The 127,112-nt window shown below is 39.3% G+C and overlaps 3 protein-coding genes across 7 annotated transcripts; 2 read left to right on the top strand and 1 right to left on the bottom strand.

The window, feature by feature from the left end:
- The first annotated feature begins 6,036 nt into the window (after nucleotides 1–6,036).
- osbpl2b (oxysterol binding protein-like 2b) lies at nucleotides 6,037–29,365 on the top strand. Of its 3 annotated transcripts, XM_066672053.1 has the most exons (16): nucleotides 6,037–6,088; nucleotides 6,283–6,444; nucleotides 9,629–9,687; nucleotides 14,360–14,466; nucleotides 16,111–16,234; nucleotides 16,490–16,565; nucleotides 16,660–16,794; nucleotides 18,222–18,319; nucleotides 19,723–19,905; nucleotides 20,175–20,282; nucleotides 20,636–20,725; nucleotides 21,502–21,628; nucleotides 23,648–23,773; nucleotides 23,872–23,995; nucleotides 24,093–24,183; nucleotides 26,617–29,365. In XM_066672053.1, the coding sequence occupies exons 2-16, from the start codon at nucleotides 6,352–6,354 to the stop codon at nucleotides 26,717–26,719; spliced, it is 1,644 nt and encodes a 547-aa protein (XP_066528150.1). In that variant the 5' UTR covers nucleotides 6,037–6,088; nucleotides 6,283–6,351; the 3' UTR covers nucleotides 26,720–29,365. The 3 variants fall into 3 exon arrangements, with proteins under 3 accessions (XP_066528150.1, XP_066528151.1, XP_066528152.1); XM_066672054.1 differs by lacking the exons at nucleotides 6,037–6,088; nucleotides 6,283–6,444 and adding an exon at nucleotides 7,545–7,680; XM_066672055.1 differs by lacking the exons at nucleotides 6,037–6,088; nucleotides 6,283–6,444 and adding an exon at nucleotides 7,722–7,786.
- Nucleotides 29,366–30,368: 1,003 nt separating this feature from the next.
- On the top strand, nucleotides 30,369–35,242 carry adrm1 (ADRM1 26S proteasome ubiquitin receptor). 2 transcript variants are annotated; one of them, XM_066670314.1, is made up of 10 exons: nucleotides 30,369–30,481; nucleotides 31,857–32,088; nucleotides 32,405–32,521; nucleotides 32,917–33,040; nucleotides 33,181–33,264; nucleotides 33,348–33,429; nucleotides 33,575–33,837; nucleotides 34,426–34,583; nucleotides 34,656–34,758; nucleotides 34,858–35,242. In XM_066670314.1, the coding sequence occupies exons 2-10, from the start codon at nucleotides 31,879–31,881 to the stop codon at nucleotides 34,959–34,961; spliced, it is 1,245 nt and encodes a 414-aa protein (XP_066526411.1). In that variant the 5' UTR covers nucleotides 30,369–30,481; nucleotides 31,857–31,878; the 3' UTR covers nucleotides 34,962–35,242. The 2 variants fall into 2 exon arrangements, with proteins under 2 accessions (XP_066526411.1, XP_066526409.1); XM_066670312.1 differs by having other exon boundaries at nucleotides 33,178–33,264.
- On the bottom strand, nucleotides 35,232–117,863 carry lama5 (laminin, alpha 5). 2 transcript variants are annotated; one of them, XM_066670310.1, is made up of 79 exons: nucleotides 117,401–117,863; nucleotides 114,015–114,167; nucleotides 88,435–88,552; nucleotides 85,659–85,777; nucleotides 85,055–85,225; nucleotides 84,823–84,920; nucleotides 80,867–80,982; nucleotides 78,923–79,041; nucleotides 78,550–78,640; nucleotides 78,278–78,412; nucleotides 77,912–77,974; nucleotides 77,672–77,812; nucleotides 75,893–76,030; nucleotides 75,494–75,628; nucleotides 74,805–74,942; nucleotides 74,637–74,689; nucleotides 74,438–74,537; nucleotides 72,630–72,682; nucleotides 72,418–72,523; nucleotides 71,999–72,098; nucleotides 71,506–71,662; nucleotides 69,526–69,664; nucleotides 68,773–68,915; nucleotides 68,377–68,480; nucleotides 68,074–68,227; nucleotides 67,655–67,818; nucleotides 67,463–67,571; nucleotides 66,925–67,022; nucleotides 66,623–66,821; nucleotides 66,280–66,406; nucleotides 65,798–65,937; nucleotides 65,554–65,669; nucleotides 65,161–65,372; nucleotides 63,942–64,143; nucleotides 62,306–62,450; nucleotides 61,902–62,042; nucleotides 61,061–61,222; nucleotides 60,478–60,585; nucleotides 60,269–60,352; nucleotides 59,900–60,130; nucleotides 59,042–59,155; nucleotides 58,739–58,869; nucleotides 58,571–58,651; nucleotides 57,968–58,182; nucleotides 56,365–56,465; nucleotides 56,076–56,259; nucleotides 55,584–55,724; nucleotides 55,053–55,204; nucleotides 54,816–54,926; nucleotides 53,863–53,974; nucleotides 52,885–53,055; nucleotides 51,799–51,995; nucleotides 51,592–51,708; nucleotides 50,463–50,617; nucleotides 50,216–50,357; nucleotides 49,342–49,435; nucleotides 49,035–49,148; nucleotides 48,720–48,905; nucleotides 48,452–48,594; nucleotides 47,875–48,051; nucleotides 47,562–47,701; nucleotides 47,032–47,179; nucleotides 46,736–46,869; nucleotides 46,308–46,470; nucleotides 45,569–45,703; nucleotides 45,151–45,302; nucleotides 43,545–43,677; nucleotides 41,909–42,055; nucleotides 41,197–41,327; nucleotides 40,611–40,775; nucleotides 40,195–40,345; nucleotides 39,931–40,079; nucleotides 38,640–38,829; nucleotides 38,169–38,318; nucleotides 37,845–37,989; nucleotides 36,974–37,104; nucleotides 36,792–36,885; nucleotides 36,463–36,582; nucleotides 35,232–35,805 (listed from the first exon to the last, which is right to left on the bottom strand). In XM_066670310.1, exons 1-79 carry the CDS (start codon nucleotides 117,686–117,688, stop codon nucleotides 35,657–35,659), a joined length of 10,935 nt encoding a protein of 3,644 aa, XP_066526407.1. In that variant the 5' UTR covers nucleotides 117,689–117,863; the 3' UTR covers nucleotides 35,232–35,656. The 2 variants fall into 2 exon arrangements, with proteins under 2 accessions (XP_066526407.1, XP_066526408.1); XM_066670311.1 differs by lacking the exon at nucleotides 69,526–69,664 and adding an exon at nucleotides 69,086–69,215.
- Between the last annotated feature and the right edge of the window lie 9,249 nt (nucleotides 117,864–127,112).

The following is a 127,112-nucleotide window of genomic DNA, read 5'->3' as shown; positions in this document are numbered from 1 at the left end:
ACACAGAGCCTCTGAACATAAACAAACCAGAGAGAGTGGTCATAAACATTCCCTTTAAATGAGGCAACTTGTATATTACTGTTACTAGAGGTTATTACATGAGTCTTTTGAAATTGTCCAGGACAGTAGCAATTATCATAATAAAATCAAAATCCCATTTGAATTATGACAACATCAGAGACCTACAAGTGCCATAATTTTAATTATAGTCAAATGTTAAAAACTGAAACACAGACAACAGCTTAACATCCTGTCTCTGAAACATCCTGACTGGATCTCAGTAGAAGTCCTTGTTTGTGTCTGAAACAATACATTATTCACAATAAAATCAACTGTTTTGGGGTTGTGCCATTTTGCATGACTGTCTAAAAAATGAACAGTGTTCAGTGCACAATTTTAATGCAATTCCTAATAAATTCCTACAATGCACTGTAATTAGTTAGTGTACAAATGATGTACCTTGGTGGATATTGGATTCCTATAATACATTGCGTAATTGGTTATCTAAGGAGGCCCTTAATTTAACACTTTAATGACCACTTTAATGATTAATTTTTTAACTTAGTGGTTATAGTTGACTGGTGGCATAATATTTATATTATATATTGTGTGACAGAATTACCTCATGTGGGTTGCACAGCAATGAGCAAACCCACATGAGGTAGTGTCCAAAATTGTCTACTACGTTCCTGAATTCAGTTCCTTATAATAGTGCACTATATAGCGAGTGATGTAGGGAATAGTGAGTAGGAGGCCATTTCAAACACAGCTCATGTGTGTCACCCTAAGTTGTCTCAGTTTAAAGATCATACTGGATATGTCCATCCATGTCAGTGGACACCATTTGAATGTTATGAATACTACTTATCTGCACAATACAAAGTGAAATGTTGAAAAATGTGTAAAAGCTAAGAAACTCCAATATGTTACTCTAACTGTAGAAAAGGCACAAGCAAGTATCAACCAGTAAAGGATCCTGAACTGAAGAGTCTGAGGAGTCAGTGTGCAGGTAGATTCAGGCCTCAGAGGTGTTTGATCCTATGCAGTAAATCAGGGGTGCCCAACTCCAGGCCTGGAGGGCCGGTATCCATCAAATTTTGCTTATACCTCTGCTCACACACACCTGAGTCAACTCATCTGTTAATTGCCAGGTTTAAGGGGTGTGTTTTAGCAGAACAATCACCAAACTTTGCTGGATACCGGCTCTCCAGGACTGGAGTTGGGCACCCCTGCAGTAAATGAACAGAGCTCATGATGATAGTAAAATAAACAACAAAATGGACAAACTTGTTCTAAAAGCCTTACAATTCAAAAGATGCTGTAGTTTTACCTTGATGCAGGCCTCAGCACCAGCAGTGCCAAAAGACAGGGATGGGAGCTATAAATGCAATGAAGTTAATTGTTTCACACTCACCTCTAATGAGAGCCCACGAGTGTTTAGTCTCCAGCCAATTGTAGATGCCCTCACCTCAGTCGGCTTCAAGAACTATACGTTAAACAATTAAACCCCTAAATATCTCTTTTCATCAAAATTGTTTAGATGTTACTGCACCCCTACACATTCATTCAGTAAATGGGGCTTTAGGAATATGCAATTTGTCCCTGTATCTGCCTTCACCTACCCCTCCACCACTCACCTGGATCTCGAAAGCCCTTCCTCATAAATTGATAGGATTGGACCCTTATGTTTATGAATTAAGTATCACTGGTTTTCTTTTGGACGGCGGCACGGTGGCGCAGCAGGTAGTGTCGCAGTCACATAGCTCCAGGGGCCTGGAGGTTGTGGGTTCGATTCCCGCTCCGGGTGACTGTCTGTGAGGAGTTGGTGTGTTCTCCCGTTGGTGTGTTCTCCCTGTGTCCATGTGAGTTTCCTCCTACAGTCCAAAAAATGTTGGTAGGTGGATTGGTGACTCAAAAGTGTCCGTAGGTGTGTGTGAGTATGTCTGTGTCGCCCTGTGAAGGACTGGCGCCCCCTCCAGGGTGTGTTCCCACCTTGTGCCCAATGATTCCAGGTAGGATCTGGACCCACCACGACCCTGAATTGGATAAGCGGTTACAGATAATGAATGAAAGAATTAATGGTTTTCTTTGGGGTGCTTCAGTTCCAAAGCTGAAATGTTTGTCCAAAAAGTCACGTTAATTATCTCATGCAAATATGTCATTTAGTATAGTATAGTATGTCTTATAGTATAGTTTGGCTGCCGCTTCTCACAGGTGTGTGTGGATTGAATGTTGTGCTGATTGTAAAGCGTCCCACAGTGAAACACACCATAAGATCATGTTAACAAAAAAAAAAAAAACTTTTTCACAGAAGATGCTCTTTAAACTCCATTAGCCCCTTCCTTCAACAGTGAGAGGAAGCACATGAGAATGCAGCTTATTCTGTTAGGGGTCAGTAACCCACTGATGGATTTTAGAATTGCACTACTGCTGGAGTTCCACTCAATATTGTCTCCCCTTAAAAACCAAATTAATTGTAAACCCTGTTTACACAGCAGCGATATGTGAATTCTAGAGTTCTGAGCTAACAATTCATAATGACTACATCTATTTCATTTCCAAAGCTGTTTCTTTTATTTTCCTATTATCCTATTAATTTAGTCTATCTATGTACTGTATGGCCAATTATTTGTGGACACTGGAAATTGAGAACTTGTATAAGCTGATCTGAAGAGTCCATCCTGATCAACTACAAAATCTCTATCATCACCATCACTGTGGGAACCAGCAAACACAGTCACACTTTCCCAGCCCTACACCTTCTCTAGGGTGAGTGAAGCAGCAGCAGGGGACGTCTCTGCTGGGATCATTATCATTATTTAGGCCAAGGCAGATAGGAAAAGAGCCTGAAAAACATTTCACAGTAATTACACACATTATGAAGGCATTTGGTAGGCTATATGATATCCTGCAGCCACTGGAATATTTTCACTCTCTCGTTCTCTTTATGTGGACTTTTTGGATTTCCACTTAAGGATGCCAAGCCTGATAGCTGTATTAAAGTCATTTAAGGATTACTGTGCCATTAAGAGGCTTGTGGTCTATAAGTAGAAAGCAGGGCAAAATAATTTTCGAAATATTTGAAGTAGGTTTTACACTAGATATTGGAAGGTGCTTGCATTCAGCCACAACAACGTTAGCAATGTTATATTATGAGCTTTGGGGGAAAAAACACCAGTCCAATAGGTGTTGTATTACTCAAGTGAGTGCAGCTCTACAGCTTTACAGCCCAGTGCCTGGGGGCTTTATGCTTCTGTATGTGATTTGGTGATGGATTATTGTTTGGACATTTAGGGACTGTGTCTGTTTTGGGACAGCAGTGAGGAACACAAGCTAGCTGGCTACTAGACTCAAGATCAGAATAATCCTAAGAGCATCAAGAAGATCAGAGATTTTTAAACTCATCCATCCCTTTATTTCTAGGAGGACGGGTTATACTCCCTTTACTCCCATCCCGTTCATTCCTTGGGTTGTGGGTCTGAGCTTCACTCCGGGTCACTGTCTACGAGGAGTTCTCCCATGGTCCAAAAACACATGTTGATAGGTGGATTAGCTGCTTAGAAGTGTCCATAGGTGTTAGTGTGTGAGTGAATGTGTGGGTGTGTGGTGCCCTGGGATGGACCGGCAGCTTGTCCAGGGTGTGTTCCTGCCTTGCGCTCAGTGATTCCAGGTAAGCTCCGGACCCATCGCAGCCCTGAACTGGATAAGAGGTTACAGACCATGAATGAATAAAGTAATTCTAAAAAAAAAATAAAAACATTGCCTGTTGCCTGACAAACTATTTAAAAATTGTTTTATTCTAGCTTAACAGAGCTGCTGTATAATTTTTAATAAAGTTACCATGCTCAAAGCCAAGAGTCATCCAGAAGGTTGCGGTGCTTTCAAACAAACAGGGTGCTTATCCTACTTCAGTGACCACTAGGGTGACCATATCTGAGATGGTGAAAAAGAGGACACACGTCTGGGGGGGAGGGTTGTTTAGCCCTTTATATCTTTATTTGCTACACATGGGAAAACATGAGAATTTCTTTTTTAATTCATCCGAGAACTTACATTTACGTTTCGGCATAGCTGCTCGAGATGAGGGTAGGTACATGAGCTTTGCCTGACGTAAACAAGGACTACTGACGTGCAGACTGACCAATTAAATGTTTAAAGAGAAGGTTATCGACCAATAACGGTAGCGCTACAGTCAGACCGTCCAATCAGAAGATTTAAGGCTACTTCACCACGCTCCCTTCTCACTCAAACGAACCAATCGGAGTAGGGGAGGGCGGGACTAGTTTGAGAACGAAACGCTCCTCGAAGTTCTACGTAAGCTCTAGAAAAACAAAATCCCGGACGTTTGTGAAATTCCGCCCGTGCATTTTTTAAAGTCTAAAATAGAGGACATGTCCGGGTAAAAGAGGACGTCGGGTCACACTATTCAGTACTTAATCTGCTCTTGCAAATTCATTCCATCAAATCAACACACGAATGTTTGAGGCTGTTATTACAGTAAAGAGAGTATAACTAACTTTTGTTACAGCTATTTATCAAAGTTCATATTTAGGTTTTCGTGCTGTGAGGATATGTTTGATTTATAAAATTCACTTCGCCAACATCAGTTAAATTTAAACCAGGGTGAGAACAGTGATTTTGAGCTTGAGGAAAATGAACTGTCTCTACTGTATTGTAGTGCCCATATTTAAACCACTCTCGCCATCTAGTGGATTATTGTAGGAAATACATGCATAACATTGCAGGCCTAAAAGCCAGGACCGTCCAACCAACCCTGGTTAGAAGTCATAGATGCAGAAATGATGTGTATTGATGTTATGATGTTCATAGATGAATATGATGTTTATAGGTTTTAAGCCTAAAAGAGAGAACAAAATTGTACCTATTCTCAGATCTGAAAATCCTGCAAGGAACCCTCCTCCTATTTGGTCAGAATGAAGAAAGTCAAGCTTTCCTGTGTGGAAGTGTTGGCGTATCAGTAGGGGAAGGGCAGAATTCGACAATGCCTGTAAATACAGGACAAAGCCATGCTGTGGAGAGGCAGTGGGTGTAATTGGCGTGTGTAATACCGGATGAAAGACTCTCTTCTCTGCACTCAAGCTCCTAGATCTGTCGACTTCCATCAACTTCCAGAGCAATGCCTCACTAAAAACGGTGATAATTATGTACTAATAATGTGCCAAATTGTGAGATAGTTTGCTTTTTTTCTCCAGTAAAGACTCTATAAATAATGTACTGCTAGACATGTATTCAGCAAGAATTCTGCCTGTTTTATTTTGACCTCTACAACTGATTAGAGTCTGATTAGAAGAGAGAGAGAGAGAGAGAGAGAGAAAGAGAGAGAGCGAGAGAACTGCTGATTTACATGAACTACTTGATAGTTGCCATGACAATGTTTGTCCAGTCCAGCCGTTCAGCCAGGCCATTTCGGCCTTTGTTCATGGCTTACATCAGATTTCTCTCTCTCTCTCTCATTCTCTCACTCTGCCTCTGTCGCTTCCAGCTTCTGTTCCTGTCTCAAACCCTCATGCATGACTTCTTATTAGTGCAGGGGTCAGTAAAAGTCATGGTACACTGTGGCCATGCAGCAGTTTCAGGTGCTCCAAGAACAGAGAATGGTATCAGTGACTCCTGGCCTTCATTATTTATGTGAGGGATCATACACACAGGCCAAAGTTATCTGTCATTAATAATTCACCACATATTCATTACTTTGAATCACTTTGATGTTTCTTTTATAAAGTTCAAAAGAGTCAAATGAGTCATCACAGCCTATATTTCAGGAAGTAATCTGTCTGTAAGGGTGGGCTGTCTGGCACACAGTAGCATTTTAATCGTTTTAAACAGATACAATTCTCAATATCAAAGTTCTGGAGACAAAGACATTATTCAGCATTAAACATCTGCATAGAAATAAATCCAGTTAAACTAATTTTGGTGTCTTTTGGCAGCTCAGGTAAAGAACAAAGGAGGAGGACAGCATTGTTTATTCTTTCTCCCCCCACCCCCATTTTTGCTGCCAATCATGGGGTCAAATTGTCGACCTTCCAATCCGAAGCCAGCCCATCATCCTCTGATTAACACCAGAGTAAGACAAACAGACAAATGGCACGTTGGCGATGGCAGAGAGCAGTGAGAATTAACTTTTATGATGTTAGAATGAGTGAACAGGGTCTATGCCATGTTCTGAATGTGTTAATAGCTGTGCTAATAAAGAACAATCCGACACAGATAAGAGTGAACAGTTCTAATTAACACCCAGTCTCTGTGGTCCGTTAGTAGAGGTGAAGACACTCAGCCACTTGTAAATGGCTCCACGAGGGATGAGCAGGAATCTACAAATCATGAAGCATGTGCTGTAGGATGTTGTCGTACTACCTCTCGGTCAGAGCTGACTGGATGACAGGATTCAGACAATCCTTCCCCAGCATCAGATCACACAAGGTCAGCAGTTACTTCCACACAGCACCAAAAAGCATACATATAGTTAGCTCTGATATTGGACTCTGGATGATTGAACATTAGCTATGAGGATAATTAGGGTGAGCTATAACGCCAGCAGACCTCACTAGAACAGTGTAACTAAAAATAAAGACATGAGGTTTTCCAGATATATCAGCACCTTTCCAACATGAGTGATGGAGTTATATCAGCAAGGCAACAGCACTGACATCTCAGACTGCCACAATTCTATTCAAAACTAGAACTGCACTTTTTATCTAGCGTGAATTTAATTACAAAAATGCTAGACTTAAAGACTGAGACTGTGTCCCTGACATGGACTGAAATGTCATTCCAAAACTTGGAGGCTCAATATGAAAAGACACTTCCTTATGCAGTTGATTGGATAAATCTAGGGGTGTGTATAGAAATAAACTATTACAACCGATAATGAGCCAGATTTGGGCCGATGCCATGGCACTTACGCCATGCTTCTGGCTCAAACTCGCCCATGGTCAAACAATTTTGCTAGCTGGGTTGCTCTCACAGTCTGAGCTGAAGGGCATTTTAGGCTCTAATCTGGAATACAATCTCAAACCAAACACAAAGTACTTTTGTTCAGGGTCTTGGAATGTCCAGGGCCTACCCAGAATCACTGCACAAGGCAGGAACACAGCCTGGATGGGGTGCCAGTCTAATGTCCATCACAGGGCATCACATACTCACACCAATAGACATATTTGAATAGCCAAGTCAATTACTATCATGTTTTTGGACTGTGGGAGGGAACCAGAGCACCCAAAGGACTCTCACGTGTACACAGAAAGAAAACACCAAACTCCTCAATTTGGGGTTTGAACCCACAACCCCAGGTCTCTGGAGACGTTTGACAACGTGTTATAATATGCCTAACGGGTTGAGTTCCAATATGCGTAGCCTCCCTGTGCCGGCCTTTAGCACTCAGCTCGTGCGTAGACGTCTAACTGCAGATCTGCGCTCCCTCAACACTCGGAACACAAGGGCAGACAGTCGATCGGATTATGGGAACGGAGCCACAATATTTCAATGCAAATTGGTTCTCCGACGTCGCCTGACATCCGACGTCGCCTGACAGCGCGATTGGTTAGCGCTTTTCCCGTGAGTCCGCCCCTGATCTCGCGCTTCCGCCGCGGTGTCAGCTCCGCTCGTGCACTTCGCACTTGCAGCCTTCAGGACTCAACACCATCATCATCATCCCAGGTAGAGCAACTGCACCCTCCGCCAGAACCGCTCTCGCGCTGCTGCTGAACTCGTAGCGGGCATTTTGTGTGTCGGAGGGGCGCGCGCTCTGTGCTGTTTCTCCCAGGTTAGCGCCGCTAGCTCTGAGGCGTTAGTTGTTGTGCTAAAGAAGTAATTGAACTCAGTGCTGTTCGCTAGCGTCCGCTCTCTGATATTAACATCTGCTCTTGAATACAGTCCTGGAGTTCATGTCTTTCTTAATAGACTTAAGTGTGATTAAAATGAACGCTAAATGTAGTGTACAACATTATTCTTATATTAGTGCGTCCTCACAGAGTAACCTTAACTGTAAGGTGAGGCTTAAGGGGGTTTGTTATTGGAATTTGTCCCGTTCCCCCTTAAATGGTGCTGGCGGTCTCTCACCAGAATGTAAATATTGCACCGCTTAAGGTGGACAGGAAAATAAGCTACCGACAGAAAATCGGGAGGTACATGTTACTACGATGCTGGATTTATGAGTTATGAGAACATAAGCCCAGAGTAGAGGACTGTCCAGGACAATGTGCTTCGGTACGTTTGCTATTGGACAGATTTGACTTGAGGTTTAAGTTACCTGGCTAAATGAGAAATCTTGCTTTGTGGAATACTCCCTCTATTTTAATGCAGTTTAATTGACCTGAGCTCCGTCAGCGCGCTGACCGACTTTTAACAGTGAACTGCTCTACTGTTTATTATTATTAGTGAATTCGCCTGAGGAACTCAGGACCAGAGCTTCAGCACAGGGCATGTGTCATTCAGCTTTGCTGTGTGTGTCTGAGGTAGGTCTCGGGTGCTGCGTGCCTGGGGTAGGTCTCGGGTGCTGCGTGCCTGGGGTAGGTCTCGGGTGCTGCGTGCCTGGGGTAGGTCTCGGGTGCTGCGTGTCTGGGGTAGGTCTCGGGTGCTGCGTGTCTGGGGTAGGTCTCGGGTGCTGCGTGTCTGGGGTAGGTCTCGGGTGCTGCGTGCCTGGGGTAGGTCTCGGGTGCTGCGTGTCTGGGGTAGGTCTCGGGTGCTGCGTGCCTGGGGTAGGTCTCGGGTGCTGCGTGCCTGGGGTAGGTCTCGGGTGCTGCGTGCCTGGGGTAGGTCTCGGGTGCTGCGTGTCTGGGGTAGGTCTCGGGTGCTGCGTGTCTGGGGTAGGTCTCGGGTGCTGCGTGTCTGGGGTAGGTCTCGGGTGCTGCGTGTCTGGGGTAGGTCTCGGGTGCTGCGTGTCTGGGGTAGGTCTCGGGTGCTGCGTGCCTGGGGTAGGTCTCGGGTGCTGCGTGTCTGGGGTAGGTCTCGGGTGCTGCGTGCCTGGGGTAGGTCTCGGGTGCTGCGTGCCTGGGGTAGGTCTCGGGTGCTGCGTGCCTGGGGTAGGTCTCGGGTGCTGCGTGTCTGGGGTAGGTCTCGGGTGCTGCGTGTCTGGGGTAGGTCTCGGGTGCTGCGTGTCTGGGGTAGGTCTCGGGTGCTGCGTGTCTGGGGTAGGTCTCGGGTGCTGCGTGTCTGGGGTAGGTCTCGGGTGCTGCGTGTCTGGGGTCATTGTGTGCCAATGATTTTCATTCATTGGTCGTAGTATCAATATCAGGGAATGCATTTTGGAGCCTTTCTCAAATCTGAACTTTTAATTGGACCTGTTTTTACACAATTCAGATTTGCCAATGAAGCCTAATATTCACATTTAAAGAAAAACATGAAACTCATGAACACGTATGGCACAGTTGAGGCCAATTTTGTTGTAACTGTGTATATAAATGTATCTAGACTTTCTGAACATTGCTAAACAAGACACATGGGGAATACGCTTGTTCGTAGGAATATTTTATGTAATAATGTCAATTAATTTGTCATTTTTGACCTTTGACTTGACATGTGCTTTAATCAGCTGGCGGCATTAGAAAACAGAATGATGGGAGACTGGTGGTCCATTAATAAAGAGCCACTTGCTGTTTACTTACAGGTCCTACTAGCTGTACATCACTGGGCGCACCTATGTGGAGTTGGAGGCTGCTGTAGAGGGTGAGTATTGACCCGTATTCTTGAGAGGCATGATGGTTTGTCTCTACTCACGTGTATGTGTGTGTTGCCCTGATGCATACCATAGTGGTTTGTAGACATGTTCTCATAACTTTGATGTCTCATGCTCTAACTTGCTGATTCATGCTATGTCTTGTCAGGTGTGCATGAATGCGTTTAAAAGTGATGTGTGACGTCCTAGGTGCTTTTACAAATGAGAAGAAATGTGTTCCTAAAGAGAGCATTTTTCTGCACAAAATAGTTGAGAGTGCGTTATCTAACTTGACCTTTGTGCCTTTTGTAGGATGACCTATTGCTCATTTACTTGACTTTAGTGTACAGCGCGCAAAAAAAAAAAAAAGTCCATCCTTCATGCTATGAATTGCTTGGACGCTTTTCTGTTCTGCATCTGACATTTAAACCTAAGCCTAAACATTTCATTATGTTTAAAGATCCTTAAGCAAGTTTGACTGCCTTTCAAAGTGAGTCTTACCCGGTGGACTAGATTGTGTTGAATGTTGTCCAGCAGGCTATTAAAGAAGAAAGGAATGAACAGCCAATCCAGTATTTACCCTGTTCACAGGTGGTTCTGTTTTCATAATCCGCTCTTTTTAAGGCTTTATACATTCACAGACATTTAAAAAAGGGAGAAAGGTTTGTTTAATATTTTTATGCTCAAATATTTAGAGTCTTGCTTTTCATTTATGAAAAAAATTGATGAAATTCAGGCCTTCAGCTAGTGTTGCAGGTCACAGTCAGATAATTGGTGGAGACTTGCAACAGGTTTTTGTTCATTTTATCTCTCTGTTTAATTATTCATTCATGATCTTTAACCGCTGTTCCAGATTTAGGGTCGCAGGGGGTCTGGAGCCTACCTGGAATCATTGGGCGTAAAGCAGGAATACACCCTGAAGGGGGCGCCAGTCCTTCACAGGGCGACACACACACTCACACATTCACTCACACCTATGGACACTTTTGAGTCGTGTGTTTTTGGAACATGGGAGGAAACCGGAGCACCCGGAGGAAACCCATGCAGACCCAGGGAGAACACACCAAACTCCTCACAGGCAAGTCACCCGGAGTGGAACTCGAACTCACAACCTCTGGGTCCCTGGAGCTGTGTGACTGCGACACTACCTGCTGCGCCACCCTATTTGTTTAATTAAATTGACTAACATTTTTATAGTGGTGCCATAAAGAAAATAGGGAGGTAGGCAATATGATAATACCTTTCTCTGCACATCCGATTGACCAGTGTTTACAGTCCTTAAAACCTCAGACCCCAAAACCTCGGGAGACGTTTTTCTGTTGGTGAGCGGAGCAAATCCTATAGTGTGGGACAGGCATAAGGACGAGAACCTTATTAGTCAGGTTCATTTGGATCTTGGCAAAGTTTGCGAATTGTTAAATAAAGTCTTTGAGAATCATTGTGTCTTATATTTTCCCATTCATAGGTGTTTTCTTTGCATTCTTTGAAACATTCTCATGCACGCAGTTGCAGAATAGGATCACTAACTCAGCCTCAGGAACATAGACGTGAATTTGTTATTCTGCAGTTTATTTTTGGAGAACTGTAAATGTGCTTAACATTCACTTCCTTGCATTGTGTTTTTCCAAATCAAATAGCCATGTAGATGGGACAACATACGGCTTGAGCTGCTTCTTTGAGGCCTGTCTTGCGCATGGTTTGCTCTGCTCCTTCCTGCTGTGTATTTGTAGCAGTTTCATACACCAACATGGAAAGAACAGTGTTGTGTGTGAGAGAGAGTGAGAGTGTAATCCATTGTTCTTTTTGCATGATTTGTCATTAGAAGCCACCTGTCCTGTCAGGCAGTCTCTCTATTCATTATGATGCTGCCTGCAGCTTGTATTGAGGCCTCATAGACAATACAGCACCTGCTCAGTGCTATGACAGGGTTTATTTACCAATCCAGATCCAGTGTGCATGGTTGTCTTTCTCCAAAGTATTCAAATTCACTCACTGAGTCATCACAGAGTGTATCCCAATATGCATAAAGTTGTGCTTTGAATTTTTAGATTCTAAATTAATGTTTTTCCTGCTTTGTTTCCAACTGATTGGTGGTTGTTTTATGTTTTATGCTTTGGTCAAAATAACAGGGATTAAACAACACCACATATTTCATACTCTGTCTAAACCTGTGCCAAACAAACTGCTTCAGCACAAGTTCTTTTAAATGAGAGTTAGCCACTGTTTACCCTCAGGAGTGTGGTATGAGGACAAGAAATGATGGGTTATGCTTGTATTCGTTTTCTTCTTCTCTGTTCTTGTTTACATCATATTTGATCAGTAATCTTTTTTTCTATAGGCTCTTTGAATTTGATTTGATTAATTTAACATTGTCTCCTCTCACAGTTTGATAGGAGCTCAAGATACTCAAGTTATAGTCCTTATGCATTCAAAAATAACTCTGTTTTATATGGATTTAAAAAATGAAATGAACTACTATGAAAGTTAGGTGTCCCTGACACCACAATTTAACACTGTTATTCCTACATTGAGACGGTGAGCAAGGCCTTTGTACTGGTGGATCAGGCAATGAATTTTTTATATGTTTTAAGTGTAGTCTTAGTAACTGTAATATATAGTAGTTGGATGTGGTCAAACCTCAACTGGCTTTCTCCTTTTTCATGTGTGTCAAGATATTGCAGCATGTGCTCTGGTGCCACGCTCCTGTAAATGGCTGAGCTCCATAGCACAGGAAGTTGCATCATGAAAGAGCAGATGGAGTGTGTTGTGTGTGTCAACTTCTCTTAGAACATCAGTAATTTATTCTTTAATTTACTGACATTTACTCACATTTAATCGTCAATTAAGATTTACTTCTTTAGTTCAATGCCTGACAAGTCTATCAGTCTGTCAGCTGAGTTGAGTCCTCTGAACTAATTGTTAGCAGGTTTGAGATTATAGGTTGTAACACCGGTAAGGAAAAGGTAATTTTTGAAATGTTTTGATTATTTGAATTTTACACAGTGCACTAACATAACTATTAAACTTGGCTACAGTATTTGAAGCAGGGTTAAAAAAGGAACATATGTTCCTTTCACATAAAGCTCTTTTTTTAATGAACCAAACTCATTTCTGTGAAAATGAACTAGAAAAGGAACCTTCAGCAAATGACCTCAGTTCTTCTTGTGTTCATGTTGTAAGCAGATTTTAAAAAGTGGACTCAGTTTCCTTTTCTTGTTCTTTTCAGCAATAATGAGATCTCAAACACTTTCTTGTTCACACCATAGCTGTGAAACATTGAATTTTAAAATGATAGGCAGTTTTTTCAAGATGACCTTTGGTGCTGCTTTTATATATATTTTACCACACTTCATGGATGTTCAAGTCCCTTATTATTCACAATTATTTCAAGTGCATCCTCCTCTGTACTTTAAATAATCTCTACTTATGATGCCTAACTCAGTATAAATTACAACAGGATATGCCTATACGTCACTTGTATATCATGGGCACTGTTGAATCTTTCTGAGACCAAATATTGCCCTACCATATCTATTGTTGTCAAGATTGGGGTTGTCTATGGCAAGCCTCGAATCCATAAATCATAAAATAAAGCGGACAAGGGCTGCCTTGTTTTTACAATGCATGGATCAAGCAGACCACCATACAAGCCGCAAACAAATCATACTGAAACCAGCTTAGAAGATTGTCTCAGAAGGGTTTACGTGCATGTTTGTCCTTTTAGGAAAACATGACTCAAGACACTTTTTTAACATGGTCTTTTTAACAGATTTTAAACATGGTCTTGGCCTCAGTGAAATAGTTCCTTTTGTAATTAAATATTTACATAAATCAGTGATAATTGTGTCCAGCTGTTACCAGCTAAAGAGCCATTAAATTTAGCAAACAAATAGAATGATAAATCTAATATAGACTTAATAAATTATGCCTATCCTGTAGCCTGTTTGCATTAGCCTACGCTCTCCCCCTCAGGGTATGATTACTGAGATCTCAGCCTGTGTTCTCTGCTCATGTTAACTTATCAGCACATCAGCAGCAGACATAGAGGCTGTTCAGTCATGGGTGGATGTAGAGTCCAAAGTTCACTTCAGTATTGAATGTGTTCTTACATACCTGTCTGAGGGAGGAGACGTATAAAGGCTGTGTTGTGTGTAATTTTTTCACTAATTAAAATGGCTAATTGTTTTGAGACTAAAGGGAATGGAATGTTTGGTACCACAAATTGAGCATTGCCTAAAAGTGAACCAGGCATGGTTGCCAATCCAGTATGCCACAATAGAGCCCTTAGAAATTAAAGGGGTTAATATAATCTATATAATCATTGTTGTGTCCGAGCATGTAATTTTAAGTGGTGCTATGTTGTAGTGTTGTAGACAGCAAAGGCGATGCTGTATTGAAATGCCTGGATGAGCAAAATAATATACATTCACACAAACGTTCTTTTAATGTTTGACATCTACTTCTAGAATATAACATTTAACTTTAATGTATAGCTTATAGTTAGTTATGACAAGTTTAAGAAACTGTTCTTAATTGTACAGTTTCCTTGGATTTCTTGAAAGGCACTTATAATATTATTATTAATTTTGCCTTGGAAAATTACTTTTGTGTGTTTGGTGTCTTTGAAATCTGTAATATTGTATTTCTGTACATTTACCCTGAGTCTCTTATCTGTGTGTACAGTTGCAATCATCAGTCAAGCTTTGTGAGGGACCATGTTCTAGTAGCTTGTGCTGGCTACCCACACTCTACAATGAACAATGAAGACGAGTTCTTTGATGCCGTCACAGGTGAGCAAAAACCAAGCAGAGGCAGTCAATGCCTGGACCTTCCCTAATTACTTAAAACAGGTGATTAGATACAGGGAGTGGGATAAGAGTGCTTTTTGTTGCCATGTCTTTTGCTGTAAAACATAAAATAAGTAAGAAATATTATGATTGTTATTCCTTCAAGGACAGAAAATTCATGGATAGTGAATTGGTACTGAGCATGTAGAGCATTTTCCCAGAAATCTCAAAATCTATAACTGCCAGCCATGTAACCAAGGCCAGGTAACACCATTAGAACATTTGTGGTAGCCCAACAGTATCCTCAGTGGTTTGGCTCATTTGTTGCCTAACACCAGCCCATTTTTGAGTGGTGTGTTTGTTGTGGCAAACTAGTGAGGGCCAGGCTATTCAGTATCATCTTACCTTTCCTTTGCCTACAGCTTCAATAATGCATTGGAAGCAACCGGACCGACTGACAGCTCCCGTCAATGCCTCATACACAGAGGCAAAAGATAGAAAGATGATGTATGAAAAAATAAAGGGCATATCAGACAGTCATCAGCCAAAGCCATAGAAAGTTCATCAGCTCATTGTGGCAGTCAGGTGATGCTGGATGGCATGAGATTGAGATGTCCCATTTGAGTCATGCTTCCTCTACAAACCTCTTTTGCGCAGGGGTTTCAGGTTTGGCTATGCTTTTATAAACAGATTTAGGCTGGAGGTTTTGGGGACTGCAGTTTTGTTGCTGAGATACATCAGACACAAGCAGGCACCAATTAGGGCATTCTTCCTTTGGAAGAAAGGAGAGGGGAGGAGTTTGATTTGTGGTCTATGACTGATGTCTTAAATGGGTTTATTATTATTGGTGGTTTTCCAATGGGAACTTTTTAAAGGACACAGGTTATCTCTGGAGCTGTGAGAATTTAAACTGTATTTATCCAATCACAGACACAAATGATTAGATATTACATGTATTAGAACATATTCACAGAGAAAAAATGTCAAACTAATTCAAATTCTACTTTTCACAATAATTGTTTCCTAGCTTTTTTTTGGAAGTGGATTTGTTTCAGATGAGTTGTAGAGTGCTGAATGTAAAATGCATTGTTCATGCATGTTTCCAAGAGGCTACATGCAGTGAGGATTAGTTATTCTGTATGTCAATCATGGAGTCTGGGCAGGGCTTGGGAAATCTTTTGCAAAATCTCTTTTGCAAGAGATGCAATCTGAAGTCTTTCCAGTATGGGTGCAGGGCCCTTTTGTGTATGCCATTTTACAGGAGATATCAGCCATGAATGTTTGGTTTGCAGTCACAGACAAAATGAAAAATGTATTTAATCTATTTAATCAGTAAGACATAAAATGTTCAGTAGTGTTTTGACAAAAAAAACATTCATTCATTATGTAAAAAAATAAAATAATATTGAAAACGGTTTAACATGAATTGAGGATTGTTCTATAAATAAATTGAAATGTTGCCATGTTATATTTACTCCCAGTTTAGTCTGTTTACATTTTTGATCTGTTCTAAATGCTTTTGTGTGAGGGTGTGAATGACTGATATACTTGCAATATCTCTCTGTAAATGTCCTACGTTTGTAAGTGTAAAGTTCTCTGATACATCATAAGGGTAATTTTTAACTCGTGTGTGTGTGTGTTTGGCAGGCTTGGATTCGGACGAATCGTGTGAAGGCACTTCAGAGGCCAGTTTTAAAGATGCTATAGTTGACCATGGTGCTGAAAAGAAAAATGGCACCATTCCACAGGAGAATGGAATCAAGAAACGCAGGTATAGACAGATTCCTAAGCTGGATTCTTCTTTATTTATCCATCTCCCTTTATTTTTTATCTCTCTCAGTGTACAGCAGAAAGAAAAAAAACAAATGGAGGCTGAAATATTTTGGTGATCAAATCTGTATTATCAGTACTGTCATCATGTAAAATACATGTGGATTGTCACAAAGTGTACTCCAGGTTTATCTAAAGTAAAGAACAGTGTGTATGGGTGTGTGCATGCTGACTTGGGTGTGTCTCTGTTTCTCAGGTCAGCCCTTCCTGCACCCATGTTCTCCCGAAATAACTTCAGTGTATGGAGCATTCTTAAAAAATGTATAGGACTGGTAAGGATTGACAGAAATACTCTGTTGTATTCCAGTGTATTCTGTCTCACTGCTATTGTTGCTGTAACTCAGTTTGTTGTTTGTTGTGCAACAGGAACTGTCCAAAATCACCATGCCCATTGTCTTCAATGAACCACTGAGTTTCTTGCAGAGAATCACAGAATACATGGAGCACACATACCTCATCCACAAAGCCTGCGCTCAGTCTGACTCCATAGAGAGGATGCAGGTAGGATGTATATGCACAACCTCTTCTGCCTTAATGTTTTGGGTTTTTATTTCCTCAAACTTATTTACTTATTTATTTATTTTACGAAAAAAATATTTTATGCTCGTATATCAAATCTGGGTCAGGAGCACTTCCTTGTAGAACAATTATGCGTGTATTAGCGCTGGCTCTAATAGACCAAGCACTAATGTTGTTTTATTTATGTTGCTATTTGTTGACTAATTTATAATTGGGGCTTTCTTTACATCTGCAGAATACTACAATGTTTTTGACGTTTCCAAAACTCTACACATTGTTTTAAATAAAAATGTTACTATATAAAGCCAGGAGAATCAGGCACTTAAATATTGCTGCATGTATAACAATATTATAGTATAATGAACTATTAAGCTATTAAAAGTCATGACATACCCAGGTGACACCATTTTTAAAATATGAACACTGCAGCTCACCACCTGCAATTTCAGTATCCCCATTTTTTGGGGATAAACTGTAGCAAGATATGTTGGAGAAAAATTTTAAAATGGGGAAACTATACTTAAACAAATATATGGCCAAAGAAACACATTCATTTCTTTGCCTCTAGGTTAGATCATTGGCAAATATTCAGGTTAAATAGCTGTGTGTTCTCATTAACATTAAGCTGAGATATAGCATGAAAAATAAAGGATAGTCATGAATCACCATGAAATTATTACAAATATGTTATAGTAACCAATCCTGATTCTAATTCAAGGGCTGTTTCTCAATATGCATTCTTGTGTGTTCTTACGTTCTCGTGTTCTTGTTTGGCGTCATCTTCCACTGCAGATGTTGCGTTCCAATGCTCAAACACAAACGCAAAGAATGGTTTAAGTATCCGGTTATCCAGTCTGCCCAAAATAATGAGCATGCATCATTAAATGACTTGCCAACGAGAACAACCTGAAAATGCCATCGTTTACTGCTGCATCACAAATTTGCTCTTGCAAGTTGACTTCTCAAGAACTTTTTTCTGAAGAAGTCCTGGCTTTGTGTGCTTGGCATTCAGAAATAGCCAGTGATTTTATCCATGCTGCAGAAATCAGTTTTAGATTAATATGACTCTTTAGTTGACATAACTGTACACCTGTCTCATGCCAACTCTGTAAGGGTTATATCCATGTGTTATTTGGGGCAAGTATTCAATTACTCTGTATATTTAATGTTTAGAGCCTTCTGGATTTTAGATTGCTTTTTGGCAAGCTGTATATAAATGTGTGGGTTTTTTTTAAACCACAACCTACTTTAAACCTTCCTCCTCTTAAATTACCCTCTCTGTAGACAATTATATCTTTTTAGTTTTTCTGCATACACCACACAGACTAAAAAAAGTGAAATACTGAAGTATTGTGTCAGTTGCTTCTGACTTGAAATACCCACACTCTTACTCTCCCTTCCTCCCTCAGGCGGTAGCTGCCTTTGCTGTGTCTGCAGTGGCCTCTCAGTGGGATAGAACTGGAAAACCGTTCAACCCTCTCTTAGGAGAAACATATGAGCTCACACGGTAACCAAAGGACCAATTACCAGTATACCATTTGTTTTATAATAACGCAAAAATACCCACAGATTAAGTACCCTCATAGCTATCGTGTTTAGGTATACACTGCCTTCATTTAGCTTGATCTCTGTTGAGGTCACGGTCTGTGTTTAGGCTTCTGTGCTGTGGGTGAAATGAGATCTCAGATGAGATGAATTTATCTAGCCTTGGTGCTGCAGGCTCCTTAGCTCTTAGAGCAACCCACACTCTGCTGGTTTTAATGTAGAAAATAAACCCCATTTATAGAGAAGTTGGGACACATACTAAAAATAGAACTAAAATGATCATTTATAATATGATTTAAGTTTGGGAAAGAAGCAAAAGCCTGAAAATGTTCTACCAGTAACACTTCAGTAGTTTAACTGGTCATCGAGAAGTATAAAAGGAGCATCTACTAAAGGCTTAATCTTTGAAAGCAAGAATGGGTCGTTATTCACCACATTGTTCCAAGCTTCTTAAGAGAATTGTCAGTCATTTCAAAAACTATGTTTCTTAGTACAAGATTCCAATGAATGTTTTTCACCATTTTCAGTTTGCGATATCATGAAAAGATTCAGAGAGTCAGAAGAAATCTGTGCGCTACAACCAGGGGCAGAAAACACTGCTGAAAATGCATAACCATCAGGCCCTCAGATAGTATTATTGGAGAATCTTCCACTGCATCAAGAAATGCAATTAGAAATTGTATAATGCAAATAGGAAGTCGTGTAGTCATTTTAAACCAAAATGGTCTTCTCTGGGCCCAAATTCCTCTGACATGGATAGAAAGACTGTGAAAACATGCACTGTGGTCAGACGAGTCCACGTTTCAGGAAGCCTCAATGCCTTGATATATTATTTTGAAGTTTTAAGGTTTGTTTGGTTGGTTTTTGGGCGGCACGGTGGTGTAGCAGGTAGAGTCGCAGTCACACAGCTCCAGGGATCTTGAGGTTGTGGGTTCAGATCCCGATCTGGGTGACTTATCTGTGAGGAGTTGGTGTGTTCTCCCCGTTTCCGCGTGGGTTTCCTCCGGGTGCTCCAGTTTCCTCCCATAGTTCAAAAACATATGTTGGTCGGTGGATTGGCGACTCAAAAGTGTCCGTAGGTGTGAGTGTGTGTGTGTTGCCCTGTGAAGGACTGGCGCCTCCTCCAGGGTGTATTCCCTCCTTGCGCCCAATGATTCCAGGTAGGCTCTGGACCCACCACGACCCTGAACTGGATAAGGGTTACAGATAACGAATGAATGTTTTGTTTTTTTTAAATACATATTTTTAGTGTATATAGTGAAATATCTCTTCCTTCTTTTTCTTAATTTTATTCTTCTTTTGCTCTTCATTGTCCTTCTCTTTCCGTCTGTCTGTTGCTGTCTATATCTGTCTCTTTTTCCTTAGGGAGGATCAAGGTTTCAGGTTGATTTCAGAACAGGTGAGTCATCACCCACCCATCAGTGCATTCCACGCAGAGGGTCTGGCACAGGACTTCCTCTTCCATGGCTCTATATACCCCAAACTCAAGTTCTGGGGCAAGAGTGTTGAGGCAGAACCCAAAGGAACCATCACATTAGAACTCTTAAAGTGAGTAATCTGAAATCTGTTAGGTTAGTATGTGGAGTTGATCTCCTTAATTCCCTTCATATTTATTGTTGATTTTGTTAAATGCAGACAGAAAGGGCTGGGTATGTGAGAACTTGGGTGTGTGTTTGCTGAGTGTTTTGAGTGAGTCTTTTCCTGATTGACACAGGATATCAAGGTTTGATTTCAGAGGAAATGGCTTAGGGGTTGCTGGGTAACTGGCTAGTCACATGCTAACATTTGGGTTGTGTGCATGTGTTTGTTCCTTGCAGGCACAAAGAGGCGTACACATGGTCAAACCCTTTCTGCTGTGTACACAATGTCATTGTGGGTAAACTGTGGATTGAGCAATATGGAACTGTAGAGATAGTCAACCACAGGTAGGCCAGACATTTTAATTCATTGATTGAGGTTTCAGTAATATTAATAAATTAGAGACCCTTTCTTTTATTTAATTTCAAAGCAAAATTCCCACAAAATAAATGCAATATCTTATACAAATTATTTGTTTTTTGTCAAACACAAATTTTCAGATCAGGTCATCACACTGGAGTTTAACACTGCTTAGTTTCACTGTGGTTCTTTGGGTACACATTTATACTGTAACATACAAGCAATGCGCAAATCATTATCAGATAACAGTAATTAAGTGGGAATTGCATTGTAGGCATGTGTTGCATATTATGGTGTGTGTTGTAATCTCATGTTTTTCTGTGGTTGGCTGAATGAACAGTACTGGAGATAAATGTGTGCTGAACTTCAAACCCTGTGGGATGTTTGGCAGAGAACTACACAGAGTGGAGGGCTACATCCAGGACAAATGGTGAGAGCCCCTGACTGCTAACCTTTGAACTTGATTCTGAATCATGACACTATATTTATTATATACTCTAATACTATATTATATATACTCTAACTCTGAAATATATTCCTGTTATTACTACTTTCCCAAACATTTACCTGGCAACTCTATTGGCAGAGTAACTAAATGCATGTTACTGTCCCAGTGTGCTTGTCTGAAAATATTATGGCCATTTTCAGTACTTAAAGAACACTGATCTGTTATATGTTTCATTTCAAGGACAGTATCATTATCCCATTTCATTCAGAGTGTAGTGAGATATGAATAATGTTGAGATAAATTGTATAATATAATTATATTTATGTAATATTATTATATTTATTTATATAATATTATATATATTTTTTGTAACTGTTTTTTAATTATGACATTCATCAGAACTATTGTGATGCCTCCTAAGTTTCAAGAAAACCATTTTTTATAATAATATACCAGTTTATTATTATTACTTTTGACCTATCACCCATGTATAATAAGAAAATGCTTTACCAGTATTTTACTGCTTTGTATAAGAGTAACTATTAATTTTAGGCTGTAATCACAATGATATGCAATGGCCAGTCCTTTACCAGGTTCTCAGATTTGATGATGTATTTCATAAGAAGCCTGGCCCAATGTTGCAACGCTGATTCTGATATATAAGTATGTTCTATAATGAAGGCCCCTGAGATGTTTGTGTTGTATGATTTATTCATTATTTTTAACAACTTTCATTTATCTGTGTGGATGTGTGGCAGTAAGAAGAAGCGCTGTGTCATCTATGGGAAGTGGACAGAATGTATTTGGAGTGTGGATGCACAGGTGTATGAGTCCAACCGCAAGAATGATAAAAAAGGAGCAGTGGACACCAAGAAACAGAAGTCGGTATGTTCAGAAGTGCCCCAAAAAGCATTTTTTTTAACCTACATTAAACCATTAAACTCTTAATCACGATTATCTGTTATTTAACTCTATTATTAGAACATTGCAAAATGGAAAAAGTCCTCCTCCTGCCATTGAAAACCATGAAAACGGTACAGAAACTTTGGTTAAACATTTGGTTCATTTTGTTAAACGGAAGTGGCAAAGCTAATGCGTGAATTTAAGGATATGGCATTAACGTAACATAAATAAATAACATTTAAAGCCTCATGTTATAATGATGTTCTAGGATGGACCTTGCCTTCCATGTGTTTCAGCCCTGGTGTGTTTGATAAACCTGAACTGATGCTGGATAATGATGTTTGTTAGTTGGCTTAAGAATATTAATTGTGATGCCATTGATGTATCTTACAAGTATCTAGATTTGAATATACACTTGATATGCTATATGCATATTGTATGCTATATTTGCTCTTATTCTGTTAATGTCAGAGTATTGTCAAAGTCTTTTAATTATTTTCACTAATACCTTCACTAATCTTAGTTAAAGTAGTTAGGAATGTTGCTGCTTTTTTTCTGCAGTGATTTTTAGGAAGATTAAAGTTTTGAGGCTTTTGGTTTAAAAATATCTCATTTAGCAAAAGTAATCACAACGAAGTCCAGGAAGGTTTGTAATCAAAAACCTTAGCAATGTTCACTAAATCTCCTCTCTGCACACAGTGAATAAGATAAAAGTACACACTTTCTTTGTGCAAAGGTGCTTTGTTATTTTAAATGTACTTTAGGCATTAGAGGTCAATGACATAATTGGAAACTGGTCATACCAGGCGGGAATAGCAGCAGCATGTGTCACTGAGTGTGTGTAAACAGGAGTGGCTTTGATATTACACACAAAAAGGCTGCCATTGAAATCACACTGTTTTTCTTTTTAATTCTGTGAACCTTTGGAAGACAAAAAAACACTCAAATTAAAACAGCTCTCCTGACCACTTCACACCAATCAAGATGACGAGAGTGTGCTGCAATTCCAACAAAACTCACATGATATTATTTCAACTTTGGAAATTTGTCTGTGGCTAAAATCACTTGAAAAGTTATTTAGTGTAAGGCCAGCCTTAAGAGCGACTCAAACTTGAGTCAATGACTCAAGTGCCCACACGCACAAATGGCTGATGTGAGAATGTCTGCACTTAATCCATAGGTTTCTCTATTATAAAGTTGTTGAAGCTGGAATATGGAAATGTTTTATTGTCTGAGCTTTAAGCTCTGCGCTGCAGTTTTTTCAGTTAAAGCTTGTTGTTGTTGAAGCTAGAGCTTCATTTACGTAAATGTACTCGCTGACTTTTACTCAGCAAATTCAGACATTCCGATTTAAATATCATAAAAACTACTCTGAAATGTTATATAAAGTAAAAAGAATATGTTCTAACCAGTTTGTGTTCGTACCATTCCTATATATACACTTGTTTTATTTCCTTTCCCAAAAAACAAGAAAATGCTTACATTTTAACTTTAATTAATCGTGTTTAATTACAGAATGTCATTGTGACTAACAATGTGATCATGTATTGATCAAGTATAGTTTCATCCTCATGGTCTGACCTAAGCTGATGCTGGACAGAGTAGTCAAGATATATGTATTTGAATATGTGGAGACGTAAATCACTACACACAGACAAAAGGGTTGTGATATTTTGCCGTAATACCATGTGTGATACCACTATGTTTTGACACAGAGGTGATGAGGAGACTTGCTCTTTTGCAGATAGGAAGAGATATCTTATGCTACTTATGGTTATCGACAGGATATTGTGTACATTTGAATGTAAGTGGTGTTTGTCAGATAGGAACTTCAACGTTGCTACAGCATTTTGAATCATGTGGTGTGACTTTGGAAAGTGTGAAGGTTTTAAAATATGCACTGTATGGTGTAGTATGAAATTTTCAGTAATACACAAGTATTGGCTCAGAATCTTCTTATGAGAAAATGACAGGATGTTGGTGCAAATTGTGTGCATTTAGGAGGAGACAGACTTTGCAGAGAATGAGGATGCAGATGAAATGCCAGAGGTTCAGGAGACTGTAGCTGTCGTTCCTGGTAGCACTCTGCTGTGGAGAGTATCTTCTAGACCACCTAATTCAGCAGAGGTAAATACAAACTCATACACACAAGTACTGAATTGGTTGCATAGTTTTTTAATTTCGATTGTGGAAAACTGAGATTTGATTGCATTGGTTTCCCTTAGATGTATAACTTCACTAATTTTGCCATTGCACTGAATGAATTGGAGCCTGGCATGGAGGGAGTCTTGGCTCCGACAGACTGTCGCCTTCGGCCTGACATAAGAGCCATGGAGAACGGTGACATGGGTAATGTAATCTTTCAAGTGCCCTATCTTTGATTCTACAGCTCATTCTGATGTCCTTTAAAGAGGAAGCTGTTGACCTAAGATGTATCTGTGTTTAGATAAAGCCAGCGAAGAGAAAGAGAGGCTGGAAGAGAAGCAGAGAGCAGCTCGTAAGGAGAGGGCCAAGGACAGTGAGGAATGGTCTACAAGGTAAATATTGAACACTCCTTCACTATAGAGTGTCCTCCACAAATATTGATACCTGTAACAAACATGAGCAAAACAATTATTATTCTCAAATGTGTGTATTTATGCTCAAATTTGTGATCACTATTTGATTGCATCCATTAGCATAAAAGATAAAACATAATAGTAACTAAACATCTTGTGGGACTTTCAACAAAATTCTGTGACCAATTTAGCCACTCTTCATTAACTTCCATGATGATTCCATTTATAGGGCCTGTCAGTTCCTCAATTGGTTCACAATTCATATTTTGCTGAAGTAGACACCATACAGTGTTCCCTCACAGTAAATCCCATGTTTGACATGGGTCTGCAGGGCTTAATAGGACCTGTAGTCCTTGTGCATGTGGTGTTGCAGTGTCCAGCATAAACATCTTTTTTAAATGCTATGTAAAGAACGAAGCCTCTGTCAGTAGTTTTGAGGGTTGATTGATCTGAAACCAAAAAGGTCCAGCTAGTTCCTTCTTAATGGTAGCACCCATACCAGTGCTCTACTTCACTACACTGATGTCTGATTTGAAGTGCCGCCCGGTGTATTAGTAATCCAGCCAAAGGCCTGTCTCATTTGCCTGTCTCATTTGTCACTTGTCTCATTAAGACTCACTCTCATAAAACTATAAACAGTTCAGTTTTCAGGTATTTTTTGACCCAATCTTGATGCTTCAAGTTCTGAATGAGCCATGATTTTATTTCAGCCTTATTTATCTTGATTACAAATTTTAACTTATCATTATCAGTTAAATTACATTTTTCCCCTTTTTGCCTGAAGCTAATGAAGCTGCCCAATTACGCTCACTTTAGTATAAGGTGTTAATCACTTTAAACCACACCGTCCCATATTACACAAACATCCAATGAGAATTAAAGGTAACAGATTTTGGAAAATCAAAATAATGATTTCATTAGATTATTCACGTACTTAAAAGTTGTGTGCAGGAATTGCATAATTTCTTCAATCAATGAGGTTACCTTCATTTTCAGTGCAGCCGAGAATTTACAACATGGAAATTAAATGATAATTAAATGAAATTGAATCAGATCAAATTGAAATGAACAGAACTACATAAACAACTGACAATAAATTCAATCATTTGATTATTTGAGGGTGTCACGGTGGCAAAACGGGTAGTATCGCTGTCACACAGCTCCAGGCCCTGGGGTCCTGCTCCGGGTGACTGTCTGTGAAGAGTTTGATGTGTTCTCCCTGTGTCTGTGTGGGTTTCTTCTAGATGCTCTGGTTTCCTTCCACGGTCTAAAAACACACGTTGGTAGGTGGATTGGGGACTCAAGTGTCCATAGGTGTGAATGTGAGTTGGCCTGCAAAAGACATGCGCCACCTCCAGGGTATGTTCCCGCTATGCTCCCAGTGATTCCAGATATGCTCCAGACTCGCTGCAACCCTGAACTGGATAAGCGATTACAGACAATGAATGAAGAATTATTTGAAAAGTTTCAAAATAGACACACTCTTCAATCTAAACGTTTGAAAGTGAAATGACATACAGGGGAGCATGGCAGATATAAGAATAAACCAATATAAAATGTCTTGTCAAAGTTTTGGGCAACCATGAGCTGTCAAAGAGCATCTTGGGAAAGAATCCTTATGAAAGGAACACTTTTATTCCAAAGGATGTTCCCAAATACTGCAGTAGGGGTTTGATGATAATGGTCTAATTATATAATTATCTAAAATTCCCCATACGCAACACGTTTAAGATTTGGTAACTGCAGTGGATTTACATGAACGTCATACTTGGCATTCAGCAATGCTTTGGTGCCATTTGGAAAGAAGAGTTCTGATGCGTTGTCATTCTGGAAGAGATTGTTGTCACAAAGAGCTGTTTTTTTATCACTGTCCAGTCAACCATAAAAGTTGCTCACAGCTATAAAGATGATCAGTCAGAAGAACTTGGTATTGATTAACAGTGACTCTTTACTCTAATTGGACAGATAGATTTGGACAAAATCAGAACAGTACCACCCACAGCAGACGGTTGGGGTCAAGAACTCATGTCTGTACTGCTCTCTAAATGTATACCACTTTTGTTGGGAAAATGTTGAATGATGACTTTTTTCCACATTTCTGAAGACCAGTCATTTTTGCACCCTTGAATTTTGCATTCATCATTCAAGTCTTCCAATGTTCTTAATGTCAGAAACTCTGTAATAGTTATATCCCCTTGGATTATTGAATAGAAGCATACATTACTTGACCTGTAAGTAATTTATGTGTTTGCTGATCATATGTCAAACATCCAATAACCAAGGATAATATTGTCTTCTAAATATTAATAGTAAAAAACATAAATGACATCTGTGTACATTCAATCTGGACTTGCATACTTATTTTGTCACCTGTGGCTATGGCTGACCCTTCATTTTTGCGTATTTCCTCAGGTGGTTCGAGCTGGTCACGAACCCATACACAGGATCACAAGACTGGCTGTACACTGGAGGCTACTTTGATAGGAAATTCACAGACTGTCCTGATATCTACTGACAAGGGGACCACTGTTCTGGAGTGTTCCCACTTCCTGTCCTGCCCCGCACTCACAGCAACCCTCTACTGAGCATCATATCATGTTCATCTGGAAAGGATGTAGCAAAGCTAGCTGTTTTTTGATCATTGACCACTCATCCGTTCACAGTTCCATTGCTCACTATGTCACAGTGGAACATTCATTAGTAGTTTGTTTCAGAGCAATAGTGTAATCAGGAATGTGAGCACTCATTCCAATAAGATAAAAGGGGAGAAATACATAAGAATTATTTAAAATTGTTTCCCAAAATTGGGTTTTTGCTGCAGGAGCAATTCACAGCAATTCAGACCAGCGGTTTTTCCATCATTCAGACACAAGAAAAGTACAGGAGATGAGAAGAGAGACTGAGTTTTAGAGAATGGCTTAGAACTCTTGAAGCTATTACCACGTCTCTGAATTCTTGCCTTGTATTATTTTCTCCTTACTGCCACTGGACCAGCAACTGCATCTACATAGTCATTGTTTGCTTTCACTTCCCACATTCACGGTTAAGAATCACCTGCATTCTTTGCTGCTGGATCCACTCTGGCCCATGCTCAAATACTTGTTGTAATTCCACATTGGATTCCACCACTGCTCATAGAGGCAGTCCCTAATGAACTAATTTGGGTTAATTATAATAGACTAGTAATAAAGCACTCAGTTGCTATAAAGCCACACTATACTATAAGGTACAAATTACTTCTTTAGATGTCTTCAATATCAAACAAAACAAAAACCCATCAATTTTGTTGCTGCTTTATTCGTGTAGAAATATTGACATAAATTGTTTTCCTTTAGGATTGGCGACTCAAAAGTGTCCGTGGGTGTGAGTGTGAGTGTGTGTGTTGCCCTGGGAAGGACTGGCGACCCCTTCAGAGTGTATTCCCACCTTGCGCCCCATGATTCTGGGTAGTCTCGGGACCCACCGCGACCCTGAACTGGATAAGCGGTTACAGATAATGAATGAATGAATGTTTTCCTTTATTGATTCGGAGTGTGAAATTGTCTTCTAAAGATCAAATTGTTTTTTGTCCCATCCTTCAAGGTATTCCAGCATTAGAAAACTTTCCTTAAACCTGTCATGCCTTAATTACATTAACTTTGGTTTTGTTCATGCATCTGTCACATGTTGTATTTCACCACCATTTTATTATGTGGCCAGTTATTTACAACGGTAGCGTGTCCCCTGGGATATGTTCACTCTAGCACACATCTCACTTTAAACATTGTTATTGTAAAATATCACCATTCACTTCATCTTTATTGTAAATGATGAAACTTCAAAAAGACACTCACACTGTGCACTTGTAACAGCAGTCAAAAAACTATGCAAACCATTAAATAGCTCAAATCCCAATATATTAACCTGTACCAGTGTAGTAGATCGTCTGAGTAGAGATGTGCTTTATAGTTTAGTCCTGATGAAGAACCAGTGTTTGGAAAAGCAGTTTGTGACTGTAACTCTCCAGCAATGTAACATCTTAGCTACTATAATTCCTCCTCATTGCCCACATCTATCTGTAATTACGCTTACTATGATAACTGCCGTCATAAACATATGCTCTTTCCTTTAGACCACAGAACTATTTCATAATTTGTCTAAACCACATAAGCTCTAGCTACGACGTGCAGCAAATAAATGTTAGAAAGCACTCTAAGCACAGTGATGCTAGAATTTCCTTCGGTCTGAAAGATTCTGGTCATTTTTCCCCCTCAGTGCCTGAAGATGAATAACAGAAATGTGTCACTAATACTTGACCATTTTATTACGTTTGTATGTTGCTCAGTGTCATGGCTGTTTTAAGGGTTGTTAGTACACTTAGATGTCTTTTTCCTCCATGTCCCTTCTTTTGACTCACCAAATTTCACTTACAACCTTTTCTCTGTGAATAACAACATAGAGGATTCCGTGTCAGCAGATTTTCACAAGCTGTATGATGTACACATGTACAGTCCATTACACTACTTAATTGAATACGTCAATATAGTTGCCTACTCATTTAAATGTACATTTAATTATTTGAAAACTAGTGATATAAAAACTAATATACAACATTAAAGTATAGATTTTATTTGCCTTTGTGTGGATTTATTCTGTAAGTTCAGTGTTTTACAGTTACTTTTCACTGTACATTGTCTGTGTCCAAATGCCTTTTTTGTCCCAAATGTTGCACATATATTTAGAAATCACAAACACAGCTTATTATTTTGTGCAATGATTTATTTTTATAGTATTTAAATACTTTGGTGAGAAATTATTAAAACATTTTATTTTCAGTTGGGTTTAATTTTTGGACTTAATTTCCATTAAAAATTGATAAGATGCCATTGGTGGTGTGATGGAATTCTAATAGATTTTTTTAGTTTAAATCTCTTTATTCTTTTGAAATAAAATGTTTGTGGAGAAAAAGGTTTTCATTTTCCCTTTTCTTGTAAATGCCCATCTGAACATGGTGTATCTATTTTACTGTATAAAGACCTGTGTGTGGTGTTCACAGTAGGTAATGTGCAGAGTAGACTGTACTCCCTGTAACCTTCTGACTCCATTCCACTCTACTGAGATCAGAAATGATATTTGACGTGAAGAGAAAAGGGTGGTTAAATGTAAAGGTATTTTAAGTAATGTACAATGTTCAAATCTTCAGTAGTACATTTTTTTCAGTGGTACTTTAATTGTATTATTCTGAAGAACCTTTATTAAGGAGTCCTTAAGTGTAGACTCACAGGCTTGCTTATTACAATTTTTAATTTTGACACTTCAGGACATTCGTTGCTAAATATTTTGTAAATAGAAATATAACATTTAGGTCGTGTACAGAATTATTGCACTATAACCGTGACAAATAAAAATAACGATATAACAAATATCCTTGAAGTAAATCGTTTCCAGATAACTGAGTAATTGATGCTGTCTGTTGATTCAAATTCATATAACACTGGATAGCGCTAAACTCTGTTTCTATTTCTCGGAGAAGACGAAGTAGACGGATACAGACGGTGAAGTTTAGCTCCGCCCACTCCCTTAGTTAGGACTCTGTTCACTACAGTGCGGCCAATAAAAGACCTGAGAGCATCTGCGGTCCAATCAGAATTACTCAGGGGCTTTTGGGATTATTCATGTGTTATATATATATATATAAAGGAAGTCTGTGTGTCCCCACTTACGGGCTAATGTCCGACTCGTGAAAGTTCATGTAAAAATGAATCTCCTGATGTAAAGTTAAAGAGAGTGGAGTCCTCTTCACCACAAGTTTGTTGGTACAAGTGTAATGTACTTTGTTTTAAACTCTTCTTACTGTGTTATAGCTCACATTAAGAGAACACTTTAACACTTAACCAGAGACGTTAACATAAAAACTTAATGACTTAACATAAAGGGTTTTAAGACAGAAACAAGCACCACGATATTCAAAATGCACTTTAAAAAACAATATTTCACATCGAGATCCTCCCCCGTCACGTTTGAGTGACATTGGGAACCTAACATAACAAGCTCTGATGTGATTGGCTGATGCAAAAAAATGACGGACAGCTCTTTCTAATCTGCAAATGGCCAATGCGAAATGTGATTGACGGCCAATAGCAGGTTTTCAATGGCTGATGCAAAAAATGATTGGCAGGTTCTTCCGCAAGATCCCGCCCCCTTTTGGTCTCCGTTCTGCAGCATTTCCCCCTCTCGACCAGAGGAGCATTTTATTTAGAGAATTCAGGAGTGAAAAAAGAACACAGCGCGTTTAAAGGTGAGAAATAGCCTGTGGATGTGTGTACACATGTATACTGGTATTTAACTGTTTAATGTATGCCACAAGTGTGTAAGAAACCTTTGAGAGTTCAGGGAATCGGAGATGTAGCCCTTTAGCCGCTATTAGCCACCGCTAGCTTCTTTTAGCATTGAAGTAACTGCTAACGGCTTTAAAAACCCGGGCGGTATTTAGTGTTTATATACTCAACGGCTGCTTTTTGACTGGTGACTAAGGATAGTGCGGCATTTCGGCATAAAACGCATTAAAGAGAGTATGTCTGTAGACAAACGGCCCCGGTTATCTAGCTAGCAGACACTGTCTAGAAATCTTGCTGAGTAACCCACTGGCTAACTGTTTGTGTTTGGCTCAGTGGAGGTCTACAGAACAGCGCTCTCGGTTTCACACCTCCACCGTCCTCAACTGTCCTTTATATTCACATTTACATCAGAGCTGCTTTAACCACTTTTTGTCCTCAGTGGGTGAACCTTCGTGTTACTGAATTCGCTGTTTTGAGAGAAAGTTTACAAAGTTTTGAAAATTTAGTTCATATCGTTCAGACTGATTTAGATCAGAGAAATAACATTTCTCAAGCAAAACCTTGTCATTATTTGTTTCTCTAACAAATTCCCACAATTTACAAGCGCCTATTATTTAAAACTACTTTAGAAAATAGTCCATTCAGCTTTATTAGACTTCCTGCTATTTTGTTTGTTTAGCAGTGCTTTGAAATATGACTAAAATGAATATATTGGTATTTCCTATGTGTGTACATTTGGCGTCATATTCACCGGCTGCTATTTTATTTCCTCTAAAAAGGAGAGATAAGTTCTTACAGAAAACATTTCACCAGCTTTGCCACCGCATCATATAATTATCAACATTTTATTCAACCCCAAAGCAGCCTATAGTGTGTGTGTGTGTGTGTGTGTATATAGAATATGTTTTTGGCATCAAGTTCTCCCTGGTTTCCATAATCACTGCAGTAACTAAAAAGTCAGCAGTACACCATTTACGTGTCAAACTGCTCTGAATTTCTGATTGATCTCATAAAATGAATAGTCCAACTAAAGAAAGAAAGCTGGGGAAAAAGTCCTGGAATTAATTTTGTTGTCACACTATTTACCGTAGATTCTTTTCCTTTTAATAATGAATTGACCTCTACTTAAATTTTTATCTTCTTAAAAAAATAGCTTGCTGGCTGCCATATGTTTCTTGTATGCTTAAATATATTGAGACATATTCTGTAGGCTTTTTTTATTCATTTGTCTCAGATTCCTTCTGTTCCCAGTTCTTCTGTTCATCCAAAAGTTCAGTGGAACAGTGTTAGCAACTTGTATTGATTTCAGTTCATTTCCCTGTATTCTGTTGGCAGGCATCCATTGAAGGACGTTAGAATGTCATCAGGAGCGCTCTTTCCCAGTCTGGTGTCGGGCTCACGCAGCTCATCCAGCAAATACTTGGTGGAGTTCAGGGCTGGTAAAATGACCCTAAAGGGCAGCACGGTGACACCAGACAAGCGCAAAGGCACCGTCTACATTCAGCAGACAGACGACTCTCTCATCCATTTTTGCTGGAAGGACAGAACTACTGGAAATGTTGATGATGTCAGTACATTTTCACACTCCAGAAAAATACACCAACTGAATAACAAGCTTTGTTTTTCTTTGTAGCAGTAGAGACTTGCTGAGAATGTGGTCATGACTAAAGTTATTCATACTACACCGATTGTGTTTTAAATCTCTGCTTAAATCTGTCCACAGTCTCATTTTTAAAAGATATTTTAAAACACTGAATTGGATATTGATCAGGTAAAATGCTAAGCACTGCAACGCCGGGCTTTCAGGACTTGGCCTAGACTCCTAATGGAGTCTATGTTGCTTCATCAATGTTTGATGCCAGTACAATTGCTTCCCTTTCCAGGACTTGATTATTTTCCCTGATGACTGTGAGTTTAAGAGAGTGAACCAGTGCACCACTGGACGTGTGTATGTGCTCAAGTTCAAGGCAGGTTCCAAAAGGCTGTTCTTCTGGATGCAGGTAAGCTGAAACAATGTGTTTTAATGGCACTCAGGTTGGTGCCTATAGATAACAATTTAAAATGGGACATTCAGTATAATTCATATGTTTCTAGACTTGGTGAGTTAAAGCATAGTTGTAGTTACTTATTTTTGTAGTTTTAATTTGTTATGAAGGAATTATACAATTTATAGCTAATTTCCATTTAAACAGTGTTTAAATGTTCAACATAAGTTTATTGAATATTATTGTTTGTTCGTATCATAAACATTTTCAATGAGATGATATCAGGAGCCGTGGTTAATTTTATGACTGATCGTGTTCTTTCCTGTTCCTGTGTACTGCAGCAACTGCAAATGCCTGGGGTTATTCAGTTCTGAAATGCATGCTTTGCTATGATATTGCATTTGTTTTAGGAGCCCAAAACAGACAAAGATGACGAGTACTGTCGTAAAGTGAATGAGTACCTGAATAACCCACCGATGCCAGGTGCTCTTGGCAGTGGGGGTAGTGGAGGACATGAACTGTCTGCTCTGGGTGGTGAGTACAGAATGCTGCTGTGTTTTGAGGACTTTTGTTTAGCTTTGTCCCCCCCCCCCCCCATTTGTCATATTACATTAAACTCAATGACAGTAATTTGTGCAGAAGAGAGTTACTTAGTTGTGGTTTTTGCTTAGGAGAAGGTGGTCTGCAAAACCTTTTGGGGAACATGAGTCATAATCAACTCATGCAGCTGATTGGCCCGACAGGACTAGGTGGGCTAGGTGAGTAAAATGTTCAGAAACCGCAGGAAGATTTAAACGTGTCTTTGAGTGTGTCGTTTTATTTATTAATGTATTATATGCAGGTGGACTTGGTGCTCTTGCAGGCCCAGGGCTGGCCAGTCTGTTGGGAAGTGGTGGTCCAGCCAGCAGCAGTTCAACTTCCAGGTTCGTATTTACTCCATGTTTACTGTACTGGTATCTAACGTGTACACTTGGCAGTTTGGATCACCAGTCTGAATACATAATAGCAATATCAATTGCTCCCAGTGCTGTTAATTTGCTCTAAATTAGATTGTAATCTTTTGTGAAGTTCCCGCAGCCAGTCAGCAGCTGCCACACCTTCCTCTGGATCTACTGCGCGACTAAGCTCTACCCAAGCACCAACTACTCCAGTGACACCTGCTGCAACCTCCACGGGGTCCCCCACCCTGACCCCTACAACACCAGCAGCCCAGACCCCATCCCTGGCTGCTGGAGTGGGGAGCCCCACACAGCCCATTCAGCTCAGTGACCTCCAGAGCATTCTCGCCACCATGAACGTGCCAGCCATGGCTGCAGAGGGAGGCCAGGGAGGTAAGAGACGATACTGTAAATACGAATTGTAGTACTGTAGGGTGTCTAATTGCAGTCCTGGAGGGATACAGCTGTGCTTGTTTTCCTGACTATACACGGCTGATTTCGCCCATCAACAAATTACTCAACATTTCTCTCTTCAGTAGAGGGAGCAAAACACCAGTTTTCAGATTGACGCCAAAACCTTGAGGCTCAGTGGATTCAGATAGAATAGGTTTTAAAACAGCTTTTATTAAAAAAAAAAAAAACGGAATATCGGTATCTAAAGTATTTTGAGGTGACGTTTTAAGAGCGACTTCAACCTTCGCCTTTAAATGTGAGGTTACAGTTGGGGAGAATGGTGGATTCTGTGGTTTTACAGCTTCAAGTAGAACATGTGCTTTCTCAGCTTGTTGTATTCCTCCAGCCACATTACTTCTCTCAGAAATGGGATGGATATTCGATTGATTTTATGTTGTAAAGTGCCTTTATTCATCCCCTGGCATTCCCTTAATCTTGTTTGGATACTTGACACTTTATATTTTAGTGTTTTTTAGAAATAAGATTTGTTTAATTGTTGTGTGAAATGATGTATTTTGTTCTCTGCAGTGGATCTGGCCAGTGTGCTGACCCCTGATATTATGGCTCCAATTCTGGCCAATCCTGAGGTGCAGCAGAGGCTACTCCCTTACCTGCCCACGGGAGAATCCCTACCACAGAGCGCAGATGAGATTCAGAACACGCTCACCTCCCCACAGTTCCAGCAGGTAACAAACACACGCGTGCGCGCACACACACACACACAGTCCTGTACATAAACATGATGTTTTTGTGTGTAGGCAATGAGTATGTTCAGCAGTGCACTGGCATCAGGGCAGCTCGGTCCTCTCATGAACCAGTTTGGTCTTCCCTCTGAAGCAGTGGACGCCGCTAACAAAGGAGGTAACTCTCAGCACATCAACAACATGCTTTGATTTAGATGTGAGCACAATTCTATCATTTTCTTTGTTTCTGAGAGTTTAAAATATGTTGTATTTACAGATGTGGAGGCTTTTGCAAAGGCCATGGAAGGCAGTGGAAAGACGGAAGATTCTGGAGATGCCAAAGATAAGAAAGACGATGATGAGGATATGAGTTTGGATTAGTAAAACAAGTCCATTATCAGCTTCTCAATCCAGTCAGCGCTCTCTATTCTTAGTGAAGTGTGCAGATCTAAAAGTATGCTTGTATGTTTTGTAAGTCTGATGTCATGCAATAAAATTCTTCTTCATCTGATTCATCTCATATAAGGCACAGGATACGGATTATAACAAGGAACATTTTATTAGGGAATTGACTACAAACGTGACAAAATAGAGTTTATATCTGAGTTTAAAACTCTGGTGATCATTCTTAATACGACACAGAGTCCCGTTCCTACGATGGGGAGTTGGAATTGAGGTGACAACATGAGACTGCTCTTTATTTTCTACAGTGTTATAAACTTTGTTACATTCAGTTTTGCAGAACAACAAAAACCCAAATGTATGCTTAGACTTTTCAGATCCACAATGTTCCAATTCAAAATGGGAGGAATAATATTTGAGAGATACCAGTAAAACGTTGCTGAAGTGTGACCAAGTCGGAGCTTACAGTACTAGTTCACTTCCAGTAGCAATCCTCAAACAGTGCCTTCACAGAAAATACAGCTCCACATTGATGTCTTACAAATATACATTTTTAACAAAACATAAATATCTGTTTAATTTAGCTATGGCATACGTGAACCCACCACCTGTTGATTTAATCATACTGGTGTGTCGGATGTGTAGGCTGGGGACTGTGGGTAGTGCAGTCTGGACTACATCGCAGGGCATCCCTGAGTTCCCACAGCTCCAGAAATGGAGAACGGTTTGGATAGCATTGTTGGCCTGCTGTTCAACACTGCCTTTCGCACGCAGCCATGGAATGGAGGAAGAGATGCCGGCAAACCAGGAACCTCCACGGCAGCTAAAAAAAAACCCAGACCATTTAACTTGGCAGTTTATTTCTTCATATTAAACAGAAGCATGATTTCCCCAGAGTATTCCCTCTCTGACCAAACCATGCCCTACAATGTTTACATGTCATGTTTAGTCCAGGAACTCAATTTGCCAAATGGAAAATCAAAAGTGTGAAGTAGAGAACCAAACATGCAGTGGAAAATTCCCAGAAGATGCCACTCTCAACTCTATTGCCTGGAAAATACCCCCAAACATTCATTCATTCATTATCTGTAACCGCTTATCCAGTTCAGGGTCGCGGTGGGTCCAGAGCCTACCTGGAATCATTGGGCGCAAGGGGGGGAATACACCCTGGAGGGTAAGCCAGTCCTTCACAGGGCAACACAGACACACACATATTCACTCACACCTACGGACACTTTTGAGTCTCCAATCCACCTACCAACGTGTGATTTCGGACTGTGGGAGGAAACTGGAGCACCTGGAGGAAACCCACGCGGACACAGGGAGAACACACCAACTCCTCACAGACAGTCACCCGGAGCGGGAATCGAACCCACAACCTCCAGGTCCCTGGAGCTGTGTGACACTACCTGCTGCACCACCGTGCCGCCCCCTGCCCCCAAACAAATAAAATAATAGGTAAAAATAAGCAATAACATACCTGGCACATTGCCTAGATAGAGTGTCTCACTGGCCCCATTAAATCTGCTCTGTTTGGGGCCCACATCATGTTCACTCACCGCATCCACACGCAACTGGATGACGTTACTCTTCTTCACAACTGTAAACCAAACAGAAGACATCCTGGTTGTTTTTTTTAATGTGTGCAAAGCAAGCACTGACATAGGAGCCCTAGCAAAACACATTTAAAATGATGTCAGAGTAGAGTAGTATTTACTCTGTTTTTGTACAGCAACAGCTCAGTGGAGAAAATCCATGCAGACAGAATAATAAAACGAGTGTGTGCTTATTACTAAGCATGTGGCTTACTGAAGATACTGTGCCAATCCCCGTCACACAGCGAATCCTCTGGTGTTAAAGAGACTGAGAACTCTCCACTGCCGCTGTTCACTAACACAGTGACCTGGTCATAGGACAACACTGTCAGTTCCGAATATGAAATCAATCCACGTAGCAGACTGCGGAGATGCACCCCACCACACCATTCCTACCTTTCCTTGGTTGAGGTAGACAGTGAGCTGCTGGTCCTTCTTGACTCCAGCATGGAGAAGGAGACCAGAATCTTCCACCGGACGAACCTCCAGCTCCAGCTCCAGGTCCCGCCCCAGCACAAGAGACTCATCTACAAAAAAAATCCCACACACCCGTATTTGTCAAAACATGAATTTCTTTGTTAAGCCTAGAACTGACGAACCAAACACTGGCTCTGAAGGGTGCCTTTCACGCTTTAATGCTTAAGTGGCAGCTGGGAAATGGCGGCAATCTCCAACCTCACCCTTATACACACTGCACCTTTAAATGTACAACTCATCTATAGAGTAAAGCAATGAATTTAGGCCACGTTTACTGTGTGTACCAAATTTGATTTGAGTGTAAACTTGAACTAAATATATTTGAATGACCATTTTTTTTAAATATCATGAAAGCATTTAGTGAACTTTTATTCATTCATTATCTGTAAGCGCTTATCCAATCCAGGGTCGCGGTGGGTCCAGAGCCTAACTGGAATCATTGGGCGCAAGGCGGGAATACACCCTGGAGGGTTCACAGGGCAACACAGACACACACACATTCACACCTACAGACACTTTTGAGTCGCCAATCCACCTACCAACATGTGTTTTTGGACTGTGGGAGGAAACCGGAGCACCCGGAGGAAACCCACGCAGACACGGTGAGAACACACCAACTCCTCACAGACAGTCACCCGGAGAGGGTATTGAACCCACAACCTCCAGGCCCCTGGAGCTGTGTGACTGTTACACTACCTGCTGTGCCACCGTGCCGCCTAGTGAACTTTTAATAAAGAGAAAATATGTAGGGAAATGAATGTCAGGGTCAGTGATGTTGTAGGCAGCTCACCGATAGCGATTTGTCCTCCCTGAGCGGAGAAATAAACCCCAGGCTGTAGCGGCTCCCGGTAACATGGCACCACTCCCACACTGAGAGACGGACTCAGCAGAACCTCATTCAGCTTCACTCCCCTGATACAGCCCACAAAACCCAGCTAGGGAGTGAGAGAAAGGAGTAAGAGAGAAAGAGACAGCGACACGTCGAGGGAGGAAGAGGCAGAAAGAGAGAGAGAGGTAAAGGGAAAGGCAGGGATACGAGGCAGAATGTCACTGTTAAGACAGGGGGGGTTAATCAGAACTGCTGCAAATGTGTTGTGCTGATTTGTGGATTTACCGATGCTGTTCTGTGGTCAGGAGGAAGGCCACCGATATAGACAGGACCATTCAGTGCACTTTTCCCTCCAGAGAAAGACACCTTACCATTCTTTACATCAATGCCGTCCACTGTGAGACTGGCCCTGTCCCTCTCTATCTTCACAAACACCTGGACGAAGAGATCAACAGCTTAGAAAAGCAGGTTAGAACAGCAGTTCCTTTCCTAAAGTGATGGCGCTGATGTTTAAAACCCCAGAAAACATAAAACAAAGCCAGAAGTTAGTAATATTTTGCTGCTTCGTTTTTCTGAGTTCATGTATGAAGAGGATGCATTTCAAAATAACTGTCACCGAGGATGTGTTTACTTTACACATCAAAAACCAATAAAACATGAGATATGACCAAGGGTTGCCAAGTGTTTGCAACTTACGAGCTGAATACGTCCCCTATTGTCTCCTAATGACCCCATTCTTAGCAGCATCAAACTCACCATGTGCCAGAGCCCGTCATCATACTTGGTGCGGCTTACGATGTTGGTTTTTCTCTTCCCTCCGTTCAGCTGCAGATTAAGGCGTCCCTCAGACACAGAGAGGGTCATGGCTGCCCGGCTTTTCTCTGCTGCTGCATGGAAGATGAGGCCACTAGACGAATTCATGCGCAGTTCCATAGCGACGTGCGGCCTGCGAGAACAGACAGATGAAAGTTAGTCTTTGTTTTGGTTCATATGAGCTAAGAAAGAGGCCTAACGGCTTCATAGTCCCAACTTTCTCATTTCTCTATTCTGGTGTTGAAAATGATACAGTTGATAAGAGTGTTTTAGAAGGTATGGTGCTTGTCTCCCCAGTAAGTCTTTATCTTTGATCAGAACGTCATGAAACCTATCAGCCTTGAACACTCTTCCATCTATGGACCTTTGGAAATCACCTGTAATATAGTAGGAAATATCTCTCTCTCTCTCTATATTTCTTTCTCTCTCTGTCTTTCTCTCTATCTTTCTTTCTCTCTCTCTATTTTTCTTTCTTTCTCTCTCTCTCTTTTTCTGTCTCTATCTTTCTCTTTTTCTCTCTCGCTATCTTTCTCTCTCTCTCTCTCTCTATCTTTCTTTCTCTCTATATATATATCTTTCTTTCTTTCTCTCTCTCTCTTTTTCTCTCTCTATCTCTTTCTTTCTCTCTCTCTCTTTTTCTCTCTCTCTCTCTCTCTCTCTCTCTCTCACACACACACAAATTCCAAACCTTATATGTTCCTGTGTGCATTTCATAGTGGATCCTCTGGAGCCTTTGAGGTGTGAGGTCATTTATTAGTTGAAATACAAATAAGATCCATAAGTTACAAGCAAACTAGCACTTAGCGCACAATAGCATTAACATGACGGTCTACTGTTAAATTACAACTGCACTCAGCACCTCCAACTGCAGCCAATGTGACACAATTCAAGTTTCTGTTGGGTATTTTGTTAAAGCGGTCAGTGTTATGCCAGTTAATTAAGTGTGTGGAGTGCTAGCTCGCCTGTAAAATCTGTCATATTCCAGCTTCAGCTTAAAGATCCCCCTTTTCAGAGGATCTACGGAGAATGAAATTCCTAAGAGAAAAATAAACTGGTTTCTGGGCATTTTTTGTTTACCACATGATGTTGATCTTCAAAACTATCCCTTTCTCTCAAAGATAAATCTGTGAAATCATGGATTTCCTAATATGACAATGATGATACCAAGGTGCTGACAGGGTGTCATTTAGTACAGGCCAGGAGTGGCAGATGGAGCAGTAGGTGGAACACGCACATTTTGCTGAAGGATTGCGGCACTGTATTGAAACGTATGTAGCTGTTGGAGGAGCCACTAAAGTGGTAGGCGTTGGGCTCCTGGATGGAACTTTCCCCCTTGCAGGATCCACGGGCAGAGCGACTCCTTGATGTGACAGGCTTCTTCAGCTAAAAACAGAGAGAGAGAGAGAGAGAGTTAGGCTACAATTAATAATTGAACATGTCTATGGCTGAATACCTGCAGTTTACTATTAAGACAAAACAGCCTTCAATCGTGTTGTACCTTGGGGGTTTTGTGGCGTGGAGGTAAGGCCAGTATCTGCTGTGGCTTCTTAGCAGCAGGACACTCCATAGGGACATTAACATTCTCATTGGCTGACATCATGTCCAAAACAAGAGGCATTTCCAGAGCTGATGGCTGAACAAATGTTGAGCTGAGGGCAACACATAACTCATTTTATAAATATTTCTTTTATATTTTCCTAGTGGGCTCTATAAGGTTTGCAGTCATATGCTAAATTGGTAATATATCGGTTAAATTATGTATTTTGTTTATTCTCTGAAAATATATGAAGAATGGCGTCTTATATATTATTAATTAATATTATTAATCCCATCATGCCATTTGGCCAATCCGTTCGCTTAAGGCTACTTTGTAATATCCCAGTTTCCCAGTCATGTCTCTCCTCTGTATCTCACCCGTGGATGAAGAAGTTGCTAAGGCAGCCGGTGAGGTTGGAGATACCGATTGGTGTGGGAATGCCACCAAGGTAAACGTCTTCTGAAAGCACATTCCTACTGCTGCTGATACTAACATTGATGTTAGCGCTTGACTCCAGTACATCATCCACATACACACGCAGCCTACAGACACAGGTAAAAACACAACCAGACACAGCCAATCAGAGGCATTTAATAAATAAGAACAAACAACTTAAAAACTAATATGCCCAAAAACATTCAATAAACATGCTACGACCTGATCTCACTGCCGCTATAAAGATACAGCCCACATTTGATTCTACAGCCTGTTCTGTGTAAAATTTCATAGGAGATTTCTGAAATACTTCAACCACCGCAACTGACACCAGTGACATCTTTGGACCTGTTTATGTGGCATTGTCCAAGCTACAATTTCTTTAGCACCAGTATTTTATGGACAATACAGCAGCCGCATGATTACCCGAATGGACACCTGCATAATAATGTGGCTGGGGGCTGTATATTTTGACAATAAAAACTGCACATAGTGTTGATATTTATTAGAATCAGTGTGTGTTTTTACCCATTTTCATTGTTATAAAAGGCCACATAGTGGCTGCTGTCATCATTGTACGTCCTCAGGGTTCGGACCTCTTTATTGCCAGCCCTCACTACCACATTGCCTTTGTCCAAAAGAAGCTGACACACACCAGTCTGTGGAAAGGTAACAAACATGTAGCATCTAAATAAATACTTTAATTTTAAATATATTTAATACCAGGCAGAATGCTAAGTATATTTAGCCATAAAGTATATTTAACTATATATTTAGCACTAATTCATCATCATACTAATTAGAATGTAAGGTTCTAAACATGAAAACACATGATATATATATATATATATATATATATATATATATATATATATATATATAGTATATATAGTTTATATATAGTTTAATAATAACCAGAATATCACATTGTTCAGATTAGTGCCTAATAAAGTAAAGTTACTCTCTGATGCATGTTTTTGTTTCTTTGTTCAGAAAACCAACTTTGTATATCCATTTCTGTTGTTTGGAAGTGAAACAATCCAAAATAACAAGTTTTGTTACATTACATTACACTGAAAGTTATCAATGTCTTTTTCCTTTTCCTGGTAAAGAAACATTTTCACATATAGAAGGGTTTAACAGCATTCTTAGTGCACTGGTAAACATAGACTAAGGCATATTATATAACCTTCACAATACAAGCAATATGCTGGAGAGGACTAGCTGTAAGGCAGCCTACGTTATTTTGGTGGTAATGGAGCAGGAGTCCATTGGTCTGACTCGTTCTGAAGCCAAGGCCTGCGTAGAACTTGTCTGTGAGACTGGGTATTTTTTCAAAGTTGAAGTCCAAATAACTTTTCCCTGTAAAATGGGCCTCACGAGCCACCTAAAATGAAAAAGGTGAAAGAGATAACTACTTCGGTTAAATTAGTTACAGTTCTACAGACTTTTCTCTTTTACAAGCACAGGTTTACTTGCAAATTTCTTTGTTGCATAAAAACCAAATATAATTGAACGATTTTACTGTTGATTGCTGTGCCCCATCTCAATAAATCTAGGCCTTCTACAAGTCCTTAGTCTGAAAGTGACCAGTATGAGTGGTTGATGGGTGCTTTAGCTGTATAATGTGTAAACCCCTACCAAAGTCTGTTTGGAACTCGTCTTCTTGTCAAACTCTGCTGAAGACTCATCTGTTTACACTGTGTCATCAGCGCTCCAGGAAATGAATGCAAAATGTATTGTAATCTTATGATTATTCAATATGTTTAATTTAAAATGTTTGAAAGCCACCTCATAAATAAAAGTGAGGATGATGACAGAAAACAAAAAATGAGGTATGATTGTTTTCATATTGGAGCTAGTGTTGTCACAATACCAACATTTTGATATCGATACAATACCTGCCTAAATATCTCAATACCGATACTGAAATGATACCGTGGCAAAAACCTAAAACATCAGGAAAATGAATGGACTTTCTCTACAACAGATAAATGTTTTCCTCCCGAACCCCCCGCCCTTGGCACTTTTTTTGAGAAACTAAAACTTGTGTGTCAATATGAAGACTACTACAGGGTATATATAAATATAACAAGTCATCCCATTAGTCCAGAACGTTTATATATAACAATAATAAATTAAATAAACAGAAGCACATATATTCTCCTCTATTTAGCACAGAAGAACACAGCTATTTCTCTCCCAATCCAGTACATACGTGGTCTAAATTTATCTCTCGTGTTGCTCTCTCTTACAAGTTCTATATATATAGCCAAACTAAAAAGAAAGAGCGAGAAATCACAATAAACGCTCATGTATACAGATACCGGCCAAGCTTCCAGCAGCCAAAACATTTTTAGGCAGATAACTGTCTCTCTCTCTCTCTCAGACACTCTGACACTGACACATACACTCTCTCTCTCTCTCTCTTTCTCTCTCTCTCTCTCAGACACTCTGACACTGACACATACACTCTCTCTCTCTCTCTCTCTCTCTCAGACACTCTGACACTGACACATACACTCTCTCTCTCTCTCTCTCTCACACACACACTCTGAATTGGATTGTGGAAAAATATAAAAACTTTAAAAAATAAAAAACCACTTTGCAAGAGTCGTTTACATATATATTTTTGCATTTTTAATTTCTCATCTCCTGTGGCACTCGGTGGAAATACAGCTCTTATTTTAAAACACTTCTTAAAGTACCAGTACTCGTTATATGGGGTATTGTACGGTTTTTAATGAGATACACACCAATTGGAACAACCTCCAAAACATGCACTTAACTTAGAACAGACCTCTTTAAATATATTCTAATTCTGCATGTAAGGAATATATATATATTTTGGTTAGGAGCGTGTGGCAACAACTCACCAGTAGGTAGTCGGGGCAACCAAAGCTGACCCCTGAAGTATTCATACTCTTTAAGTCAACGTAGCTGGTCATGACGGTAATCTTCCTGAAGCAGCCCTTTAGAGAGCCCTGCTTAGGGAACAAGGGCTTGAGACTGTACACACACACACACACACACACACACACAAAAAAACAACTACATTTAGTCATGGCAAAATACACATTAAGTAAATTTTTTACATATGGATGTATATGATTCAGATGTTTGAGTTCTTTGCACAGCATTATGTACATATAAAAATATAAGCTCAAATATTTAGGCACTCAGCTATGGAACCAGCTATTACACTCACTGAAAAACAAAAAAAATATGCAACAAGGACTCGTTGAAGTTTTTGGCATCGAATGAAAAAGGATAACTTTACTGGGGAAAACTCAAAACTAAAAGGAGGTACTAGCAACCTGGTCCACATCTAGCCTGGATACAAGCTGAGATATAGTTGGGCATGGTGGCATATAGTTTCTGTAAGATCCTGCAGCATATTTGCCAACAGATGTTGCAGCTGGGCCTGCAGATACTGCACGATCTAGGCCGTCTAAGTTGATGCCCTGGCTGGTAAGACAAATGTTAAAGTGGCAATAAATCAGGTTCCTGGTAAATCTTTGCTGTGTGTGGGCAAGAATTATCCTGCCAAAAAAATGCCGGTCGAAAGCTCTGAGGTTGTTAGTGACTCAGGTATCATTACTATTGGTGACTGACTGCCATATGTGGTGGCTCCTAGACAATCACACCAGCAGTTGTGGTGCTAATCAGAAGTCCTCCATACTTAACCCCGGTTGTCATCCTATCCTGCTTTTCTCAGTCCAAAGATTCACCCCCTCTCAAAGTGTTTCAACAACCTACAAATGTGTCATAGAAGCCTGTCCAGCAATTACAGATCTCTCCCCAATAGGTACACTACCAAAAAGAGCCTTTTTATGGAGCGGCGGGGGAAAACAATTTATGCTTTATGGCAAGCCCCAGTGTAATCATAAGACCACACCTGTAATCATTTACATATCTGCCTGTGACATAAATGCATACGGTGTTTTGCAGCAATCTGGGTGCTTTATTTTCTTTCTCAATGACTGTATTGGTGCTTTTCCACTAGTCAAATCTAGTACCTTGTCATTGGAACCAGGTATCTTATTAGTCCCTGCTCGCACCTGGTACAAACCACTGTTGTGGTTTTCAAAGCCAGTGGTTTCCGTAAGATACAGGGCTATTGACGAGCCAATCCCATGCAGTGAAAAAGCACAATATGTTAATATAGTTTAGAAACTAAGACTACTTAAATACTATGCCACAGACAAATATACACAGCTTAACATATAGCTCGACATGTACCCCAAAAAAAAAAAAAAAAAAAAAAAAAAAAAAAAAAAAGTCCTTGCTCTTTGCCACCTGTAATGTTTGAGACAGTTTCATATTTTGAGTAAAAAGGTAATCTCTAAATGGTGAATCTAAGATGTTTGAAATGCCCTCTAGTATCTGAGACCATGAAATGCAGTTACATGGGAATTTCTTGGATGGCACTGTATTGTACAAGGAAACTAAACCTATAAGACATTGTAGATTTGTGTTTACCTCTCTGGCATTTGGTCTTCAGGGACACCAGCCATAAAGTAGTTCCCAGTGAAACAGGGGATGTCATTAGAAGAAACCTGGTACAAAACATCACGCTCTCGTCTCACCATTAGTAGCGGTTGCTTGTCACGGGTGGCTATAATGACATTCACCTTGGAAAAAAAAAATCATTGTTCGTGTTTAATGTTAAAATATCAGAAAAATGTCATTTACAATTTCCTTACAGTTCAGAAGAAGTATATATTTAAGGATATGTTTAAGGAAGGTAATGTCAGTAATAAAAATAATGAAAAAATGTGCATTCCAACTTTTGATACTGTTAATTTTTACATTCATAATTTTTAAGACCATTACTGTAAGCATATATGCCTTTAAAAATAAATATAATGCATGAGCATTAAATATGAGCTGAGCTCACCGATTTGGATTTGGTGTCACCAATGTGCAGCTTTTCAGGCTCTGTGCCAGTATACACCTCCTCCACAAATGTCCCATTGAAGTTATAGAAAAACTTCACTTTCCACCCAAGCACAGCAACACACATAAACTTGTCCTGTTGGAGAGAGAATGGCTGTGTAAGATCCCTGATTTGTCTCCTTTCTGTAGTTCATACTGTGGCTAACACTTCCCTAGATAAACCACCCATGCCTAACTGAGTGTAATGTGATGTAAAAGAAAAATGGACTCATGGACTTCCTTCAGTTGCTTCTTCTTCCAAAGAGATAATCTTCCTCTCCTCTAAGTCTCAGTGCTGATGTTACAGAACAATTGTAGGCCAGTTCAGGACCAGATGGAATAGCCTTTCTAGCCCTTGCACAGTGATGAGCCTTTGGAGCCCAACATCCTCTTGATTCACTCGTTTTGTAGCGTGCACATAAAACTTTGGCAAAGTTAATCTTATTGTACCCTTGACTCAGTTGAAGCAACTCATAAATATCTCAGGCTTTTGCATTTTGAAATTATGCTTGAAAAAAGCAGGAAGCCTAACCCTAAACTAACCCTGATTTCTTCCTAATATAAAAAAATGCGATGGTAATTATGACCTGACTTGTGAATGACTTTTCGTGTGTTTTCACTGCTTTGTAAACCATTTTACTACATGCTATTCGGTTGAAATCACTGTGTTGGGTCACTGACAATGCATGGTTATGTCTAACCTCACTGCGAAGCAGGAGTAGAATTCCATCCTGGGAGACGAGTTTGATTTCCTGATTAAGGCGCAAACTCATGCATGGTCCTTTAAGGGTAATTTCAGCATAGCCTGTACCATCAAAATACGCTGCATCATTTACCCATTGCTGGGTCACTACCTCCTTAGAGCTGCGATAAAACACATACAAAAACATTTTTAGTTCACGATGACAGTTATTTATTAACAGATATGTAATACAAACCTGATATTTGAAACTTCATGCCTATGACTGCTGTCAAGAAAATACAGGACTACTCCTCTTACTACACATTTCAGAAACATCAAAATGGTTTTTCTGCTTAACAGTTATTTCAATCATTATACAAAGGAATTACAAACCTATTACTTTCCATATAGAATTTCCTATTAATGCTCAAACTGAAATGTTCTTACCGTGGACAGGGAACATCTTCTGTGGTGTTGAGCTCAAAGGTTTGCTCGAAGTTATAGAGGCTAATAACCTCTTCATTTAAACTATTCAGTTCAATGCAGCCCTGGAAGCTTGGTAGCAGCATCTCAGTGGGAGGCTGGGAAAGTGTTAAGCGATGAGAGTTAATAATTGCACACGAATGTCCTGAACACAGAAATAGTAGCCAGCAATTTTACCAGTAAACATTCAATTAAATGTGAATGAACAATACAAAATAAATGTAGTTATAAATGCCAAGTACAGTCTCGCATACACTCACCTTGAAGCTGCTAGGATAGCCTCCAACATAAAAGACAGTGTCCTCTGTGGGAAGGTTCAGAAGGCCGGTGTCACCTTCTGTCCCCACTGCCACCTTAGACAATCTATTTACATCTGGGCCTATCGCCATTTGTCCATACTGCATCATCCTACATGAAAAATACACAGATTTCAAAAGCTGTTTCTGCTTTTTTTATGATGCAGAACTGATCCTCCAGCATCAGTATCTGACCTCACTAATGCCCTTATTATAGCTCAAATTATCACAGTAAAGTTCCAACATCTCACGCAGAGGCAGTAACCGCAGCGAAGGGGATAAACTCCTCATAAAAACTGACGGTTTGAGAAGAAACACTGATGTGCCGACTTTATTCATTCACTCATTCATTCACTGTCTGCAACTGCTTGTCAAGTTAAGGGTTGCAGTGGGTTCGGATCCTACCCAGAATCACTGGGCACAAGGCAGTAACACACTCTGGAGGGGCCTACTTTATCATGTGAATAATAATGAATACACTGTATGCCACTCACCTCTCCAGGAAGACAGTGCTGAAAGCACCACCTGAGAGGACATCATCCTTTGTGATTCCCTGAGCAGTTTTATCCCCAAAATTAAAATACCAGCGGAGTTTGTTGTCCTCCAGGATCATCCCCATGAAATCCTTCTGGGACTGCAACACACACACACCATATTTATGCCACAAATTCATTTCATATTTCATTATTATGCATACAAAACTATTTTGTTCACATGCAAAACACAAGCTATGATTTCACGACCAATTAAGGCAATATTTACGTTTAATACTGTGAATATCTTTGCTCATAAATGTAGCTGACTTACGTCCTTGTTGCCGAGGTAGAACACGAACTGTTTGTTGCCGGTTTGGCGGCGTTTACGTGAGGTTCCGGGGAGTGAAATGTAGAACTTGAGGAGGGTGTAGGCAGCCAGGTCAGCGACGTTACTGGGAGTCCTCACCTGCACTCCAGACTTACCATTAAACTTCATTGACACACCCACCTAAATAAATAAATAAATAAATACTCAGTCAACTGAGTATTCTTCATTCAGTTTTTAATGTGTTGTGCAAAGATCACAGCCAGACAATGGTGAACCCATCCTTACTTTTGAACATTTTATCATCTCTGAGATGCTCTTTTTAAACTCAGTCATGTTACTCTTTTTTTTTCTATTTCTGTTATAAGACAATTTTGTTACCCCGTCTCAACTTTTTGGAATGTGTTGTTGGCATCAGACTGGCAAATTAAATATGGGCTAATATTCAAAAATAAATCCAGCTTAAATATTTAAACATTTTTCACTGTATCCCAATTTTTCTAGAAATTGAGCTTGTAGAGGAATTATAAAATAATGTAAGTAAGTAGTAATGTATTTTATGTGAATTGCTGATGAAATGTACCCTGTTGGCAGCCTTCCGAGCCTCTGCTATTAGTTCGCGGATTCTCACAATGTTTTCAGAGATGTTGGGCATCTGGACTGATGTATTCTGCAAGCTGTCCAGTTTTTTCATCAATAAAGGAATGGTTTCAGTGAGTGCACCCACTGCAGAAAAAAACACACACACACACACACACACACACACCAATAAAGTGATTCTGATATCACAATAAACAGCAATAAAATCATTTTGAAATAAAGGAGAAATGAGTAATGAATTATAACCTCACCGGACTTGTTAGCCTCGCTGATTGCATCATTGATTTCTTCACTGGTGGTGTTGGTGGATCCATAATCTTTCTGCCACTTATCCAGCTTCTCTTTCATAGGAGCCAGGGTCTCCAGCAAATCAGCTATAGTGCTATTAGCCTTCTCTACTGCATCCTTGGCTGTCTGAATCTCCTGCGATGTGTTTCCTACATACGCACAAAGCCATCACTAATTTTGTCTCCACACAACAGTTTAGTAATTTCTTGATGTGAAACTGTACAGAATTCTTCCAGTAAAAAGTTAAAAAAAAGGTTAAAAGAAGAGAAAGGCCAGACCTTTAGTTGAATTTAGGTAATCCTGCACCTTCTGTAGTTTCTTTAACAGGTTGTTCTTATTCGTCTCAGCATTCTGTAGCCTCTTCTTGATGTCTTGCAACTGAGGCTTCACCTCTGTCCAATTCAAGTCACATATAAACTAGGCTCAGTATTGGAGTGCATAACTTGCATTAAGATCAAAGAAGGATTTTTTGAAAATGATTGCGATTTCCTTGTCTTAACAGAATAAAATGTAACCATACATGCGTTAGCCAGTTGTCCCATACTACTTTCTGGATGCAGTAATTAGTTGATTGCAAATAAATACCTTTTGTGAACTCATCTTTAAGAGCTGTTGCATTTTCCATAAGCTCATCACTTTGGTTCTTAAGTGCTTTGACCTGCTGTGGAAGGTCCTGGTTCTGTACAACAATAAAGCACAGCTCACTGTATATATGACATGTGGAATAGTGGTTGTAAAGTGCACTAAGAAAACTTGCAATAAGCACAATTGGATTTAAATTAGTTTTCATACAAGATGATCCAAAATTAAAAAAATATATAGCTCAAACTGACCAGATATTGTTGTTACTGTTGTTATGTTATTGTTGTTATGACAACAATAGACTGAAAACTTGCAGCGACGACACTGTTACCTAATTTCAGAACCAAGCTTATTACCAATATTTGTTAAGGCTATTAGTCTGTTCCTTGGTTTCTCTGTCCAAAAAACTCTAGTATGACTGGGAATAATGTTCAATTAAAAACATCTTTCACAGCTAGCCAAACCACAGTTCATGTTTACCACATTATACAAGAACATTCATTCACTCATTCATTATCTGTTAGCGCTTATCCAGTTCAGGGTCGCGGTGGGTCCAGAGCCTACCTGGAATCATTGGGCGCAAGGCAGGAATACACCCTGGAGGGGGCGCCAGTCCTTCACACGGCAACACACACATTCACTCAAACACTCACACCTATGGACACTTTTGAGTTACCAATCCACCTACCAACGTGTGTTTTTGGAATGTGGGAGGAAACAGTTTCAATATAATCCCTTTTTATACTTTGTCTTCAGGCCATCAAAATGATATGGCATTGTCTATTTGTAGGTTTCTGAAAGACAACTGAATCAATATCCAACTAATGACAGAAGATCAATCACGCCTTTATTGCTATAAATGTATGTTTTGTCTTACCTTCAGGGCCTCTGAAGCTGATTTATTAGCTTCCCTGGCAACAATGTCTGCCTCCTTCACGCTGTCAATGATGTTAGTGTAAGCTCGGGACGCATTCAGTGCTCTCTGGATGAAGCCGTCCTGGTTTGTGTCAGTAATTACACTGCTCAAACACAATGAGACAAATTATGATGAAAAAGGTGTCTACGTGTATGTGGAAACACAAAGGAATGTGTTAACAAAAGATAATAACAGAAATATAAAGCACCTGGAGAGGTTTCTGGCGAGCTGGTCAAGAAGCTCAGCATGCTTCTCAGCTGCCTCCACCAGAGGGCTTTTTTCACCAGAGGAAGCAAACTTCTGCACCTTCTCAACCAGAGGCTGCCTTGCCCCATCCAGCTGAGCAGCCAAGCGCTCATATTCCTACAGGGAGGAAAGGAGGGAAAGGGAGTGAGAACAAAAACAGACAGAGAGAGAGTAAGCAAGAAAGGAAATGGCTCTACATGTGTCCAAGATTTAGGCAGAATTTTACTCAATTTAAAGGTGAAATGATATGATATGATATATTATATTATACCATCATGATACTTGAAGATTCAAATTCTCCTTTCCACCTTACAAGTTCCAGCAGTTACAGGGGTTTACCAACTTTCCCTTCCAATTTATTTGGGGCAGCACTGATATCCTGCTGTCTGCAGAACTTTCCTCTCCATCTTAAATAGCTGTGTTCTGCTGCTTGCAGAATGTTCCTTTCCACAGTAAATTGTGCTGAAGTTATTTTGAAGCCTACAGAACTTTCCTCTCCACCTTAAATGGAGCAGAAATTATTACGTGGCCCCCATAAGAATGGAATGGACACCCCCTTAAATGGGGTGACTGCTTTGTTGCCTGCTCTGTAAGAAGAAGCAGGGTCTACTCTAATGAGAAGGCATATCTGCCTCAGCCTCAGCTCTCTACTGGTATTAAATCTGACAACATGGTGGAAAATTTTGGCTTCATTTCCATAGAACAGAAGGGAAACATGCCGTCCATGTTTCTACAGTCAATGGAGCAGACAATACACAAACTCCTGCAGAGACATATATGAATGAAATGATCTTCTTCATTCTTAATTTCATATTCACAGAAATAAAACAAGGAAAAGAAACCTCTCACATCTACACTGCATCCTTTGTTTCTTAGACTTACGTCAAAAGCCCCGATGAAATAAAATCTTAGACGCTTGTTACTGTGTTTGTTTTATACAACAGTCATTTGATGAATATATGTAGTTGGTATGGGTTCTAGAAGCACTGATCATACATACAATATACTTATAAGAATATATATGTAATGTATCTACACACACAAATATTTGCTTATAGTATGAAGTCAATACAATTTGTGTAGGGTCTAACCTCTTTGGCGTCCTGTAGCATGGACAGCATGTCGTTGACCTGAGCTACATCTTCTTCGGCCATCTGCATGGTGTCCTCTACCTCTTTTTGTTTGTTCCTCAGTTCATTCACTTTTTCCTAAATTATAAAATCTTAATTAGATTAGACAGATTCAGTGAAAGTGGATTTTTGTGATTTTAAGCTAGTGTTTTGGTGTTTGTGGGTTACCTGATTCTCTTCCAGGCGTTTCTGGTTGACGTTGTTGGCCTCTACAGCAAGGGCGGTTTTGTTAACAGCCTCATTTAAAGCATCTCTCAGACTCATTAGCTCCTGGTGGAACTTATTTAGTTTGTCTTTGATGGCCTGTACTGTAGCTTCATTAGCAGCAACACGGCCAGCCATTTCCTCCTTCACGCGATCCATCACTAGAGAGCGGTAAAAAAATAAAAAAAAAATAATTTGTTTAATAGTGCTGACAATGAAAAGAGAATTGGATTTTTTAATTAGTAGCATTCAGAGTGATATCCAGTGAAATGTTCTTTCTAAAATGAATTTGTCACAGTAGTGGAGACAAAAGTGGAGATTGGAGACTGATGAGTGTAGAGTTAAATGATTTTAAAATCTTCTTCACATAAAGATAGTTCATGAAACCTTTATAAACATGATGCCTATTTCCTAAGATATGTAAAACATTTAAATACATTTGTGGCAGAGAGGTGTATGATGGAAATTTGAGCAAGAATTTTACCTAAAGGTTTGTTTTTATTCATATTGAATATTCATATTGAATTTTTACCCTTATCAACATTGTATGTGAAAACTCAGATGCACATTTTCATTGGTCGTATTCACCTCCTATCATTAGTATTGTAATGAGTCAGTTCAGTCATAGTCTCAGTCATAGTCTGGTACCTTTCGTCACATCACATGGCCAAAAGCTGCCTACTACTGCAGGACAAGAAATTTGACTGACACATAAAATGACCAATCACAAGTCTGCTGTTTTGGCACGATGGCCGAATCCTGACAGTGAATCCAGCTTAACGCATTGAAAATATCAGGCTTTCCATCAACTTGTGGGTGTCTGTGGCTGAGACTAATTGAGTCATGTTTCTCGGCACAACTTTTTACATCAACCGCTTTAAATGACCCAGTCAGTTAAATTAAAACATTTTGAAAAAACACTATGAATGCTAATCACATCAGTGCTATCGAATGGACATCGTTGAAAAATAATTAAGTATATAACTTGAAATAAGTTGGAATAAGCAGCTTAATGGTCCATTCATAAATAAATCAGTGTTTTTCACTCACATTTGTTTGCTTCAGTGTTCTCATTCTCTGCGAGATTCCTCTGGTGCTGGGTGTTTCTGAAACGCATGTCTTTCATCATGAATGCAACATCCTCCAGTATCTGCCTAAGCATTTTCTCATCCATCTCCTGTGATCCATTCTGTGTTGCGTTCTTTACTTGCTCCAAAATAGCTGCCCAGCCGTAGAAATATAAAAACTTGTGATGAAATACCACTTTACATTACAGATTTTATTAGTGAGTTTATGATCAGCACATTAAAAATGCACAAACACAATGACTTATTAAAGCAGTGAATTATATTAGTAACATATAGAGTACATATGGCACATACAGAGTAGAGATCAAAATTAGAGAATGACATACTTTTTCCAGATTTCAAATTTCAAACTTACACATTTCAGATGCTATATAATGTAGTAACAGAATCTACCATTCCAGTTCTATCATTCAAATACTAACTTTTAAATGGCTTTTAAAGTTACACCTTCAGTTTCTTTAGTAGACTGCACTGGACAAAGCTTCTGGGAGACTAACAAAACTAACAAAAACAAATAGGATACCAAAATAAGATAGAGAGGCTCCAGTTGCAAACGTACTGAACATTTGCTGTACATTTGATCTAACATGATATATACACTCATAGGTTGCAAGACTGGAAGACACTGGTTCACGCTATGAATATTACACGTTTTTCGGGTTCAGATTCACCTGCATTCCCTGCATTCACGTGATGAAAATAATGTCACTCAATTAATGAACAGAATGAATTCAAAATGTAGTGTTTTTGTCCCCTCAAATAGGCATAAAAATGTGAAATATTCAGTGGGAAAATATATTGTTATACAAATGTGATTAATAATTGTGATCAATTAAATAATGCAATTGTATGTAATTATTCAGCTTTACATAACTAGATATATAATAACACAACAACAACAACAATAATAATAATAATAATAATAATATCTACACTCTACCTTTTATGTCTTTCAGGCTGCCTTTAACAAAGTCCAAGAGGTCCTGGGCTCTGTCTTGTGTTGCTCTGGTTTTGTTCCCCACTGCCTCTGCTTTTCTTGCTGACACTGACGCCTAAAACATGCATCAACATGAAATATAGACAAATTACAGTACATGCTTAGTATATCTTTAAAAAATAAGTGGTAATAATTTAAACCATTTGCAACCGTTTATGATTTCCATAAAGCAAAGCAAAAATAAACGCAATGGGTATTTGTATGTTACTTAAAATTGAAACATAATGTAATATATGTATTAATAGATATAATATAGCATTCTAGAGTTCATATACTGTATAAATGTGTTATTTACAGTTTACAGTCATTGTACAAAACGTGGCATTTAAAGGCTCTCAAAGCTTCAATAACAGCTGCCACAACATCAGGTTTTATATTATTCATCCATTCATTATCTGTAAGCGCTTATCCAATTTAGGGTCGCGGGGGTCCAGAGCCTACCTGGAATCATCGGGCGCAAGGCGGGAATACACCCTGGAGGGGACGCCAGTCCTTCACAGGGCAACACAGACACACACACATTCACTCACACACTCACACCTACGGACACTTTCGAGTCACCAATCCACCTGCAACGTGTGTTTTTTTTGGACTGTGGGAGGAAACCGGAGCACCCGGAGGAAACCCACGCGGACACGGGGAGAACACACCAACTACTCACAGGCAGTCACCCGGAGTGGGAATCGAACCCACGACCTCCAGGCCCCTGGAGCTGTGTGACTGCGACACTACCTGCTGCACCACCGTGCCACCCTATATTAGGCATAATATTCAATGAGTTTAAAGTCTATACTTTTTACTAAGTGTAATGTAAAATGAGTGTATATACATATGATTCATGATATACATATGATTTAAAGTTTTCATTTCAGTGTGAGCAGAGATCTTCTCTGTACCTTTTCTTCAAGATCAGAGATGTCAGACTGGATGGTCTGCAGCTCCTCCTCTAGTGTGTCTGCCCTGTCTCTGCTTTCATCCAGAGTGCTGTTATAGTTGTTTATGGAATTCTGGGAAACAGGTTAAATAGTTGGACAATACACACCATTTTAGATATATATTTTCATGAATGAACAAAACATGTAATTTGACCAGTGTTATTCAAAACAGTGCATATGAATCTATGTAAGACTCACAGATATATTCTCCATAGACTTGTTAAGGTTGTAGAGCTGAGCCCAGACGAGGGCACTGGTGCTGACGTTCCTCAGCTGATAATTCACAGAGCTAATATTGTCTTTCACTTTGTCTATATCCTGCAGCAGCACCAAAACACAGCTGTCACATCCTGCATTCACACACAGACACACACACACACACAACTGAATCAGATATGCTCAAAAATAGAAAGAAATCTGAACTGTAGTCATTAATAACTTGGTGGAGGAAAGAAGCAGGATGTAATGTATGCAGTGCAGCCTGATTAATATTTAACAGGCAGAAAATATTTGGCTGATTATGAAGTCCCACATATTCACAGCAGGGTTTCTCAAGCACTGAGCTTCAGATTGAGGCATCTTCTTTCACTCCCTGAGTATTTATGTAATTTATCTTATGATGCAAATTATAAATGTATGCAACAGGTCTATATCATTTTCATGTCCTTCATGTTATTGTTATAAGAGAAGTCCTGGACTGAATTTTCAGAAGTGGGTGTGGGTACTGACGTTCACAGTGGACATCTGCTCCTCTAATGTATGGTACACTGTATTCATCAACACAGCGATCACACTGTTTCCCAGTCAGACCTGGTGGACAGTGACACTCTCCAGTACGTGGGTCACACCGTCCACCCTTACAGTCACACCCTAAACAACGAGAGAGGAAAACACATAAACACATGATGATGTGAAACAACTTAGGATTTGGAAGTTAATCAAAATGTGTTAAAAAGTGGTTTATAGAAAAGAAGTAGAAATATTACATATGTATGATTAACCCAGTCTACAAATGCGATTAATATACAAACTCCATGCAAAATGTTTTTTCTTGTAAATTAACCATGTAAAATAAGCATAAACTCATTTAACCATAATATTGTTTTGTTTTTCAAAAACTTTGTTTGAATACTTTAGCTATTGCTCGGATTTGCTGAGTTTTAGCACAGTTGACTGGACATGAAAAAACCTGCCGAGCCAAGAGATAGAGAGAGGACTCACTCATGCAGCCATCTGAGGTGTAGTTCCAGTACCCAGGAGCACATTGTTGGCAGTTTGGTCCGTTCACTCCTGGCTGACATGCACAAGATCCCGTAACCTTGTCACATGATTGAACCAGCGCTGCCGCAGCATTGCAATCACACTGCAGACAGCCCGCACATGACTCAAAGCCAAAAGCACCAAGCTAAACAAGCAAACAGCAATGATTTGTAATGTCACACTAGCCCAAACATGGAGCAAATAAGTATTTTTACAAAAGATCTTCAAAAATAATAATAATAAGTCTTACCCCACAGTGGTCACAGTGGACGCCGTTAACACCAGGTTTACAATGACACTGCCCAGTGTAAGGGTCACATGAAGCAGTGCCACATGGAGAGCAGTTGCATCCTGGGTAGTAATTTTTCCCAAAACAAACATGATTAAAACTGGATATATGTATATATTACAGTGCAAAAGTTTAAGACACCAGACATTATGAGATTTAAAAAGCAATTTATCTGAGCAGTAACAGTTATTTGCTAAAAAATCAAACAAACAACAAATAACGCCCAACATTAGAACAAAAACAAATAACATTAATCCAGTAAGTGTGATATTCTGTGTGTGAATGTGTTGGTTTAACTTTTTCTAAACCTCTCCTCGTGGAGTCCATATTATTTGAGGTTATCATCCAATACTTAGTGTTACCGATTGATAAATAATGATTTTAAATAATGTGTGCTGTTGATTTAACAAAATCATGGGGTCAAGGAGAATCTGAACAAAACATTGTTTTTCAAACTTACTCACACCTACTACTTTATAGAAAAAAGCTTATATTTCTTATTTGTTTTATATAATTTTTTTGTATTTACTGTGATTATATATAAATTTATACAAGCACCATGCTCACGGAGAAGGCATTAGTTTAAATATAAATATAAATATATATATATATATATATATATATATATATATACATATATATATATATATATATATATATACACACACACACACAAAACATGAAGAATATCATTTATAAAGGGTATGCACTGATGTCACTTTCCTGCCATGACATGCCCCCACTCAGACTGAGTGGAAAACACTCAGCTGTGTTTAATATACTCTTAAAAAGATGGTACTTTAAGTGCTCTTCAGTCTAAAAAAAGCTGCATGCTTAAAGGGTTTTCATTGTGAAAGTTTTCTTCAGATCAAAATGTATATGTATATGGTTGTATATAGCTCTATTTTGAAAATGTTTCAAGCACCAAAAATTGTTCTGCTCGTGTTATTGATTTCAAGCTTGTAATAGCAGAAGAGTCCTTTTTGGTGCTATTTAGAACTATTTTTAAAACATACAACGACTTGCAAATACTGTAAGCATGATGGTTCTTTGAACATGTGTGGTTCTATAGAGAACCACTGTCATTACTGAAATACACTTTCAGAAAGAACCTTTTTAAAGTGAATCAGCAAAACTGGGACTGAAACAAGCACTGACCCAATTAAATTAAAGCCAGTTAGACAGTGAATCACCACACTGTCACTCAGTAAGAACTCAGAAAGAATAAACAAACTATGGGCAGTTGCATAGAAGATACTTGCATTAGCATAGCATTAGATGTTAGTGTTCTCACTGCATTCACACTAAACACCACCACTCAGTCTTTTTGCCATAACGGCAATGACTCCGGCCAGCTGTGATGACAGGTGCATACCCTCTACTGCAGAAATGCTAATCAAATCTGAAGTCTAAATATACATACTACAAAACGTTATTTATCATGTCATAGCTTACTTTTTTCACGATACATCAGAAATGTATTAAAACATCTAAAACTTTTATAGCACTTCTACAGCCCTTAATAAAACCATAAGCTTTAGAATGAGTATTCTGAGACTCTTACTGGTGCAGTTCTTAGCAGTGATGGCATCTCCAAAGAAACCTGGAGCACAGATTTCACAGTGTGGTCCTGCTGTGTTATGCATGCAGTCCTGACATTCCCCTGTGATAGTGTCACAGGTTTGGAAAAGCATGTTGGGGTCTGAGTTGCCATTGCAGTTGCAGGGTTGGCATGTGCTGCCAATCACCATGGGGTTTCCATAGTAACCTGGGGCACACCTATAGTGATGCATGAAGAAATTTAGTCATAATCGGCTGGTCAATATAAGATACCCTAATTGCAATTTCCCCCTGGGATCAATAAAGTATTTCTGATTCTGATTCTGAAAGCTATGACCTTGATGAAATAAAAAGCTACAGCATATGCCCAAAGATTTGTAAAAACATCTTAATATTAGTGAATGTATGTAATAATACACGTATTATATCCATTTTACTCCACTAATGCTCTTATGCATGGACGTACTACCTAGTAATGTAATTTCTTTCTGAAGAAACATTAAGCAAGGCATCCAGGAATATTTGACCGTAGAGTTTAGTTCAGTAACTGAAGGTAAATGTGAGTGAGGAGAAGATGGAGTTTTAATATAATAAGTTTAAGTCCTACCTTTCACATTTAGGGCCTGCATAGCCAGGCATGCAGAGACACTGCATTTGGTTGGGTTTCTCAACACAGCCAATAGCAAAACTACAAAGCAATACAAATGCCAGTGAGTAATAGTGCAGCTGTATACAGTATATTGTCAATAGATGTTTATGAGGTGACGGCACTGACTTGTTAGATACCACCTGCAGTGGGCAGGGGCAGCTGGCGCAGGCCACAGCATAGCCATCCACTGTGGTGTTGCCGAGAAATCCACCTTGACACCTCTCACAGTGATCTCCAGCTGTGTTATGCTGACAGTTCTGCAAATGAATGGTTCAAAACATTGATGATAGATTCAGCATAAATTCAGTATAAAGGCTGTACAAGCGGCTTTACTGAGACACTCCTGAATTGCTGTTGGATTGAGAAGAATACATACAAACTATTTACTAAAAGGCCTAATGTTAGCTCATGCAAGAGTGATATACTCACCACACATATGCCAGATCCATCCAGGCACCGATCAGAATGGCCGTTACAGTTACAGGGGACACACTTGCCCAAGAACAGACCCTTGGTGTCTCTGTAAAAACCTGGAGCACATTTCTGAAAAGAGAAAAAGTGAGAGAAACTGACTTAATATGTGCATGATTTATTACTTATTAGTCAGCTGTGCTACTTTAATAAGGATGTGTACTTTTAGATATTGATTTCCATTTGTTAAATAAACTAAAGAAGCCAACTGCCCTACTGACAGTCTTATACGTTGAAATCATTTGGAATTAAGATTTTTTATGTTCATTCATTCATTGTCTGAAACTGCTTATCCAGTGCAGGGTCGCAGTGGGCCCAGAGCCTAACCGGAATCTCTGGGCGCAAGGCAGGAACACACCCTGGAGGGGGCGCCAGTCCTTCACAGGGCAACACACAACTATGGACACTTTTGAGTCAACCCAGAGTAAACCCACGCTGACACAGGGAGAACACACCAAACTCCTCACAGACAGTCACCTGAAGCTCTGAGACAGGGACACTACCTGCTGCGTCACCCATCTATTTATGTTAACATATCAAAAGTCATATTATATTTAGAATTAGAATCACTTTATTGGCCACTGTGCTTGCACACAGAAGAATTAGTTCTCTTCATTTAACCCATTCCATGCACCGAAACACATATTTACACACACACTAGTGAACACTAGGGGGCAATGAGCACACACAATGTATTTTTCTGATGACCACAATATATTAGTGAAATATACATTTTATTTAAATATTAATTTCAAAGCCTTTTATATCTGACAGGGACCAGAGTTGGGAACAACAGAGCGTTATGAGGAGGTTTACCTGGCATGAATCTCCTTGGTAGCTGGCTGGACAGAGGCAGATCTCTACATTGTTGGCATGGCGACCAGCAGGCAGATGCTCAGCACCCTCCAGCACAGCTGCCCGCAGTGAGACGGCCTGGGCAGACTGAGTGTGCAAAGCACGGATCTGAAGAGACTCCAGAGCAACCAACACCATCATCAGTTCCTCTCGAGACACTGCATTACCCGTCTGAGCATGACGGAAACTCCCCTACAAAGAGAGAACAAGAAGAAAATTCCTGAAGAACTGCTGCGTGATATCGTCAGTAGTGGAAAATACATGTGTGTTTCATCCATGTTCCAAATGGTTTCTTACTGCGTGATCAGGTGCTAATGCTAATTCTCTTACCTCAACTAGATGGACTACTCCTTCATGAGGCTGCTCAGGAGAAGAGTACTCTCTCTCCATGTAGACCAGTGTCATCTGGTTTCCCTGCATATAAAAGACACAGGAAATTTAGTAATATATCTTGATGTGTTGTTTTCATCCAGTCAATGTCTTGCTGTGGTAAAATATATTATAATTCATGAACAATTTAAAAGTAAATTTGAGCACACCTTAAGAATGATGTCAGGTCGAGAGGCTTCAGAAGGCACATAGAGAGAGTCCCCTCGCATTGTCTGTGAATGTAACTGATACCGCAGGTAGCCACCATATGATGACACCTAAAGAACATAACATAAAAAAGAGATTAAAACAATTACCCAATTGGTCTGTAGCACAGCTGCATTCATGTGAGGTTATTGGTTTTGAATATTTTAAAGCTATACACACTGAGAGTTCCACAATATGCAGAAGAACGTTTAGTAATTTTACAACATTGATTTTATTTAACTCTCATTTCTGAGAGCATGAATAGGATGATTCATTCAGTTTGGAGAACATTCTGAAGAAAATGTAAATTAGGTCTCAATTAAATATTATATGTATGTAGTAGCAGTTGCTTTACTACTGAAACATAGGTGGCTCTTCTGGGAAGGTCTTTTTCAGCATTGAGCAATAAGAACATTAGTGAGGTCAGTAACAAATACACTACACAAAGTGCTATACTCAAAACAAAACTATGCTACATTAATAAAAGTCCAACTTTGTTGGGTAGTGTTCAGCTGCTATGTTCAAGTTTTTGGTGAATGTGCTTACCTTGTCACCCAAGTATGTATGGGGAGCATGCCAGTGTAAATCCTGGTAAACATCCGGAACATCGGTCAGATCAGCCTCCACTAGGTCCTGATCAGGGTACAAGGTCACGGGCACCTCCTGTCTGTCCCCTCTCAACAGCACCCAGCCCTCCATGTCTATAATCTACAACAAATATGGATAAATTTAGATCAACACACAAATATACAGATTACAAATAAATTAGATTAATACATAATCTGTTCAATGGATACAGTGGTAAAGTAATTTCAAAGAGTAATACTACTAACGTACACTACATATGTAGTCTATCCAGATTACAGAAAAACGACAACATCAGAAGATTTAAAAGAACCTAAATCAATACTCAAGTAAAAGTACAGTTATATTAATGTAAAATAATAAATCACTTAAAAGTACCTTCCCAAAACAAGCAGAGCTAGAGTGGGAAAAAATATCTAGTCAGATGAATAGACCTGTAACGGAAAGTCTTAATACACAATTGATTGCTTTGTTAGAATTCTTCTGTTTGGATCATTTTGGTCTAAAATAACATGCTTAGGTGGAAATACTTAGGTTAGGAAAAGGCAGCAGTGTGACCAATCAGAGTATAACACCAACAAAACAGACTGAAATTAAACTAAAAATAAAGTATGAGAAGCTACAATGCAACAGAGCAAAATAATATATTCACTTACCCTTTAATATATTTTAGTATAATTAAAATTATTAATACTCAGGAACGGCAAATTCTCCAATATATCACCTACCTTTACATACTACTTACATTTAATGGAAAAAAATAATTGTTTGTGTGTGTGTGTGTGTGTGTTTTCTTTCATACCTCTTGTCTTCGCTTGTCAGAGCTGCGGCAGCGGTCAGTAGCGCCAAAGCAGAAGCACTTGGTGCAACCTTTAGGATTAGTGGGGTCCAGATGGAATGTACCAAGCCTGCATTGGTCACAACGTGAGCCTTCCACATTTTCCTGAAGATGAGAACAGTCAATGACTTATATATAGTGTAGGAATGGATGAAAAAACATTTTTTGGATTCACTGTTATAATCCTTGTAGACAACATAATCCTTGTAGACAACATAATCCTTATTTCTATTTTCACCAGTGTAAACCTTTCTGACAATGCACCATTTTACATCAGACCATTCAAATCAATTTGTTGTTGAATTAGACAATAATGAAAGAGTGTAATTTTCTTTAGCATTTACATGTGATTTGATATGTTAGTCTACCTTGCAGAGGCATCGCCCTGTGATGGAGTCACAAATATCTTCCTCAGTTCCAGCTTCATTGCAGTTGCATGGCCTGCAGTTGGGATATCCATAGAAACCAGGAGCACACCTGTCACACTGCCGACCAATAACATTTGTCTTGCACCTGTAGAATGTCCAAATACAAAATTGTGCATTAGTTAGGATTATGAGGAGACAAATCCTAATTTATACATATTTATCTGATTAATATGTATACACTGAACACTAAAAGAATATGGACTATGTATCGATAATATGTAAAATACACCATCTATGACTCCGGACATTTGAACTTCAGGTCAAATACACTGTAGGTATTTATGCTCAACTTTATTACTGACACCATAAAGTCTGGGGGAGACAAGAGGGCATTTGCTTCTGCAAACCGATATGTGTGTGTGTATTAGTGTTTGCTTTCTCTGCCATAAAACACTAGTCATTGGTGCCTGGGGTAATATTCAGAGTTTGAGCTGCAGTGTGCATTCTTGTTTAGACAAAGACAGCCAGTTCCCTGAGGGCAGGGGCAATGTGACAGTGGAATGTAGGGGGATACTGTGGAATTTTGTAGCTTTGGGTCAGGTAGGTGAGAACAGAAATATGACAGAGGATCCCCTCACAATGTATTTTTTTTAGCATCAGAGCACTAAACCGTTCAGAGTAACTTTAGAAACAAGCAGATAATAATATGAAATGTGTAGTTTTCGTGGATTGAACTTGTAAATTGTGAGCAAGAAAAGTGTAAACATCTCTGTTGGGAGTAAAGGATAGGTAATCAGAAATGAAAGGAGAATATAGAAATGAAAGATAAGGAATGATAAGGAGGAGATGAGGAAAAATCAGGCAACAAAATACATATTTGGGATCCTCATCATTTTTACAGGAATAAGTACGGGTTTGAAATGGTCCCACGGTGTCTTGGAACTGCATTGTGAACTGGTAACTTGACCAGCATCTTAAAATATATATATTAATATTTATTTATTTATTCATCAATTTAATATGACTATACAATACAACCACTAGTTTTTCCTAAACTGTCTTTATTTATAATGGAAATTTAACACACGGAATGGGTTAAATTTCCTAAACTTTCTCTCCTGGTTCTTTGAACGCTCTTTCTCTTCCAGCATGTTCACCCCTCCCCCACCCCTTACTGTATTTAGCTTGTAGTACACAGTCAGTTTACAACTTTTTTCTGTTTCTTTATAAGAAGAAAAACTACAACGTTATTACATTAAAGCAGTGCCTGTCTGATCCAATTTTACACATTTTTACTCACATAAATAAATTCTTAAATTACATGAAAGAGCATGAATTAATAAATGACATTTAAATTATGATATCTCCATTTCTATTTTGTCTGTCCTCACAAAATAAAAACAAATGAAGAGCACAAAGCCTGCACTTTGACTGAAACTGAGAGCAATGTTCAGCATGACTTCATTTTCACTCATCTTGTCTTGAACTGACTTATAATCATCTAAAAAAAAAAGTGTGTAAATCCTGGAAATGGACAACAAAAACGTCTGGTTTAACCATTTACTGAGATTTTTTCATACACATTCAGTTACTGGCACAGGTCTACACTAATCTATCATTATGGAAAATAACTAACCTGCACTGGCCACTATGTGTGTCGCAGTTGATGTCCTGGGAAGTGACGCCTGGCCTGGAGCAGTTACAGATCTCACAGCCTACTAGTGGATGGCAGCCAAAGGTCTGGGGCTCACACTGCACACACTCTGGCTGCAAAGTACGTGGAGGACAGATACACTCGCCTGTCACCGGCTCACACAGGCGGATGCCACAGTTGCATGCTGGAAACACAAATGTGTGATTGAACATAAGCTTCTAATACAACAATCAAACCACAAAATATGGTATCATAATAATACTCAGTAGTACTGAAAGAGAGCAGTACTGAAAGAGAACAGCAGTACCTATGACAGCACTTTTGAATACATGCAGGACGTACTCTTATACATAGTACGCATTGTATGAGGCAAAATTATGGTATGATTTAGGCCTGCAGTTGGCACAAAGCTAGCAGCTAATGCATGCCCATAAGCTGTACTTGCTGGAGACATTGAAAGGGTATTACCTCACCACACACATCCACCCATCTATTTCCCCTGCATAAAATAGCTTTGGGATGAGTTTAGATGGTTGTCTAAGATTCAGAATTGATGTCAAATATATAGTCTAAACCAAAAAAATAAGAGCTTTTACTGCAGCAAAACGAGGTAAAGTACTTGTTAATATCTTCAGTTTCAGAAGGAATGTTGGATTGTTGAGTGCCCACAACCTTTCAGCCATAGCACAGCTCCAGGGCAAAATTAAAGAAATACGTTTCAAATTAAAGATTAAAGAAACTATGGATACTGGAAGCCTGTGCTAGCATTTCTCCTTTGGTGTTACTATCAGTGTGTGAAGAGTGGGAGAAGAGGGTTGCACTGACAATCCAAAACAATGGGCAGCACTTTAAACAAGTGGTCTGAAACTTGTAAACAACTTATGAAAGAATAAAGTTACATTAAAACCAAGCATTGTCTTTCTTGTGAAATTCCCAATAAGTTTGATGTGTCACCTGACCCTCTTCCCATTGAAAAAACAAAAATTGGATCCAAAATGGCCAACTTCAAAATGGCTGCCATGGTCACCACCCATCTTGAAAAGTTTCCCCCCTCCCATATATTAATGTGCCACAAACAGGAAGTTAATATCACCAAACATTCCCATTTAATTAAGGTGTATCCACATAAATGACCCACCCTGTACATTAAATACTTTTTTCTGTCTTTTTTCCCTTCGTCTGCTCTGTAAATGCTACTCACGTCTGCAGTTAGGAAAGCCATAGTAGCCAGTGGCGCACTGAGAACAGTCTCGGCCAATCACGTTAGGTTTGCAAGGGCACTGGCCTCCAAACGGCTGACACGTGTCACTCTCGGCCCCAGCCTCATGACATCCGCAAGGGAGTGCACCGTTATTGAAGAAAGCAGACAAAGATGCAGCCGAGTGTTTGCAAAATGGAGATGCTGTCAGGGGGCTGGCAGAGCAAAGAAGCAAGGATTCCAATAAATAATTCATTTATTGTTTAAAATTATATAATTAATAGATGTAAGAGGGATTTCTGGTTAATTCACTCATTTACCACTTGTTTTCTTTTTTATCATCAGATTCAGTGCACTTTAATTGTCATTTTAAATAATTCTTTCAATTATGCATACTTGATGTAGAAGCTGTTTTGTCCACACTGACTGATGAAGTCATAGGATTTGTCCAGTGGCTCTTCTGACAGGACAGTTGAACTGTAACGGCTTTCTGGAACCACTAGGACATAGTCCTAAATTATGTTTAAACACACATAGAGGATTGGACATATATAACATTACTGTACATTGGTGCAAGTTCTACATTTAACACAAAGACAGCTGCTCTTATAGTGCCAGCTTATGGTTTTACAGAACTTACCAGCCACAAAGTTTTGTGATCTGGAACACGAACAGTCACAATGACTTCGTGATCCGTCACATCCAGAATAATTTGGTTTTCCGAGATCAGAACACTACGGCACCCATAACCATGGGGACAGAAGGTGGCATTGGCATGGCCTGTAAGGAAGGAGATCAATGCTTTTTAATATAAAACCAGCTGCAAAATGCATCATTATTAAAATTCAGCTGCATTCACGTGTTCTTATAAACAAAAAATAACTAAATGAAAAACAAATAATGAATATGCTTTCAACCCATTAATTGAACATATTTAACCACAAAAAGAAAAAGAAAATTGAAATCCTGTTTACAGTAAATTACATGTATTTACTGAGAAGCAATATGAGTTTAGGAATATGTGATAAGAATAAAACTCTGTCTATTGTTCTATCAAACATTCCTAAACGGATGGATCTATACATACAATCAAATGTCTGTCGTAATGCGACATTTTCTCACCCTGCCAGACACGTCCCCCATTTATGTAGACTTCTATGGCAAACGTTGGGTGCAGTGGCTGGTGGTAGTGCAGGATGAATACATAACGACCCAAGGAATGCACACGTGTTGAGTACATTGCTGCATTCTGTAAAACAATTAACATGGATGCTTCAAAATTGACAACTGAAATATCCAAAGAGCCAATCACAATAACCAGCAATTCTAGACATCCATAGACCACACAGAACAAATTATGTGCTCTGTCATGTAGTGAGAAGAAAAAAACACAAGAAAATGGATGAACAGAAAGAGCGATAAAGACATGGTTGCAGTACGGCATAGAGATGAGTATGAAGTCTACCTGAGAGGAGTCCAGGCGGATACGGTCGCCACTGTCAACAGCAGTTGGGGGTGTGTCTCTATTGAGCCAGTGTGTGGTATCATCTGGCTCAAGGTAAGGAGCCGAGGTCGAACTCTGCTCTGGCACTGATGAAGCTTGACCGTCTTTCAGAACCAGAGACTGAGATGGAGTTTGGAACCGAGAGGGCACACAGGAACCGCTGGAGAAAAAAGGAAAAAAGTGGAAATTATTATTAACCTAGAGAACTTAAATGGAAAGGCCATTGACAAGCAAATTTGTATGCCTTCGGCCTGCTGTCCTACCTGTCTGGAGCGAAACGTCCATGTGTGCTGATGCAGTGTACTCGAGGAGCAAGGTACTCCATAGTGAACTGAGCAAGAGGGATCAGGAACAATTTGTGCTGAAAGAGACATGACATACACATATTAGAATGCTTAAGGCAGAGAAGGAGTCAGAGATTTCTGCTTATTAAAACCCATTAAGAACAAACTTTCAATGACGTGTGTATATTTGCCATCATTAAAGCAGATTTTTTTAATTCTCCATGTGTTATGAAGACTTTTAAACACACATAAAAAAGAGACATACATCTGTGTATCTGTGAGTGGGGGTGTAAATAAAAAATATATATTTTATGGGTTAAACAGCCCCACAGTTGGAAATTAATTCATTTGACAATCTATGTAATAACCTTGACTGTGTGCGTGTGTGATTGGAAAGACAAGAGCGCAAGAGAGTGCCACACACGTTCTACACACTTTCAGTGGAAGTGAATGGTAACCAAAAGCTAAAGATGTAACTGGTAAAAAGCCAGCAAACATGATGCAAGAGTTCCCTCACCAGGAAAAAGCTGCTTCTGTCTGCAATCAGCTGAATATCTACATCCGTGGAAAGAGTATATACTGCCACACGCTTCATAACATCTACAGACACTGCTCGGCACAGGAAACTACACACACAAACACAGGCAATTACTGCAGCAATGTAGATGATACACTGAATGAAGAGATCAATTCAGACACACTTTCACACCTGTATTTGCAGTGGAGCAGTGTGAGGTGCTCCTGATGGTTACGTCCTCCGGGGGTATTGATGGACACAGTGAGGGTCTGTGGAGATTTGTCTTCACTGGCGTATTCCACTACCACCACATACTCACCTGGTACAGGAACATGACCACGCAGCTGCACATTCATCTGCACACACACACACACACACATACACACACAGTATAAATACAAGCTAACATGCTGTTCAATAGCACAGGGCAGTAACAGATCTTTTCTGTATCATTCAAGCAAGTAACAATTTAAAGATGATATTTACTATATACATATGCAATAAAAATATTGTATTACTGGGCCTATAACTTTATACAATAAATAATCGTTAACATTTATTAATATTATTGGACTTGTTGCCCTATTCAAACTTTAGCATAAGACACTCACATCATTGCCGCTGCAGATGGCCATGCTGGGGTGGTGGGGAGTTATCTGCTCAACATGACAGGGTCGGGGCAGATGGTTATCTGCCCTACAGCTGGCCTCATTACCGGACAGGGATGTGAACTCATCCAGAGACAGGTACTTATATAGCAAACAGCTGCACATGAAAAAATTGCACACATTAGCCTCACTCACAATTTTTAAAGTATGATGCGTAGAAAAGAGCCTTGTAGATGAAACAAAATATTCAGTCAAATTGACAACACACAAAATGTAGTGTTCTATCTTGTGTTTCATGATACTGACTTTGTACTGGGGTCCTGTGTATAGCTGTATGTACAAGGCTCAGTTTCTTCCAGCTGTAGAATTGGTGCCTCATAGTACGCACTGGGCAACAGCACGAGATAATCCTAGTAAAACAAGATACAGAAAGAAAAATTATATACAAAAACCATTATTCATAATCCAGTGTTACTGAAAGTTTTATGGTCCACCAGAACTTGCATTTTGTTACAGTAACAATCCTGTGTGTTACAGTATATTTAACGAGAGACAAATTGTTTACGGCAACCATTATTAAAAATGTAATTATACAACACCGGTATATTTAATCTAATTTAATTAATAGAAATACGTAACATAACTTTGCTTTGTGCCTAATGAAAGTCCTTAACTCTTGAGTTTTAGCTTTATTAAACACACCAGCAAGATGCCTTCAGCCTCGATGACCACTGTCCAGGTGCCTGGGTTCAGTACAAATGGCTCTACAAAACTGTTCTGGGGCACGTTCACAAATGTGGGCTCTGAACTGGGAGCAAAGATGATCTGTTTGGACTGATCCGAGCCTGGTGAAAGATAATGAGAGAGAGAGAGAGAGAGAGAGAGAGAGAGAGAGAGAGAAACTGAAACATTTGAACAGACAAATATTGCTCTGTATTTTAAGAGTCCCAAATGAAGACGGGAAAACCGATGAGAGTCTAGATCTGTCATGGGTTACTGCACCAGTCAGACATACCTCTCCTGCTCTTCTGATAGGCTGTGATTTTGCCATGGGAGACGGCAGCCTCAGTGTTTACGTATCTGAGGATGAAGCGTGTGAGGTACATGTCCGCCTCACTCACGTGCACCGTCAATTTAACCGCATTCTGAGACAGAAAAAGGAAGGGAAAAGGCAGGGAGGAGGGATAGGGAGAAAGGTATACAGCAAAGGTCTATGTTAAAGACCTGTGTTTTGAGGTTAGCCTAGCTGTTTTGTCAGGTTTTGTCTGGGTTGTGATGGGTTTTGTCCTTGGCATTGTGTTGGAGGGGAGGAGCCACAGCAGGGAAACCAATTGAAATAAAGCTCAGCTTGGGATCAGTGTATGCACTTGTGAGCAAGAGGCCAAAGAGGCAAGGGAAAGAAAGAGGAAATAAAGGAAAGAAGACACGGAGACGAGTCAGAAATGTGAGACTTACAATTTCCACACGGGAAGTGTCTGGCATCCTCCACAACAGAGACCCATCCTCGGACATTTACGCCCCCGCGGTTAACGTAGCTCAACACCAAGTGGAATAGATCTGGAGAGCCGACTACCACCTCAACCAGCACCCGCGGCTACAGGCCAAGAGATAATGACCAGAGGAAGAAAGGGAAGCGGGAAGGGAAGGAAACAAGTACAAATGCAAAGCAAATCCATAAAGTGATGAAAGGATGCCCAAAGATCTAATTTTTCACAATTTCCTCTTCGCCAACCCGAGATATTTTAGAGTTTTGTACCAGAGCTATAAAGCGAATGTGGCTATATATATATAATGGAAAATAGGGGTGGGCGATATTGCCGTAAAATAATATCCGAATATTTCAGGGTATTTTGGCGATAACGATATTTTATTGGCGATATGAAAAAAACAAACAAAAAACAAAATATAAAAAAATAATAATAATAAACGTTATATTACTATTAATTACATTAAATAAAATATATATTTTACAAAATACCATGGTTTATTAAACTTCAGTTATTTTGTAACCAAACCACCTCCATATGACTGAAAATTCCTCCGCCTCAGAGCCACTTTCCACTGTACTTCACTGTCTAAATCACTCATGTAAAGAACATAGGCCATATTATGGGTAACTGCATGATGCCGTTACGTAAATAAGTCAGAATATCACTGTTATCACAATATAGATTTTTTATATCGTTTTAAAAATTATTACGATATTATCGCAAACTATACGATATGGCACAGCCCTAATGGAAACTGCATGCTTAAATCATCAATATCTATTACTGGTATCAAACACAGAGCTAAATCATGCTGAAATAAACAGGCTAACCTTTAAAGCCTATATTTTATCACTATGTTAATGACCACATAAGCATTTATATATTATAACTGCTCACTGACTTCAGGGTCACAGTGCATCAGGAGCCTAACCAGAATCACTGGGCAGAAGCCAGGAATGCACCTTGGACAGGGATCAAGGCATCACATGTTCACGTAATCATCTATGTGCACTTTCATAGAGCGAATCCAGTTACCAACACGTGATTTTAACTGTGGGAGTAAACCCATGCAGGATCCTGGAGCTGTGTAACAGTGACACTACCTGTTACTTGCCACAATGCTGCCCCCAGATTTAAGCATGCAGTTTGAAATATGCAATGTGGCAAGTGAGCAATTATTACTCGATAGCAACATTATCATTGTAGCACTGGTGCTAACTTTAAATAACAAATATATTGTTACTCATTAACTACATTTGCATATAAAGAAAACTGTGCAAATTTGATTTTGGGCAGGACCATCACTTTAAAACCACCACCAGCACTACAGCACCAAGCCAATCGCAGCACCCAATATATACAAAGCAAATCAAACAGTTTAACTATCATTGCTTATTGCAAAACCGCAAGAAAAGCAAAACTATCATTCATCAAAAACAACTTGCAAATTTCCAGTGAGACATGCACAGGACTTGCAGTGAAAACAGATGTACTGGATGTTCACACAAATATTAACATTAGTACATGATGTAGCATTAACATTTTGTAATAACATCAATCTTAGTTCAGAATTAACCTCCATTTTCCTTTACTTCAGGAATGCTCAATATCTCAATTTAATGTTAGCTGTAATTTGGTGCCAGCTGTAATTTTTGTTCTGTAGTTTTTAAGTATCTATAAAATATCTATAAAAGACATTAATATGAATAATATTATTAACAATCATAGACATTTCAATAATTCAATAACAGTTTAAGCAAAAATGATCCTTTTTTATTAAAATGCTTTTCTGGGTAAGGACAAAGTGCATGAGGTAGAGTGAACAATGGCATTGAATTACTTCAAAAAATAAAATCTCCATAATAAAACATTCAATATTTGATGAACACAGACACTTTTGTCTGAACTTGTGTCTGTACCCATAGAGGGAGCTGTACTCTCTTACCTGAATGGAGGTCATCTGTGCATAGCCTCTCCAGCTGAAGCCTTCAAATTCCAGCGGGTTGTAGCCAAAACGCACTGGACGTCCATCCATCATGGTGCCATCCTCTACCTCAAATTTCATATGGTGTAGGTCCGGGAAATAGTGATCGGGACGTGGCCTAAAATAAATCAGACGCAGGGCTCTATTTCCATTGACACTGCGTAAGTGCAGAAACAAGGCGTTCGACTGTTGTGAAAGCATGTGTGGGTGTGGCATAAGTGTTGTTAAGACTGGTGGTCAACAGCATGAACTATAATCTCTCATTTTATATTTATTGTTAACAATAATAACATAATAATGATGCACCAACACAGGCACAACATAAGAGCTCCCAGTTCAAAACTGGAGAAAATGCTGAAGAAATCCAGCCTTCAGATATGACTGAAATATTTATGTATTATTTGGTTGCTTTTTCTTCAATAAAAATTATTCAAATTTTTATGTTTGGACTCACTGTTTGCATTTATGTCCCTCTACGTTAGGTCTGCACATACACCTGCCATTCCTTTCATCACAGGAGAGCCTAGCAGAAGCTCCAATATCACACTGACAGCCTGGATAAATGGACACATGAATACACATATGTACAGAGTTCTATAAATTAATGTTTTTAGAGAATAGAGGATTACATGCTGATTTATTTTTTTATGGTAAAACATTTTCTTATTGTGATAAACAATACATTTACATTTGGCAAATACTCTAATCCACAGCAAATTACAATTTTTGGGAGGCTTAGGCTGCCTTAGATAGGACTCTTAAGCAGGTAGTTTTACTGATATGGTTTGTTGCGCATTTGACTTCCTCCTAATTGATAAGATTGGGAGTTTATTGATGGTTAATGCTCAGTGTAGGTTTTAAGAATGATCTTACCCTGGCACCCAAAGTAGTTGTTAATCTGTAGGTTGAAGTAGCCTTCTTTGCACACTGCACAGGTTCCACTGCACACATTGGGTTTGCAGTAGCACTGGCCATTGTTCTGGTAACACAACCGCACACACAAATACACACACACACACACATAAGGGATAATACTAAAAAACTGTGCACACTATCATGCTGTTTCATGCTTACTAACCACTCACCTGAATACACTCCCCAACTTCACTTATTGTGCCTGCAGTGTTACACTCACAGCCTACACAACACAAAATATAAACAAGTCACAACAATGATAAGGCAAAGGAAACCTCATAAAGGAGCAGTCTGACAGAAAATCAGCATTTAATATTGCTTATTGCTATATAATGTTGGGGAGTTGTGGTGGGCAAAATGACATTATTATATCTATACAGACGTTTAATGCATCAAGGATAAAATATTAATATGGAAATGACAGGAGGGGGCGCTGTGGGAGCTCACTGACTGGTGATGTCACACTGCGAAAAAGAGGTGAAAAAAAAACACAAGCCCAGTAGCCCACCACAGTTGTGGAAGCTGAAAAAAGAAAATTATGGAGCTATATTAGAGTCAAAAGTTTTGTTAATTTGAAAAAAAAATCTGAAACTGAAAGTTCAAATCTTGAAAAATCATATCTTTTTTTAAATAAATAATTTATTTTCAATTTTTACTTTCCAATATATTTCAATATTTGAAGTCATATTTTTCAATAGCAGATTTTATGTTTTCAGATTCAAATCTGAATTTTTAAAAATTTTATATCTTTTTTTGGTCACAGATCTTTTTCAGTTTCAAATCCTTTTTTTCAGTTTCGGATCCATTTTTTTCAGTTTCAGACTTCTGACCCTTTTCTCGCATGGGAGGCGGGACATCAGCGGAGAGGGGCGTGGTCTAACGACTGACAGCATAGCTTCCTCAGTGTTGACAATGAGAATTATCACTGAACACTCACGTTATATGCAATATTCAGTGTAAAACATTGATTTTAGTGACAAAGTCCTTTATAGTGAACTCTTTTAGACAACATTCGGCACCTATTGCACAAAAAGCGCTATAAACTCCGTCAGAGCGTAGTTCCACAGCCACACTTTAGTTTCCCAGCACTTGGCTGACGATGGCGTCCGCTCCATCAGGACAAAGCTGCAGCGAGCTTGTAACGAATCTGAATAAGCTCCTCAGGTTCTTAGTCTGATGTTCTGTTCCACCTTAAATCGTGCTTTAACCTAAACTGGTTCTGTAGCTAATCTAAACTGGTTCTGTCACGTGAGAAAAGGGTCAGAAGTCTGAAATTGAAAAAAGAAAGGATCTGAAAGTGTAAATAAGATCTTTGACCGAAAAAAAGATATGAAACTAAAAAAAATAAGATTTTAAGCCAGGTATGAGACTTTATCAGTTAAATATGTGTGTTCTGAGCCTCAATTCGCTGGAAAATCATCTGCTGTGGTGTCCTAAAACACGAGTGCTTATTAGTGCTTATGCTTCTGAACAGCGTAGTCTTATTTCGCTTATTTTCAAACTTTTCTGTTCCTCCACCACCAGTTTGCTGAAATTGGCTCTCTCAGAAATGTTTTTTTTTAATCATCAACACATGAAAAACCTTCACTTATGAGGCTCACGCAACCCAACAGTGCCCCAGCCCAACCCCACTACAGTAATATTGTATACCGAGTTAATATTTTGAGACGGTATGATGGTAATAGACTCAAAAAGTGTCCGTAGGTGTGGGTGTGTGAGTGAATGTGTATCTGTGTGTGTGTTGCTCTGTGGAGAACTGGCGCCCCCTCCAGGGTGTATTCCTGCCTTGCGCCCAATGATTCCAGGTAGGCTCTGGACCCACCACGACCCTGAACTGGATAAGCGCTTACAGATAATGAATGAATGAATAAATGAATGATGGTAATAAAAACGTGGATAGCGCCCATCCCTATTACCAACCCCATTCTACTGAAATTCTGCAACATATTACAGAAATTAAAAAGGAAGCTTTACTTACTTGAGCATCCATACACAGTATCAGGGGACAGGTTCCAGTAAAGAGGCTTGCATTTGTCACAGGCCAAGCCCTCCACATATGGTTTGCACTCACAGGAGCCCTGAAAAATAAATAACAATAGACACCAACCATCTCAAACATATGCATTTCTGTAAGCTAAGCCACAGTATTGGTACAATATATCAGCTCCCAGACTTACCACAGTGGGTAAGATTGCATTGTCTACAGAGCCAGCTGGGTTACAAGTGTCAGCTAAGTGCCATCAAAGAGAGAGAAAATAGTGACATAAAAATAAGGATTAAAAAAATTGACAGTGGAGAGACTATTACAGCCTTTTGTAATGAAGGTAATGTAGAAGTAACCTCACCCTGGCAGAGTGGGAAGCCATAAGATCCAGGAGCGCATGTGTCACACCGCTGACCAACAACATTAGGCAGACAAATACATTTCCCTGAAACATGGTCACACTCACTGAACTGGGAGCCCTCCACTGAGCACTGGCACGCTGAGAGAGAGAGAGATGCACAAATTATGAAATAATAAAGAAATAATACATATAACGAATTCTCTACCTAATATCTAATCACTATACAGTCATATGCACCCCTGGCTAAATTACAAACATTTTCTCTATATGTTAGAACAGTTATTTCAAAGACTAAGTATCTGTGGTGGAGCGAAATATTTTGGCCTAAAAAATAGAAAAACAGTCAGTACGTTGATGGAGAAGGTCTCTTTAAAAGGCACAAGATTTGATACACGAAGTTCATTTTGTGCCAAACTTATACACAAATTAATAAAATCTGCAAACAATTTCTAAGAATCAAAAAGAAATAATTTATGTTGTAAATGCAATATATAAAAAAATGACATCAAATATATTAAGACACTTAAATACTTCTTTACTCTTAGACTTTATTTGACACTGCTTTGTTGAGCTCTGATGCACAAATAAATGTTGGAGGAATATTGACTAGACCTTAGTGCAGAAGGGATTTGATGGGGTTTGGATGCTGGAGTTGGTATAAAGTCAAAATTCTGATGCGTGAGACTCACGTGAGCAGCTGGGGAAGGCATAGAAGCCTGGAGCACACTGATCGCATTTGGTGCCACTGTAATTGTCTTTGCAGTAGCAGTGTCCGGCCACAGTGCAGCTGGAGTCCAGTGAGGTCCGTGGGTCACAGGTGCACACTGGGAAATGAAGGGAAAAAGGTTGGACACAGACCAGAGTAAATTTTCAGAAAAAAGTGTGAATTACAACAGAAATAATGAAAGAAAATATTTAATGAGAAAGAAAGATAAGGAAAAAGGGAAAAAGAAAGACATTTTTAATTGCATGTTAAGTCCATTAATAACCACAAAACATTTGGAGAGTACACTGGGGTAGAAACATTTCCTCCATTCTGCAGTGTGCGTGTGTGTGAGACTGTGCAGTTAAAGTTGGCACACACTCACGCTGACACAGTGGGTAGTTGAAGTATCCGGGTGCACACTGATCGCATGAATAGCCCTGAAACCCACTTCTACACAGACACTGGCCAGTTACCACATCACATGACCCATCCTGACAACCTGGACCAGAGCACACGCAACCTGAAAGGGAGGGAGGGAGCGAGAGAGAGAGAGAGAGAGAGAGAGTGTGAGTGTGTGTGTGTGTGTGCGTGTATTGGTAACAACAGATGCAACAAAACAAACATTCTTTGTTTGTGGGTGGTATAGAGTTCTTGTAAACACTGCAACTATGCAGCAGACAAACAGGGAACGAAACACACACAAATCTGACAGAAGGGTAAATGTGTGCTTGTGTGTTTGCTCAGTAAGAGATGGCTGCAACATCCTAAAAACAAGTCTTCCATATCCCCATTTGACTTTCAGGTGCACACAAGCTATCAGTGAAGTTGGCAGGTAATACTCGCTGATTAGTTCTGGAGAAAACACTTTACTCTAACTCACTCATAGGTACTGGATGGTGTTTATTGACCTCACAAAACAAATTTTCTTGGGGTCAGTGATTTTATGTAGAATATTAAAGCTGTGTGTCCATAACTGAACACCTGTGTCAACAATTTATTCATTCATTATCTGTAAGCGCTTATCCAGTTCAGGGTCACGGTGGGTCCAGAGCCTACCTGGAATCATTGGACGCAAGGCAGGAATACACCCTGGAGGGGGCGCCAGTCCTTCACAGGGTAACACACACATTCACAAATTAAAACCTACGGACACTTTTTGAGTCGCCAATCCACCTATCAACGTGTGTTTTTGGAAACCGGAGCACCAGGAGGAAATCCACGCGGACAACACACCAACTACTCACAGACAGTCACCTGGAGCGGGAATCGAACCCACAACCTCAAGGTCCCTGGAGCTGTGTGACTGCGACACTACCTGCTGCACCACCGTGCTGTTGCTATTTGGAAAACATGTCCATGCAAATGTGGACATACAGTGTTTGCGGTAATGATGGGATTAAGATTTCTTGTTAGCACATTTTGAAATCTGCGTGCTGGAGTTAATTTAGCACCAGGATCCACAAAGGCTAAGTTTGTGAGAAAATGGATGCATGGTAAAATAATCCCTGAATGAATCACTGAATTTTTCAGTAATGCTAAATAAAGAATTTTTTGGACATCAGATTATTTTTATTTCAATATAATTTTTCATGTTTTTTTCATTTATTTATCTGTGATGTAATGGTGGCTATTGTTTCTTTTAAAATGTAATTTACTGGCACTAACTTAAGAAATATAAGGTATGATTCAGGCCAGTGTGGGAACACATCAAAATCCTCACATAGTGATTTTCCTCCAATGAGGAACAGTTTGGCATGTTTCCACTGATGTAAACTGGTTCACGAACAAGAAAATTTGTTCCCAGCTAGAACCAAAGAAGAGCTGGTTTTCAGTCATCCGAGGGCATGTCGAGGTTCAGTAACTCAAGAAAGAGCTTGAGCCTCAAATACAGCGTTATTTCCCAGTGGTGCTGGGCGAGTCATTTACAACCGTTCATATAAATAAATAACAGGAAATAAAACATTACGTTTGTGTGTTTGTGTGTGTTACTGGGGCAGAGTTGCGCACTGGTCACCCACATCCCCAGGAGGTGTTTAAATCAGGCTGAAATGGGACGACACCCTTTTGGGCTGGGGTGTGACCCAAAACATGCTACTTTAGAAATCTGACATCAAAGTACCATGATGCCGCCGTGTGTTCAGGATAAGAATGCTGTTCTTACGGATGCAGTTGAGGCCGTGGTGTCCTGGAGCACAGACGTCACAGTGTTCTCCTGTGAATCCAGGCTTACACACACATGTGCGAGTGTGAGGGTCCGGCCGACAGGAGTTGCCTTCTGTGCCAGCTGCATTACATTCACAATCTACACACAAAAAAGTGCATCAAAGAGTGCATAAGGCAAAGTATGGGAGGGAGACAGAGAAATTGAGCAGAGGAGAGACAGAAATAATATGAGTCCTACTGATGATCTCTCCTGCTGGTCTGGCCTCTCCATTGTAATCAGTTGGGTAGGTCGGAATGGCTGCTGAAAACCAAAACACACACATGTACTTAGCACCTTACTATGTTTATAAATGAGGTGAACAAATATAATTCACAACTTCCATGAAGGTAGTGTTAGTATATTTTTAAAGAAATAGCTTAATTTCAGCCTTAACACATCCCAATTTCAGTTTGAATCAAATCAGAAAAGGCTGGCGGTCATCTTCATGTTAACACATAGTTCCACATGCAATAGGATTGTTATGACTTCCCCTTAAACAAACCCAGGTACTTTTCATTGTTTTTAATGTATTTTCCACTGGACAAAAAAAAAGGGCATTCTTACGGTAGCAGGAAGGGAAGTTCTCATAGCCTTCAGCACAGGAGTCACAGTGCTCGCCGGTGTAGTTGGGTTTACAGTAACAACGACCTGTCTGATCCTCACACGTCCCATCGGTGAACTCCGACTCACACTGACATTCTTCACAGAGGGAGAGGGAGGGAGCGAGAGAGAGAAATGAATATTAGTGTATTATTACTCTGCAGGAACAAATTAAATGCTGATATTTTATCCCATCTCTTTCTTTTCGTTTGCAGCTTGCATGGTCAGACACGCACTTGAGCAGGCCAGTGGAGACTCCAGAGGATGTTCCGGTGATCTGTAGTATCCTGTGATGCAGCGCTCACAGTTGATGCCTGTGGTGTGGTGCTGCAAAGTACAAACACATCATTAAAGTGTAATGAAAGCTACCTTATGCACTTCAACTGAGATGCAAACAAAAATCTTTTTGAAAGTGCTGATAACTCAAGGTTATTGGAAAGCTTAACGTTCTAGAAGGAGAACACTAATAGCCCAGTTTGGTTAGTTAGGCAGAAGACACGTGCACTGCATAATAAATGATGTGTAATACAGGGAGGACAATGAGCACAGCTCATTTGCCTATATCCAGGCAGAATATGTGCACTTCACAAATTAAACCTGTGTGATTACCTGACAATCCATACACACTCCTCCTCCTTTGTGCTCCCCATGTATGTTTACACTGGCTCTCTTCTGATCCATATCAGGGTCATAGTAGCAGTCAAATGCATGCCCATGGCAGTTACACGCTGTAGATTCAAACACATGTCGATCAGTGACACCCTGTTTGTTTTTATATATTATCTAGTTATAATTCCCAATCACAGATCATGGAAAGAAGACAAAATGTACAGGTTCTAAAACCCAAAATGTGTAGAATAATACCCTGTCCTCCTTTACAGCAAACTGAAAGTCAGCTTTTAAAGTTTAATCTTTGGTGGAAGGAAGGTAAAACTGTTTAACTGTAAGCAGTAGATAAGACTAAAGATCATAGATCAAGTAGAAGGGCAACAAGCAAGGACATAAAATATGTTTAGCACATACATGCACATACAAGTAAGAAAATAGAACAAAAATACAAGAAAGCTTCTCTGCACTTCTTTGAATATGAGAATGAAACACAAACTATCACTAAGAAAGAAATAATTTATGCAGTAATTTATGCAATAAATCATTTTTTTCTTATTAGACCACAATATTTTATTTCAAAAACAGTAACTTGCAAGAGAAATATACATTTCCTATGAAAAGTAATGGGACCTTTATAACTGCAGCAAAACATTCTGAAAACATCAAGGACCTCCGAGATTGTGTTTGGATCTGCTCATTGCAGATTTTATTTTGCATAAAAGCAAAATGCAAAGTTAACAGCAGTCAGGTGCTTCACTAAATTCAACACAAAATTAAACAGAAACAAAATGAAACATTTTCACCCTTCGAAAGTCTTCATTACCTCAGATAAAACTTCTTAACAATATTAATTCTTAGTAATGTGACGCAAATAAAACTGGAGTAAAGCAAAGCTTTATCAGAAAAGCGGAAACTCTTACTGCAGCAGAGTGAAGAACCTTATTATTGATATCTTTGAATTCAGAAGACATGTTGGATGTGTTCATTTTTGAAAACACAGTGTGTCTTTGACTAATGTTTATTAAATTCAGAACACACTTGCCAAATAAATTTATCACTTTTCTATGGTGATTATACAAGCTTGTGAGCACCGAGCTAAACATCTGTGTCCCTAGTGCGTGCACAATAAAGTAACAGAATTAAGTATTTATTCAATTATATAATGACAATCAATTTTACAAATAAATCCTAACCTTAAGAGCAACCCAAAATAACCACAAAATAACCATACACATGCTTGTATTTTCAGTTAAAAAAAATAATACATGGTGGCTTGGCACGCCATGTGGTCCTATTTTTACAGTGCGTGAGAAAAGCCAGAAGGGATTATGGCTGCTGAGCATGCCACTGTACTCCCTGCCAGACCCTCTTTTCCACAATCTGATGTCTTAATTTGCACTCAGAGCAGCCTCTACCTTTGACCTACAACACTTGTAGTTTTTACTACTATTTAATGTCTTTATTAATATCATAAAATCAGATCTGGTCACGTTTAGGGCACACATAGCTCCTCACACATAGAAATAGGCTGTATACCCATGGATATATGCAATTGGATTAAGTGAAATAGTGTATAGATCCCTAAATGTGAGCAGTGCCATGAAAGACTGGGAGTTAATGGAGGGCCACAAATATTTTAATTCACAACTATATCCACAGAATAACAGTCCACTGACTAAAGGACAAAGTCAGTTTGACAGGGTTTAAATCACAGCTACAGAAAGCACACCAGGAGCATATAGCCTATAGCAATTATGCCCATTCAGAGCGAAAAGCAGGATAAGACAGATAATTATTTGCATGCTCCACCACCATGACATACACCTCTGGCATTTTTTCTCAGAAAGAAGTTTTCTTGGCACTGCACTCCTCTCAATGAGGGGTGCTCAAGGGGTTTGAGAAGCTTAGTTTTCCTTTCTCCAAAAGAAAAAGGGATAAACTCACGTTCGCACTCGTTGGCACTGTAAGTGGTTGCAGGTTTCCATGGGAACTGGTTGAAGCCGGGGCAACAGTGGTCACATGATGGTCCACAAGTGTTGTGTTGGCAGTCACACTGAAGCCTGTGACAGTGAAGGAAGACAAATTTATTAACAATAAACAATAAACAACATCCATCAGCAGAGAGTGTAAGAGAGGGGGAGAGAGAGAAAGAGTGAGAGAGTGAAATGAAAAGAAATAGCATTGCTTGTATTCATAAAGAAATTAATATAAAGTAGTGTGTTCTCCCTGTGTCTGTGTGGGTTTCCTCCGGGTGCTCCGGTTTCATCCAACGGTCCAAAAACACAAGTTGGTAGGTGGATAGGCGACTAAAAGTGTCCATAAGTGTGAGTGTGTAATTGAATGTGTGAGGGTGGTTCGCCCTGTAATGGACTGATGACGCCATCCAGGGTGTGCTCCCGCCTTGCCCTCTGTGATTCCGGGTAGGCTCCGGACCCACCGCGACCCTGAACTGAATAAACTATGAAAATGAATGAATATAAATGTTCTTCCTCTGACAAGACCTTTCTTGTGGTCTTTTATTTTTTTATTATGATAAAAACACAGAAATAAATAAATATTTCTTGTAAAGTGGGAGTCCGCTGGTGTAGGTAATGGTGTTAGGTAGTGGTAATAGCTTTTAATTATAGAAGTGTAAACATTCTAACAATGATACTTCAATAGACTGGTCATGAGGTGTCTTACAAAGGCAAACCATTTTGACCAGGATTTTACCAATTTGCAGACTTGAAAATATCTGTTTTATTCCATTACATGAATTGTATTTGCCAAATAATCCAGTTGTATATTTTAGAAAAAAAATTTAAAATTCTCGTGTCATCTAAAGAGCTAATTTTTCAAAATGCGATCAAAATTCTAATCTAAATTTTCAGAGGATATAGTAGAATTTACATTCATAAATTCATGTATGAATGTAATTCCATGTTATTTACATTGTGTGAAAATTTCATGACGAATGCAAAATCATTTTATGTTGATTTCCACTGAAATCTAAGAATATTATTCCTTTCTCCTGTAAAGTTACTATTTTGGAAATAAATGTTTTTCATTGGAGAGTGACAATATATTTAAATGTATTAAAATAGTATACTTATAATAATAGCCTATTTATTGGACTATAAACATTTAGTATATACAGCTCCAACAGTTCTTAATACTAGTGACTGTTTGAAACTAAATCCAACACAGAGGGAAGAATGTCAGTATTGTTCCTGGCTGTAAACTATTCTCTCCAGATTTATACACTGATTTGCCAAATATATACACACACTCATATAATATATACCAATATAAACTACACATTTTACTTTATCACCAAGCTAATATTTACACTCTACAGATTTGGTGCAATGATCAGCGGTCACACACACACACATACGCACACACAATATAGTCTTTCAGTCTGACTGGAGGGTTCATGTACAATGTCAGTGTAATTTTTCATAAGTACACAGTTAAAGAAACTCAAAGCCTTATTTCAAATGACCCAAAAAACCCTCTACCATCTGGTAACCGTTAACCCCTTAAACATCCCTTACTGCTCCTGAAAGGCATTAAATATGGAGTAAAATAAATCGCTGCACCTCCAAAGATCAGTTTAAAGGGGAGATAAGCGCTGACTCTGGCCCTGCTAATTACCTCATACATCACCTCAGTATTGCCCTGGCCACTGCAGAAGCCTGCAAGGCAAACAGGTGGGAACGACAAGGCGGGTGTTGCCATCCAGTCTTCCCGATTAGTTAAGACATAATTTGAACATTCTTTCATTTATTTTAAGTTAAACAAACACTATGCAAGATTTGGTGTTTTTGCTCCTGGGCTCCCCCTACAGTTGCAAAGTGTAATTCACTTTTACAGCACTGTCCTGAAATCAAGGTGGGTGGAGGAAAGTGGTTTCCTACAGTGCTGAGCCCAGAGTAGCAATGACAGAGGATCTATTGTTAATATGAAAGTCTTTCTATAATGCACTTATTACTTCCTGGCATATTGCACTCAATGTAAGGTATTTTGTATAAATTGTGCTGTAGTTTCCTCTTTTGTAAGTCGCTTTGGATAAAAGCATCTGCCAAATGCGTAAATGTAAATGTAAATGTAAGATTTCATCAAATTCAAGGTTACCCTAAATTTGGCAACACTGTCACTAGCTGTTTCCTAGCCCTAAATATGTCATGCAACAAAGGAATGATTTAAATTCAAATGTCTTGATTTCAATTGTAATAATGAAAAATTCAAAAGCTTTACAATATGCTCAAAGGCGTCCTCCCTTTTTCCAGTTTAAAAAGGATATCACCTTCATAGTGACGTTCCATACATAAAGTTTCCATTTTTAACAGATACGCATGCAGCAGATGACCTCTATAAGCTTAAATACTTTACCTATGACTAAAAGGTCCCATAGGTATATTCTAGAACAAGCTATAAAGTGTTTTGTCGTTCACAAGCCCATGCACAGATATATGCTCAACATACACACATGTACATCTCAAAAACATCTGCTTCAGGTCGGTCTAATCTATTGTATTCCTGTGGGTTTTAATAAATCTGTTGTCCGAGGAGGTAAAATGTTTGTACTGATTCTTTTGCACTCCATCTGACTCATACATCCTCACACCTAAAGCAGCAGGAATCCCTGGAATGACCGGATACAGCAACAAACCATTCATCAGCGCAATCCAGAGATAGGCACAGTGGAAAAGCCTATTTCTCAACCCCAGCTCTGCTATACACAACACTGAGAGCCAGGAAAATCTCAGCAAATTCCTGAAATCTTAAACAAACCACCTGCCAGTCCACTGGTGCTGACTGCTTCGTCTAAAGGATTTCTGTGATTAGAAAAAGACACATGAGCGTCTTCCAAAGCCATCATAAATGAGTGCTTTTGCAGTGAGGTTTATTTTACAAGTTTCAGCAGGCTAAAAATCACTAGACTTGTTATGAAAGCAGGGCTCATACATCACCGTCTGAATAATATGAAATTGAATGGGTTTTATTTATGTTTTTAAAAGAAAATGAAACCTGGATGACTGATTAACTAGACTAGTAGTTTACATATTGTATATAGTTATGTACTTTATAAAATAATACATATTATGGCTTTATATATAATTATAATGTTCAAGAACACTGTCGGTGCTGCTGATTTTCTTCCGAGTCCTTTTTGGTAACTCAAGCCTCTGTGTTACAAAGCTGGGAGTGTGAAGACTAGCATGTTCTTCCTCTAAAACATTTGAAGACACAGTATCTTCTTTCCAATCGCCACCAAAGCAATGTCACTTAAATTTAAGTCCATAATTGTAAATAGCAAAACCTGACTTTGGGGGGGGGGTGGGGGGGAGGGACACATGCACTTTGCAATAATCTATGTTTAATACTCATCCTTCATCCTCACTCTTAACTTTTGGTGTAAACAGCCGCAGCCAGAACAAACCTATACCATAACAAAGATTTTTCATGGAATTTAAGACAAAAGCCATTTCTCAATACGTTTTCTTGGGAAACGTCTTCAGTCTCAGCCCAAGTACTGTTCCATTTTAACGTCCACATCTAGCCAAGTAGAGTTCAAATACCCGGATGTGTTGTTGCTCCGCCCATAATATCCAGAATGCACTGGGACGTGACTTCTGTAGACTTGCGAGAGTCAGATATCCCAGAATGTATTTCGCACCTTCCTCAGCGCTATTAATTTTTTTGCACCACGGAGACGGTGACTCATCAAGTATTTTCCAATTACATAACGACCACCACGTCCTCCGGAGTTCGTACTCGCAAGTCGAACTCGCCATGTTTGTACTACCAAGTACAGCAGTTTGAACTTGAGCATTGTATTGAGAAACAGCCAAAGACTAACATGCAGCAGAATGTACTGAAGTGCAGGAAGAGAAAATAATTGGCTTTGCTCCTACTTGTAGGGGTCGTTGGGGTCCTTGGCATTGCAGGCTTCAGCATGGCCATTGCAAACACACCTCCCTCCGATGCTTATATCTTTGATGCTATAATAATACTGCAGTGCAAAATGCAAAAGACATATGAACATGGAATAGATTTTTTTTAAATCTCACTATAGCAATCCAAAAGGTGCCTTTATCAGAAAACAGATTCTATTTAGTGTAGCTAAAGTGTAGATAATTATCTTACCCGGCGGGTGACAGTGGGGTCTCTCAGGGCTTTGCCCATCAGGTGCCCCAGCAGTGTGTTGGTGCGGAGGAAGCGCAGACGGATGTTGGTGGCTTTGGTGAAATCCCTCAGCACAGGAGAGTAGGAGAAGTTCATTGCTCCAGGACGCCCATTTACCAGAGACACAACAATCTTTGGGATTGAAGGAGAGCTAAGACTTTTTAGAACTATACATAAACATATTAAGATATTCTTACAGCTGTGGCCATGTTTAATTCTTCAATAATGTTATATTACACTATAATGGATTCTATAAGAGATTCACGCATGACCCCAAATGTGAGCAAAGAGGTCTGTTAAGAAATTGTGAGAGCTTTTAAAATCATATCTTTCTAGATCTATATTGGTTGTAGATCATCATTTACAATTTTGTATACTGCAAGGCATAAGTGTGTGCATAAAAAGATATTAATAAAACTGGCATAAGAAACTGAATATATGTAACTGTACTGAGTGTCACAGAATGGATTCTAGCTGAATTTAACTGAACAGAGCTGAACTTAATTTTAAACTACATATAACACAGGACAATAGCCATTAGCGTGGTTTGGATGAAAGCTATTACCTCGCCATTCTCCAATGGCACTATGCGAGAGTATTCAGTTGTACAGATGACATCGTTGTCATGGTAGATGCGCTCAATCGTCCTCTGGCCAAACTGCTCAATGCAGTCCCTCTTAGAAGCTGAAAATTAAATGACCAAAAAAAAACAAGCAGATGAAACTAAAGCAAAGGTTTATTAGACATCTAAATCAAGAGCAATTACACCAGCAAAATGTATTTGTTGACCAAAAAAACAGAAAAATCTGTTTATTCAGTTATAAGTCAGAATTCATGCATTCATACTGGATATACTAACTATATTTAAGAACAATTTACTTGACCTTATATCATTCTTTGCAGTAATCTATGAAAACTAATATGTGTATATTTATGTATATTTATACAGGGCCTTAAAAAATTTGGATGTAATTTATCACTCCCATTTATCACTGTAACTCCTATAGCAGTGAAGATGCCTTTTAGTGCAAATCATGTGGATTTAACTGTCTCAACATCCATTCATTCACGCACTGCAAAAAGGCTAACTTTTATGCAGTTTCACATACTAACACCCACATGCACGTACACAGCTCAGATATCCTCGGTCAATAGGAGGGCATGACTCAAATGAGGCTCTAAGGAACTGAAGGTCATGTCTCTCTGTATACACACACACACACACATTTACATTAAGCACCTCCTAGATAATACAGAAAGGAATTCTGTTACACACACACACTCACCTGTTTGAATCCAGTGAGGAAAGCTACAAACTAAAAAGTCTATTATATTGTCTTATCAACTTCACCTTCACCTCTCTCTCTCTCTCATATTCAGAAGTTTTCTGTATTCTAAGTCACCATGGAGCTTGTGGGCCAGAGGAATCTGAATTCAATCCAATAACAGAATATTATACTTCAGTGTGATGATAATGTCACTGCTCAAAATGGCAGACAGAGACTCAACGCCTGTATTGTGGATGATTTTTGTTTTCTCGCCAAAGTGGCAAGGATTGTATTGCCACCTACAATACTGGTGGCATTTTCTGGCCTTCTCAAACACAGGGATACTGTGTGCATGTGTGTGTGCGTGTGCGTTTGTGTGTGTGTGTGTGTGGGGGGGGGTGAGTTTAGAAATGTCCTGATTATATGAAAATCTTAATAAAAAGCCCAAAAAAGTTTCATTAAAAAAAATTAATGTTTTGAAAACCGAAAAGGGGAACGCCATATCGGTTTTATAACTGATATTAAGATTTAAGGTTAAGGTTAAGGTTAGGTCTAACCACCTTGGCTACTAACCCCACTGCATGTCCGAATGTCTGTGGACACCTCCTCAGACCTTTTAACGTACACCCATTATTGGCATAGGCAATTAATTGTGCTTTCCATTTTAAATACATTTTTAAATAAGCTTTTAAAAACAAAAGGCATTTAGAACATTCTTGAGACGATGGTCTCTATGTACAATGCTTAAAGTCTCTTTTAATGTCAATTATCACTCTGCTAATTGCCTTTTAATTGGCAATATAATACAGAGTCATCACCTCTCACATTTGCTAAAACATTGCCTATTTAATACAAGCAAATATGAGTCTATATGAGTCACTCAGTAATCAAATTTCTCTCAGGACAAGGACATTTAGCCTACACCCTGGCAAGCAACTTAAGCAACACTCAAGGTGCAGTTTTCTTATTAATATAAAGTACTTTAAACGCTGAATGTTAAAGTAGGAGTTTATATGATTAGAAATATCAAAACAGAGTCATGTCTCACTGTCTAATGGCTGTAGACTGAAATAAGTGTTAAATGTTTACTGTTTCATGTGAAGGTCATCTTTATCTGCTTTTATTTCTGCACTTGTGCAAATCAGATTAAGAGAATACATGCTCTATACATTTACTGAACTAAAGACTACAATCCTTTCTAAGGTATCGGAGTGCACAGTCGACATGAACATTTGAATAATCAAGAAACTCTCCAAATCACTTGATGACTGTATTGTTGGTGTGTAAACGTAAATGTAAATGGACTCACAGCTTGTTGAATCAGAGTAACAACTGAACATCACTAATGTCCAACTTGAATATGTGAGTGTGTGTCACCCTGTGAAGGACTGGTTGCCATTCCAGGGTGTGTTCCTGCCCTTCACCCAGTGATTCGGGATCTTCTATTCGGTCGATATCCCATACCGATCTGATACCATCCATCCATTACCTGTAAGCACTTATCCAGTTCGGGGTCGCGGTGGGTCCAGAGCCTACCTGGAATCATTGGCCGCAAGGCGGGAATACACCCTGGAGGGGGCGCCAGTCCTTCACAGGGCAACACACACACACACTCACACATTCACTCACACACTCACACCTACGGAGACTTTTGAGTCACCAATCCACCTACCAGCGTGTGATTTTGGACTATGGGAGGAAACCAGAGCACCCGGAGGAAACCCACGCAGACACAGGGAGAACAAACCAAACTCCTCACAGACAGTCACCCGGAGCGGGAATCAAACCCACAACTTCCAGGTCCCTGGAGCTGTGTGACTGCGACACTACCTGCTGCACCACCGTGCCACCCTGATCCGATACCATTTATCATATTTAAAAACCTGTTTTGAGTTTTGTTATGATAGGTTTGATATGAGTTTTGAATGTTAACCTATAATTCAGTTTTACCTTACCTTTCTATCACCTCCATCTGTCATAGAGTGAAAATTCTCAGGTAGCTCAGAGACCGTCTCAATAACAGGTTTCACTCATAAATACACACAACAAACAAAGATCTAGTGGAATACTCACAGGCAAAGAACTGCCACGGTTGGTAGGTCTTCCCAAAGTCAACAGAGCGTTCCAGCACCCACAAATCAGGCCTTGGAGAATTAGCAAACTTGATGAGTACGTACGCCACATGGAAGAGCTGTTGGAGAAATAGATAATCTTGAAATATAATCTTTGACATGAGACATTAGAAGCAGTGCCTAAAAAGGGTCATACATTGATGTTAAAAGCCAATGGTTAAAAACGGACTCTAATTTCCAATATCCATCTTTTATTCCAACATCCAACCACACAGCTAAAAACATCAGGTGCAGCTTTACATGAAGAGGATTACTCTTCTATACAACACTAACATGCGAATGGAGCCCCAGTAGGATGTGATGTAGGTATTGGGTTTCAGTTAGTATCAGTTAGCATGACATGAAGACAGCCTCCAATGAGGAACAGCCACAGCAAATGATCCCACAGAGACCTGTGTAATCACTTTCATATTCAGGACGGTGAGCTCATGCAGTCAGAGGGGGTAACAGATGTTCTCCCAGAACGACTAAATCAAAGAGAATAACATTTAAAAACAACTCACAGGCTGTGGACTCTATTCTTTACCAGTCAGTCTTCATTAACTTTAGTCCATGATCAGACCTACTCTCATGGTCCCAAATTGGATATAAAATGGTTTTAGGGGATCAAATGAATATAAATGAAGTCTATGAATGTGGAACCATTCCAGATTTCCCTATTATTTCTGTTTATTGTCTATATTGGACTTCATTTATAGCAGCACAAGAATTCACACATTTTATTGTGCACTCTCTCTGCTATAAACCAGATACTGGCTGTTTTGCTTTGTCCTGGCTTATATTTTTTCCCACCATTTCCAATAGCTCAGAATACCCACCTGACACACACAACCCAAGCTGCATTCCATCTCCTATCTGGTTTCCTTCTGCTCCCATAACACTGGGTTATGTTCTCATAAGATATACCACTGAACAATTTTACAAAGTACAATGAATTCTATAAAACTTAAATACAACTTAAGTTTACAACATGCGCCGCATGGATATCTGGTCCACACAGAAACGTAACATCTCTAGGTATCACTATTTGACTTCTGAAATAATGATTCCAGTTGTTAAGGTTCCAGTCATGGAGGAGGCAGAAGAAAATATACAGGCCAACAATTTAGAGAAATGCTGTGAAGTTTTTCCCTAGTTGCGTCTTGCACGTGATGTTGGCTACAACCAACAACAATGTCACACCTTGCTAAATGGTGAGTGTAGTGTGCTCCAACAAGGTTATGGGTTGTTAAAAATAAATAAATAAATAAATAAAATGGCAAACCACAATAGCACATTCTGTGCAAGGGTCTTCATTTAGTGAAAAGTGTGAAACTGTCCAATTGTGAAAATAAAATAATTTTGTTGGGTGAGTGGTATTTACAAAATATTCACAGGGTATTGAAGGAAGCAAATTTTTTCCTCATAATATACAGATACTTTAGGCACAGCTATTCAGCCAACTATCCAACCCCTCCCCAACAGTACTGAAATGAGCCCTTATAGACTCCCACTGGCCTACCCAACTCTGCAGGGGGAGACAATCACAGTCAAATAGAACAATAAAAACAAAACATTTGTTCAAAATGACTTCTTGAAACATATCAAGGTAAAAACACGTTATGTACAAAATGAAATAAAAATTAATATCCTCTACCCACATGACACCCTCCCAGATGGTTTAACCCAATCTGGCTCTACTGAGCATGTCTAAATTTTACACTATTTAAGGACAGAAAGGACTATAAGACATTTGGGAAAGAGGTCTACTGGTCCTGGGTTGTCTGTTCTGTCACAAATGAAAACATATCTTCTTTTTTCTGGTAACTCAAAACACATCCACACATCCTCATGAGTCACATCCTCATGAATTCAGAGGGGGAAATTGGAGTCATCTGTATAGTGCTGCGCTGTTGTAGTCTTAATATTTTCTCATTCATGCTGAAAAGGTAGCAAAGTGATAAATATTTTTCTTGGGTAGTTTCTGAACAATAAATTTAAAAGCATCAGTTTATTGTGATAAATCATCTTTTTTTTTTTTTACTTTTTTATATTTTGTCATATACACAATTCTAAATAAAGTCCCAACAGATGTCCTTATAGAAAGACTTTCTGTATAATGTTGGAAGGAAGTATTACATTAGAAATGTCAAGAATTCTCAGCCTAATCTGTGCCTGAGTTCTTCCTCCAGACAGAGCTTTAGACTTAATGCTTTAACATCCATCTACTTCCTTCTGACTTCCTATATCAGCAGTGATGACAGCACTGCAACCTACTTAACCCCTTTCACCCAAACTACCACCCCAAAAACTCCCTGTGCTTTCCTGAAGCCTTACCATCAAATCCCACCAGCGGTGTTATGTTTTTAAAGCAAGTCATTTGTTGTGAGCTTGTCTAACACATCAAACAAAAACACTGTGGACACATCTGTGGAAGGTGCTGGGGAGATTGATCTGCCATGTTTTTGAAACAGTTAATCACATTAGCTGTGTGGCCTGAAAACTGAATTTTTACCAAGCTTAAAGCCCACAAGACCTGACAGGTGGGACAAGAAATGCCAAGGAATTCAGAACACATTCAGAGTGGCTATGGCTGAACTGTACAGAAAAACAATAATGTGGGATTGGGTTTTCTATATTATTATTTTTAAACTAGCTTTAAAATTGAGTGCAAGGAACTGGAATGAATATCAGTCATTGAGCAATGCTGTAAATTATGTATATTGAAATATTTAAAAAGTTTAAAAACCATATAATTATTATCAAAACAGTTTATATTGCGATATATATTGATATTGAATAATTGTCCAGCCCTAAGTTGGAATGATACAGATTTATTTCAAATTTATTCCAGCTTCTTAAATTACTTTTAGCTACTGCCCAAAGCTACTGCTTTGAAAGTGGCAGCCAATAAATGTCCAGTCTAGTTACACTCCCATGGGCTTGATGATTGCACAAATACCTTCCTTGGCTTTCTGCATTCCTGAGGTTTCCATAGCAATAGGCATGGACAAGCAATTCCCCGGAGACACGGATTTGGGAATGTAACCATAGGCACCTGAGCAACCGTGACAAGAGGGCAAAAGTACAGCGAGTGAGAGAGAGACATAGCAGGCCAAACACATGATAAGGATAATGAGGACTGATAACTTTACTAAAGTACTTTAAATAAGTCCTTTCAAAACCAGGATGTTATACTACCTGAATAAGTCTTCTTGTCTTATTTTAAAAAATTAAATTTATTCAAACTTCCACAAGAATGAAACATACAAAATTTGGCCATTATATGGACACCTGCTCACCTAGTGTTTCCCCTGATAGTAACAGCATTAATAAGAACTTTAACGCTCCTACTCTTCTGGAATGTGGCTGTATCAGATTTTAGAAGATTTCTGTGAATAATTGATTGCACTGAGCCAGAAGAACATGTGAGGTCAAGTAGTGATGCTGGATGATCAGTTCTGAATGAGAAAAGCCACAACAACTTATCACAAAGATGCTCTATCCCACGAGAAAACACAGTAACACAGTTCCACTGCTCCACATTACAAATCTAGGGGGCAAAATACTACTGTATATATATATATATATATATATATATAATTATTACTATCTATAATTCTGGGGTGTCTACAAACTTAACATTTGGAACATTTAATCCATTATTAATGGTGGCTCAAATAGGTTGTTTCCATTACATACTTGCAAGAAATGTGTTGACCTATTCATTTTCATTCACATGGACATTTTGAATATACCACTGTTTTTTTCAATGAGCTTCTGTGCTCTAAAATGGCACACAGAACACACAGGAGCATGTCTGAACACAGCTCACACTGGCAGATGTTTTAGGAGGGCAAATCCCCACCTTCTGTTTTATCGGCTTCATGACCACCTCTTTCTCCCTCTGGCCAAGTGTGTAAGAATGAGTGTGGAGTTAGACCATGGGGACTTAAAGACATGCTGGGAGTGGATCCTCAACAGACGCTCTGACGCTTCAGTGGCCTGACGCACACCATGCTTGGGAATAATGGTCTGCCTGTAAGGATGAGGAGGGATTTCCACGGAAACGGGAGAATGCGTGGCAGCTGCTGAAATCAGTTTACTCTCAGAACAGTATTATGTGCTGTGAACTAAACAATACTGGAGAAAAAACACATTGCAAATGCAATCAAATATTTACCTAGATAGGATTTCGTTGAGCTAATCATCACTCTAACAACATACAAAAACTGTGAAGGGGATAAGACATGAAAGTAACTCAAAGACAACTCACAGGCGTGGTCATAAACACCATACTGAGAAAAAGGAAGAGATATTAAAGAAGAAAGGGTGAGATATCTATAAAGCAAAAGCCAATATCAAGATAAAAATGACATACAGTGTGTCTGAGTGTGTGAAGGCTACAGCATCCTTGTGTGGGGGATGTGAAGGAAGAATGTGTAGCTCAGGACATATCATAGCTAAAGGCAGCTGTTACCCCCCTGAGAGAGAACTTCATTTGGGGTAACACCTCCATCTCACCCTTTCTAAAGCCAAGGGATCCAGTCCAGGACTTTCAGAAAAATCTCATTTACCATGCTTAGACTGTATATGTGTTTGCATAACAGGTTAAACTAGGTTCCAGAACTCCACCTTCACTCCTTCCATTCTGGGTGTCCCTTCCTCACTCTTTTTCGGTCTCATTCACAAGAGTTGAAACTTCTTCAGAGTTATTCTGTGAAATACTCAGTGGGGAAAGAACAGGTGTTCCTTCAAAAACACTCCTTGTTCGCCGCTATAAAGCTTAGCAAAAAGGCCCTGTTCACACCTGTATTTGACAAATGTTTTGGATGATCTGACCAGTACAGATACAGGTATGAACACAGCCCAGTGCATCTCTAGGCTAAGTCCTATGAAGGAACTACATTTACATTTACGCATTCGGCAGACGCTTTTATCCAAAATGACTTACAAAAGAGGATCTAACATTCAAACTACAGCACAATTTATACAAATTACCTTACATTAAGTGCACTAAAGAAGCATCATAACATCAGTGTAAAATGGTTCAGAGTAGGTGTAGTTTATTTTAATAATATTTATGCAGAATTGATTGTAAGTTTATATGTTTCTCCAAAGTAAAATGTGCCAATTACCCACACAGAATGAGTGCATATAATAATACCTCAAATGTATAACATTCTGTATCATCTATAGTTAACATGCTGAATTTGCAGTTCAATTGCGAGTAGAGTTGCAAAATTCTGGGAATTTTCAAATTTGGGAAATTTGCCATGGGAACTAACGGGAATTAACAGGTAAAGCATAATCTTGGCTAAAAATAATTAGATATGACAATAAAAAATGTGGAATAGCAAAGCTGCTCCTCAATCTCAGGCATTTTACAAACTGAAAGGCTATTGAGACCACATCTCCTGTATGTACTGTTCATTCCCCAATCACATGTACAGCATATGCCCAGATGATATGCCCAGGAGAGTTGCTCTTTTAATTGTTTTTTGATTGGACTTAGGATTGTTCTTTCATTGAAATGAAATGAAAGAATTAAGCATTTAAAAAGTTCTGCTTGCAACTAACTGTGTGTCAGTTATTATTTGCATTGTTATGCCTTCACGTCTGCTGCTGTCTGCTGCTGACAAAAAAAAAACCCAGTACATGATGATAGTGTATGATATAGTTCCTTTAAATTATCCTATTCACTCCAACAAATTTCCATAAATTTCCAAAGTTCCCAAAATTTCCATGGAAAGTTTACATTTTGGAATATTACCAAAGCTCCCAAGCTACATTTCCCATGGAATCTTACCTGTAATTTACTGGAAATTTATTGGAAATTTTCCATCCCTTTGCAACCCTATTTGGGAGTAAGATGCCCAACCGGTTGGGAAGCAGACTTACTATGTGCCCCCACAATTACTTCTCATTGATGTTGTTCTGAAACCACGCTTGCTCTAGGTATTTCACACCTAATCCCTTATTCCCTGCAATGGGCCTACAATGCACCATCTACACCACAATGTCTAATTATACTCTGCAAAATAACATGTGTTCCTTACAGAGTGATTACAGCTTACCCAATTGCCAATAGTAGGAGACCCCCAAACAAGTTGGGTCTTGAGAGAGAGAGAGAGAGAGAGAGAGAACACCCATTTCAAGATCAGCATAATGTACACAGGCCTTATCTTAACACACTCCACCGAGATTTTAAACCCAACACAGTGGGGCCTCACATTACACAAGCATCACCGGAGAAAGACTAGAGGATTACCACACACAGAGCACCGTTTTATATCTGAGCTTTCCTTTTACAGATATGGAGCAGGACAGTATGTGCTTTGCATCAGATATAACCAAGGTAAGATTTCTCATTCAGATGGAATCACACAGCTCTTCGTTCAACTTTGCTGTCTGAGCACAAGAGAAAACTACTCATAGTAGAAAAAAGCATGAAATTTAATTGCCAATTTTGTGCACTGATTTTAATTTTTCTGAGAATCAGTGTGTCTGAATAAAAGTATAGACAAAGGTTAAAAAAATAAAATAAATGACATTAAATAATATTTTTCATTCATTCTTTCATTGTCTGTAACCATATCCAGTTCAGGGCTGCGATGTGTCCACAATCACTGGGCTCAAAGTGGGAACATACCCTGGTAGGGGGCACCAGTCCTTCGCAGGATAACACACATCCCTATGGACACATTTGAGTAGCCAATCCATCTACCAACGTGTGCTTTTGAACCGGGGAAGAAACCAGAGCACCCGAAGGAAACCCATGTGGATACAGGGAGAACACACCAAACTCCTCAGAGACAGTCACCCGGAGCGGGACTCGAACCCACAACCTCTAGGTCCCTAGAGCTGTGTGACAGTGACACTACCTGTTCTGCCAGATTATTCCATTAGCCTTACAATGGGTATGTTTTTTGTTGTTTTTTTGACATTACTCATTAATTCTAAATGCAGTTTACGTGTGCAGTCCAATGCGCTCATACTGAGAACGGCTAAGGATTTGTCTCTGACACCTCACCCTTTATAACGGGTTTATTTAGTAATCAGCTTTTGAGAGGTGACAACATAAGACCTAAATGCACAGCTACAATACAAAGCAGGGACTGCAGGCAAGCAAAGAACTACAGTAGGTAAGCAGTAAACACAAACACCTGCAAACAGGTGCGGCTTACTTCCTTGCCTTCTCGCTTCCTTTAGACTCAAGAACTTTTGGAAAGCAACAGTACATTTTCAGACATGCATGCAGTCTTACTGAGCTAAGCAAACAACAAAAGCTTTGTGTGTTTGAACGGTGACTTCATGATCAGCCCTTAGTTGTGTGCATGGAAAAAAATAGCACATCAGTCCTCAGGTATAGGGGGCTGTCACTGCTGACATGTGTGATCATGCTCCATTTCCTCACAGAGCTGTAAGATGCACTTATGACAAACTGGCAGCTCAGGTATGTGTGTGTGTGTGTGTGTGTGTGTAGGCCTGAGGGTTGCGGGTGGGTCATCTGTTCACACCTGCTCTGGCTGTCTGTCCCCACTCCACCCCTTCTTTATTAGCTCCTTCTGCATCAAAGGGCTAAAAACCTTGACCCATGTTGTCTATGGCATGACCGATATATTTCTTGGCTGATAGAATCTGCGATTTTAATGTTCCAGTAATTAAAAAAATATTGACAATATGTCCATCAAAAAAAAAACATAAATACAATTCAAGAAACTGTTTTACCACTATTTATTTACGTCATTAAACAGAAAATGAACTGTAAAACTCTTGTTTGAGAGTTGTGGCTGTTTTTATTTACCAATTTTTTCATTGTAAGTTTATAATGAAAGATTGCTTTCAGAATCATACAAATGTTAACATCTGATTCATATTTCAACCCAAAATTTGCTGGCACATTTAATGTACGGATGAGAAAGGTTCATGAGTAACCCTGCATTACTGTGGTCAGTGTCTATATTTTATTAAGTACATGGGAGTGACTGTGTAGGGGTTTAAGTGCAGGGATTTGTGAATTCCACGCAGAATTAACACCACGTCTTTAAAAGTCCTCATCAACTGGACTGGCAGCCCTCTTAACCTCCAATCTGCTTTCAACATGACCTCTTCCTTCTTCTCATCCACCACTTTCTGTATCTCCTCATTACTGACAATGTCTGCCCTGTATTACTGACACCAAATAAGATCTTCTTCAGCCATCCAATAGTGGGGCTGACAGAGGTAAAAAAAGAAAGTTAAATATAGACTATTTACCAATCACCAAGTGAGCTCTCTGCACAAATATATACAATGTGCTGCATTAATATATTTTGGGTGAATTTTTATGCCGTAGTTGAAGAACTTGTACCAAAGTATGTAGAACTTGCTGCAAAGAAATGCACCATTTGTAGTTTATTTATTCTATGTAATCCATAATTTTGCTCTGCTTTGGTAAGCCTTTGACAGTCATTTCTGAAAATTGGCAGATGGTTTATTATCACTGTAAATCTGTGTATACTGACTGATTTATATCTTCAAACCTTGAAACATTGGAAACATCTAATATCCAATGTTGCCAATATATTAATCTGATTATCTCGTCTCACTGTCACTTTGTCAAATGTCATATTTGAATAATCAATATTTAACCAGCAAAATGTGAGGTTTGGAAGTTATCTATGAGTCTAAAGCCCTATTCGGACAGGATTAGTTTTACCTGCAGACGTGACGTGAAGTAATTACTACCGAAGTATCTCTGTAGTTTTAATCTCAGACATTTTTCCTGAAACATTTACCTATTGTAAAATGAGCAGTAAATATAACCCCAGGTTATATTAATCCTGACCGAACTGTCATGTGGGTGAGTAATCCATCAGATCCCGGTGTAAAGTAGTATTATGTAAGTTTTCTCAAGAATGGAGGATCAGGCGGAGGCCCTTAGTGATGAAAATGGTTCAAGTACGACGCTATGCTCAGCTGCTGAATGATGCAGCACGAACTAAAGTATCCCTCAGTGGGGAGAAACTTCTGGTAGCTGTAAGTATGTTTTTTGGGCACAACAGCAGCCTATAAACGTGATATTGATGTGTGTCCTACTCAGTAAATCATGGTTAAATAATTTATAATATCAGTTATAACAACTGTGTGAAGGATTAGTAAAGTTTTGCCATCTCCTTGCACATTATCTATTTTGAAGGGTTGGAAGGTATGGTTGTTGAGGGCTGAACACTTCTGGTGTGTGGGCTGGTCTCAGCACAGTAGTGACAGTCTAAATACTTCATTAGCTCTGCTGTGTATGATCCACACTGTGTGATGGCGATGCGTGAATTGAATATCCACTCCCATCTCAAAAAATGTCTTATCCAGTGCTAATCTACCACTGAACATTACTGATGTCTGAGGTAAAATGACATTACCACAGCTCCCCATGTTAAACTTATCCCCACCATATAGGGCTTAAGTTGATGTGACCAGTAGCTGTGAGCGCTCCCTTCTGTTTCCACTCCTGCCAGCTGTGTCTCTCTGGTTGTTTTCTAAATTCCAGATGCTGTCCAGACTCTGCTAATTAGATACCCCTGCCTGCTTGTCTTATCTATGTCTCTTCCATCTGCTCTCTAAGTAACACGAATACACACTTCTCTGTGAATGTGAGTGTGTGTAGGTGGTTCCTGCCACTCCTGTGGCCTTGAGCCTCTACAAACAATGAGAATCCTAAAGAACCTAAATGCACCAAGCCACCATCAGCCATTACTGAATCAGGCAGTGCATTATGAGTTTAAGAGTAATTCGACATACATATCACCAACAAGAGATAGGAGCAATAAGAAAAGAAGGAAAGGAGGACAGGATGCAGACATGATGAAAGAAAAGGCGAGAGCAAGGAGAAGAAACAGAGAGAGTGGGAGACACTCTGATATAAAGGGTCAGGACCCAGAGAGGAAACAGACCAGACAGGACAGAGATTACTCCCACTAAAAGTGAGAGAAAGTGAAATTGACAGAGAAAGAAATAATAGAGGAAAACAGTCAGAAAGAGTAAAAAAAAAAGGCAGAAAGAAAATGAAGAGAGAGAAAGAAATATACAAAGAGAAAAGAAAAAGAAGTGAAATGGAAGAGTGTCCAAACAGCTTTCTAGGAGACACAAGCAGCTGTCACTTTCTGCATTGACTCACGCTCACACAACCCTACACTCTAATGGCTTCAGATGAACACCACTTCACCGTAACATAACCTTTACTGTTACTGACACTCAGGGGGCAATGCACACCTTCTGGACAACAGTTGGATGAGCTCCATTCAACACACTCTTTAATTAAGAAGACACAAAATGACTCGTTTACAAGCAAATATTTAACATTACAGGCATGCATACAGTTTTACAAGCAATGTTTGTGACTGATGTAGAAAGAGGATGTCCAAAAGTTGTGTAATTTTCAGGTGGCTGATCGAGACCAGATAGAGAATGTCAGCTATCCGTTTACAAGTGCATTTCATCCATTAATCGCCTGAAACACCTCACAGTAACAAGCATGTGGACTAGGGCTGTGCCGTATCATATAGTGCGCAATAATATCACAAAATGTTTTCAAACAATAAAAAAAATCAATGTTGTGATAATCGTGATATTCTGACTTGTTTGTGTAATATTCGTCATGCATTTACTCGTAATATGGCATTCATTATGTGAGTCATTTATTCACAGCGACAGGTAACGTGGAATTTTGCTCTGCGTTCAAAGAATTTGCTCCAAAAGAAGAGTGTCTTCAGTCGTGTGGAAGTTGATTGGATATAAAATATCAATATACTATATATATATTTTATTCAATGGCTGTGTCAGAAACTGTGTACTTAATCAGGATGTACTGAATTGGATCCAGTGCACACTGCCCGAACATTAAAGCAGTGCGCTCTTTCAGTACGCAAGTGTGCACTACCCAAGTCACCTCGGACAACTACATCCACCATCTTACCAATGTCCTTTGATGTATGATGTCACACCACCAACGACAAAAGTCCCACTAGTCGCTAAAAGCCCCGTTCGCCAACTCTGTTGTTTTCATTTTGTATCTTTTTGCGAAACTTACAACGAATCTTTCCCTAAAGATTCTAACTCCACACTGAAACTGTATTGTGCAGTAGCTTGGAGAAGACGCACTATGGGGCATTTATTGATTCTTAACCTCAGAAGAAATTAACTTAGCTTGCCTTCACTTTTAACACTTTTCAAAATTCCAAAAAGTTACATTAATAGCACTTTAAACAACAAGCAACATTGGTTTGTTGTTTTCCACAGAGTTACTCATAACGTTAATTAATATTGTCCTTAATCGTAATATTTTTTATTTTTATTGTTCTATCATACTTACACGTAAAAAGCCGCCTCCCAACTTTCCGCCATTGTTTTTTCTCAGCTCCGCGGCTCCAGTGGAATCATGGGATAGGACAATGTGCTGGGGTTGCATACTTCGTCACAGGGACTTTTTGCGTACTGCTCAATGAATATTTTCAGAAATTCAGACAACCTAGTCATTCTCACGTAATGATTTTACATACTGTTCAGTATGGGAGTACATGATTTCGAACGCAGCCAATGTCAGAATCTCGGTAAGTTACAGTTGTTTACAAAATAAGCAAATGTTTACACATTTATTTGCTGTTCCTTCTAAATGTTTGAAATTGTTAATTCATATTATCATATTATATTTATTACATTTATTTTGTTGTAATATATTCTGAAAATTAATAAAAGTATTTTTCAGTGTTTTTTCATATCGCCAAGAATATCGTTATTGCCAAAAATACCCTAAAATATCATGATATTATTTTAGGGCCATATCGCCCACCCTAATGTGGACCTGTGTTTTAGTGCTCAGGATGTCTCAACTAATCCATGTTTTTGCTCAAATTTAAACCAACCCAGACCACTGAATGCATCATGATCACCATAAAAAAGGAAGTCCTATGCAGAATGTGTAGCTTCCAGTGCAAAAAGAAATATACCACATTTATCATATTTTCTAACAATTCAACCGTACAGCTTGTCTTTAGTCTTCAAAACAGATCATCAAAAGAGAAGGAATATTTTTGAACATGTCAGTTAGCTCATGATAGATTTTACCTGGTTATTTGTACAGTTTAGTTTAAGCTGCTGTATGTTTATACAAATGAAGAAAATAAACATATAAATTGACTTATATTTTGTAATATATTTTGTATATATTTTTATAAAGTTACATTTTTGTAATACTAATACTGTTCTAAAAAGAGAAAAACAAAGTTCAACTGTATCTACCACTAAAAAATATTTACACACTATACTATCTATGAAGAAAGGTTCTTGACACAGCGTATCCAAAACATTCTATAATATCTCCCTCCTGGCATGTTAGATCTTTCTTCTAAGCATGCCAAAACCTGTGAAACCTTTTACAATTTTGCAGCAAGAGAACTGTAGTGCAGTATAGAGAGTATGTTTGCATGACTTAGATCCTAAATTGAAACTGAATTCGAAGTTGGCAAATAAACAGATGCTATTCAATCCAGAAATGTTTCATATTTCTGTGTTTTCTACTCAAACATCCTGACCTGTACATTTAACAAACAGGCACCAGATTCGCAAAAACCTCTTAGTGTTGAGATCATCTGAACAGGAATAGAGAGTGTTCAGTATAATGGTCACCTTACCGCTTAGGTAACCCAGCACAGGACTGTAAACACAAAATATTCACTGCCCACTATAAAAGTGCAAACTATAAAACTATTACAAACTGTAGTTCTCATGTATAATTCATTAGCTATGTTCTATATCCATCACTGGTCAAACAACTATAGGATAACTGTTGACCAGATATTATTTGGGTGATGGGCCATTATCAACATAGTAATGATTTTGACATGCCAGGGTCAAAAAAACACCAAAAATATCCAACCAAGAGCATTTAAATACTCAGAAACTGCTTATTGATTAAGAGCTGATAGAGGAGGCTTAATGCAAACATGCATCAACATTTATGAAAAGTGCTACTACTTGTGACAGCTGGAAGCATGATTTGGTTGTGAATGTGAACACTCCTGACCAACTTCTTCATGAGAACCAGTAGTGCTGGGCGATATGAGCGCAAATATATATCATGATTAATTGTACATTTTACCACGATTGCGACTAATTAACAATATTTTTGTATTTTTGACTCTCATAGTTCAGTGACGAGGCTTGTACTGTAAATATGCTCCAGTATTAAATATGGGAGATTTTTTCTAATGTTGTTGGGAGCTTGTTCCTCTCTTGTTTTTTTGAGTACTGTTTATATTTGGTGGTGATTTGGTCACTGAAACTGTTATTTTCAGCGTTTACATTTGACTTTTTGTTAAGTGTCGCCTTAATTATAGTCAAAACACAGCACGTCCAAACCACAGACTCTGTGTTTTTCTTTGGTACGAGCTGCTTGTGTTGCTCTGTTGGCCTCTGCGTTTAGGTTGCTTCCATGTGGCAGAATCACGTACAGCTTGGTAACATGGTTTTAAAGGGACAGTACATGAGCACACAGTGGGGACATAACAGAATATAAATAATTGATATAATCAATATAAACAAAATTATGTTGATTAGAAGTTTTGAATGTCAGTTTCAATTAATTTTCGATTAATTGCTCAGCCCTAAGAACCAGATATCTATTCCACATTTCAGCCACATTTGGACTGAACAAGCTATTCTCCCCACAATCTCAAAAGTACCACACTCTTCAGGGAAATGGCCCAAAGTCCAGAATAAAAGTTTAGTGTTAAAACAAAACAAAGAACTAGTGTTTAACAACGTGCTGAATAGTGGCTGAGTCAGCCTCTGACTGCAATGTTTTATAATAGAAGAATGCCAAGGATGAAACAGGCAAGATATGAAGTGTGCTGCATGTAACATGAAGGTCAAAGGAGTTTCTCTGTCTAAAAAAACTTAAAAGACAAGCCTCTAGCTTCTTTAAGAATCTCACAATGCTTTCCTCCCTGATTCCTTTGATCAAAGAGAGATTAGAAAATGAGGGTCCTTGGGTGGGTGGTATGCCACTGAACAGCTTGAAGGTGAAGGGAGTAGGCAGTGGTATTTACGCCCCTCACATGGCCACCCAAAGCAAAGACGACCCCTTCTTAGTACCTTGTTCCCGCTCCCCGCCTCTCTCCTCTCCTCTCACGCCCTTCCCAATGGGCTATTGAGAGAATGAAGGGCCAGAAGAAAGACTTGCCCAACAGTTAGTGTTGACCAGGCGAAAACAAACATTTACACTCTCATTAACCCGATGGGCTCTTTGTTGGCATTCTCTTCAGGGCTTTTTGCCTCTTTCACGAGCCTCTCCCCCCTACTTTTAAAACAACAAGGACACAGTAATCTCACATCAACGTGGTAGAACAGTGAGAGGACAGGAAGCAGAGACACAGGGACAGATAGGAAGTTAGAAGGAGAAAGAGACAAGAAAGATATTCACAGGCTGTCACGGCTATTTTAAATATATCTGCTACATTATTTTGTGAAGTATATGTTATTATATATATTAGCTGGGCAGAGCAGCCTAAATCCACATTCCAGTTACTGTATTTGTAAGTGACTGAAGTACCATGGCAAATATTGGTCAGGTAGATGTACCATCCATTCTAGTTTTGGGTCCTTTTGCTCTGAAATAAAATGATAATGCCACAGTGGATGCCTTTATTCACTTTATTCCTTCAAGTATTTAACTTACCCACCACTGACTATTACCCAACAAAAGGTTTTCACCTGATAAAGCACCAAAGCAGCAGTTATAGATAATATCTGTATCATTCTTCTGAGTATGGACAACACACTTTATGAATGTGTATATAAATCTAGTGAAATTACTTTACTTTAGCAGAAGAAACTGTCCATATTATAAATTAATATCTGAACAAAATTCTTTGGGCACCAATATTTTCATTCTTATGCTAAAGGTTTATTTCCTTCAGCTTGTGCCTGTGACCAAACAGCTACATCCACACCACTATAATATTATTTACTTTAATAAACACCCTGTGCTGCTTCATTTTTATTTACCCCTCAGCCGGTAACCTCAGCTGTCCTGAAAGTACCCATCTTCTCTGATAAAAACTCTCAGAAGGCCTATTCATACTGTCATGTATGGGGAAAAAGAGGACGACACTGATTCCCCAAACCTCAGACCATATTCCTTGCCAGTTTGCCCACAGTTTAAAATGAAGCTGTTGTCCCCCCCGAGCACATTACCATTTCTATTTTTAACCTGACTTTATAATGCCTTTCCATTCAAAGGACAGGATTATAGAGAAGGCTTACTGCTTTTAGTCACAGAGGGTGACAAACCAGTGAACAGTGTCTACAGGAGGATTCATTCTGATAAAGCTTTACCAGACACGTCGAGATAGACTTAACAGAAATGTGCTTGTGTTGGAGTCAAACCACGACCATCACTGTTGGTTACTGATGGCAATCAACAATGTTCTTGTTAGTCAAAATACCCCCATTTCTCCCTCAGCATACGGGATATGCGATAAATCTAGCCTTTGCCTAATAGAAGCTCATGTTCTACTCAGAAACAATCTCTTTCAAAAGCCTTTGTCTCTGTGTTTTCCTTTATCTAAAAATATATGGGGTTGAATAAACGCAGTGCAAAATGTGTGGCATAGTTGAAAATAAAAGTAGCATGTTTTGAATGAATGCATTTAATCCATACACTTAAAACTAATGGTGTCTAAAAGGGTTTAGTGGAAAGCCACTGGGACTCTGAATGGTTCATATTTTTTAAACATGAAATGTTGGGTGTTGTGATCACGTAAAGACCGGTTTGGCAAACACTAGCCTAATCTGGTGTGTCATTAAAAATTAACCTGAAACTCTAAAGAATAAATGTTTTAATACCTTCCTTTGTTAACTGTGTCCATTTGTAATTTTTTTACAGGTGTCAGTAAAACTGAAAAATTAATTCAAATTACAAAAAAATGCTATTTAACGGACAGCCTGCAAAACCATCATAAATTCTGAGGGCACACTTTATCTACTGTTGGGGTCTTTGGTGATTTAGAGCAGCACTTTTAGTGCATTCTCCCACCTTACACTAACTGTCTTCTACCCTTCCCCACTAATTAGTGTTTGATAGGTAATCTACAGGCACCGAGATGTGATAGCTTCCTAAGTGTAATGTGTGAGCCCGTCACCTTGGAGAGAATCCTATCACGCCAAGGGAACACAGATAAGGTAGGTCACACTGCAGGGGCTGTGTACACAGTCATTGAAAAGCCACAGGGCTGCTCTTTGTACTAGCGCCGGCACACACAAGACGATGAGAGACGGTGAGAGGCCATGGCGGGTGTAGGTGAATGGGTTTGGGTTGAGGTATTTTAGTATTACAAGAAACAAGTCTCAACAGGCATCAGCATTTTGCAGGGGTTTTTTTTTCTCTCCAAGAACCCCCTACTCAACACACACAGGTATTTCCCTAATAGTACCATTCTAACAAACCAATCATACTTCATGAAACATCACAACATGTATATGATACAATGCTATTTTTGTTTCAGTATTCAGCCAACACATATTGATAAAGTATTAACAAAGATAAATTGTTTAAAATATTGTTATAAATTCTGTTTATCCTTGCATCCTGAGCAGATACAGATTATCCACTTAAAAATATAGGAGTAAAAACACCTAAAACCTAAAACACATTTAAAACAGATTCTCTCAAACCACATGAGGAGGTGGCCTGAGACGTGTTTTAGCCAGATGTTATGGAAGTACAACTGTATCTGTCTCTCTAAGACACACTGGACAATTACTGGAGATGCACATGGTTGGTCCCTGAATGAAGCTAATTTCCATATTACACAACACAACAATCACAAACTGGAGACATTTTGAATACCAAATGTAATAAATATGTGGTTAAAACAATATCCACATTTCTATCTCGCATTAAATTTTTTGCAGTGTCACAGTTGAAAGTAAACATCAGCTATAAATGAAAACATTAGACAGATTTAGTTAGTGCCAAGCTGTAAATGATCATGGCTGATGTAGCAGATCTGGGCAGGTGGTGTTCTCCTGCAGCATGTGAAGCTGTAGATTTCGTCGTGTTAGTGGCAGTTTGAATGATTTGGTGGCTGGCTTTGCCAATCTCTCAGGAAGTATGTGCCTGACCCCACCCTCCCAGGTTGGTGTGACTGTTTGTAATTTTAGGAGTGTTAGATATCCGGATGGAATATGTGAGATCTAATGCTGAATGATAAAACAGCGATACCTTTTTAATTAAAAATAGCTAAAGCCATGCTGTGTTCTCCCTGTGCGGGTTTCCTCCGGATGTTTCAGTTTCCTCCCACGGTCCAAAAACACACGTTGGTAGGTGGATTGGTTACTTATCAATGTACATAGGCGCAAGTGTGTGAATGAATATGTGAGTGTGTATTGGATCTGAATTGGATAAGCGGTTACAGACAATGAATGAGTGAATGAACAAAGCCATACAATATCACAGTGATCAGCAACAGTTACACCACATAATGTGTTATTTTAAAAGCAGTTAAAAAAAACAACATTTGAAAAACAACATTTGAAAAAACAAGTTTGAAAAAAAAACATTTGAAAAAACAAGTTTGAATTCATCTTAAGCTTTACTAAGACTTTAAAGACTAAAACTTTTAATACATTTTTCATAGTTAATTACAACTGACGTCATCTAACTAACTCACTAAATCTGTTTCCTTTCAGGTTTTCTCATAGGTGTGTTCAGTAAAGTGAGAGAAGTACTTTAAGAAGTACTGAAGCAGGATGATTCCTGAATATTAAAATAAACTTTTTTGAGACTTGTATTTCATATTTAACGTAATTGTTGACGGGTGGAAGGTGGGAAGGCCTGCCAGGGAATTCTGTCATTTAAATGTGAAGTAACACTCTTTAACTTGTTTGATGTATGTTACAATATCTCGACAACTTAACTGCTTCATAATTCAGCAGACCCAGTGACACGCTAGGGAACTGTACATAGGCAAGGTAAGGCAAGGCACGCTTATTTATAGAGCACCTTTCGTACACAATGGCAATTCAAAGTGCTTTACAGCGTAATACAGAAAGATTACAGTAGACTTTAAAAAGTCAAAGAAAATAAAAACAATTAGAAAGTATAAAAGAGAATTAAAACAGAATATTAAAAAAATGTGCTCTGTTGTAGACGGAAGTCTGACTGGAAGTCATCATAATAACAGTGTTCAGTGTACATATGTACAGTTCAGTGTTCAGTGTACATTCTTTTGGATAAAAGCGTCTGCCAAATGCATAAATGTAAATGTAAATGTACATAGGCCAAACAACATTTTTATTTACTACAAATGTTAGTTAATGAAACAACATTAATTTCTTTAGTCCCTTATGGTTTAGGCTTAGAGTTCCTTATTTGGGCAGGTTGTTAACTACAAACTTACTCACAATCTCAAGGATCTATTTCAGTTGCTCATGTATCATTATGTGTTCTGTTACTCTCGCTCTTCCTAAATGCTGTTGAGCTGCCCCTTGTCAAACTCCCTTCTCATCTCCTTTCACAACTGCTCCCTCCCTCTCCTTGAACTTCCAAAGTTTCAACTACTTCAGCAGGTTCTCAGCAGAGGACAGTGGGACATTCTTAATCTTTCTCGTCTGTAGGCGATGGATTGCTGGCTCTGATCTACATGGAGGGAGTGGAGGAAACTCTGAACTTCTTGACTGCAGCTCAGGCAATAAAAGAGATAAGAATAGACTGGCAAGGAGAGCTAGATTAATAGTCAACCAATAGAAAAGGAGCATAATTCAAAGAATAAACGTTGCTGGTAACCACTGTCTGATTGTAATTAGTACATTTATATATTACTAGATATTTGCAGGGGATGTAGCGATCTATAGGCACAATTTGAGCCTAGGAATGTGTGTATAAGGAAAAAATAAAGAGAAAAGGTCAACAAGAAACTCTGGTCAATTATTTTCAGACAAGTAGGCTGAAGGAATGCAGTGAGCTAGTGTTCATTCTTCAAACACTGCGAACAGCAAGACAATCATGCAGCACACACTCAGTTACAGCAAGTTGAGGTCCTTTTGTAATTCATATAAGCTATCCCCATAAACAACAGTTTCAATAAGTAATTGTAAATGTTATCAATTTAAAAACACAGGTAAACTTATTATTTAACTTATGTTTATAATAGTTCATAAAATATGTCACAAAACCTCATCTTTTTGATCACAAATCCTGGATCCAGGCTGCACTAAAGCAACGGTAAAACAAGGCCACAAAGTTAGTTTGAGATTATGTTTTCTTTTTTGTTTAACAGTAGTAACATTTAGTGTGCTGCATATTCACAGAGAAGTCTCAAAAGTGTACAAAAGCATTCTGGATGTAAACCTGCAAAGAGACTGTTTAAACATAAGCTATTTCAAATTATATTCCTCTTGGAGACGAATGTTTAAAATAGATACCACTTAAGCCATTTTCACAAATAAATACTGAAAAAAGTCCAGAAATTTATGTTCTTATACATGGAAAGTTTCCGCATGCTTTAGACACGGACTGACACCTTTGTAGCTGCCCCTGTGCCGAACGTCATGGTTCGCCTGAACATTACCGGCTCTATTCACACATGCACTTAGTTAAACATTACCTGGATGTAGCACTGGGCTAGCAAGATGAAGTCTGGGTAATGTTCAGGACAAATGGTACAGACATTTGCTTTCACACATACAGATCTTCAGGGTAAAGTCAGAAAAATGTCTGTGTGAAAGGGGCTCTAGTGTCACATTGTTTTTAATGCAAATACCTTAAAAACTGATACAGATGGAGAAATACGTCTAGGTTTTGCCTGGTTATTTTTTAAACATTTATTTTAAAAAAATATAATAATAATAATAATAACTCCTGATTCTCAAATTAGTCCTGGTAAATAAATAGGCTGGAAGTGTTCTAATCTAATCTGCAAATCTGGTTTATTTAACCTGAGTGGAGCTTTTCAAGAGTAATGATTTGACTTAGCTTAGCTTAACTTCAGCCAAACACAAAGGAGAAGTAGGCAAACTGATGCTGGATAAAGGTATTAATGGCTGCAATTCTAAGACCAGTAACAGGTTCACACTATCAGGGAGTTTCCCTTCTGCAGTGTGAGGCTGAAGCTGGAAATACACCATTTTAACATGTGACTTTTTGGCCTGCAGCCAGATGGTGCGGAATGAAGCCACTAGCTACACATCACTGGAACTGTAAACAGCACATTTTTCACAAAGTCAGACTGACCAGGGAGGTATAGGACCAGCTTTATTGGTGTAGTTATTAATTTACACAGCCTGACCATATATTCTCAGGAAATTTAATGGTTATAAATAAAATATAAAAATGTGGTTTTTGATGCAGAGGAGACTACACATCAGGTCCAAAGCAGAAAAAATACAGAAAAGTAAATCGATATGATTTCTTGAATAGCAGTGACAATGCACAGGAGGCACATTGCATTTTACAGGAGAGCCTGTTATGTACTGTATATATTCATTATACCATTACTATATTACTACATACCTTTTTATTTTATTTTTTTGACTGATGTATTTCTTTAAATATGTCAAGTACATTTTTCTATCTGAACTCTTCTATTTAAGGCACTGACATCCCAGAAGTCCAGGAGCACTAACGAGATTAATAAGATGAGTGAATGAAAACGAATGAGATGATGTGAGTGCTCTTGGGGTCAGGGGTTACAGTGTAGAACGTGTCAGAAAAGAGATACGTAGCAGCCGTTTAAACTGGAGTTGACAGCATATAGAAAGCTAAGAAGCATAGTTTGTCATGGTCTATCACTACAGTGAGGGATGGAGATCAGCCATGCACACTGCCTGAGGTTCCCTGAAACACACTCTGTCAGTCACACTCACTCAGTCAGACAGAAGGTTTGTATCCCTGTTCTGTTTTAAAATTGTATCATCTCAAGAAACAAAAATTCCAGTCTGATGAGCTAGATGGGTGACACTGTACTGACAGGAAACTATATGAGAAACCTCCCCCCCCCCTCTCTCTCTCGCTCTCATAGTCACTGTATTCTACAAACAGGGCATATTTTCCTGCTCAGTAAACACCATTAAAAGCAGAAAGCAGTACACAGTTGGGAAAGAAAAGCTTGCGCTGTGTCACACAAAGAATACAGTTTCAGTTTAAACAGAAAAGGGGGAGCGGAAGAACTGACTCATAGAAGAGAGAGAGAGCGAGAGAAATAACTGAAGCTTTTATTTTAGACAGTATCCACTAGTAAAAAGTGACATGCGTAGTATTTATGTATTAGTAGTAAGTTATAGGAGCAGATAACATTAATTATTTATAACTGATATCACATTGTGTGGAGATTTTTTATTAAAAAGTATATACATTTTTTTCTACCAATACCAACAGAAGTTGACACTCATGTTCAGCAAAAAACAAACGTCTTTTCCATTGTTGCCATGCTTTTGTGTGTGTGTGTGTGTTTGTTATGTTAAAAAAATGGAAAATGTCAAAAGTGCAACACCCATCTTAAAGGGAGAAAACGGCTACCCATTACAGTTGGTTATCAATCAATGCCATTTTGTAATATTTTTATCAATATAATGGTACAAATCTAGCTTAGCATCCCACAGGGGAATCTGGAAAAAGACCAGATGAAAATCAGGACTGTGTTAGTGCTACTGAATAACACTGAGAGAAAATGAGAGGAAGCAGAAGCATTTACAAAGCCTACTGCTTTCCCAACAGCCAGAGAGAACGAAGTCTCTCTCTCAATGGCAGGAAACCAGGTTCCATGGCTGGGCTGGCACCATGCCTGGCTCTGCACATGGTATACAATGGGGCACTTTAGTTAAGAGCAGAGTCAGAAACTAAGCAGATGCATGCATGCACATAAGTGCACTCTCAATTCCAGCATTATCCACCTGCATCATGCTCAGTTAAAGGGCACAAGGAAAAGTCATAACATTCCCTTTGGAATAAAGAACGAAAACATATCATTTTAGGATGGATAGTTTGAAAGTAAATTTGCTTTGGTGTTTAAAATGGGTCCATGTGGGGGAGAGAGCAGGGAAATCCTTCCAACACATTAAATGTCCATTTTGTACTTCTAAGGGCATAGTCGTGCTCATATTAAGCACAATTAATTGCCATATACAATCTAAAAGATATAAATCAGTTAGGGGTGGGTGATATGGCCCTGAAATAATATCACGATATTTCAGTGTGTTTTGGCGATAACGATATTCTTGGTGATATCAACAAAACACTGAAAAATAATTTTATTAATTTCAAGAACACACTAATGCAACAAAATGAATGTTATATTAATATTAAATAAACTATAGTTAATATATATTAATAGCACTAAATGGTTTTATTTATTAAAAAGTTTTATTTTACTACAAATGTAACCATTTCAAATATTCAAATATAAAAAAGTGACAAAAGAAATCAGTAAACATTTGCTTATTTTGTTAACAACAGTAATTTACCAAGGTTCTGATTTTGTATAAACAATCTACCACACAACCACAGTGCAGTAAATGTAGTGTGTGCATATTTTTATCATTTATCATTTTTTTATCATTTAATATCATTTTATATAAATCGCAAACAACACAATATGGCACAGCCTTAAAATCTTTACTCGTAAATTTTCACTGAAATGTATTTTTGCCTTGGTTTCTGAGTTTTATGAATATACACATTATTATTATTATTACATTTCAGTACACTGAAAGAATTCATTCATGCATCTGGTATTAAAACCAGTGATAGAAGTTGTACATCTATCCATCGGCCCTTCTCATATAGTGCCGGATCAAATGCCCAAAATTATATCACGATATTTTCTAAATTTCAGTTGATACGATATTATTCCGATTTCATTATAAACAACTTAAAAGCCACAGGAAAAACTGCCCAGAACAATAAAATGATATCATTGTTATTGAAACAGTTTATATATATATTGCTATTGAACTGTTGTCCAGCCCTCTCATATAAACATAACAATTTGGCGAACAGGAAATAAGAGCACAAACTGCAAATCAGGAGAAACTAACAGTTTTTGGATGTAATCTTTAAGACACAATGGACTTCTAATGTGTGTTACCCTCATTAGACCTTAGACACATAGCTCAGATCCTGCTGGATTCGAGAAGTAAAATATATACACAACAAACTTCTCAGTGAGACAGATGCAGAGGGGGTGAGTGAACATTTTGTTTTTCTACTGTACCATTCCTTTACTAGTTAGAGTCATTGGCAGAGATTGTGCGTGTGTGGTTTAAACAGCAGGTGAGCATTTGGCACAAATCTTTGGGACAAGGGCATCTTAAGTGGATGGACATTTGGCGTCATTTACACAGAAGAAAGGGCGGAGGGCAAAAGAAACAGAGAGTTCAAATAGAGAGAGAGAGAGAGAGAGAGATGCAGGTAGTGTGAAGGCAAGGGGGTAATTTGGGCTGCGTCCCAGAGCAGGTTGAGGCAGAGATCAGATTAACAAGCTTTGAAACATTCCAATCCCCTTCTCCTGCTTTGAGGGTCAAGAGGACCCCATTGTCTCTGCCACACACACACACACACACACAGAGAAAATGTATAAGCACAAACTCCAGGCCCCATCCCCCCTCCATGCAAACTGCAGCCTAACAGATTGACAAACTTTCTAGATGAGAGACACTACTGAATTATAAAGGGAACACTCTCTCTCTCTCTCTCTCCATCTCTCTCTGATTTGCTCAATCAGCCACAAATGATGGCCCTTGTATTGCTTTTTAACAAGCTGGTTTAACTGACACTGAAAAAACACCTCCCACATGAAAGAGCTCTGCACAAAGGCGGTCACAGCCCCCTGCCTCCATTCAGCGAGTGAGTGAATGAGTGGGAGAGAGACAGTGAGCAAGGATGAGAGAGTGATATAGAGAGAGAGAGAGAGAGACAGAGAGAGAGAGTGGAAATGTTAAAGTGCCCAAATCCTACGTTTTATCATTCCCTGACATTTACCTACCCTTTCTGAACAGCCAACCTAAATATTTCTTCATTAAAAAGCAGTCCAGACTGAATCTTTCTTTATCTTTCTTTAATCTTTCTGAGCTCAGGGATAGATGTCATTATTAGTTACTGTGACATGACCAAAAAAACCCCAATGGGACGTCTTAGCCGCTTCATTCACAAACAACAGGCTTTAAAACTCAAAACAATGTAAATCTACACATCAATCTCTTAATCTCTTTTATTTATAAAAGCAAGGCCCTGGCAGGCCATTTAAAGTGGACAAAGCTGACAAACACAATACGACTCCAGAATGGGTGTTCATTATTATTACATTATGAGTTATTACTAAATTACAACTACCCAGTGACAATACTCACGCTGCAGCCAAGAACAATTACTCTTCTTTCATCCTGTGCTGCAGATGAGATCATTTTACATCTGACAAAAGGCATCATCTTCCACAACTGTACCGAGTATGTTAGATCATCCAAATGCCCCTATTTATTATCACCATTATTATTGGAAATGTAGTATGAATGATTTCATATTTGTAGTGTGTATATCAAACCTCTGAATCTGGCATAATTCTGTAGACACTGGTTTTTATTGTAGACAATAGTTTTCCAAAGTCAAAATGTCCCAAAAGCTGGTATGTTTTGTCTTGTTTACATTTCCACACATCAGTTCAAGATCTCCGATTTATGAGGCTGTTAAAAGAGCACTGACAACTTTGTGCCAGAATTACGGGTCAAAGTAATGGCTGTTTACAAAAGGATGAAGAACAATTACAGAAAATGTATAACTGCACCTTTAAATAACCAAAACATTAACACTGGAACATACATGCTGCATTCAGACTAACACTTCAATTCCTTGAAAGTAAGTCTAATACAGAACTTCAGCATTTAAAAGCTTCCCTAAGTCACCTGCCATCACAAAGCTAGCTCCCTCTGATCCCATGAAATCCGCAGTCCCTTTGAAGTCAAAAGGAAACTCATCTTTTGTTGAAGGTCAGCTGCACAATGTCACACAATACACATAAATAACATCCATCTCTCTACTTTCCCACCTCGTCTCTCACTCCCTGTTGATTGCTAGCTCTCTGCAGTCCTATAGGTTGTGGAGTGTTTTGGTAAAGGCCATAGGGAGTGATGCAGGAATGTTGGACATGAACAGAGTGTGGGAGAAGATCTTTACATTCCCATTAGTCTGCAGCTTTTTTCTAATGAACATTTCCTCAAACGGGAACCTTGTGAACCCTTACTGTAGATACAGTGGTAAGGTTATGAAATAAACACTGGATCAGATTCAATATGAGGTCCACCCTTGAAATTCTAGACTTCAGTGCAATGCAAACAAGTGCCTGGATTTGTCTCCAGTATCAGGTAGCATCTGTCTCATTATGATTGCAACACAAAGAGAAAGAAACAGGGACACACAGAGAACGTGTTTGTGAATGGGAGGGAGAGAGAGAGAGAGAGAGAGAGAGAGAGAGGCAGACATGGGTGAGGGAGTGAAGTGTAGTGAGGAAGTTGTACCTGTCCCAGGTCCAGGGTGACGTTAACCTGGTTGTATTCCGCACTGCGTGAGAGAGGAGGACTCTGCCACCAGCGCTCAGTGCCATCAATGGCGTTAGTGATGGGGTGAGCTCTGTTAATGTCCGCTGAGTTACATGTGTCACAGTACTGACCCTGAAAACACAATACAGTTGCACAATCAGTTCAGTGTTTCTACCTTTCTACAAATACAGACAGCAAATACATCTGTGTCTCTGCATGTTTTATTAGCCATATTTCACATTGTTCTTCAATGGTCAGGACCCACACAAGACCACCGCATTCTCAGTGATGCAGTGACACTGACATTGTGGTTGTGTGTGTCAGTGTGTGTTGTGCTGGTACGAGTGGATCAGACACAGCAGTGTTGCTGGAGTTTTAAACACTTTCTCCAATCACTGTCAACTCTGTTAGACGCACCTACCTCATTGCTCCACCGTGTAGATGTAATGTCAGAGACAGTAGCTCATCTAATACTGCACAGTTTGTGTTGGTCAACCTCTAGTCCTTCATCGTTGGACACAGGAGGAGCCCACAGGACACTGTTGGCTGGTGGACTATTCTCAGTCCGGGTTTTTTGAAAAACTCCAACAGCACTGCTGTGTCTGATCCACTCGTACCAGTGCGACACACACTAGTACCCCACCACAACATCAGTGTCACTGCAGCACTGAGATTTATCCACAATTTACAAACAATAACTGCTTTGTGAGGTCATGTGGAGGTCCTAAGGAATGAAGATGGACTACAGGCTGTAATTGTAGAACTACAAAGTGCTTCTAAGTGGAGCTGATCAAATGAACGATCACATATCTTCACACTCAGCTTGAACACCCAAATCAGATTTTATTTACTTAGTTTTTTTTTTTAAGTCATTTGTGCTGCAAAGTTTCTTGCCTTCCCTCCCTCAGAGTACTCACACCTGCATGACTGCAAACTGGATCTAGTCACTTGCAATGCAGATAAAATCTAAAAATCAGATTTAGCTTGAACTTGAGCATACTGACAAGGCTGAAAAAGATAAAGTCAAATATCTCTGGCCTGTCTAGGTCCTCTAGGTTCAGGGCTCAAGGGTGACTTCTGACTCTCCATATTTTCTTCTACTTCTTTTCACTCTGACCATATAAATGTTTAATTAACTGCTAGCTAAGTACAACTACACATGACTGGTCATGCTTCATAGCAGTTCCTGAACAGGATAGAGGTATTAGGCTGGATAAAATGATTAATAACACCCAGAATGTGTTATAACATATATACATACATTCATTGGCCACTATATTATGAGGTAACTTACCTTATAACCTATACGCATTGTCAGCCATTTACCAGTTCCACTTACTACATAGGTTCTCATTTGTAGTTCTACAATTACATAGATGTACTACATCTGTTTTATTCCCTCTGCATTTTTGCATTGCTTTACTATATTCATCAATGTCTTTATTTGGATTAATCATTTGGCACTTTTCCACAAATTGGGGCTTTTCCCTACTCAGCTCTGCACTTTTGCTTTTCCATTAGGAAATCTAGTACCTAGAACCAGGCACCTTTTTAGTCCCTGCTCTCGATGGTACAAAGCGAGCTGAGTAGGTACTAAACATGATTTGCAAACTTTCCAGAATGTTGATTGGTCAGAGAGACTTGCAGACATCCAGCACAAACTATCCACTTGTAAAATCTCCTAGTTACAGCAGCAATTACATTTGTATTTAACTGGGATTTGGCCGTGCTGAGTCCCAAAAAAATAACAACAACACGCAAATACACAATGAGTAAACAGCACCTAACATTAGAGCTGCAGCTGTTGTGGTTTTCAAAGCCTACAATTCCTGTTAGAGACGGGGTTTTGTGAAATCACTGGCTACATTTCATGAAGGGGCTGTGCTAGTGGAAAAACGACCAGGGAAAAGTGCACCGAGCTGATACTATGCTGTTGAAAAGCAAATGTTAACACAGAAGTGATGCAGAACAAGACGCACTATCAAGTCAGTGTTACTGCAATACTTGCCCAGTGATTGTCCTGCTGGGGTCCTGACCATTGAAAAAGTAAAATGAGGTCTCATTTATGCAGAGAAACGGATGAACTACAATCTCTAATTGAACAATATGAGATACTTGGTAAGGAGATGTATTTGGTCTTTCAGGAATTAGGGACCAATTAGCTTCACAATGCTTAATATTAGAGGTGGAGGTGCAGCAGTGGGTGGGGGTTAAGTCTGACACACTTTGATGAAGCGAATCAGAAAGTGAGTATAAAGAGGCAAATCACCAAACTGTGCTGGAGGCCACCAGGAGCTGAGTGGCCACCCTACACAGATGCCAGAAATTCCTTGGCCTGAGGGAGTGGGGTGTATCAGAAGTAATGCTACACTAGGCATGCAATTTACAGTTCACAAAGTTTACACATCTCACTCACTCGCCAACAAGCTGAGTCCTGCATGCTGAGTATCCCCACCTCAATGGTGGTCCTAGTCCACTCCAGTGAGTCTAATCCTACCAACCCAATCAAATACAGCAGCCTGGTCCTGCTTTAAGCTGCTCACATTAAACAGGTGTTTCCTACAAAGCTAGGCGTTTCATGCAGGCTCTGCAACGTTTACTGTGCACAGCACCCAAACGAAATCTTTTAAAATACAAATGACAAAACTGGACACAGAACATTGTAAATTCAACACTGCGGGTATTAATTCAGCAGTGTTCATCATGGAATGAAATGGAGCTTATATTTAAAGGACACATCCACCATTTTTTTTTTCATTTAAATTGTGCACCCCTTAAATCAGCTTATGACATTGTTGTATGTTTATGAACCAACAACCAGCATAGTTTCATTTTTACATTAGTCCTTTTAAAAGCTTTAGAATAACAGACTGTGTCTTTAAGATTGGTGTATGTAACTGACCTATGTTCTTAAATGTGTTCACTCATAATTTTAAGGTGAACGTGTCTGTTAATGTCCTACAGGATAGATATGTGGGTAAGTGGACTTTAAAAACGCCAATTATTAATTTTTCAAAGTTTGTGAAAAGTGGTTTTTCAGTATTTCCACTCTTCTCACAATTCTGTGAATTACAACGTGACTTTCATATTTAGTGATAATTTCATGCTGAACTGACCGACAGAACCGGTCCAACTAAAATGGAATAAAATCCAGTTGCCTTATTTAAAAAAAAAAATGTTTTCTTTTCAACTGTGAAGCTGCCATTTTGGAGACAGCGACTAAAGTTTACTTCGTTCTCAAAAAGCAGCAAAGTTACCTCATTTTAGAAATGGTTTACACCCTCTGTGAACATTTAGATGGACTTTACAACACACTCTGGTAGTGAATTATACGTCAGCGCTTTAGTTTCTCCTCAGTGTCTCACCTGGATGGTCTGGCTGGGGTCTCCGGACACTGGACCCCCGACCAGTTTGCAGTACAGCTCCTGCACCGGCCGCTCGCTCTCGTCCTCTCCGCAGGTGGCGGTGGCGGTGATTTTCGTGCCCTCGGCTAGGTTGAAGTAGGGCGGGTGGAGGCTGAAGCCGTTCACGCCGTTGGCGGGCAGCTCCTGCCCCGTTAAACCGCAAACATGGAGCACAACCAACAGCAGAGTCCGACAGAGTTTATCCCTGAAGCGCACAGAGCTTCTTCCTTCGCTCGCCGCTCTCGCCATCTTCACCTGTGGAGCAGAGCCTCAGCGTCCAACAGCGAGAGAAGGGAAATGAGAGAAAACTACACTAACCGCACTACAGAGTCCAGCGGAGAGTCAGACTGGACATGGGGGACCAGGGCGGACACGGCTCTTGTAACAGTAACTATGTATCGCTTCAGATAACGCAAACCTCACTTCTGAGTTTCAGAATGAGAGCGTCTCTCTCTCTCTCTCTCTCGCTCTCGTTCGCTCGCTCGCTCACGCTCACACACAAACACACGAAACCAATGAGGTGGTCTAGCACTCCTTACAACGCCTCTGATTGGTGGAGCTGGGCGTCATGTCGAGTTCATACATATTACTTTGGTACTGAGGGAAGGATGTTTGTATACAGTCTACAGGTTCTTCCAACGGTCTTTTAAATACATTTTGTGTTTATGGGAACTTTGACCATTCTTCCAGAAACACCTTTGATTGGGTCAGACACTGATGTTAGAGAAGGCCTGGCTCACAGTCTGCTCTATTTCATCACAAAGATGTTATATCGGGCTGAGGTCAGGACTGTACAGGCCAGTCAAGTTCTCTCACACCAGACTCACTCATCCATGTCTTTATGGACCTTGCTTTGTGCACAGTCAAGTTGGAACAGGTAGGGGCCATCCCCAAATTGGTCCCACAAAGTTGGCAGCATGAAATTGTCCAAAATCTCTTGGTATGCTGCAGAATTATAAGCTCCTTTCACTGGAACCTGGAAGAATTTTTGGCAATATAGTGTATATATGTTGTTCCTAAACCTACTTACTCCAGTAATTTGTCTATCAAAAAAAAAAAAAAAAAAACGATGTGTAAAGTGATGTTTTTAACATTTCACTCATTCTATACGACTTTCACTTCTGCTTAAAGCATTACATATAGGAGTCCCAAATATGTCCATTGTTGTAGGCTACTTTGCCCACCTCTGATACCAGTAAAAGTTCAGGTTTTAAACCCTGGTCTTAAATGGCTGATCTGGCTATGAGTCAGAGTGTTTTTTCAAAAATCCTTCAGCTTTTCCCGCACATAAAATCAAGCTCAAACAAATAAAACTACTCCAAAGGCTCTACAATATAATGCAGGAATGGGTAGAGGACATATTTTACTTCCACAGCTCCATAACAGGAGTCTGTCACTGTTAGTGGAAACATGCCTCAGTGGTCACAGTGGAATTTGGCTGAAACCAACAACTGTAATGAACCATAATAGTACCATATTCTACTTGAATTACCAATGTACTTACAGTAGTGTGGCAAAAATCCAAGACAAGTCATTATGTACAAGTTATTTATTTTCTGGAGATATTTCTGTGAAGATTTCTTATATTTCATTTGCATAAGGAAGGGCAAAATCACAGGAAAATAAGTGACAAAACAAGAGTTTTTTTTTTTTTTAAATGGGTCCGGGCAGACAAGTTAAATTTATGGGTCTAAAAGGACATGGGGCTGTTAAGTGCTGTTACTGAGCCATTCAAATACAAACAGAGAAACTGCTGGTGTTCACAGAACAATGGAGCTCCAGAGAAAAAAAGAATAACATTTAAAACCTGAGTCTCTTCGTTAAGACAAATAATAAACACAGTCAATTCTGGATAACCCTATATTTAGTCGAAGAGCATGGAAATTAAACACAGACAGTAACCAAAACCCAAAAAGACACTGGAATCCTGATGTAAGAATTACAGGCTTACAAACGAGATTAAACAGACTATTATGTTGGAGTTTGCCTCAGAATAGAAAAACTTCTGACATCTTTGTGGTGTCAGGTATATGGTTTCGACAAACTGAAGAGACTGAGTAGATAAAAGCAGAGCCATATGAACTGCTCAGTTTCATAAACATCACATCTTGTTAGTATAAAGCAAGTAGAAATGTTTTATAGCAGAAGTGCTGGATTCCTTTGCAGTCGTTTCAGTTATGGTTTGCCCATTCTCTAATGTAACCCAAACGTTTACAAGCAAAGGTTCACCCCTCTCTCTCTCCCTTTTTCTCACACAGTTACACACCAGCCACACAGACATTCCTCCACACATTATAGAACCACACAGGCTCTCATTTCCCACACTGGAGCACCTGAGGCTTAATTAAATGGCAGCGCTCCAGAGAACAAAGTGTTGGAGGGAGGGAGAGGGATTGAGAGAGCAAAGAAGAGAGAGAGAGGGAGAGCAAGCAGGTGTTTTTTTCATAATCTGCCCACCTGGAGCAGGCGTCCCTCTGACTACCTGGGCTCGGAACAACACACACACGCAAAAATCACCAGTGGTAAGAAAAAAACATCTGCTCATTAAAAAAGACACAAGACACAGAAGACTCAGTGTCTTTAAACTGCCACTGTCAAAGGATGCCACACTTGCAAGTCAAGTTAGTGATATTTCTGCCCCAGTCAAATGTAAATGCAATCGATGTGAAATGAAAGCACTTCAGTCAAGAACTCACAGACCTCTCACAGAAGGGAGCTGCAGAGATGTGATCTTCTCCTTTTTAAATGTGGCAAACTCCATGAACATAAGTATGAGAATGTGTCTCTTTTTCAAAACTTTGGACAGACCCCACTACACCCCTGCAGCCTGTGGACTCATGCCTGTTTGACATGTATTTACTTTCTGTACACATTCATCTCCCCACCACGTGTTGACTTCTGACCTCCGTCCTCGCGCGAGTTCGATTGCAGCAACCAGAGGTCATCGCTCTGTTTAACTTCAGAAGTCTGGAGTCAGTCTGCTAACTCTACCAAACTCTCATTCGCTTATGAATGACAAAACATTCCACACAGCACAAGATGAAGGAGGAAAGAAGGGGCCTGCAGATCACCGTGAATGAAAGCAGAGGAAGTGGAGTAAAGTTGTCAAATATTTGTTTAAAAGGGGATGCAAGTGAATTCAAAAGACTGAGAGAGAAGGAGAGAGACAGGGAGACAGAGAGAGAGAGAGAGAGTGTGTGTGTGTGTGTGTGTGTTGGAGGGGGGGGCATGTTAGTTCATTAGTGTACTTCATTGAGTTTTGCACCAATGTGACTTCCTGATCACCAAGGAGCTCTATTGGGGGGCTACAAATAGGTCACTGGTTGCTGTGGAAATGCCCCAACAATTAAGCTCAACTCCAGCTCTTCTAGTAAATTTCATTGTGGGGCCTTGCGTGGCGTAGACAAGGCCTAGAGTTTCCAACAGGCTCATATAAGCGCACACTCAGAGCCCAGAGACCTTCATGAAGTTATCATAAGCACACAAGATACTAATCTCTATTAGTTTTTACTGGAACACTGTGGTACTTAAACGTCCAAAAGGTCTTAATGGCATTAAGCCTCAAGATCATTAGTCAGGTGAGGTACTGAGGGTGGATGAGTAGCTTTAGATTGCAAACTCCAGTCCAGCTCATTGCAGAAGTATTGGCTGAAGCTCTAATACTCCAGAGAACACAGTTCCACTGCTCCACAGGCCAGTGCTGGGGGGCTTTATACACATTTGCCAGTGAGCACCATGGTGATCTTTGGTTTATATACAGCAGCAACTCAAAAACATTACTTATCATTTCATGCTTCTGTAAAAAGTTTAAACAAGATTATACATCTGAAGACCTGTGCTCACAATCATTCATTCATTCATTGTAACCGCTTATGTGTCCAGAGCCTACCCGGAATCACTGGGCACATGGCGGGAACACACCCTGGAGAGGGCGCCAGTCCTTCACAGGGTGACACACACTCACACCTTCACACCTAAATGCAATTAAAGTCATTAATAATAATTTATAACACATAGAAAGTGCATCAGTGACCTGCTGTTTGCCAAATAGTGAACCCCCATCCATTTACACTTAAACCTCATATCATTACTTTACTTCTTTTTCTACATCAGTCGACCTCTGTCAGTTTCAGCACATATTTGTTGATAAGTTTAAACATCTCTCCAACCATTACTCACCAAGTATAATCAATTAACCTTGGATAGGGATGTCCTTTTAGACAATGATGATAATGTGGTGCACCTTAACACATGAAATGACTAAATTCACATTCTCCGGTCTGAACATATACATTACCTCAACATTTTCACTGTTACGGAAGATTATTAATGATTTTTAACCTGTTTACAAACTAATTAATAACCACGTATTCAACAATGGTTCAAATAAATGTAAACCATCTCTAAACCTTTATAAATGTATCATTTAAACTATCAAACTGCAAGAAACCAATGGCAGATATCCATTTATCATTCTAATAACTGTTAAAACTACACATCAGTTTCGTTTATATTACTTATTGAACCATCTATATTAGTTTCTAACTAATCAACCTTAATACTAATAATACAATTAATAAGAGTCTTAATGTTACATCACCATATCTCTGTAACATGATTACACAGTAAAGCACTCTGGATGCAAGGATCTGCCCTTTTCCATAAATGCGCTAAATGGAAGTGTAATGGGGCGTTAATAGACACTTTCCAAAGGAACATTTACTGGTTTGGCAAAAGCGCCAAAGCCAACAGTGGCAATATAAAACTCAAACATCTTCCTGTTAAATTACAGACAACATAAATCATGCTAGACCCTGTTGCCTACACACACTGAGCTGCGTGTAACAGAGAGATTGGGAAGATAAGATCAGGGGAGCAGTAAGGGAGCGAAGTTGTGTCTATCATATTTGGCAGTGATGGTGCACACACTTATATAAATACTAAACATAGATAGACCAGGTGGACAAGAGTAGACAGGCCTTCTTTTTCTTTCATCTGTCCCGGGCTCTGTGGTGTGTGTGTGAGTGAATGAGTGAGTGAGTGAAAGAGAGAGAATGGCATTTAAGACACAAAATTGATCTTTTGCATAATTTCAGTGTTGATTATATCACAGTGCAATTCTGACTAATTTTATGTTCCATTTCATCCATCATGCTCGTTTAATAATGAGTGCCATGCATAGAGATCAAAGTGGGGAAAACGCAAAGTGTTTCAGAACAGAAGCTGATTAAGAATGTGTCCAAAAACTTATTGCCACACAAAGCTTTTTCACTGTGAGTTGAACTTAAAGCTACTGTGTTGTATTTATTCATCTTCTGTAACCACTACCTGGAATGGCCACAAGGCAGGAATACACCTTGGACAGACACCAGTCCATCACACACTCACCCAGTCACTCACACACTTAGACACACCTGATGTTAATTTCACACAGCATGTATTTTTGGATCATGGGAGGAAACCGGAGCAGCACCCCAAGGAAACTCATGCAGACCGTTAGCTAAAGCATGAATCAAACTCAAGATGCTGAGGGTCTGGAGCTGTGTGGGAGCAACATTCACTACCTGGCACCACCATGTTGCCCTGTGCGATGGTTTTATTATATGAAAAGATGAAAAAAACTTAACAAAAGGCACAGTTCATCACATAACTAATCCATTCATTCATTATCTATAACCGCTTACCCAGACAGTCACCCGGACTTGAATTAAATGACATGCAAATTATCAGTAACTAAAGGTTTAGAGAGTGTGGAGATATAATCAGAGATGATGGGATATGAGTAAATTTATGTAGTGGAAAAAAAGAGAAAATAACTGCCAGAGGTCCAGTAATATTCAGACTGATGAAAGACAGGACAATGAATGAAATATAAACAGAGGGATGGACTAAAACAGCCAAAAGACAAAGGGTGTGAGGGAAGAATGACAGTGTAACAACATGAACTGGAGTGTGTTAAGAACACCTGCAGGATCTGTCACACACTTCACTCCACACATCACTGACCTGAGCATGATGTCATCCCTGGCTGCATCTCCACACCTTTCCTCTGATGAATGAACACACTCAGTGCACTCCTCCCATACACAACCCACCATTATAAATCACACTGCAGGGAAAACGAAAACCTGATACACATTCCAAACACTTCTTCAGCTGAGGAGAAATATGTAGAACATATGCTTAAGGAACTTTGTCAAACCTGAGCATCAACTGCAGCATTTATATTTGGTTTAGAATCTAAATCAGAGCTGAGAGATTTTAAATATAACAAGCAAAGAAAAAATTTAAAAATGTAGTCACAAAGCTCCAGGATCTTTGGTCCTGGGGATGATCCCTGCTTTGGTTGAATGTATGAGAGGAGCTTGATGTCTCTTTGTGTCTGTGTGGGTTTCCTACATTTTCTTCCCACAGTCCAAAAAAATTCATGTTGGAAGGTGGAGTGTCTGTGTAAAATGGGCCATAGGTACGAATGTGCAAGTGTGTGGTGCCCTGTGATCAGTGGTGGACTGTAATGAAGTAACTGTAATTCGTACAATTGTATTTAAGTAGTTTTTCGTGTATCTGCACTTTACTGAAGTATTTCCACTCTGGGTGACTATCTTGGTTTAACTCCACTACATTTCAAAGTCATTTTTCAAACTACATTTTGCTGTTCCTTTTGGCTCATATCTGCATAAAAATGTGAAATGTCAACACAAAAGAAACGAGAAGAAAGCACACCATGTGAACAGGGTGGGGGGGGGGGGGCTACTAATGAATGAATGAATGAATGAATGAATGAGCCCAGAGTGACACTAGAGTCTTTTCACCTACAATGCATTAAATAAACAAGAGTTTACATACATAAACAATAATATTGCTTTAGCATGGTTCTTTTACTTTCATACATGTACTTAAGGTAAATACCTGCATGTTTACTCCAGTGGAGACCTAAAACGAGGACTTCTGCCTTGACTTTAGTAATATTTGTACCTTGAACGTTTTAACTCAAGTACATGTTTGTGTACTTTGTCCAACACTGCCTGTGATGAACTTGTACCCTGATCAGGAAGTGTTCCTGCTTTGTACCTAATGACTCCATGCAGGCTCCAGATGCACCATGACCCTAAAAAGAATGGTGTGGTTACAGGTGATGAATGAATGAATCAGTCAAAAGCATAAAGGATTAAGTAATACAATGATTGATTTAATGGATCTGAAAACTGAAGGACTAAACTATGGAAAACTAAATGTACAGCAGCAAACAGACTGCGCTGTTAACTGTCCACCAGGAAAGAGGACCTACCTACTGTGTACAAGGTTTCCAATAATGTGACCATGCATCAGTTAAAGACCCAGAAAATGAACAGGACTCCATTATTTTCTTTCCTATATAGTGTTGACTATTGTGTTTGGCCAACACTCACTCATAGTGGCACTCTGCTTTCTCTCTCGTGCCCCTTCTCTTTGTTTTCTGAGGTCAGAATCTTTCCTCTCTTGGTTGTAGTGGTGTGTATGGTCCCTCAGTGAGAGTCCATCAGCAGGGTGAGCAGTGCTTTGCTAAAAGGAAAAAAGAGGCCAGAGTGTTTTATGCACTGAGGAACACATTATACCCCTAACAAAAGACCCCCACTTCCCCTCTCCAAGACTCAAAAGCCCCACAAGCCCTGCAACCTGCCTCACTGCTTTGAAACCCAATTTCTAATTAGGTTTGAGTGGGGAACTTCATTTCCTTTTTACTACAATGACTTACTTACACTCACATCTTCACAAAAGAACACCAGTGTGGAAGCAAAGGGTGTTTATTAATAGTATGGATGATATGGATCAAATATCTACAATATTAGACAACATATGTGTTATATACTATATTAAATTAAGGTGTTCTTAGATGCCCGGAAGACATATGGGAAATAAGTCAAATTCCTGCAGCGACGCTTTTATTTTCTAGATTGTTGAAAATGCTTCAGGATCCTATTTGTAACAGCCCCTTTTGAGCTGTTTGTTTGTATTCCTATGTTCATGACACCATGTGAAAAACACTAATCTCACATGAGCACCAAAGTCAAACTTGATATTTATATAAAAACAAAACCAAGCATGTGTGATTAGCATAGCAGTGTATCCTCACTTCCTGCAGACACTCACCTTTGTGTTACTCATCCTCATTTTTGCTTTAGAGTCCTTTCAGATGAACTAAACAGGGGGTGCTGGGAGGGGTAGCAGAAAGAAAAATCAGAGACAGAGGGTGAGTCAGAAAGGAGGAAGCAGAGAGAGAGAGAGAGAGAGAGAGAGAGACAGAGAGAAGTAGGAGCAAAGGGTGAAAAGAATAGACAGAGAGAGGTAGATAAAAAGAAAGATGGGGAGGGGGACAGAGATAGAGAGAGACAGAGAGAGAAAGAATTGAGAAAGAATTGGAGGGGGAAAGCACAAAGACCAAACACAACATGCAGGTACCTGCTACTCTTGCCAGACATCAAAGAGTCTGCACCAGCTTCTTTATACACACACACAAACAAAAAAAGAGTGGTGTGATAAGGCATGTGGCGTACCTCTGCCTGCAGCACAGCACAAATACATGAGTGATTTATGGCCAGAACACAGTCCTGTTATTAGCATTTGTTCTGTTAAAAGGTTTTGACTACTGATGCCAGTGGAGCTCTAAGATGAGCAATCTGGACTGCTTATCTAGAACCCGGACAATACAAGGTTTGGGCTTAACTCCACTGGGTTTTGGGGGTATGAAGCCTCCCTGCATTTAACTGTGTTTACTGGAGTAATGAGTCTTTTCCTATAGCTTTAGGATGAGTATGAGTGGCTTTCTCATGTTGCAGGATGCAGAAGTATAATTGTATCAGCAATATTTGACCTAACTAATGTTCTTTGGCTGTCATCAAATCCTGCAAAAAAATACGAGCAAACCCTACTGATGACCAGAATTACTGAAAGAATTGGACTTTTAGAGTAGCTAGCATTATGTCAGGGTTGCTTCCTATTTTTGGTTGATCGAGTGTTATTATTTATGGCCCGTGCTGAAAATCTAGCTCCAAAATTCAAGGGCTGCCATTAAAGGCTAAGCACCAGTGATATGAAAGTGTCAAACAAATAAATACAGTGGAATTTGAGTTCCTAACCTGTGTTTACTGATAGTCAGAAAACATGTTATTTCTTACTAATTCAAAGAGTAAAGACCGTGGCCCCCACCCCCACCGGTGTTCGGAAACTCTAATAGGCGTCTTGCATGTGACATAGGTGGTGGACAACAACAGTTGCACTTAATTTAATGCAAGGTGTGCTGTTTTTGGCTGCAATCATTCAATGTACAGTGGGACATCTGTGCACAAATGGCCCAAAGATCCCAAAATACCCAGAAAATGGACTACATTTGTCCACTTTAAACAGGCACTTTGGAAAGGACCATCCGCTCACTCCGTTATCTGTAGCTCATTTCACTGGCGCTTTTCCAACAATATGGGCATGTAAGGACACCAACCAAAGGTGTTCAAGAGCCTCTGTAACATGGAGGTAAACAGGGTAAGGACACTCACTTCGCCTGTTTTAGTTGGTGTTAGTTAACGTTAGCTTGACTCGCTAAACTCGGTGTCTCAGATTATACTCGGCTACGTAGCTGCATTACGGAGGTTTGTAGTGTCGGAGGAATTCGAGTTCGACTTCGATCACATTTACAAGA

The sequence above is a fragment of the Hoplias malabaricus genome, chromosome 5 (genome assembly GCF_029633855.1).
Source record: "Hoplias malabaricus isolate fHopMal1 chromosome 5, fHopMal1.hap1, whole genome shotgun sequence".
NCBI classification, from domain to species: Eukaryota; Metazoa; Chordata; class Actinopteri; order Characiformes; family Erythrinidae; genus Hoplias; species Hoplias malabaricus.
This window is presented reverse-complemented; position numbering and strand designations above follow the sequence as displayed.

Bases quoted from the DNA above. Each gene is read 5' to 3' on its own strand.
- osbpl2b (XM_066672053.1), top strand. From the start codon at position 6,352: ATGTGCTGTAGGATGTTGTCGTACTACCTCTCGGTCAGAGCTGACTGG. The intron at 9,688-14,359 runs GTGAGTATTGAC...CTGTGTGTACAG, and splicing joins GTTGGAGGCTGCTGTAGAGG to TTGCAATCATCAGTCAAGCT. The intron at 16,566-16,659 runs GTAAGGATTGAC...GTTGTGCAACAG, and splicing joins TTAAAAAATGTATAGGACTG to GAACTGTCCAAAATCACCAT.
- adrm1 (XM_066670312.1), top strand. From the start codon at position 31,879: ATGTCATCAGGAGCGCTCTTTCCCAGTCTGGTGTCGGGCTCACGCAGC. The intron at 33,430-33,574 runs GTTCGTATTTAC...TCTTTTGTGAAG, and splicing joins AGCAGCAGTTCAACTTCCAG to TTCCCGCAGCCAGTCAGCAG. The intron at 34,584-34,655 runs GTAACAAACACA...TTTTGTGTGTAG, and splicing joins CCTCCCCACAGTTCCAGCAG to GCAATGAGTATGTTCAGCAG.
- lama5 (XM_066670310.1), bottom strand. From the start codon at position 117,688: ATGGCGAGAGCGGCGAGCGAAGGAAGAAGCTCTGTGCGCTTCAGGGAT. The intron at 56,466-57,967 runs GTAAGAGTCTCA...ATTACTACCCAG, and splicing joins CACTGCTAAGAACTGCACCA to GATGCAACTGCTCTCCATGT. The intron at 53,975-54,815 runs GTACAGAGAAGA...TGCATGTTTTAG, and splicing joins TCTCTGATCTTGAAGAAAAG to GCGTCAGTGTCAGCAAGAAA.